Source organism: Schistocerca nitens, chromosome 9 (assembly GCF_023898315.1).
Source record: "Schistocerca nitens isolate TAMUIC-IGC-003100 chromosome 9, iqSchNite1.1, whole genome shotgun sequence".
NCBI classification, from domain to species: Eukaryota; Metazoa; Arthropoda; class Insecta; order Orthoptera; family Acrididae; genus Schistocerca; species Schistocerca nitens.
The window spans coordinates 324,173,970-324,318,148 of record NC_064622.1 but is presented as its reverse complement, the minus strand read 5'-3'; the positions used below and the strand labels follow the sequence as shown (position 1 = coordinate 324,318,148).

General features: G+C 40.1%; 1 protein-coding gene across 3 annotated transcripts; it reads left to right on the top strand.

Moving 5' to 3' along the window:
* The first annotated feature begins 73,301 nt into the window (after nucleotides 1–73,301).
* LOC126203344 (DNA-binding protein Ets97D-like) lies at nucleotides 73,302–130,016 on the top strand. Of its 3 annotated transcripts, none has more exons than XM_049937632.1 (11): nucleotides 73,302–73,411; nucleotides 73,593–73,717; nucleotides 73,957–74,099; nucleotides 79,989–80,082; nucleotides 106,365–106,494; nucleotides 108,970–109,123; nucleotides 110,592–110,702; nucleotides 113,699–113,911; nucleotides 122,156–122,335; nucleotides 122,493–122,716; nucleotides 129,801–130,016. In XM_049937632.1, exons 2-11 carry the CDS (start codon nucleotides 73,629–73,631, stop codon nucleotides 129,942–129,944), a joined length of 1,482 nt encoding a protein of 493 aa, XP_049793589.1. In that variant the 5' UTR covers nucleotides 73,302–73,411; nucleotides 73,593–73,628; the 3' UTR covers nucleotides 129,945–130,016. The 3 variants fall into 3 exon arrangements, with proteins under 3 accessions (XP_049793589.1, XP_049793588.1, XP_049793590.1); XM_049937631.1 differs by having other exon boundaries at nucleotides 79,980–80,082; XM_049937633.1 differs by lacking the exon at nucleotides 73,593–73,717 and having other exon boundaries at nucleotides 73,331–73,411; nucleotides 79,980–80,082.
* The last annotated feature ends 14,163 nt before the right edge of the window (nucleotides 130,017–144,179 follow it).

The following is a 144,179-nucleotide window of genomic DNA, read 5'->3' as shown; positions in this document are numbered from 1 at the left end:
AGCCTTGGGAGAGCCAGTCCTGACAAAATTCTACCATCTGGTGAGCAAGATGTATGAGACAGGCGGAATACCCTCAGACTTCAAGAAGAATATAATAATTCCAATCCCAAAGAAAGCTGGTGTTGACAGGTGTGAAAATTACCGAACTATCAGTTTAATAAGTCATAGCTGCAAAATACTAACTCGAATTCTTTACAGACGAATGGAAAAACTAGTAGAAACCAACCTCAGGGAAGATCAGTTTGGATTCCGTAGAAATATCGGAACACGTGAGGCAATACCGACCCTACGACTTATCTTAGAAGCTAGATTAAGGAAAAGGAAACCTACGTTTCTAGCATTTGTAGACTTAGAGAAAGCTTTTGACCATGTCAACTGGAATACTCACTTTCAAATTCTGAAGGTGGCAGGGGTAAAATACAGGGAGCGAAAAGCTATTTACAATTTGTACAGAAACCAGATGGCAGTTATAAGAGTCGAGGGATATGAAAGGGAAGCAGTGGTTGGGAAGGGAGTGAGACAGGGTTGTACCCTCTCCCCGATGTTATTCAATCTGTATGTTGAGCAAGCAGTGGAGAAATCAAAAGAAAAATTCGGAGTAGGTATTAAAATACATGGAGAAGAAATAAAAACTTTGAGGTTCGCCGATGACATTGTAATTCTGTCAGAGACAGCAAAGGACTTGGAAGAGCAGTTGAACGGAATGGACAGTGTCTTGAAAGGAGGAAAAGATGAACATCAACAAAAGCAAAATGAGGATAATGGAATGTAGTCGAATTAAGTCGGGTGATGCTGAGGGAATTAGATTATGAAATGAGGCACTTAAAGTAGTAAAGGAGTTTTGCTATTTGGGGAGCAAAATAACTGTTGATGGTCGAAGTAGAGAGGATATAAAATGTAGACTGGCAATGGCAAGGAAAGCGTTTCTGAAGAAGAGAAATTTGTTCAAATCGAGTATAGATTTAAGTGTCAGGAAGTCGTTTCTGAAAGTATTTCTATGGAGTGTTGCCATGTATAGAAGTGAAACATGGACGATAAATAGTTTGGACAAGAAGAGAATAGAAGCTTTCGAAATGTGGTGGTACAGAACAATGCTGAAGATTAGATGGGTAGATCACATAACTAATGAGGAAGTATTGAATAGGATTGGGGAGAAGAGAAGGTTGTGGCACAACTTGACTAGAAGAAGGGATCGTTTGGTAGGACATATTCTGAGGCATCAAGGGATCACCAGTTTAGTATTGGAGGGCAGCGTGGAGGGTAAAAATTGTAGAGGGAGACCAAGAGATGAATACATTAAGCAGATTCAGAAGGATGTAGGTTGCAGTAGGTACTGGGAGATGAAGAAGCTTGCACAGGATAGAGTAGCTTGGAGAGCTGCATCAAACCAGTCTCTGGACTGAAGATCACAACAAAAGTTGTAGGCAATGTAAATGTTGCAGTTGTGTGTTTTAGAAGTATGTAGAAGTAATGTGATGACAGCTCCTGTTTGGGAAAAATGTAAGAAGTACTATTGTAAGTCAATGTCCAGAAGCCTCTGTATCCAGTAGATCCCTTCAGGATACTGAGGAGATAGTAATTTTTGAGAGAAGCACAAAAGATCAGTATGCCTCAGAATTATTTAGAAGTAGATGCTAAGATAAGCTGTATAGTGCAGCAGTGTAATCTGTGTTTCCTTCCAGAAAACATTTTGTGACAAAAATGTACATATCTATAAAAGAAAAAATGTGAATGTAGAAAACATGTTCAATACCTATAAAAAGATTATTTTATGCAAAGAACCACACAAACTCTAATGAAATAGTTTCACTCATGAATAAAATGTCAAATGTTGACATTACTCTAGAGTAATACCAATTTACTTGGTGGAAGAAGTGTTGTGTCAACAGGAAAAAGCCAAGTTTCATGTTAGAATTAATACTCTGAGAATGAAGTCAAATCTTAGGGTGTGGCAAGTGAAGCCACAGGGCAGCGAGCTGACCAGCCAGGTGCCAATCTGCTAGGTAGGTTTGCATGATAAAGTTAGTGGCCTATTGATAGGCATTAAGTCAAGCACATTCAGCACATATAATAATATAGATGTCAGCATTTCTGGTTAGACAGAGAAGAGTGGGGTGAGAGGCAGAAAGAGAGAAGGCCTTCGATGGGGACATTACTGTTTCATGAGAAGCCAATGAAGGGCTTAGGATAAGTGTATGCCCTTATTAAGAGAGGCATCTCCACCATTCCACCCAGCCTCTGAAGAACTGCTGAAGAACAGTGCATAAAAGAGGCCAACAAGGTTGCAAGAGCCCTTCAATATTACATCATGGCAATGCTGGCAGGGTCAAAGGGGAAAGCCGAACAAAACTCAAGTGCAGGATGATCCGAGCAGAGTTGGACAGAGAAGTTGGAGGCAGGTTAGCTGTCTTAGTGTGAAGTGGCAGCAAGGCAGTGCGAAGAGTTAGTCAGAGGTTGCTGCAGGAACAATCTGACAGGATCTTAGATTGCTAGCCGTGGGACTCTGTGCGTTTGTCATATGGATATTGTTACTGACAGGTTCCCTTAGAGCAGACAGAATGGTGATAGTCACTGTTTGTGTATTAAGACTTGGTCATTTCATGGACACATCAACTGGGACAGTTAGCTTGAGATTGTAACATTTCGAAAATAAACTTAAAATAATTAAATATTTCTAACAAGTTTAATTTTGAGCCATCTCCCAGGCCTTTACCTACACACTAGGGGTTTTTAACATGTTAGCCATATCAGGTCTCCCTTTCACAACAGTCAACCCACTAAATCCCTGTTACAAATCATGTACCGATGTTGCATAGGGTACCCAGGTTTGAGCCGCAACAATATTGCTTGGTGCAATTTATATGCTATATGTAATGCATCAGGCATTTAAAAGTATCTTTCACTAAGCAAATTTATTCTTGCGTTACTGCTTGTTCTTCACAGTAATGCTGGCAGTGAGAAAATTTCTAGTATTGTTAGATAAAATGATAGTGAATATCGATCTAGTGTGATTACAGCAATTTTGAGTGCTTTGATGATCAATAGAATGAACCATTTGTCCTCAGGAAGAGCATGCTACCAAAGTAATGTCACAAAGGACCAGATTTGGAGTGCAAAGAGTGGAACAAGATTGTTACTGAAGATAAAATGATATTCAATCACCAGATTCTGTATTATATAAGTGTAGGTAGGTCCAAAAAGAAGAGCAGGCAGTGAATGAGGAAGGGCTGGGAATATTTTTGTACAAAATGCTGAAGATAGGCCTCTCATTTAACAATGTAAGTGGATTTTGTTTCCATGTTTTCATTAATAATTTACGAGATGTATGTATATTGATTTTGGAGTATTTGAAATTTATAGGAATGTTTCTAAAGCATTTGTGGTGCTTACCAAACTAATTTTTAGGCTTTTCCACTCAACATGATTTTTTCTTCATTTACAACTGTTTTTAGTTCTGGAAGATCTTTATTTAGGGTTGGAAACTGTCTGAAATACAGCATTTAAAGGCCTATATCAGGCCTTTAATTTATAAAATTTTACTGGGTAGAGCCCCCTCCATATTTGTGATGTGGTTACTGAGAACTTCTCCTCAAGGTTGACAGCTATGCTGTTATACAGAACATCAAGCCAGTTCTTGAAGAATATGATTAGTTCATGAATACTGTTTAGAAGAGTTCTTGTAAATCTATTCCTTGTTGATATCACATCATTTACAATGAAGATCTGATACCATGAGTAATATAACATCTAGAATACTAAGGTTCAAACAGAACCCAATGGGTTACGAAATCGTCACGAGTAGCACGCACCTTAACTACTTTGACAACCTCTTCGTAAACAGAAAGTTGGGGAAAACTAATGGGAGAATTGTGTAGTCAGCTGAACAAAGATCAAATATAACTAACACTCACTCAAATGTAACAGCTAATCAGATTGCCCACCAGATTCTTGTGAATGGTAAAACGAAACATAAAAATAAACCTAAGCTACATACATGAAGGCTGTCTCCATAAAGGAATGAAGAAACATCAGAATGCATGCAAGATTTTAGCATCAGTGAACTGGAAAATTCTAATAAACCATTGTATATCAGAGAAAGCTGAAATTTGGATGATATCAGAGCGTAACAACTAAAGAACTTTGGTATGGTCACTAAGGAGTGGCCGACAACTATTTAATAGCTGCTTACAGATGTTCAGCATACCAAAATTATGGTGGAAAGCATACCTAACAACCATTCCAAAGCCTGGAAAACACAACAGAGATCCTTAGAATTGTAGACTGGTATCTCTCCTGTTAGTTATACAAGATATTTTGCAGAATGCAACTCAACCAACTCATTGAAGGTTTAACCTTCAGTGCCCTTAATGCTGCATACAATACTGTTAACCAAGTATCACACTATGTACAAAAAGTATCTGCTATCATCAAGGCTACGAAAACTAACCAAGCTGATATCAATACTATTGCAGAATTGAAAATTTTGTATTGATTTTCAAGGACAACAATTTAGAGTATCCAGATTAATGATCTGGCTCAAGGAAGCTTGCTGGCTCCATTGCTGTTTAATATTTATACAAATCACCAGCCACTTCCTTACAACAGAAGAAGTTTTATCTACTCTGATTATCCTCTCCTGGCTTCCCAATGTGAAAATTTAAAGAGAGAAAACTCATCCTTGATGGTGCTCTGAAAGAATATGACAAGGCTAGCTATCTGAGGCCCAGTTTCTGAAAAATTCTGTGCTCTCCATCTCAGGAACAGGGAGGTCTCAAGAAAATTCAAAGTGTCTTGGGGCACCATCCTCTTGGAACACTAGAGTGAAGCAAAGAACCTATGAATAACACTGGACCACTCCCTCACCTTCAGACAGTACTGTTCTAATGTTAAATAAAAAACTGCTGCTCGGAATAACATCTTGAGAAAGTTAAGCAGCACAAACTGGGGACTTAAGACACAAGTTCTTAGAACCACTGCTTTTAGCCCTGTGATATTCTGCAGCAGAGTATGCTTCCTATATTTGGTATAAATCATCTCATGCCAAAACTGTGGATTCTGCACTGAGTGAGGCTCGGAGGCTGAGTACAGGATGTCTAAACCCTATCCCTGTTGAAAAGGTTTAATGTCTTTCTGGTATCACATCTTCAAATATTCATCTTGATGATGCTGCCAATCAAGAATGACTGAAGGCTGAGAATGTTGAAGCTGATCTATTGTTTGGCTATGAACTACATCAGTTTAGACAAAAACTAAGATAAAAGTTTCCTTTGAAAAGCAGAGCCTTTGATGAAATTCCCTCCAGATAAGGAAGCTCTCTTTTGATGGAAATCCACACAAGATAGAATGGAACTGTGAGAACATCTTCCAGCTCGCCACAATGAGAGGTGACACATTTGGAGGTTCCGTAACTGCTTAAGAACTGGTGTTGGTAATGCAAAGTCCTCCCTTAACCATCAAGTTACACATCAAAGAATAAGTGTGAATGTGGAGAAAAGCAAACTACGGAACACCTGTGCCCGTGCCCTCTTTGTCCATTTATCTGTTCACCACAGGACCTTATGTTTGCATATTACAGTGCCCTAGGTGTGGTTCAATTTTGGACAAATGCCATCTTATTTGCAAATTTGTTGCAAATTTCTATGTATTACTTGTCACAGTGTATTGGTAATCTCCTCAGGGTGATAGTGCCATTATGTTTACACCCAATAAACAGGGAGGGGGAAGTAATACTGGCACACAATGCTGTATTCTTACAAGTGGAACACTGTAACACACACTGCCCCCCCCCCCCCCCCCCTTAATCACTGTGCTTGCATGTAAAACAATTTGTGGAAGATGTAAATCTGATTTCGAAATTTTTATGCAATTTTCACTGTCTTTACATGTTAAGTCTGCATTTATTTTGCTTACCTGATCAAATATTAGTTTCTGATTGTCACTTGTTTAACACAAAAGGATTATATAAATCTGCTGTTCTGATTTAGTCAACTTTGTGAAATGACTTTATCAGAGCCTTCAAAATTATTATTATTATCATCTTTTTAAATAGAGAGAGGAGTTTGTTGAAGAGATGTTTAAAAATCTTATCCATGCAAGACTGTTTTATTACTCCATCACACATTATGGGAATTAATTGCAAAATGATCACTGGTTGAACATTATTGTAATTAGACATTCTAGACACTCAAAATGGCTAGGAATATTCCAGATGTGTAAAGACATTGCAAGTAATCAACAAAAAGTATTTTGCGTGATGCTCTAGAGCACTAAAATTAGTATTGTTGTCCAGAACAAAGGTATACTATAGTTGTGAAAATACATTCATCACAAGCAGAAGGTTGTAGGTTCAAGTCCCATCAGGTGCTACGAAATTTTAATTTTTAAATCTTTATCAAACTAACATTGTTAATAATTTTTATTCAGTTAATTGTATTTATTTTATTTGTATACTTTGCCATGTAATTTTAATCATCATACTAGCTGTTTTATTTGTCCACCACCTTAGAGATGGTTCAAAAAGTCAATCCCACCCCTCACCTCTCCTTGCGAATTACCGAATGTTTTGTCACCATCTAATGATTGTAGACGAGAGCATTTGCCAGCAAGAGAAAACGGGTGTACTAATTTACAAATGAGCCTTCTACAAAAGGTAATATGATAATATGGTTGTTATCAGTTACCAGGTGTACCAGTATGAAAGGAGCGTTAGGATACAAATGTGTCAATAGGTAACATTTGTTGTGAACGAACCTTAATTTTTTTTGTTTGGTTGACATGACATCTGCCAAAGATACTATTTAGTGTACTACAAGTCATGGAACAAACAACATCATATTTTCATCATGTTAACAATGTCGAATTTTTCCCTCAGGGGGCTCAGCATTCATTTGCTGGCTACGGGCTTGGCAAACCCGGGGTCCTCGAGCTGTGGACTGGTGTGCGCCGCCAGTCTGCTGATACCATAAGCTCTGGGCATGCTTCAGCGACCACCGTGTGGTGCAACGGTGGAACGTTGTGTGTCGTAGGGACCGGGGATCTTGGCTTGATTGCCTGGATCACAAGGACGGTACATACCTCTATAAAAAAACCTTCAATCTTAAGGTGTGCTGTGCGCCGACAAGATGCATGGCTGTTGAGGTGGAACAGTCGCTAACGGGCAACCTCTGGGGAACCTGCCGCACCTCAGTTGTACAAGGCTTATCCAGGCATGCGGGGCTCTGTCTGGATGGACATAAGTTTCCGTAGCTGCTCGTGGGACGACCATGGATACCACGAATTCTTCCTCTTTTCCTCCTCCTAATTTTTCGCTGGCCAGTGGGGATGGGTGGACCGCTGGTAGGCACTACCGCCCAATCCAACAAGAGGGCTAGGTTAGCCAGTCCTCCTGACTCAGGCGTCAGCAAACGTACAGCAGTTCAGAGTAACAGAGCACATACTGACAACCAGAATGTGTTTTTGATAATAAAAAGGAAAGAGGGTTCCTTTGAAAAGGTTTCGCCATTCTATATCCAAAAGGGTCTAGAAGGAAAAGCTGGAACTTTAAAGTCAGTGAAGCGTTTATGGAATGGGACACTGCTTGTTGAAACATCAACTGCTCAGCAAGCAGTTAACCTTCAAACAGCTAAAAGCTTGGTGGAATACACAATCGACACAGAGCTTCACAGCACCCTGAACTCCTGTAAGGGTGTTGTTACCTGTAGGGATCTCGTTGACATTCCTGTAGAAGAATTAAAGAGTGAGTGGGATCAGGAGGGAATTGTTGACGTTCAGAGCATCATGAAAACGGTGGATGGGAACCTGGTGAAATCTGACTCCTTCATTCTTACTTTCAATACCCCCAAACTCCCAGAGCACATCTAGGCAGGATTTCTTCGACTAAACGTCCAGTCGTATGTCCCAAACCCAATGCGCTGTTTTAAGTGCCAGCGTTTTGGGCATACAACTCTAGGGTGTAAAGGAGAAGCGATGTGTGGCAACTGCAGTAAGGCTGCCCATGACGGAATTGACTGTTCGTCGCCTGTCAGATGTATAAACTGTTCTGAAAGCCACCCTGTTTGGAGTAGGGACAGAATTTTCCTAGAGGAACGTAAAATACAAGAAATAAAAACAACTAAGCGTATCCCCTACGTGAAGCCAAAAAGATCTTTAAGGCCATGCAGCAACCCACATTCGTTACGTCTTTTGCTTCCATTGTTCAGAAGCCACCTCCCAAAGTCGATGCATCTACACAGACGGAGGTTGTTAGTGTTGGCACGAACACCTGCACGTGTCAGTGCACTTGCAAGGCAGCAAGTGTATCAGAGCCTGTAGCCCCTCCTCGAACAGCAGAGAAAGGTACAGTAGCTAACATTGAAGAGCCCCAGGCATCTCCGATTGCTGAGGCTGTTCCAAAGCCCAGCATGGTCATAAACACCCCTGCTCCAGTTCTAGGAAAGCCCCCTAAACAAAGGAAAGCACACGTCAAGCAGCACCAACAGATGAAATCGGCTGGTAAACCCTTGGATCATGTTAATGTGGTCCCACTAGACGCTTCATCAGACTCTTCCCCAGAGCTGATGGAGTCTGAGAATATGGGGCAATGATCTCTCCCCAAGACTGAGCCTCCACCCGCTGCAGTCTCCCCACCTCGGCGGAAAGAGAGTCAGAAAATACAACCACTGTGATGGCTCCCATATTGCAATGGAACCTGCAAGGGTTCAGGACACATGTGGAGGAACTGCGTCTATTGATTCAGGATAGACCTATGTGTGTATGTCTGCAAGAGACAAAATTTCAGTGAAACATACACCCCTGAGCTACGTGGTTATGTCCTCCACAAAAAGGACGACCTGAGTGGACAGAGAGCTCGAGGAGGAGCAGGTATCTTCGTCAACACCGACTACCACTCCTCGCCTCTCTCCCTCACGACGAATTTACAGGCAGTTGCAATATTAGTACATGTGCGTCATACGCTAACAGTATGTTCACTTTACCTGCCCCCACATGACGTGCTCGATGAAGAGGCTCTCGGTGATCTTCTTACACAGCTCCCCCACCCCTTCATCCTCTGTGGTGATTTTAATGCACACAATATGCTTTGGGGCTCTGCGAGTACTTGCCCCAGGGGTAGAGCAATCGAGAGGCTTCTTCTGTCTTCCAGTGCCTATTTGCTAAATACAGGTCAAAGCACGCATTTTTGCATTGCAACTGGGTCGTTCTCTGCCATTGATCTATCGCTTTGCTCTCCAGCCGTCGCCCACACTGCTGCACGGGAAGTGGTCGATGACTTACACGGCAGTGATCACTTCCCCATCTGGATTCTCCTGCCACACTGCAGTGGAACCGGAAAGGAATCCGCCTCGATGGGTGCTCGATAGAGCCAACTGGGCAATGTATAGTCAACTAGCCCAGTTTGAATATCGGGTCAGTGTCCAGGAATGGGTGGATCATGTTACTGAAGTGATCCACAGCGCCAGTGAAGCGTCCATCCCACAGTCCACGGGACAACCGAAGCGGCAGCCTGTCCCTTGGTGGAGCGACAAATGCCGCTCTGCAATCAGGGCTAGGCGGGCAGCTCTGCGTAGGTTCAAATGCCGGCCAACTGTAGAGAACCTTGCAGCCTTTCGGGTGGCGAGGGCAAAGTGTCGTCGGATTATACGAGAGAGCAAGAAGAGGTCGTAGCAGCAGTTCCTTAACACCATTACTCGTTCTACATGAAGTTCCATTGTATGGGAGACCATCAGGAGGATTTCTGGGAGAGGTGGGAGGTGCCCTATGGCTGCTATAATGTGGAATGGTACTCTCCAAATGACCCCAAAAGATATTGCCCAGTCTATGGCGGCTCATTTTGCAGCTATTACTGCAACTGCCAGTCAGAATCCAGCTTTCCAGCCCCACAGAGTGGCTGCTGAGAGGAGCAGTTTTGACTTCCGCTCACCCAATACAGAAGAGTACAACTGCCCATTTTCCATGTGGGAACTGGATTCTGCATTGTGTGGGGCTCGTGATACATCCCCTGGTCAGGATAGAATCCACTATAGCGTGCTGCGGCACCTCATAGGGAGAAATAAAGAAATCCTCCTCCGACTTTTTAATCTTGTTTGGATGTCCGGTCACTTCCCCGACTCGTGGCGTGAAGCAATTTTAATTCCTCTTTTAAAACCTTGGAAAGACCGCACGTGCCCGGGTAGTTACCGTAGTGTTGCCCTCACTAGCTGCGTGGGAAAGACCTTGGAGCGGATGGTCAACCGCCGCCTTGTCTGGATGTTAAAATCCAGACAACTCATTAGTCGCTTTCAGTGTGGCTTCAGGAGGTATCGCTCCACCTTTGATAACCTGGCCCTCCTGGAGGCGGCTATACAACAGGCTTTCCTGTGCCAGTATCACCTCTTGGAAATATTTTTTGACATTGAAAAGGCATACGACACTACTTGGAGGCATCTTATCATCAGGCAGCTCCACGAATGGGGTTTTCGTGGATGTCTTCCCAATTTTATTCGGTCCTTCCTGTCGCCACGTTATTTTCGGTACCGAGTCGGAGACGTACTGTCTAGTCGCTTTGAACAAGAGAACGGTGTCCCTCAAGGTAGTGTTTTAAGTGTGATGGTCTTTGCTATTGCTATTAATAGTATTACGTCTGTTGTGAAAAGTCCTGTGCAGTGTTCCTTGTTTGTGGACAATTTCTCTGTATTTTGCTCTTCTTCAAGCCTTGCAATGACGACTCGTCAATTGCAACTCACTCTGCAACGTTTGGATGAATGGGCACAGAAGAGTGGTTTTAAGTTTTCAACTGATAAGTCGGTGTGTGTTCTTTTTAACCATTCTCGTACCATTTTTGACTTGCCTGAGTTGAGGATGAGGGACACCGTTCTGAATTTTCAAGACACGGTGAAGTTTCTGGGCCTGACTTTTGATTCTAAGCTTACGTGGCTGCCACACATTAAGGAACTGAAAAAACAGTCTCTTAAGGCGCTGTCTATTTTAAAATGTCTTAGTCACCACACATGGGGAGCAGACAGGACTTGTCTACTCCGGTTTTACAGAGCCTTCGTGTGGTCCCGGCTTGATTATGGATGCACAGTGTATGGGTCAGCAAGACCCACTTATTTGAAGCTGTTGGATGTGGTGCACCATGAGGGTATTCGGTTGGCCACTGGGGCATTCAGAACGAGCCCCATACCGAGCCTCTGTGCAGAGGCAGGTGAACCGCCACTTCACCTCCGGCGGCGTCTACTAATGGTGCGCCAGGCCTATCAAACATTATCCATACCATACTCACCTGCATACCACACTGTTGCTCGGCCTCCACTGGAAAGGCTTTTTCGCAGCCGGCAACGAGCAACAAGGCCCTATGGGATTCGTGCAAAGGATTGCATTTTAGAGATGGGTGTGGCCGGTTTTAATGTTTCACGTCAAGGTTGGAGCAGATATCCACCTTGGCTCCTCCAGAGGCCCACACTGATTTTAGATTTGGCAAATTTTAAGAAAGACAATACATCAGATTTTACTTTCAAATCTTTGTTTTTTAACATTTTAGACAGGCATCATGATTTTACAGTAGTCTACACTGATGGATCCCAACAGGGGGATTTTCTTGGCTGCTCAGTCGTGTTCCCCGAACGTGTCATCAGGATTCGCCTTCCCCAGGAATACACTGTTTTTTCCGCAGAACTTCATGCGATCCTGAAGGCATTGGAGCAGATACGGTTTACTCAGGGCAAACACTTCCTAATTTGCTCTGATTCACTGAGCGCATTACAGTCACTGCAGAACCTGTACCCAGCGGAGAAGTTGGAACGGCTGATTCACGACCAACTGTACATCCTCCAACGACAGGGCAAGCAAGTGTCCTTTTGCTGGGTGCCAGGGCATGTGGGCATACGGGGAAATGAACAAGCTGATAGAGCTACCAAGGACGCCTGCAGATTACCGGAGGTGACACAATGTTCTATTCCTTTGCAAGGTGTCGTTTCTGTGCTGCGGCGGAAGTATATGCAATTGTGGGAGGAGGAATGGCTGGCGATGAGGGTAAATAAGCTGCGGTTGGTGAAACCCACCATCCAGCCGTGGTGTTCCTCCTGGCGGTCACCTAGGCGTGACGAAGTGACCCTTACATGTCTTCGCATAGGGCGCTGTCCTCTTACGCATGCCTTCTTACTACAGCGAGAGGAACCCCCGCTGTGTGATGCCTGTGGCGTACGAATCACTTTACGTCACATTTTAGTTGAATGTGATTTATATCGTTCTGTTAGGGCGGAAGTTAATATTAGTGGGGATCTGCCCTCGATTTTAGCCGATGACGAGGCGAGTGTCAAGAAAGTTTTAAGGTACTGTGATGTTTCTGGGCTTCAGCCTAAAATTTTAGGTTGGAATTTTTAGTGTTGCCGAGTGGCTTACCACTCCTTTTTATTCTTGTAATAGGCCAGCTCCAAACATGTACTATGTGTTTCATTTTAACCCCTTCCCCTACGTTCTCTTGCAGTTCTCCTCTTTATGTGCTGCTTTCCACTTTGCTCCTGTTGACGTGCAAACTGCCTATGTAGCCTTTCATCTTTAATTTTTGTCCTATTTTTGCGCTTGCTGCATTTTAGTGACACTCGTCCGTTGTTGTTTCCGTTCAGGCGCTAAAGACTACACTGTTGAGCACCCATAACACCATATCCATCAAATGTCGAATTTTGTACCAGAAAGTGATGATTTGCGGAAAGCATTAATTTTTTGTTTTCATTTGAAAAAAAGTGCTGCAGAGTCACATCGAATGCTTGTCGAGGCATATGGTGATCATGCTCTATCAGAAGCAACATACAAAGCATGGTTTCAACGGTTCAGAAATAATGATTTTGATGTCAGAAATGAAGAACATGGAAGACCACCAAAAAAGTTCAAAGATGCTGAATTGCAAGCAATATTGGATGAAGATGTTACTTTGAGTCAGAAGCAAATGGCAGCAATGCGAAATGTTGCACAACAAACAATTTCTGACCGTTTGAAAGCTATGGGAAGGATCCAAAAGTGTGGAAAATGGGGGCCTCATGAATTGAATGAAAGACAGATGGAAAATGGAAAACCATTCGTCAAATTTTGCTTCAAAGACATGAAAGAAAATCAATTTTGCATCAAATTGTTACTGGCGATGAAAAATGGATTTATTTTAAGAATCCTAAATGGGAAAAGTCATGGGTTAATCTGGGACAACCATCAACATCAACTGTAAAACCAGATCGTTTCGGCAAGAAGACAATGCTCTGTGTTTGGTGTGATCAGAAAGGTGTGGTGTATCATGAGCTTCTAAAACCCGGTGAAACAGTGAATACTAATCGCTACAGACAACAAATGATCAATTTGAACTACGTATTGATCGAAAAAAGACCAGAATGGGCCAGAAGACATGGCAAAGAAATTTTTTTACACGGCAATGCACCTGCACACAAAGCAAAACTGGTTCAGGATACAATCAAAACACTTGGCTGGGAGCTGCTACCCCACCCGCCCTATTCACCAGACTTGGCCCCTTCCGACTACCATTTGTTTTCATCAATGGGACACAAATTGGCTGAGGAACACTTCAATTCCTGTGAAGAAGTCGAAAATTGAGTGTCCGATTGGTTTGCCTCAAAAGACGAACATTTCTATTAGCGTGGTGTCCCCAAATTGCCAGAAAGGTGGTCAAAATGTATAGAAAGCAATGGTCAGTACTTTGAATAAAATGTTTTTACTTTTCAATTCAAAATTAGTGTTTCATTTTCACAAAAAAAAACCACTCTCAAAACCATGTCATCCAAATAATCAACAATTTAAAGGAGAAGTAGAAGCTTCTTAAGTGCTATACATTTGTGAACAGTCGGCAGCCACCTACACCACATGAATTTCCATCATCAGGAGATGGCAACCGCTTGCATTGAAGGTGGCTGTATGTTCACTTGTGTATATCCCGTCCCTACTACAAGTTTATGCAGTGGATTTGACACTATAGCCAACTTTTTTTTAAATTTAAAAAAAAAGTAATACTGTGTATTCCTGCAGTCTGAACCGAGGCAGAAATACACCATATCGCACAGCCAACACTGAAACAGGCATGGTTAGAACAGAAACTGGATGAAAAGTATCTTTATATAACTGTGGCTGCTCACGGAGCTTTCCTGGCAATATCAGTAGAACTACCTTCCATGTTGATCTAATTCTCTTCCACATCTGCCTCTGTTGATTCATTGTCTTGCTAATTTGTTCATTGACAATAATTATTCTTTGCTTTAATCCATGCCAACAATTTTTTTTTTTTTTTTTTTTTTTGCCACTCAAAGCATCTCTTTCCTGGAATTTATCAGTCACTTTTTTTTTTACATGATGTACTGCCTTTCTCCAGCCCCACGTATCACAGCAGAAAAAGCATCAGCCATTATTTCTTTCAGCTCCTAGAGTGAGACACTTGACATATTCTGTTCCTGCATTTTATTTTTTGCAATATTCCCAATCAGTTCAATGTGATATAGGTCTGGATGGTATGTAAGGAGTCAAAGCGGAACAAATCCATTTCTGAATGATAGTCCAATGTTTTGGTTTTTTGAGTCACACATGAAAAGTGCACGCAGAATGAAACCCACGTCACGTCCTATGTACACTAACATTAAATGTTGATGACACTCCTTGCACACTGTCACTTTGCCAACATTTATTTGTGCTGTAATATGTGTGAATGTATGTTTCATCTAAGTAAACCCATGGCTCTTTGATTCTGATGCTTTGCTGTCCTGTAAAAATCTAATTATTATGCCTTTCTTGCAACTATGTCCTTTCATTTGCGCATAAAACCTTTATTTTGGCCCTTTTAAAGGTAAATTCCACAGATAGAACAATTTTTCTAAGAGCTTACTTGCTAGCCATGAAGTTCAGTTCGGTGTGAGAAAAGCTGTGTGATGCCAGTGCTTGATTTGTGACTGTACTCACTGGTACTTCTGATGGAAAAAAATCAGAACACAGATTTTGAGATGCGGTACAAAAGGACTTCTTTTACCAATATAAATGTATTCACCCTTTTTAAATGCTCAGAAAAGTGTTAAAATAACAAAGAGCACTTGCCCGCGAAAGACAAAGGTCCCGAGTTCGAGTCTTGGTCCGGCACACAGTTTTAATCTGCCAGGAAGTTTCAACATTTAAAGAAGTATGAATTTCTAAAAATACCCCCTCTGTAAGGTCACAGTACCCAGACTTGCATTTTACAAATCAAACCCTCTGCTTCAATTGAATTTCTATTTTGGCTACAATTGCCATTGTCATACTACCTGTAAACAATAAATAGGGTTTTAGAATTATTTGCCTTTTTTAGATGATTTGCTGTATGGTGTGTTTATTTTGATACTTATGCCTAGTTATTCTCGCCTAGTTATTTTCAACTTACATGTCATATCGGTGGGTAGCGTCACTTACTAAGTGCTTGTTATGATTTTGAGTTTTATAGGAAATTTGTGACAGCTAGTTGCACCACCTCCACGTCAGTGGATGCTATCTGAGGTGTTTTAATTAAAAATTTATGTAGGTAACTAGTTACAACTGTGAGAGATTTGCAGGTATTTTAGTTTATTTTTATATTTTAATGAATTTATAACAGCATATTTAATAGTTGCACCAATGATGATATTTGGTTACAAAGTTGCTTTACATAGTCAATGAGGTTAGTTGATAAATCGTGTAGTCTTTGCTGCTAATTTGATCTTTGACTATGAAATGTTTCCATTATGTATATGTTTGTTGGTTGATTTGGGGGAGGGGACCAAACAGCGAGGTCATCGATCCCCTCAGAATAGGGAAGGATGGAGAAGGAAATAGTCTGTGGCCTTTCAAAGGAATGATCGTGGCATTTGCCTGAAGTGATTTAGGGAAATCCGGAAAACTAAAATCAGGATGGTCGGTAGCCATTTGGACCATCACCCTCCTGAATGCGACTCCAGTGTGCTAACCATTGCACACCATCTCTCTCGGTATATATGTTTGTCTGTAATGCTAATTTAATATCTCAATAAAATTTTCTATATAGTTTTTATGTTTAAAGTCTGTTTGTTCATTTAGCATGTTCTGTGGTTGCTTAAATGTGTGCTTATGTATTTTCATTTCTTCAAGAACATTCATTACGAAACTTCCTGGCAGATTAAAACTGTGTGCCCGACCGAGACTCGAACTCGGGACCTTTGCCTTTCGCGGGCAAGTGGTAGAGCACTTGCCCGCGAAAGGCAAAGGTCCCGAGTTCGAGTCTCGGTCGGGCACACAGTTTTAATCTGCCAGGAAGTTTCATATCAGCGCACACTCCGCTGCAGAGTGAAAATCTCATTCTGGAAACATTCATTACGACTCACTTTGGTATTATGTATGTCAGGGCTTCACAACATACGTGCTCGCGGAGCAAGCTGTGAGCAGCAAGGAGCGAGCACGGAGCAGTGCGAGCACGCTACCCCCACTACCGGACCAGAGCGGAGAGTGGGGAGAGTCATGTGAGGCACACAACAGCTGCCGCCAGTCAATGTAAATCCGCGGCCGCCTGCAGGGATATCACTCACGAATTATACTGCGACAAATGAAACAAATAAAGGAGAATGTACACGTGCCAGATAATTTTATTAGCTTAGTGTATGCCTCTACATTCGTATTAATTTGTGAACTGTTACACAATAAAAGGTGTCACTGAAGTGTGGGATTCTCGGTTATCTTGTACTTTTTGCCCTTTACAATTGCGTTTATGTTCGGAGTAATTGTTCTTGTGCATTGTAGGCGCAGCGTGCAGTTTAAATTTCGATCAGAAAATGCATTTCTCAGGCGCTTCTTGTTACATTTCATTGCAGGGAACAGTTGTTCACAAACATACGTGGAACCGAACATTGATATTATTGTAGCCGCCAGTTTGTGCAAACGAGGAAATCTATGCTGAGGGAAGTGTCTGTAGAATTCCAAAATATTTTTCTTGTTCTGAAATTTGTCTCTGTATTCTCTGTCACACTGCAGGTCAATATTTTCTAGTTGCAGCTCAGGACGAATCTCTTCAATATTCGCTGAATATGGAGGGGAGAACAGATCAAAATCACTGTCTAGTGCTGTCAGATCTTGAAAGCGTTGATCAAATTCTTCCTTAAGGGCAACTAAACTATGTGAATAACGTTCACAGTTTTTGTGAACATCTTGCATGGATGGTAATTTAGGAAAATGAGCTAGATTTCCTATTTCCAGCTGACTCACCCAAAGTGTCAATTTCATTTTAAAAGCTCGTATTCGATCTATGAAATGAGTAATTAGCAGATCTTTACCTTGTAGTGAAATGTTCAAAGCATTCAGATGGCTAGTTAAATCTGCTAAGAACGCGAGATCACATTTCCATGAAGGGTCTTTCAGTTCAGGAACACACATGTTATTTATTTCCATGAACATATTTATCTCATCTAATAGGCAAAAAAATCAATTTAATAATTCGCCACGACTAATCCAGCGGACCTCGCTGTAATAAGGCAGGCTACCATACTGGTTTTCTACATCCTCAAGAAAGCTTTTAAATTGTCTGTGTTGTAGCCCATGCTTCCTTATATAATTGGTTGTACGAACAACAACACTCATCACATTTTTTAGAGTGATACTCTTTGCACATAAGTTTTCCTGGTGGATCACACAGTGAACACCCCTTATTTCATTCGGCACGGTCAATTTTTGCATTTTCTCCTTCAACAGCGCAACGAAACCTGATTTTTTCCCTGTCATCGCTGGTGCACCGTCTGTAGACACTGAAACTAAAGAATTCCACGACATTCCTATATTTTCAACACTTTCTTCAACATTACTTAAAATATCACCTCCAGTTGAAGTGTTCTTCATGGCTACTACATCGAGGAGCTCCTCCCTCACCTGAAGATCTCTACTAACACCTCTAATAAATATGGCAAGCTGTCTGTTCCAGTGATATCAACACTTTCGTCCAGAGCTAGAGAATACGCCATAAAATCTTTACAGATATTTGCAAGCTGGCTCTGGACGTCGTCTGCCATGTCCTGTATGCGATGCATAATGGTCATGTTAGATAATGGCACAATCAGAAACTGTTCAACTTGAGATGGACACAAATATTCCGCTGCAGCTACCAAACATTCTTTTATTAAATCGCCATCAGTGAAGGGGCACAGGGATTTTGCTAAAAGCAAAGCAATTTTGTAACTCACTCTGAGAGCTGCCTGTTGATTTTTCTTCATCGTCCAGATCTTCTTCGGATAGCTTCCTTTTAAGTTTAATAACTTCCTGTGCACGATCTGGTCCATCACATTTTCCACTTCCGTAGTCTTTCGCGTGGTACGACATATAATGTCGCTGCAAATTAAATTTCCTAAAAGAATTCAGCGTTTTGTGACATACTAAACGTTTAGCAACTCCATCTTTTTCTGTAAACAGATACAATTCCTGCCAATGGCGGTTGAACTGCGAAAGCATGGTTGGGGTTACACAATGGCGACTTGACATGATTCTTAACCAGCGAAGTTACTGTCAGAGCTGATCGTAGTACTTTAAACGTTACACGGTAGGTGCGAATTCAATAGGCATGCTGCGGCCCTATTCAAACGTGCGCGCGCATTTCCCCTCCCTCCCCTCCTTCCCTACTCCGCGACCTTGCACCTGCTCGCGAGCACATGCCTGAGCAGACGCGAGTACTCGCGCTCAAAACCGGCCAGTTGTTAAGCCCTGATGTACGTGATTCTCACTGCTTCTTCAGGGCCCACAGTGTAATATTTCTTTATATTGTTCATATGTTGTTGTTGTGGTCTTCAGTCCTGAGACTGGTTTGATGCAGCTCTCCATGCTACTCCATCCTGTGCAAGCTTCTTCATCTCCCAGTACCTACTGCAACCTACATCCTTCTAAACCTGTTTAGTGTATTCATCTCTTGGTGTCCCTCTACGATTTTTACCTTCCACGCTGCCCTATATTGTTCATAATACCATAGAAATTACTTCCTGATAAATGTATTTATCCTTATCGTCAACGGCATACTTATCGTGAGCACCTTGCTTCTCCTCCTTTTGCACAGGAACTTGAATTCCGTCTCTGCTCGCCTTCATCTTCCTCCTAATTTGCAAACCATCTTGTTGTTCTACTTTAACACTTTCTCTGCACATTCCATCACTTTCTCTGCCGGAGCGATAAACTGCTTTTCTTTCCCATCATCAACAAATTTACTCGTTTTAAATGCAAACAGTCTGACCTTCCCTTGAAGGCATTTTCTGTGCTCATCTTCCATGCTTGTACTGTGGAATAAAAATGCACACTAATCTGAGAGTAACCACCTAGTTACGTGACTGAGTTAGTTCCTGCTACTGCTGCATCACCAGTTTGTCTTGCCAGGTAATAAATATGTACGACATTGAGTACTGTAAAGGTAGGCTTCTAACACCAGTAAATGTAAAACATCCAAAATATGTTTAAATACAGCTCAGTTAAAGCACAATGATCAGCAAATAACAACAAAATAACTGTTGAAAATATAATGTAATTGGATAAATCTACTCACCATGCAGTGACAGGAGAAAACACATATAAAAGGTATTAAAGTTTGCAAGCTTTCAAAGCCGCTGACTCCTTCCTGCAGAAGGGCTGAATGGGAAGGAAGGGGGTGAAGGGTAAGGACTGGTGAGGTTTAGAGAAAGGTGTAGAGTTTGGAAATGTTGCCGAGGACCCCGGATTGGAGGAGACTTACCGGATGGGATGAGAAGGAAAGACATTGTTGGGGACTGCACTGGATGACATTTGAAAAGCTGAGAACCCATGGAAGATGGGTATTTCCCACAATATAGATTACTGCTAAAACATCGTGCACGAGTTAATAAGAGCAAAAAGCTAATCAAGGACATGTTGTAACACCAGTCCCCACCTGTTGAGTTTTGAGAAACTGGTGTCAGCAGGAAGAATCCAGTTGGGGGGGGGGGGGGGGCAGTGTGGTCAAACAGGTACCAAAGTTACAACTGTTATGTTATAGAGCATACTCTGCAACAGGATATTGTCTGTTGCCAGTTCTGTGCCTATGCCCATTCATCCTAACTGATAACTTGGTGGTAGTCATACCAATGTAAAAGGCCAAACAGTGATTACTTAATAGCTGATTTACAACTGTTGTTTCACAGGTGGCTCCTCCTATGATGGTATATGTTTTGCCAGTTACTGGGTTGGTATAGGGAGGAGTGTGCATAGGGCAAGTCTTACAGTGGGGATGATTACAGGAGTAGAAACTGTAGGATAGGAAGATGGGTGCAAAAGGAATGTAGGATCTTACAAGGATATTGCAGAGATTCTAAGGTTTGATGGAATCTGTCAGATTCTTTACAGAACCTGCAACAGTGTTACAACCATTTGACAATGATACACAATAGACACCTGAAACAAAAAAACATTTGTGGTTGGAAGAAAGTACAGGTCACCCAGCTACTGAAAGGTTAGTAGAAATAATCTGTAGAAGTACCATGTAATGCCATTGTCACCAATCTGTTGTGGACTCTTAGAACATATTCTGGGCTCAAAAATAATGAAGTAGCTTGAGCTGAATGACGTCATATTTGAAGTAGCCTAGATTACTAAAACTTGTTAGATACTCACTTTCCTCGCATCACATTCTGAAAATTATGAATTCAATCTGGAAATCACAAAATCTATTGGTTTCAGATTTACTCCTATGATGTGTGAATAAATTAGTTGAGATTCACACTCGATGTCAATCAGGATGGAAGAACAGAGGTTCATGGAAAGTGAGGATATACGATGCCATCAAGGGTACAAAAAGTCACAATACAGTATTATAATTAACGAAATGAGGATGATTAATCTTTATTAATGGCTGCAACAAAATTCATAACAGCTGTCCCTGAAAAGTCTGCTTGTGTCTGTATATGTGTGGATGGATATGTGTGTGTGTGCGAGTGTATACCTGTCCTTTTTTCCCCCTAAGGTAAGTCTTTCCGCTCCCGGGATTGGAATGACTCCTTACCCTCTCCCTTAAAACCCACATCCTTTCGTCTTTCGTCTTTCCCTCTCCTTCCCTCTTTCCTGATGAGGCAACAGTTTGTTGCGAAAGCTTGAATTTTGTGTGTATGTTTGTGTTCGTTTGTGTGTCTGTCGACCTGCCAGCACTTTCATTTGGTAAGTCACATCATCTTTGTTTTTAGATATATTTTTCCCACGTGGAATGTTTCCATCTATTATAACCAATTACATTATATGTTCAACAGTTATGTCATTGATATTTGCTGACCATTGTGCTTTAACTGAGCTGTATTTAAACATATTTTGGATGTTTTATATTTACTTGTGTTCGAAGTCTACTTTTACAGTACTCAATGTCATACATATTTATTACCTGGCAAGACAAAGTGGTGATGCAGCAGTAGCAGGAACTAACTAGGTCACGTGACTAGGTGGTTACTCTCAGATTAGCGTGCATTGTTATGTCACAGTACAAGCATGGAAGATGAGCACAGAAAATGCGTTCATGGGTAGGTCAGACTGCTTGCATTTAACACGATTAAATTTGCTGATGATGGGAAAGAAAAGCAGTTTATCGCTCCAGCAGAGAAAGTGATGGAATGTGCAGAGAAAGTGTTAAAGTAGAACAACAAGATGGTTTGCAAATTAGGAGGAAGATGAAGGTGAGCAGAGATGGAATTCAAGTTCCTGTGCAAAAGGAGGAGAAGCAAGGTGCTCACGATAAGTATGCCATAAGGTGCTCATGATAAGTATGCCATTGACGATAAGCATAAATACATTTATCAGGCACCAATTTCTATGGTATTATGAACAATATAAAGAAATACACTCCTGGAAATGGAAAAAAGAACACATTGACACCGGTGTGTCAGACCCACCATACTTGCTCCGGACACTGCGAGAGGGCTGTACAAGCAATGATCACACGCACGGCACAGCGGACACACCAGGAACCGCGGTGTTGGCCGTCGAATGGCAATAGCTGCGCAGCATTTGTGCACCGCCGCCGTCAGTGTCAGCCAGTTTGCCGTGGCATACGGAGCTCCATCGCAGTCTTTAACACTGGTAGCATGCCGCGACAGCGTGGACGTGACCCGTATGTGTAGTTGATGGACTTTGAGCGAGGGCGTATAGTGGGCATGCGGGAGGCCGGGTGGACGTACCGCCAAATTGCTGAACATGTGGGGCGTGAGGTCTCCACAGTACATCGATGTTGTCACCAGTGGTCGGCGGAAGGTGCACGTGCCCGTCGACCTGGGACCGGACCGCAGCGACGCACGGATGCACGCCAAGACCGTAGGATCCTACGCAGTGCCGTAGGGGACCGCACCGCCACTTCCCAGCAAATTAGGGACACTGTTGCTCCTGGGGTATCGGCGAGGACCATTCGCAACCGTCTCCATGAAGCTGGGCTACGGTCCCGCACACCGTTAGGCCGTCTTCCGCTCATGCCCCAACATCGTGCAGCCCGCCTCCAGTGGTGTCGCAACAGGCGTGAATGGAGGGACGAATGGAGACGTGTCGTCTTCAGCGATGAGAGTCGCTTCTGCCTTGGTGCCAATGATGGTCGTATGCGTGTTTGGCGCCGTGCAGGTGAGCGCCACAATCAGGACTGCATACGACCGAGGCACACACGGCCAACACCCGGCATCATGGTGTGGGGAGCGATCTCCTACACTGGCCGTACACCACTGGTGATCGTCGAGGGGACACTGAATAGTGCACGGTACATCCAAACCGTCATCGAACCCATCGTTCTACCATTCCTAGACCGGCAAGGGAACTTGCTGTTCCAACAGGACAATGCACGTCCGCATGTATCCCGTGCCACCCAACGTGCTCTAGAAGGTGTAAGTCAACTACCCTGGCCAGCAAGATCTCCGGATCTGTCCCCCATTGAGCATGTTTGGGACTGGATGAAGCGTCGTCTCACGCGGTCTGCACGTCCAGCACGAACGCTGGTCCAACTGAGGCGCCAGGTGGAAATGGCATGGCAAGCCGTTCCACAGGACTACATCCAGCATCTCTACGATCGTCTCCATGGGAGAATAGCAGCCTGCATTGCTGCGAAAGGTGGATATACACTGTACTAGTGCCGACATTGTGCATGCTCTGTTGCCTGTGTCTATGTGCCTGTGGTTCTGTCAGTGTGATCATGTGATGTATCTGACCCCAGGAATGTGTCAATAAAGTTTCCCCTTCCTGGGACTATGAATTCACGGTGTTCTTATTTCAATTTCCAGGAGTGTATAACACTGAGGGCCCTGAAGAAACAGTGAGAATCACGTACATAATACCAAAGTGAGTCGCAATGAATGTTCTTGATGAAATGGAAATACATAAGCACACATTTAAGCAACCACAGAACATGCTAAATGAACAAACAGACTTTAAACATAAAAACTATATAGAAAATTTTATTGAGATATTAAATTAGCATTACAGACAAACATATATACCGAGAGAGATGGTGTGCAATGGTTAGCACACTGGAGTCGCATTCAGGAGGGTGATGGTCCAAATGGCTACCGACCATCCTGATTTTAGTTTTCCGGATTTCCCTAAATCACTTCAGGCAAATGCCACGATCATTCCTTTGAAAGGCCACAGACTATTTCCTTCTCCATCCTTCCCTATTCTGAGGGGATCGATGACCTCGCTGTTTGGTCCCCTCCCCCAAATCAACCAACAAACATATACATAATGGAAACATTTCATAGTCAAAGATCAAATTAGCAGCAAAGACTACACGATTTATCAACTAACCTCATTGACTATGTAAAGCAACTTTGTAACCAAATATCATCATTGGTGCAACTATTAAACATGCTGTTAGAAATTCATTAAAATATAAAAATAAACTAAAATACCTGCAAATCTCTCACAGTTGTAACTAGTTACCTACATAAATTTTTAATTAAAACACCTCGGATAGCATCCACTGACGTGAAGGTGGTGCAACTAGCTGTCACAAATTTCCTATTAATCACAAAATCATAACAAGCATTTAATAAGTGACGCTACCCACCGATGTGATCTGTAAGTTGAGAATAACTAGGCCTAAGTATCAAAATAAACACACCATACAGTCAATCATCTAAAAAAGGCAAATAATACTAAAATCATATTTATTGTTTACAGATAGTTTGACAATGGCTATTGCAGTCAAAACAGAAATTCAATTGAAGCAGCGGGCTTGATTTGTAAAATGCAAGTCAGGGTACTGTGACCTTACAGAGGGGCGATTTTTAGAAATTCAGACTTCTTTATATGATATTCTAACACTTTTCTGAGCATTTAAAAAGGGTGAATACATTTATATTGGTAAAAGAAGTCCTTTTGTACCACATCTCAAAATCTGTGTTCTGATTTTTTTCCATCAGAAGTACCAGTGAGTACAGTCACAAATCAAGCACTGGCATCACACAGCTTTTCTCACACCGAACTGAACTTCACGGCTAGCAAGGAAGCTCTTAGAAAAATTGTTCTATCTGTGGAATTTACTTTTAAAAGGGCCAAAATAAAGGTTTTATGTGCAAATGAAAGGACATAGTTGCAAGAAAGGCATTATAATTAGATTTGTACAGAACAGCAAATCATCAGAATCAAAGAGCCATGGGTTTACGTAGATGAAACATGGATTAACACATATTACAGCACAAATAAATGTTGGCAAAGTGACAGTGTGCAGGGAGTATCATCAACATTTAATGTTAGTGTACGCAGGAGGTGACGTGGGTTTCATTCGCAGTGCACTTTTCATATGTGACTCAAAAAACCAAAACATCAGACCGTCGTTCAGAAATGGTCAGTAAAAATGGGTTTGTTCCTCTTTGACTCCTTCCATACCATCTAGATCTATATCTCATTGATTCGGTGCAAAGATATTTAAAGGTAACAAGATGGGCGGAGGACAGGTGCCCCTTAAGATGTTGCAAGGCACGATGATGGATGGCGGTTGCAATGGCCGCATTCCACCACGGAATTGCCCGGCAGTGATTGGGACCTGTCGAGTGGGGAACAGCAATGCTGGCCAAGTGAATTATCTTATCAGACAGATCAAGAATGACTTCATCATAAAACTTGAAAAGTAAGTGTGAACATGACCTGGGAGGTGTATATAGGCCAATCAGTATGATGGAAAGCCCAGTGGGGTAACCTGGCCATCGGGAGGTGGGAAGGGAAAGAGAGAATCAACAGGAAGTGGCCACTACTATCGCAGAGGTCATGTGGCGACAATGTAAGGAAGGAAGAAGGGGAGGGGATCTGTGCAAAAGGTCAGTGGTAGAGAAAGTCGAAGAAGCACTATCCCACAAAGGACGATGGGCATTAAAATCTCAAAGGAGGGGAAAGGGAGGGGAGAGTTGCTGGAGGAGGGCAGTTAGGGCAGCGAGTATAGGAGGCCTGTCAGGATGGAGATAGGGATTACAAACTGTGACCACACAGTCCAAATGGACCCGGACAGCAATGGCTTATAATGTGGAACAAAGGGGTATCCATGTACTAACAGTGTCTGTAGGGATCAATGAGCAAACACTACTGAATCAGTCACAGGGCCGACCTGGTTCCGACAGAAAGCATGTAACCCACTAAGGATCGGTGAGTGACCATCAATAAAATGAGATTTCTGGAGAATGACACAAGCTGCCGAATAAAAGGAAATAAGGGATGGCTGTCTACTCTTACGCTATGTAAGGCGGGTGACCTTGAAACGGACTTAGTCGCTGGCGAGGCAGCAGCAGAGGATCGCGCTCTAGTTCTAACAGAGTGCGATCCGCTGCTAAAGGGTACTTCCGGTGCGGCAACGCCCATCCGTTCGGGCTCTGATTGGCTGGCTGTGCGCTTATCAGTAGTGACGTAGTGCACAGCTCTTATTAGGAACAACTACCGTGTGCTGGCTGCTACTGATACCACTGCATCTCTGACTGTTCACGAAGCAACCGCATTGTACAGACAGCCATGCTTCACTCTAATTCAATACACAGAAGCATGTTTATACTGTTTTACATATCTTTTACTTTAGGTTAGGCTGCGGGAGTTACGACTCCCGGGGAGGTGGGTGGGTAACTATTTTTATCGATGATTTATTACATTTTAATAACTATAACTACACATTGATCTTGCCAAAAGTCACTCATTTCCATTAATCTTCCTCCTGTTCTTGGTATATAATAAAAATGGCTTGTCCGTTGTAACAACTGCAGTACCGTAATTCTTGTTTGGAATAACACCAATTGAAAAAGTACGAAAAGCTATAATATCTCTCTCATTATAGCTCTCAAGTCCTCCAAGTGCTGAATCACCTCCTCGTATTATAGCAACAGTAAACCAAGAGTTACCAGCAACTAATTCTGTAGTAGTACAAGAAAAATTAATCTTGCAACCTACAAAAACAATAGGCCCTCCTAATAGTTGTTGTTGTGCAGTATTCTTCGGTGTAAGATTGAATGTATCAACATTCTTATATACTGGTAGTCTCGTTCTTCTTCCATATCTTCTCCTCCGGTAAGGCATGGCTGTCTGTACTGTGCGGCTGCCTCGACTCGAATGACGTGCATCTGCCTCAGTAGCTGTGATGTAGTTACTGATAAGATGGGCGCGGCAGGAAATACGCATCCTGAAAACAGCAATGGCGTCACCGGAAGTACACTTTAGCAGCGGATTGCGCTCTGTTACAACTAGAGCGTGATCCTCGAGCCCTGGCGGCAGCCAGTCTAAGCTCGTTCAAGGTCACCCGCCTTGCGTAGCTGACGCTTGTAAATGATGACAGCCATGCATGAAGTGCACCGATCCCACTAGAGCGCGATCCTCCACTGCTGCCTCGCCAGTGACTTAAGTCCGTTTCAAGGTCACCCGCCTTACACAGCGTAAGAGTAGACAGCCATGCATGAACACCCACCCACCTCCCCAGGGGTCGTAACCCCTGCAACCCATAGAAGATAAAGATGCTTCAGTAGCTGAATTAGTGTTTTTTGTCTTTAAAAAAAAAAATCTCACGAGATAGAACGAACAGATCATAGTTAATAAATTGATCAGAAATACATAAAGAGCACAGAATATAGTAACAAATTGAAAGAGTACACAGAGAATAGTTGGTACCCAGAGAATCCCAGAGATCGCAAGAGTAAATCCCAGAATAACCCAGAGATGCCCAGAGAATCCCAGAGTTACCCAGAAGACATCCCAGAGTCACCCAGAGAGCATCCCAGAGTGTCCCAGAGACTAAAACACTAAGAAGAATTGCTTCTCGGCTTTTGGCAAGATCAATGTATAGTTATAGTTATTAAAATGTAATAAATCATCGCCGCCGTTGGATAAGCAGCTGCAGCAGCAAGTCGTATACTCCTAGCTCACTCATTTGTTACATAGTTTAATTCTTAATTTCTTTGCGTGTTTTTGGTACTTGCATTGTTTAATTCATAAATTTCAGGCGTATTATAGTATTTGAGAGTTGTAGCATCGCGTTTTAGTACCTGAATAGTGTAAAATCGCGTAGTCTCCTTCCGCTGCCGAGCAGTGTGTCAGCAGTGCGCAAGTAGCAGCATTACTGCATTTACTAGGCAATCTTGTATTTTAATAACCGTTTAAATTTTGTGTCGATTTGTTTGCGCTCTCTGTAGATTAGTTCAGACATTCTTTGCACAACAGTTTTTAGCATGGATAGGGACTGCAACTGCTGTGTTCGTGGCATCCCTTCGCTCCCAGCTTCAGGCAGTGTTGGCTTCGGTCACACAGCTTGAGGCTGTTGTCAATGGGCATCACTGTGGGGGTCCGGATGGGGGTTTGTCGGGGACGGCCAGCTCGTCCCACGCATCCCCCAATCGGACTACGACTGTGGTTGCCCGGGATACTGCCCGCATTGAGGCTGATCCCTCACCTGTGGTAGAGTGGGAGGTCATCTCAAGGTGTGGCAGGGGGCGAAAGACATTCCGGAGGGCTGAACGGAAGGCCTCTCCAGTTTGTCTGACGAACCGGTTTCAGGTTCTGTCTCAGGCTGATACTGATCTTCGACCTGACATAGCTGCTTGTCCTGTTCCAGAGGTTGCCCCTCAGTCTGCAAGATCCGGGCGGTCGCAGAGGGTGGGCTTACTGGTAGTTGGGAGCTCCAACGTCAGGCGCGTAATGGGGCCCCTTAGGGAAATGGCAGCAAGAGAGGGGAAGGAAACCAATGTGCACTCCATTTGCATACCAGGGGGAGTCATTCCAGATATGGAAAGGGTCCTTCCGGATGCCATGAAGGGTACAGGGTGCACCCATCTGCAGGTGGTCGCTCATGTCGGCACCAATGATGTGTGTCACTATGGATCGGAGGAAATCCTCTCTGGCTTCCGGCAGCTATCTGATTTGGTGAAGACTGCCAGTCTCGTTAGCGGGATGAAAGCAGAGCTCACCATCTGCAGCATCGTCGACAGGACTGACTGCGGACCTTTGGTACAGAGCTGAGTGGAGGGTCTGAATCAGAGGCTGAGACGGTTCTGCAACCGTGTGGGCTGCAGATTCCTCGACTTGCGCCATAGGGTGGTGGGGTTTCGGGTTCCGCTGGATAGGTCAGGAGACCACTACACGCAACAAGCAGCTACATGGGTAGCAGGGGTTGTGTAGCGTGGGCTGGGCGGTTTTTTAGGTTAGATGGCCTTGGGCAAGTACAGAAAGGGCAACAGCCTCAACAGGTGCGGGGCAAAGTCAGGACATGCGGGGACCAAGCAGCAATCGGTATTGTAATTGTCAACTGTCGAAGTTGCGTTGGTAAAGTACCGGAACTTCAAGCGCTGATAGAAAGCACCGAAGCTGAAATCATTATAGGTACAGAAAGCTGGCTGAAGCCAGAGATAAATTCTGCCGAAATTTTTACAAAGGTACAAACGGTGTTTAGAAAGGATAGATTGCATGCAACCGGTGGTGGAGTGTTCGTCGCTGTTAGTAGTAGTTTATCCTGTAGTGAAGTAGAAGTGGATAGTTCCTGTGAATTATTATGGGTGGAGGTTACACTCAACAACCGAGCTAGGTTAATAATTGGCTCCTTTTACCGACCTCCCAACTCAGCAGCATTAGTGGCAGAACAACTGAGAGAAAATTTGGAATACATTTCACATAAATTTTCTCAGCATGTTATAGTCCTAGGTGGAGATTTCAATTTACCAGATATAGACTGGGACACTCAGATGTTTAGGACGGGTGGTAGGGACAGAGCATCGAGTGACATACTGAGTGCACTATCCGAAAATTACCTCGAGCAATTAAACAGAGAACCGACCCGTGGAGATAACATCTTGGACCTACTGATAACAAACAGACCCGAACTTTTCAACTCTGTAAGTGCAGAACAGGGAATCAGTGATCATAAGGCCGTTGCAGCATCCCTGAATATGGAAGTTAATAGGAATATAAAAAAAAGGGAGGAAGGTTTATCTGTTTAGCAAGAGTAATAGAAGGCAGATTTCAGACTACCTAACAGATCAAAACGAAAATTTCCGTTCAGACACTGACAATGTTGAGTGTTTATGGAAAAAGTTCAAGGCAATCGTAAAATGCATTTTAGACAGGTACGTGCCGAGTAAAACTGTGAGGGATGGGAAAAACCCACCGTGGTACAACAACAAAGTTAGGAAACTACTGCGAAAGCAAAGAGAGCTTCACTCCAAGTTTAAACGCAGCCAAAACCTCTCAGACAAACAGAAGCTAAACAATGTCAAAGTTAGCGTAAGGAGGGCTATGCGTGAAGCGTTCAGTGAACTAGAAAGTAAAATTCTATGTACCGACTTGACAGAAAATCCTAGGAAGTTCTGGTCTTACGTTAAATCAGTAAGTGGCTCGAAACAGCATATCCAGATACTCCGGGATGATGATGGCATTGAAACAGAGGATGACACGCGTAAAGCTGAAATACTAAACACCTTTTTCCAAAGCTGTTTCACAGAGGAAGACCGCACTGCAGTTCCTTCTCTAAATCCTCGCACAAACGAAAAAATGGCTGACATCGAAATAAGTGTCCGCGGAATAGAAAAGCAACTGGAATCACTCAACAGAGGAAAGTCCACTGGACCTGACGGAATACCAATTCGATTCTACACAGAGTACGCGAAAGAACTTGCCCCCCTTCTAACAGCCGTATACCGCAAGTCTCTAGAGGAACGGAGGGTTCCAAATGATTGGAAAAGAGCACAGGTAGTCCCAGTCTTCAAGAAGGGTCATCGAGCAGATGCGCAAAACTATAGACCTATATCTCTGACGTTGATCTGTTGTAGAATTTTAGAACATGTTTTTTGCTAGAGTATCATGTCGTTTTTGGAAACCCAGAATCTACTATGTAGGAATCAACATGGATTCCGGAAACAGCGATCGTGTGAGACCCAACTCGCTTTATTTGTTCATGAGACCCAGAAAATATTAGGTACAGGCTCCAAGGTAGATGCTATTTTTCTTGACTTCCGGAAGGCGTTCGATACAGTTCCGCACTGTCGCCTGATAAACAAAGTAAGAGCCTACGGAATATCAGACCAGCTGTGTGGCTGGATTGAAGAGTTTTTAGCAAACAGAACACAGCATGTTGTTATCAATGGAGAGACGTCTACAGACGTTAAAGTAACCTCTGGCTTGCCACAGGGGAGTGTTATGGGACCATTGCTTTTCACAATATATATAAATGACCTAGTAGATAGTGTCGGAAGTTCCATGCGGCTTTTCGCGGATGATGCTGTAGTATACAGAGAATTTGCAGCATTAGAAAATTGTAGCGAAATGCAGGAAGATCTGCAGCGGATAGGCACTTGGTGCAGGGAGTGGCAACTGTCCCTTAACATAGACAAATGTAATGTATTGCGAATACATAGAAAGAAGGATCCTTTATTGTATGATTATATGATAGCGGAACAAACACTGGTAGCAGTTACTTCTGTAAAATATCTGGGAGTATGCGTGCGGAACGATTTGAAGTGGAATGATCATATAAAATTAATTGTTGGTAAGGTGGGTACCAGGTTTAGATTCATTGGGAGAGTGCTTAGAAAATGTAGTCCATCAACAAAGGAGGTGGCTTACAAAACACTCGTTCGACCTATACTTGAGTATTGCTCATCAGTGTGGGATCCGTACCAGATCGGGTTGACGGAGGAGATAGAGAAGATCCAAAGAAGAGCGGCACGTTTCACCACAGGGTTATTGGGTAACCGTGATAGCGTTACGGAGATGTTTAGCAAACTAAAGTGGCAGACTCTGCAAGAGAGGTGCTCTGCATCGCGGTGTAGCTTGCTCGCCAGGTTTCGAGAGGGTGCGTTTCTGGACGAGGTATCGAATATATTGCTTCCCCCTACTTATACCTCCCGAGGAGATCACGAATGTAAAATTAGAGCACGCACGGAGGCTTTCAGACAGTCGTTCTTCCCGCGAACCCTACGCGACTGGAACAAGAAAGAGAGGTAATGACAGTGGCACGTAAAGTGCCCTCCGCCACACACCGTTGGGTGGCTTGCGGAGTATAATTGTAGATGTAGATGTACTCCAGGAGGTGGCGGCAGTATCCATTAGTTCCATTGAATAAACACGAAATGAGGATTCCAATGGGAGAACAGCCTGGAGCCAATCATGCCACTGGGTCACCATCCTTCACCAATGAGGATGGGGTGACATCCATAAATAAGAGGTCAGACTCAGGTTGCAATAGTGGTTTTTTGTGTGCGTGTGTGTGTGTGTGCATGTGCGTGTGCGCGTGCGCGTGTGTGCGTGTGCGTGTGCGTGTGCGTGTGCGTGTGCGTGTGCGTGTGCGTGTGTGTGTGTGTGCGCGCGCGGGTGTGCGAAGTGCTTGCTTGTGTGAATGAATGGTCTGTTTTTCTCTCCCTTTTCCTGCTGAAGGCTGTGGCTGAAAGCTTATATGTAAGTGTCTTAATTGTGCCTATCTGCAACTTGATCTGTCATCTTTAGGGTAAGTCCTCAAATGATGAAATACCATCAACTGAGGCTACATTGGCTATTATGAGGCTACTTTGGCCCATAGGGCAAAAAGAAGAAGAAGAAGAAGAAGAAGAAGAAGAAGAAGGTTATTGACATTCTGTGCATCGACGCTGCACATAGTGCATGCACGCGGTTTCGTGTGTGTGTGTAAAAATGATTTCTGTGTATAAAAGAAAGAATGGGGTGAGAAATTGTGTCAGTTATACAGAAGAAGATCTCAGAAAGTGTTTAGAAGAAATTAGGGCAGGTCAAAGAATTGCTTAAGATCTCTATGGGATTCCTAGAAACAACTTATGGAATAAACTGAAAGTGAAATTTCTGAAACAGCATGGTCTTCCAACAATATCTAGTGCTGAATAAGACAAAATCTTTGCAAAATCATTTCAGTAAAATGGACGAATTTGCCTTCCACTTTTTCAAAGAACTCTTTAATTTGTCATTAGAGGTATTTAGACAAAAAATGTGTTATCATGTGTTTCAATGATAACTGCCCGACTACTTATTTATTAAATAATTGATTAGAAGGTAAAATAAAAGACACAATTCTGTATCAATACCCTATAACACCTAATCCAGGGAAGAACTGAGTAAGATGCCAGATGTGGAGAGGAGACACAGGAAATTAAATGTCCTGCCAGGGAAGAGGATATGTACAATAGAATTGAAAGATTCACCTGCATTTTCAAGAGGTGATAGGTCTGTTTCCAAATAAGAGTAGGAGACCCAGGAAAAGACAGATGAGGTTCTCTGAAGATGAACTTGTGGCGGCAGCACCGTCCAACGCACGAGGGGCTGAACTACGGCACTGCCGACACAAGCAGGGGCAGCTGTACCGTTACGCGGAATTTCGGCAACGGTGCGTCGCACACCAGACCGCACGGGAACAAAGCTGCCCCCAGTGCGAGCTAGTCGACGGGACGCGACACACGTCTCCCCAGTTCTTCCGCCGCGGACCACGTGCGTCGAGTCAACGTGACTCCGCCGTAAACGCGTACGCGCGGTCGCAAACGCAGTCGCCGTTCAATTGCCCTTCGTTTCTTCGCGGACGTTACGGCGCCTCCGGTCGCGCCAGGAGCAGAACGTTCGGTGACGCGGCCTTTTGCCTCGCTCGGTCCACGCGGTCGCGCCACGGCTCGTCACTGGAGTGTACACCCTCCGGGATCGGTGACCGAGCCGTGCCGCCGGTGCAACGCACCCGTGTAGACGAACATCGGCGAAGACTGTTATGTGACATTTATTGTGAAGGTAGGAAAAATGAATGTGTCCTGTCTCGAAACCGCTCTAGTCGTTCTTTGCCACAAAGCCTCTCCCATGAGCATAGTGCGTGGGCGCGGCGATAAATGCCGGTTCACTGCACATGAGTAACTGTAAGCGGAGATACAATACGTTCCCGCTTCACTGGTGACCCCGACGTGATCTGAGGCTAAAAAAACACGTGGTGACGAACGTTCGTCGGTACGAGAGACGTGGAACCGCGAGTAGGCTTGCGCGTATACGCCCGCGACGAACAGTGCTCCGTAGTAATTTTTTTTTAACTAACTTTTTTTTGTATTGTTTTTTGTGCGCGTATGTTTTGATCGCAGACTGCTTAGTGTTATTTTTTTTTTTCGTGTGTTTCCCTTGTGTTATTTTTTTTTCGTGTGTTTCCCTTGTGTTATTTTCACTGTGTACTTTCCTATTGTACGAGGATTCGACTCTGAACTAAGATGGCGACACTAGAGGAGTTGCAAAAGACCGTCGAAGAACTGCTCGCACGCAACACGAGGCTAGAGAGTGAGCTACAGGCACGGAATACACGCGCGGACGCCGCGCAGCCACAGACAGCTCAGGACAATGTTGGCGCGCAAATCCCCGCCACACCGACGCCTCCTACGACCGCCGGAACGCCGTCAAGCGCTGGACGGGCATTGATCAGGCTGCCTCCCTTTTGGCCGCGCGACCCTGTAATGTGGTTCAGCCAGGTTGAGGCGGTATTTATGAGCAACCACGTGACCTGCGACCTGGCGAAATTTGGGCACGTAGTGAGCCAGCTTGACCAGAACTATGCGGCCGAAGTGCGGGATATAATCACCGCCCCGCCGACGCAGTCGAGCTACAAACGGCTCAAGGAAGAGCTGATCCGGCGGATTTCGTCGTCAGAGGAACAGCGAGTGCACCAACTGCTGCGGCAAGAGGAATGCGGCGATCGGAGGCCCTCGCAGTTCCTGCGCCACTTGCGGAGCCTCGCGCAGTCCGATATGGTGCCAGATTCGCTGTTACGCACTATCTGGGTGCGCAGCCTCCCAGCTCAGGTGCAGGCAGTGATAGCCGCACAGACGGAGATGCAGCTGGACGCCGTCGCTAACTTGGCCGACAGGGTGCACGACGCGCTGACAACGGCGCCTAGCACCGCGGCTGCGGCAGCTTACGACTCCGTCCCCCCACCTCCGTGGCGGCAAGCGCCTCCCGCACCCGCATCGGATGCCGACCTGCACCAGCTAGTGCAAAACTTGACCGCACAGGTGGCAGCTCTCTCGACGCAAGTCGACCGGTTGGCGCGCTCGCAGCAAGAGGGCAGCACGCGCCGCAGCGGCAGCAGACCGGGCGACAGGCGGCGCGGCTCGCGCAGCCGGCAACGCAGCAACAGCCGCTCCAAAGGTACCCCGCAGACGTCACAGCACGCACAAAGCGGCTACTGCTGGTACCACGCCCGCTTCGGCAACGAAGCAAACAGGTGCCGCGCTCCTTGCTCGCACCCAAACGCCAGCTGCGACCGGACCTAGGCGCACCCGGCTGCAGTATGATATCGAAGCGTCTGTTTATTGCGGAACGGGGGGCAGGCGTGAGGTACCTCGTCGACACGGGCTCGGACCTCTCGATATTCCCCCGTTCTATGTTACGAGACCGCAGGCGGGCCGAGGCACTCTGCCTTACAGCGGCGAACAATTCCGCTATTAAAACCTACGGCACACACAGCCGCAATATAGATTTAGGCCTACGGCGCACGTTCTCGTGGACTTTTACCGTGGCTGACGTCAATGAGCCGATCCTGGGCGCAGACTTTCTCGGCCACTACGGGCTACTAGCCGACATCGCAAACGGCCAGCTCATCGACGCCACAACGAGTTTAAAGATAGCGGGACAGCGCCGGCAGGCTACATACTACAGCGTTAAACCTGTTAAGTGCCCCGGACCGTACGCTGACATTCTGGAACAATTCCCCGACCTCACCCGCCCAGCCGGTGCACCGAGAGACATCAAACATTCGACGGTGCACCACATAATAACCACACCCGGACCCCCCACATCGTGTCGCCCACGTCGACTCGCGCCGGACAGACTCGCAGCAGCAAAGGCAGAGTTCGAGGCCATGCTGCAGCAAGGCATCGTGCGACCATCGAGCAGCCCATGGTCATCGGCGTTGCATTTAGTGCCCAAAAAGGACAATTCGTGGCGCCCCTGTGGGGACTATCGCGCCCTTAATTCGCGAACGGTGCCGGACCGATACCCAGTCCCACACCTTCAAGACTTTAGCTACGCCTTGGCGGGCTGCGCGGTGTTCAGCAAGATCGACTGCGCAAAGGCGTACACCCAAATTCCGGTGGCGCCCGAAGACATCGAAAAAACAGCCATCGTAACGCCCTTTGGGCTTTTCGAAAGCCTGTTTATGACTTTCGGTCTTCGGAATGCTGCCCAGACTTGGCAGCGGTTCCTGGATGGCGTCTTGCGAGGCTTGCCATTTTGCTTCGCGTACCTCGACGACATCTTGGTGTATTCCAAGTCGCCCGAACTCCACCGCCGCCACTTAACGACCATCTTTCAGCGCCTGAGCGAAGCCGACATCGTCATTAACCCCGCTAAATGCGAGTTCGGCGTGACGGAAATTGAGTTCCTCGGCCATTTAATTACGCCCACCGGATCGACACCGCTACCGGAGAAAGTGAAGGCAATACAGAACATGCCGCGTCCGCAGACGCACAAAGAATTACGACGTTACCTCGGAATGTTGAACTTTTATCGTCGACACCTGCCCAACGCCGCAGCCGTGCAAGAGCCGCTGACTAAGGCGTTACAAGGTCCTACCTCAAAAGGAAAGACCCTCGTGAATTGGACAGACGCAATGGAGCAGAGCTTCACGGACTCAAAAAGGAATCTCGTGGAAGCGACGCTGCTCGCGCACCCTGTACATGACGCGGACTTAGCTGTAGTCGTGGACGCCAGCCAGGCCGCCATCGGCGCGGCGTTACAACAGCGCGTCGGCGGGAGTTGGCAGCCTCTCGGTTTTTTCTCCAAAAAGCTTTCCGATTCGCAACGCGCTTGGAGCGCTTACGACCGAGAGTTGCTTGCGGTGTACGCGGCGGTGAAATACTTCCGACCGTCCATCGAAGCCCGACGGTTCATCATTTTCACCGATCACAAACCCATTACACACGCGTTCGCGAACAACCACACTAAGTGTTCACCGCGCCAGCTCCAGCAGCTAGAGTACGTGTCGCAATTCACGACTGACATTCGACACATTTCGGGGATAGACAATATCGTCGCCGATTGTTTGTCCCGAGCGTGTGCCGTTATTTCACCCCCTGTGAACTTTGAGGACGTGGCCCAAGTACAGGAGAGTGACGAAGAACTGCACCGCTTCCGTCACGACACTTCCAGCGGCCTGCAACTGGAGCTGGTGCCTGTCCCCGGCTCCGCACGGAAGATTTGGTGTGACACCTCAACCGGCACGCACCGACCGTTCCTCCCGGAGAAATTCCGGCGCAGTGCTTTCGACCGTGTCCACGGACTGTCACACCCCGGCACCAACACCACTGCGACGCTCGTGGCTGCGCGTTTCGTCTGGCCCGGGCTTCGGAAGGACTGTCGTGAATGGGCGCGCACTTGCACCGCATGTCAACGCGCCAAAGTCGGGAGGCACACCCACGCACCCGTGGGCACCTTCCCGGACGCGACACGCCGTTTTGCGCACGTTCACGTGGACCTCGTCGGCCCGCTTCCTCCCTCACAAGGCAAGCGGTACCTCCTAACGATGGTGGACCGCTTCACTCGCTGGCCGGAAGCAACGCCCGTCGCGGACGTCACAGCCGAGACCGTCGCCACAGCATTCGTCGACACCTGGGTGGCACGCTTCGGATGTCCCAGTCACGTGACAACTGATCGCGGCCGACAGTTTGACTGCGCGTTGTTCACGCACGTCGCCAGACTGTGTGGCACCCGGTTACACAGGACAACCAGCTACCATCCGGCGTCGAATGGCATGGTCGAACGGTTACACAGGACTCTCAAAGCCGCTCTAACCTGCCACGACACCTCATGGCCAGAGGCGCTTCCACTGGTGCTGCTCGGCCTGCGAGTCACGCCGAAGGAGGAGATCGGCGCGTCACCTGCCGACCTCGTTTACGGGCAATCTCTGACAATCCCGGGCGATTTTGTCGAAGATATAAGACTCCCACGCGACGCCGTGGCACCCACTCTGGCGGATCGTCTGCGCAGTCACATGGCCGGCCTCCGAGCGCACGCACCGACGCGGCACGGCACCGGGAAGATATTCGTCCACGCCGACCTGCAGCGCTGCACGCACGTCATGTTGCGTACCGACGCAGTACGGCCACCTCTTCGACCGCCCTACAGTGGCCCGCACCGCGTGATCGCCCGAGGAGACAAAACGCTGGTCATCGAGTGCAACGGAAAGCCGTCGACAGTGTCAATCGACCGCGTCAAACCTGCCTACGTCTTGCCCGCTCCATCAGCCACGCATTTCTTCGACCCGGCAGAAGATCTGATCACGGACGACACTCCCTCTGCCAGCGGTCAGACGGAACCCGCACCCGGAGCCGCCGGTGACGCACAGCTGCAGCCTGCTGTCATCGCGCCGCCACGTGCGCCTCCCACTACCACGCCCAGGCAGCTGGTACGGCCGCCCGGACCGCGCCCACCACAGGCGCACCGGTCGCCCCCACCACAGCCGCCAGCGGACTACGTCACGCGCGCCGGCCGCCGCGTCCGATTCAAACGGCCGTGCTGCGTCGCCAGCGCGCCACGACACCCAAACCGGCAATCACGCGCCCGAGCCGCCGAACGCCGTCAGAATTCGGCGCCCACGAGCCGCCGTCCGCTGTAGAGACCCGACCTCCAGCTGCAAGTGCCTTCGGCCGGTAACTCCAGTCGAGCTCCGGACACCGTCTCCTGCGTTCGTCACAGCTCCTGGACCCGCGTTCGCGTCGTTTGCCTCCGCCGCGTCGGGCGTTGAGGCCGGATCGGCATCCGCGCCAGCTTACCGCATTCGTTTCTCCGTCGAGCTCCGGACATCGCGCTCCACACCGCCCGGCTTGTCCGTAGTAGCTCCCGGACCCGCGTTCTATTCCGACGGCAACGCACTCGCGCAAGCGCCTTCGAGACGTCACCACCAATGACCTGCAACGCGCGCCTTCACGCGCATCGCTACGGACAGTCGCAGCCAGTGCCCGCTGCCGCTGTCACTAGCCGCCAGCGCGAGGACACGCCCACCGCACGCTCGCCGGTCCGGCGCGCTGACGTCACGGGCTGCCGCCCTTCCGACGCCGACCGACCCCCACCAAAGCTGCCGCACTGCCATCACGCAGCGCGCGAACTTTAAACACACGCGCGCCACAGAACGATCGCCGCGTTTTCGCAGCTACGGAGCTCCGCTCTCCAAGGGGGGATCTGTGTGGCGGCAGCACCGTCCAACGCACGAGGGGCTGAACTACGGCACTGCCGACACAAGCAGGGGCAGCTGTACCGTTACGCGGAATTTCGGCAACGGTGCGTCGCACACCAGACCGCACGGGAACAAAGCTGCCCCCAGTGCGAGCTAGTCGACGGGACGCGACACACGTCTCCCCAGTTCTTCCGCCGCGGACCACGTGCGTCGAGTCAACGTGACTCCGCCGTAAACGCGTACGCGCGGTCGCAAACGCAGTCGCCGTTCAATTGCCCTTCGTTTCTTCGCGGACGTTACGGCGCCTCCGGTCGCGCCAGGAGCAGAACGTTCGGTGACGCGGCCTTTTGCCTCGCTCGGTCCACGCGGTCGCGCCACGGCTCGTCACTGGAGTGTACACCCTCCGGGATCGGTGACCGAGCCGTGCCGCCGGTGCAACGCACCCGTGTAGACGAACATCGGCGAAGACTGTTATGTGACATTTATTGTGAAGGTAGGAAAAATGAATGTGTCCTGTCTCGAAACCGCTCTAGTCGTTCTTTGCCACAAAGCCTCTCCCATGAGCATAGTGCGTGGGCGCGGCGATAAATGCCGGTTCACTGCACATGAGTAACTGTAAGCGGAGATACAATACGTTCCCGCTTCAAACTCAGTAAGCAGCAAGAGCCTGCAGCTGTGTGACTACTTCAGAATCAGGATCTATCTGTGAATCTGAATGTAGGCATTTTGTATCTGTTATATACAATGAACAAGACTACCCTTGAGTAAACGTAGAGATGGATCCAGTGGAATGCTTTACAGTAGACCTTATGGAGAAATGAAGAAAGATGCTGAAAGTGGCCTCAGAAAGAAGATGTAATGACATACCCCTGGCTACATGTTCTAAGCAAAATATTTCCTGTGAAACTACTTGCCAGAAGGGGATATTTTCAAGTGCCAGAGTTAGACACTTTTGTGTAATGCAGAGACCAGAGTATTGCTGTTCTTTTGTTTGAGTATTTTAATTAATCTGTGTGAATCATATCTGTCTTATATGTAACAAACTTTGTCTGAATTTATAAGAATTTGTTCAGTTTACCTGAAAGTATTGTGACTTTGTATGCTTTCCTGATGTAACAATTCTTGTAAGCCTCCTTGGGTTTGCTGCCAGATCCTAAAATGAACAAGACTCAATATTTAGGTTCTCTGTCTGTCCGCCATCTTCAAAATGGCCTGGCCTAAAAGTGTTGTTATGTCACCATAATTCCTTATCACATGTTTTTTTGGGCCAAGACAATTAAAATAGTCATTAGTTGAAAAACAAATTTCCTGGGACAATATAGCCCCACTCCGGTACATTTGCCCACATTTTGAAAAGGTAAGAATCATGTAACCAAAAGCACAACAGCAGCCCTGAGTGTGATGTAAACATTGAGTAAAGGTCTGTTCATTAGGAAACAGTATTTGTTAATTTATTAGAGCAGACTCAATCAAAAAAATTAAAAGTATATCTGCAAAACATTGGGTTAAAGTTGATGGGAAGTTAAAATTTATACCCTAAAGCCCACTTTTTTATATAAAAGAAAGATGTAGAAACAAGACTAATTTTCACCTCTGATGATAACTGCTATTGGAAGAGCATAAGATGTTACTGTGAAATACTGTAGGGCACATTCTCATTTCAGATCCTATTGCGAAATACACTGGGTCAGTACAGTGGAAAAGATAATGGAGAAAAAGTGTATGAGTCAATGGAATATTCCATACAAAGTTGCTATTACCACTGTAAAGATGAACACTGTCCTGAGATCAAAGAAAAACCTGTATATTTCAATAAGTAACGCTGTATTTATATTGATGCCGATATTTTATTCAAATTGCCAAAATCAAATACTTGCCAAAAATGTGATTCAAATTAAATGGAAAAGATAGCAGCAAAAAATGACTTTAAAACATTAAGAGAAATAACTACACAGAAATACTAAATTATCCTGGAATACCCAAACAGAAGAGCTCTGCAGTAAGTTGACAAGAGTTTTATATCTCCTTAAGAAGCTTAAGGATTGTGTTACTAAGGAGTGCATGCTTATGGCATACTATGCCTTTAGCCAGTTTGGAACCGCGCGACCACTACGGTTGCAGGTTTGAATCCTACATTGGGCATGGATGTGTGTGATGTCCTTAGGTTAGTTAGGTTTAAGTAGTTCTAAATTCTAGGTGACTGATGACCTCAGATGTTAAGTCCCATAGTGCTCAGAGCCACTATGCCTTTTTCCATACACATTTGCATTAAGGAATACTTTTTTGGGGAAACTGTGCTGGAGCAAAAGATGTCTTCCTCTGGCAGAAGAAAGCCATTAGATGCATTTGTGGTTTGAGCAAATTAACTTCTTGCAGACAGTGCTTTATTGAGAATATTTACAGTCTTACATACTCAAAGCACTTATGCAAGCCAAACAGATTGCCCACATGTATGAAAGTAGGTCAGATGTGCACTCATATGCAACCAGAAACAGGAACTTATTAGACATTCCTTGGACACGTTTGAGTAAAGTCTAAAATAATTTTGTACATGCTGGCAAAACATTTTTAACACAATTTCACAAGGCACAAAGGAGCTGCATGAAAATAAATTTAAAATGGTGGTAGAGACATGGCTGAAAGAGAAAGCATTTTATAGTACAAGTGAAGTCAAACATAACAACAAAATTTGATGCTGTTTTATACAATGAAAAATATGATACTATTTTATATAATGAATAACTTGATGCTCTTTTATATAACAAAAAACGAATGTGATTGTGAACTAACAAAATTGTAACTTATGACATACAACAAAATTTGTCTGTGCAACCAGTGTAACTAATTATGGATGAGTAGAAGATTTGCAATATTTATGTAGTAGTATCTATATATGTTAACCTTTTGTATAATCATTTGTATAACCATCTGTAGAATTATGTGTCTACCCTTTGTATAATTTGTGTAACCAACTGCATAATTATGTTACAAATGACGATGCCTTATACAGCACAACAGCTGTCTACAGGTAAATAAATCCAATTCAATTAAATTCAATTCAGTTACATCTCAGAAAAGTCTAGATATAGGCAAGATAATATAAAAGTACAAAAAGAGCTGGATTTTTTTGTTCAAGAACGCCATGTGATAACATTCAAACAATGGAAAATACAACATGGAATGTAACAATATTATGAGAAGGAAAGTTGCCACTCACCATATAGTGGAGATGCTGAGTTGCGACTTTCAATCTACAACAGGCATTGCCCACTCCTAAACTCTCTACAGGGACAATGTTCTATAAGAGGAAATTATGGACACATAACTTCACTATTAATCTCTGTAACTTGTCAGCAGGTCATTTTCTGTTCTGGTGTTGTACGAAGGAGTAGCATCATAGTCAAAATATCCACGGGTGTACTGCCGGTCTACAGTGTCCAACGGGCACAATATTTCGGCGATCATACATGTCGCCATCATCAGGTGAACTGACGGACTGAGCTCCTGTGAACGTGCCGGCACGGAGATCCGTACACTATGGCTGCTCAGGGGGAACTGGGTTCGGTCGCGGCGGCGGCCGATTTAAATACCCTCCGCCCGCGGCGCGCTCACTCCGCCGTCCGCGCCCCACGCCACGGTCGCGCGGTGGAACAGATTGCGACGGCGTCTGAGATGACGTCGGTGTGATGGCTCTGTCCGCCGTGGTCGTCACAACTATACATTTGCTCGATTTACTCTTGATTAACCCAATCGCTGGTTCCCAAGCCTTGCTAAGATTATAGCCACAGTCACGATTTATGAGGTCGTCATTGGTGCGAATTTCGATGGCCTCTCTAACAACGCTGTCCCAGTATCTCGACGTCTGTACCAGAATCCTCGTGTGTTCATACTCCATAGCGTGATTTTCCAACAAACAATGTTCAGCGACTGCCGACTTGCTCGGATACATCAGTCAAGTGTGCCTCTGGTGTTCACGGCATCGATCCTCGACGGTACGCATCGTCTGACCAATATACGACTTGCCACATTGACACGGAATCTGGTACATGCCGGCCTTCCTCAAACCGAGGTCATCTTTGGCGCTCCCCACCAGTGCACGAGTTTTATTCGGAGGACAAAACACCGTTCCGACCCGGTGTTTCTTCAAAATGCGGGCGATCTTCCCCGAGAGTGCGCCTGTATATGGGATAAACGCAGTGCCTACCTCCTCCCTCGTGATTTCATCCATATCCACAGGTTGTGCTGTAGTGGTTGGGCGGAGAGCACGTTGAATCTGCCACTCTGAGTACCCGTTTTTTCGAAATACAGTTCTCAGATGTTCCAATTCCTGGGGTAGACTCTCTGCGTCAGAGATAGTGCGCGCCCTATGTACTAGAGTTTTAAGTACCCCATTCCTCTGTGAAGGGTGGTGGCAGCTGTCTGCGTGCAAATACAGATCAGTGTGCGTTGTCTTCCGATACACCCCATGACCTAGGGTGCCGTCAGGCCTTCTCTTGACCAAGACGTCAAGGAAAGGTAGTTTACCCTCCGTTTCAGTCTCCATAGTGAATTTGATGTTGGGGTGTATGGAGTTTAGATGTGTAAGGAAGTCAAGGAGTTTATCCGTACCATGTGGCCAGATGACGAAAGTGTCGTCCACGTAACGGAAAAAGCCAGTAGGTTTCCATTCGGATGACGACAGGGCTTCCTCCTCGAAGTTCTCCATGTACAAATTCGCTACCACTGGTGAGAGTGGGCTACCCATGGTGACTCCCTCCGTCTGTTCGTAGTATTCTCCATTAAAAAGAAAATACGTGGAAGTCAAGACATGCCTAAAAAGTTCAGTGGTCTTCTCGTCGTGGATATTTTGATTATCAAATACGCCGGTAGAAACTCAAGAATCACATCATACACCTTTACGGGGAGGAGATGTATCGCAGCATGAAGAAATTTGAAAAGTTGCGCCACCGTAGATGTCGTTTGCTAAGTACTCTTGCCTTTCTAAAGAGATGTCGTTCCGAGAATGTTGTTCCAAATTTTGCGAAGGTTATGCATCACATCGATTCTGCAGCAGCTAAGAGAATCAAGAAACGAGCCAGCCTCGCATTGGTACGTGAGAGAGTGCAATTCACCCGCCGGAGCCTTGAGTTTATCTCACAGGAATTACTCAAACTACGTTTGCAACTGGCTAGTAATTTCACTTCTTTTTCCTGGGATTGGATTGATGGTGTCACCTGGGTTGCAGCTGATTCCGCCCATAAGAAGGCAACGGGACGTCAAACAGCTAAGTTCTCACGTCTCCTTGACAAACCATCTCTGCAGGTTCCGGGCAAGACTGTCATCAATTTGAGTGGCATGGTGTTGAGTGATGATGCGGTCTTGGTTTTGCAGAAAGGCCTCAACTTCGCTCCCACCCCCAAGTTCACTCCGGTCGCAGAAATTGTTAGTGCTGTTGAACAGGTTGCAGCTCGACTTCCACCTGACTCAGCTGAGGAAATACGTCGTGAAACTTGTCGTGCGTTGATGAAATCCAAGCCGATGAAGTCAAATATCACTAGTAAAGAGAGGACGGCCATTCGTGATCTGAGGGAGCGCTCTGAAATTGTTGTCGTATCGGCTGACAAAGGCAATGCTACAGTTGTTGTCTCCCATAAGGACTACACTGATAAGATGCAGAGCCTGCTAAATGACGATTCCTACCGGAAGATCAGCGTTGACCCTACAAAGAAGGTGGACAACAAGACAAGGTCGCTTCTCAAGGACGCAAATTTACCGGAGGGTGACGCTAAGAAATTGTTACCCCAAGGTCCGGTACCGCCTAGACTATATGGACTCCCGAAGGTTCACAAAGAGGGGGTACCATTACACCCCATTGTCAGCAACATCAGGGCACCTACATATTTGTTGGCCAAATACCTGACGGGAATATTAAGTCCTTACGTGGGTAAATGCCCTCATCACATCCGTAATTCCGTGGATTTTGTTAAACGCCTTGATAGCTTCATGTTGGGTGAGTCAGATATCATGGTGAGTTTTGACGTCGTTTCCTTGTTCACGAGGGTACCCCTGCGAGAGTCACTAGAATTGATTAGTCAGAAGTTTGACGAGAAGACCACTGAACTTTTTAGGCATGTCTTGACTTCCACGTATTTTCTTTTTAATGGAGAATACTACGAACAGACGGAGGGAGTCGCCATGGGTAGCCCCCTCTCACCGGTGGTAGCGAATTTGTACATGGAGAACTTCGAGGAGGAAGCCCTGTCGTCATCCGAATGGAAACCTACTGGCTTTTTCCGTTACGTGGACGACACTTTCGTCATCTGGCCACATGGTACGGATAAACTCCTTGACTTCCTTACACATCTAAACTCCATACACCCCAACATCAAATTCACTATGGAGACTGAAACGGAGGGTAAACTACCTTTCCTTGACGTCTTGGTCAAGAGAAGGCCTGACGGCACCCTAGGTCATGGGGTGTATCGGAAGACAACGCACACTGATCTGTATTTGCACGCAGACAGCTGCCACCACCCTTCACAGAGGAATGGGGTACTTAAAACTCTAGTACATAGGGCACGCACTATCTCTGACGCAGAGAGTCTACCCCAGGAATTGGAACATCTGAGAACTGTATTTCGAAAAAACGGGTACTCAGAGTGGCAGATTCAACGTGCTCTCTGCCCAACCACTACAGCACAACCTGTGGATATGGATGAAATCACGAGGGAGGAGGTAGGCACTGCGTTTATCCCATATACAGGCGCACTCTCGGGGAAGATCGCCCGCATTTTGAAGAAACACCGGGTCGGAATGGTGTTTTGTCCTCCGAATAAAACTCGTGCACTGGTGGGGAGCGCCAAAGATGACCTCGGTTTGAGGAAGGCTGGCGTGTACTAGATTCCATGTCAATGTGGCAAGTCGTATATTGGTCAGACGATGCGTACCGTCGAGGATCAATGCCGTGAACACCAGAGGCACACTCGACTGATGTATTCGAGCAAGTCGGCGGTCGCTGAACATTGTTTGTCGGAAAATCACGCTATGGAGTATGAACGCACGAGGATTCTGGTACAGATGTCGAGATACTGGGACAGCGTTGTTAGAGAGGCCATCGAAATTCGCACCAATGACGACCTCATAAATCGTGACTGTGGCTATAATCTTAGCAAGGCTTGGGAACCAGCGATTGGGTTAATCAAGAGTAAATCGAGCAAATGTATAGTTGTGACGACCACGGCGGACAGAGCCATCACACCGACGTCATCTCAGACGCCGTCGCAATCTGTTCCACCGCGCGACCGTGGCGTGGGGCACGGACGGCGGAGTGAGCGCGCCGCGGGCGGAGGGTATTTAAATCGGCCGCCGCCGCGACCGAACCCAGTTCCCCCTGAGCAGCCATAGTGTACGGATCTCCGTGCCGGCACGTTCACAGGAGCTCAGTCCGTCAGTTCACCTGATGATGGCGACATGTATGATCGCCGAAATATTGTGCCCGTTGGACACTGTAGACCGGCAGTACACCCGTGGATATTTTGATTATCAAATACGCCGGGAGAAACTCAAGAATCACAGCATCATAGTGTTCGTAGGAAACAGGCAGCTGCTTGCTGAAGTATTTTGAAGATGCAATATATGAGAGAATAAGTTGATTGCAATTTCAGAAAACAAAAACTGGAACACTGTGTATATTTGGCTGCTGCTGCTTACTGCAAAAGGAAGATTTTCACCATTGAGCACCGTTTCCCACTTTCTGGGCGTTACACGTTGCCAATTGATCAAGACTTCGGTGTCAGGGAGCAGTGAGTTTACTAACGTACTGTTTGTACATACCCTTAAAGACTAGCTCAACACCTTTAAGAAGTGTGGCCAAAACAGACCATTTTGTGTCCATGTTATGTCACCAGAAGGTTTTATATGCTCCAATGACAGATCTGTGGTCGGTCGGAAAAATACCTCAAGAAAGACACCATATATTACTGTGAGGATGCTGTACGGCTCATGCTCACTGCAAACGAGCCAGGTATCTTGTTAGAATTAAATACATTTTACGGAGGAGATTGGCAGAAAATCGACTTAAACAAATACAGTTGTCCTCCAGTCTCACAAGATATTAGTCTGAAGTATACCAGTCTCTTTCAATTGACCCTAGAAGAATCAATACCTAATTCCGCACTGAAGTGAATGCCTCCTATTTATCACAAATTCTACAAAGTCATAAAAACTAAGAGGACGTCTACAACTGAGGAGGAGTATGTAGGTACATTTGCAGATCAGATGTGAGAACTTTCAGCAGTGCTGTGTTAGTTGCAGCAAACCAATGGTACATCACAAAATATGTTCACCACTGATGGGAAAATATAATCAATTGCACATTATTAATTCCAAGTTCATAATTTTTCTATTGATTTGTGGGCTTCGCTCTTTCAATAGTGAAGACCATTTACATTGATAATAAAATTTCAATAACTTCTATGTGAAATACTTTTGCAGCCATATATCTCCATTCATAGCTAATGTGGGTTACCATTATATATCCCCAATACCCGTCAATTATGCTTGCTTATATTTCTATGTATTTTAAACAGTACAGTAACATTCATGCATAGTTATTTTGCTGTGGTAAACTTCCTTGTGGGCTGAAAAAAAACGATTTGAAAACTTGTTTGTTTCATGTAGAAGCTTCAGACAGTATTGTGGAAACAAAATACCAACCAGTGAAGTGCATTGTTTATTCCGTGGTGGAGTAAGTGATCTTGATGGTTTGATGTTTCTTCTTTGCTTTTAGTTTAGAGCTGTACTTCTGACTGTAATCCAATTAAATAAATGTCTAAGTATATGTGGGTTTGATTTCTGACCTACAATATGTTATGCGGCAACATAAAAATTGACACAGAGCAATCTTTTCTCCATGTGTCTGGGGGTAATCTCTCCTGTTGGTAAATCCTATGACTAAGTTTCCTTGTGTAGTATCTTGTTCCAGCATTTTCGTGTAGTAAATTATGGAGACACTCAACTGAAAAGTGACAATTTGTGCCTTCTCAGACTGTAACAACATAGATTTTCAGAAGAGACAGAAACTGAGGGCAAAATATCAAATCTGTCTTCTAACAATTCTAGCCTAGACAATTAGTACTTACAAATTCTTTGCTAGGACCTTCAACATTCCTTCTTGGGTATGGTTTCATAATGTTCGCCTATAATGGAAAAGTGTTGCCTGCCATGAAAGCAGATGGTAGGCCTTTTCCCTTCAGGTAAGCATTCAGCATGTGACAAGTTCAGTTCCGTCTTGTGAATTTCATTTTTAGTAAACCGCCATCTGAAATTCTTCCTTGGCAACCAATACATGTCTACAAAAAGTTGAAGCAGATGTCAATGACAGCAGGCAGCACAAAGCTAAATGCCCTTCTACAATTTTAAAATCAACACTCACTTGCAACAGGGCACTACAAGAATATGCTTCTCATCAATTGTTCCCACACAATGGAGGGAATGAAGTGCCTGTGAGAAAGCACATGCAATTTCACCCTAGTCATTTTCAGTTGTTGGCATATGACTGAAATTTTCTTTCAGGTTCTGAAAGATTTGCCACAGTTAATCAATTTGTACCGCAAAAGCCAAGCATACAGCACATACCCTATGGAACAAAAAGAGACGAGTTTCAAAAGCACAAGGAAAGATTTGCTGACAGCTATTGCTGTCTTTGGACAAATGATTCTCATGAAAATTATCAGTTATTCTACACATCCAATTTTTATTTGCTTATTGAAATTAGAATGGGATTATTATATGCCAATTTCAGCAACAGTAAATTCTCAGATGCATATTCTGTGGCTGGAGGATTGTTGTATATGTATGGACAATGCAGATCTCACAGCCAATGAGCAGAAGCTTTTGCTTGAGAATCCAAAGGGAATGTCACAGACAGTGAGGACATTTACTGAGTAGGGCCAATTGTAGACGTGAACTCGAGTAAGCTGCTGGGAGCGGGCAGCCACGCATAGGTGGTTTCGGCGACATGGCTACAACATGGTTTATAAGATGGAGACATTGGCATCATTGGCAGTTTGTCAGCATGGAACACTCATCCTAGTGGGACACTATGTAGGTCAGGCCTGGGGGCCTGGACTTAATAGAATTTGCTCTGGTTCTGCTGAGGGTTTAACACATAACTTTGTCTACCTTCCTCGAGGGGAACTTTTGTAGATTATACTGATCAGACTAGCATAATTTCAAGCGTTTGCTCAGATGAACAGCGAAGTTATTGAGTGACTTACATAATACCACAAAATAATCACTTCAATATCACATGGTTAGATAACTAAATGAATGTCCCTCTGATATATAGCCATTCAGCATCTAAACCATTCAGCAAGGTACAAATGTTACTTTATGTTTTTTATAATTTTGATTTGATATTGTGTTTACTATGAGTATTAGTTGGTGAAGGGAGGGAGGGGGAGGGGGAGGTGGAGTTGGGTTCGAGAAATGTTGGCATTTATGAATTTTGTGGTGGGAGAGGGTGGGTTGATTAGCCTAAATCTGTGTTTCTGTTATTTTGGTTTGTAAATTTGTTTCATAGAGTTATTTTATATATTTTTTAATATGTATGGTATGTGTGTTTATATGTATTTTTTTGTGTATCAAAATTTATGGCGAAAATTTCTGGTCTGGATTAGTGATTCGTAATTGCATTGTGTTATGATTTGTAGGTATCACAGATATTGGTTTACCAATGTTGGTGAGGTTATGTTTTCAGTATTAGTTATGAGAACAAGTTTTTGTTTTGTGGTACTGCAGAATTCGCTTTAGCTACATACCGCAAGTGAAGGGTTAGATATCGGATTTGACAATTTCAGTGTGTGGGTTTGTGGTATGTAGGTCAAGTGACATTTCATTAGCTTGATTTGGAGTCGGAGTCGTGTGTGGTTCATGGCATTGCAGGACCTCGTTTGAGCTATATAGGTAAAGTGAAATTTCAGATGATAATTTATGTATTTTGTTTTTGTTGACTGCTGAGAATTGTTTTCGTGATTATTGAGTTAGTATTTGTTTTGGTATGTTTTCATTATTTGGACTGTTGCTGATTTAGTATGTCCTCTTCCAAAAACCCCAAATTCCCAAAGCTGTCCTATTGGTTTCATGTATCGGGAATCAAGTATTTCTAATATTATTTATGTCTGTTCATGTGTGTAATGAGTGACATCATTATTGCCTCTTGTATAAGTTCAAAGTAGGGCTATCTACCATCCTGATGGTGTCATGGGCCGCAGCTGACAAGTGGACTGTGTAATGTAATTAACTGTTGGAGATAAAGTTTATCTCATGCGAAAAGTACGATGCCCACAGTAAAGAGCTAAGGTAACTTCATTATGTTGCCAGAAAGTGTGTTTAATTTATTTAATTATGAATATTTTCTTTTATGATAAATAATGGATTTGTTTGAGATGTTAAATGTTGTATATTTATATGTATTTATTTATATGTATCTTTGGAGTTTATTAAGGTCAGTAGACCAAAGAATCTGGAATGCAGGAATGTCTGCAACTTCCGGGCACATTTTGGCTTGCCCGCCACTTCTTTGTCGGTATTGGAGGGAGATGGACGTGTTTACGTGACCAGTACAGTATAATGCATTTAGAGTATCAATGTTCATAGTGAAAATGTTGTAGTTACTAAACAAAAAGTACGAATAAATATAATTTTTAGCTGAAAGTATTTTGGATCCAGTAGTGTTTATTTCAAACAAGAAGAAAACCCAGGCCATGCTTGTTGGAGTAATTATTTTTGCAGACAAAACTTCGAAAACCCCTAGACAAACGAGATCTGCAGTGTGTAATCTTTCAGCAGCTACTAATAAATAAGTCTTGCTGAAATTGTGCTGGAACTACTCATATTATTCTCAATTACAAACACGTGGTTCGAATGTGGTCCTACCACAATATACCGCGTAAGATTCCACAATAATTCAGTTATCAAGAAACAAGATAGGTAACAACCAGTACAATATGGTGGCATCGTCTGGGATTATTGAAAATGTTACCGAAATAAATTATCACCGAGATTGCGAAGAAAACGACAGAATTCATACATCCTGGATGAGAATGTTCAAGGAAGTCGTATGCTGATACCTTCAAGACAAAGGAAGTCGTATGTTGATACCTTCAAGACAAAGGAAGTCAAATGCTGATACTTCAAGACAACAGAATGCAGTTACTGGAGCAAGAATAACAGCGCAATAAGTCAAGAAAGAAGAAAAAAGTGTAAAGTGTTGTGAATTCCATCACGCACCAATCAACAAAGAAGACGTTATAAAATAATAAAATCAGTAAACTGTGAGTAAGATAGTTTAGTATCCTTTAGAAAAGATAAATTTGTTGTGTTTTGTTTATTCCTGTGTAAAAAGATGACTATTGTGAAAGAGGAAAGTATTGACGACTGTGTCGCCAACACTAGTACAGATGTAAATTTATCATACGAAAGTGAATGCAACAGTAATAGTCTGAATCCTGTAGACAAAGTTGAAACTCGTACGGAAAGACAGAATGAAGTTAAAGACATGTTATCAAAAATAATGAATTATATGGAGGGAAAATTTAAGGCAATTGATGACACTAACAGACAAAACGGACAATGGTTAGGAAATATTAAAGACAGACTCGATGCTAATGAGATTCGTTTGGATCAAATGGAGCAAAACAATGCTGCTCAGTTAGACCAGACTCTTAAGCTCATGAGTGATAAATTTGAAAAACAGTTCAAAGAATATGAGAAGAAAAATGACGTTCACTTTCAAAAAGTAGAAGCAAAAATTTTCAGTTTGAGTCGTAATATGGTTAAGATCACGGGAAGGTCAATTATGTTGGGAGAAAAGTTAAAAATGTAGATGCAAAAGTAAAAAATCTGAAAACTGAAGTTAATAAAGGTAGAGAGAAAATCCATAATGCGTTTAAAGTTGTGCATTCAGATATCAAACATGTAGAAGAAACAGTATCTGATCGTATTTCTCTTGTAGACGATAAAATTGTTAAAGTAGAAAGCAAATTTGAACAAAAGATAGGAATTATTACTGAAAAAATAGATGTAAATAATCAGATAAACAAAAATGAAGTCAAGAGTTTAGAAAGTAGTATTAATGACATCACTAAGAAACTTGAAAATGTTAGTAACAATATGGTCACCAATAGTTTGCCGAACAATATTGGCACTTTGTGGTGCAACATTACAGTAAAAAACTTTTCAGATGAAAGCAGTATGCATCCAGTAGATTTCCTGCAGCATTGCAAAGATAACTTTTTTCCAAATATGAATGATAATTTGAAAATTAAATTTGTGAAAAGATTTCTAGAAGGTGAAGCATTGTCATGGACTAATCATTATTGTACGGAGGGAATGGCTTTTGCAGAGTTTGAGGAGAGGTTCTTAAGTAAATTCTGGTCAGAGGAAGAAAAAGCAAGAATAAAAAGCGAATTCTTGAATGGACCTGTTTATAAACATGAATATGGTAGCATGAAGCAATTTTGCAGAAATCAGTTACGGAAACTCACTCACCTAAGCAAACCTTTTGATGAACTCACTCAAATTGATGCACTTAAAAGGAGGGTACCGTGTGAACTACAGTGGGAATTAGCTTATGGTCCAGATGACACAATTGATCAGTTTTTGAAATATGTTGACAAACTAGACAGAATTATTGAGAAAACGGGTAAATCACCACACCATAGTCAAAACCATTTTCAAAAGACAGGGCATACAAATTGGGGAAACACACAACATGATAAAAAGGAACCACACAGTTTTGAAAGTAGTGATTCTCATCAGAGAAATCACCAGTACAACTTCAAGGGATCACAAGGACACAATTTCCATTACAAGGGTCAATATGGAAATAGTCATAATCAATTTGGTAACAGGCGCTTTGGAAATAAACCAAAGGGGTGGAATAGTCATAATGGTATGGGGAGAACTGAACAGGAGTTAAAAAAAACTGAATAGGGCTCCATTGGCGGTCCGCAAGGTAGGAGCTACTTATACACAAATGGAAAGGGCCAACCCAAACTGTCAAACTAAACAGAAAGATACCAGTGACATAATGAGTAATTATTTAAAAGAGAAGTGTTATCACATTAATGAAGTATCTGTTACAAATAATATATGTAATACAAATAAACCAGAAACAAAAGGTAAGTTATTTAAAGACACTGATTGCTTAGAAGACTGTGAAGAATTAATCTTAGATTCATTCTATGAGTGGGCTGAGAGGGGCACCTTGCTGGAAAATAGTTGTTCAAATTATCCAAGTGTATTAGGAATTAGACAACTTATGGAAGAGTCTGGTGGGGTAGGAATGAAAAGAGCACCTAGTAAGGATGATTTAAATGCGTATCTGCATACTGAAGGTAAGGGTGCAGAGGATAATTTTTGTGATGTTGATTGGGAAGGAAAGGAGATTGAGGATAGTAGTGAAGAAAGATGTTTTATTGGTGTAAGTGAGGAGTTGGAAGCTTTAGGGATTACTAATATAAAAGAGGATAATAATGAAGTTAGTGAGGTACACATGAAAACAGTTGACAATTTGAATGACAAGGATGCCAGAATTTTAGTCAATGAGTTATTTGATCTTGATACATGTAAGAAAAATGAGAAGGAATTGACAGCAGGTAATCTTAACAGCATTAGGGGAGTAGATGATGAAATGTCAAATAGTGAGCAATTTTTGTTTAACTTATGGGTTAACAGTAGTGTCATTAAGGATGATGAAAATTTCAGAAAGGTAACACTTGATATATGTGAAACTTTGTATCCAGAATGGTGGCATAGAATTAAGTATCACATTGCACAAGTGTTAAGAGATAAATATAAAGGAGAGACACACAATAGCACAAATGAATGTAGTTGGATTAATGAAATATTCAGGAATAGTAATCAGGCCAAAGAAAATGCAATTAGGGTAATAACAGCATATAACTCTGGTGGTAATGATACAGGTAAGGACACTGGAAAGGGATATGGATTTAGTGAAATTGAAGATGACTTATTACATGAGAATATTAACAAGAAATTTGACTTTGATGTAAGCAGTACGTTTATTGATGTGCAGATAGGATCATGGAAAGGAAAGTGTTTAGTGGACACAGGAAGTCAAGTATCTGGGATATCAGAAACATTGAGTAAAAAACTGAAAACTAATAAGGATTATGTTGAGTTACCTGTAGTAGAAATTAAAATAAGAGGTGCTACCGGGAAGCACAATAAATCAATAAGGAGTCAGGCTTTTATTACTTTTGAAATTGAAGGAGTATCATGGTCACATGGGTGTCTCATCATTCCTGATCTCACAGAGGATTTTATCCTAGGCATGTCTTGGATAACAAAAGTAAGTGGAGCATTTGATTGGGCAGGGCAGAAATTAATGATGACTTCTACCAAGTGGTGAAGTCATCACTACGAAACTTCTTCAATCAAATGTGTTTTGTATGAATAAGACTGTGAACAGTATTGAAGTTACAAAAGAAGGTAAGTACATTGAAAGCCATGTCACAGATTTTGATAAAGACGAGATAGAGTTTGAAAAGTTGGTAAATGAAAAAGTAGCCGAAGCTAGAGAACTAACTGAGAACCAAAAACAAGATTTGAAATTATTTTTGTGGGAATATAGTGATGTATTTAGCAATATACCAGGTAAAGTAATTGGATACCAATGTACTTTCCAGTTGAAGCCACATGAACCTTTCTTTACAAAACCATACAGTATTCCAATCTCGAAAAGGGTAGCAGTGGAGAAAGAATTGTAAAAGATGGAAGTGTGTGAAATCATTGAGAGGAGTATAAACCCTTATAATAATCCCTTAGTCACTGTAAATAAACCTAATGGACAAGTCAGATTAGTACTAGATTCCAGACAGTTAAACAAATGTTTATACAGAGAAACTGACCACCCAGAGAACATCAATGAGTTGTTATATAAATTTAAAAATATCCAAATTATGTCAAGCCTTGACCTAACTTCAGGTTTTCATCAAGTACCTCTTGCAATTAGTTCTAGAAAGTACTCCGCTTTCTTATACAATGGGAGATGTTACCAGTATTGTGTAGTGCCTTTCGGATTAAACTCATCAGTCGCCGAATTTATAAGGGCACTAGACTATGTACTTGGCCAAGAAGGTGTGTCAGAATTAACAATTTATGTAGACGATATATTAGTTTCAAATCAAAGTTGGGAGGATCATTTGAAGTTATTGAAAAAGGTGTGTGAGAAACTCAGAAGAGGTGATATGACATTAAAACTGGAAAAATGTAAATTTGGTGTGTCAGAACTCAAATTTTTAGGTCATGTCATTACTAAGGAAGGGATAAGTGCAGATCCTGAGAAAATAAAATCTATTGTAAACTTTCCATCATCTAGAAACCGAAAACAATTAATCTTTCCACAGACTCTGTGGGTTCTATCGAAAATATGTAAATGGACAATGCCTTAATGCAACATGTTTAAGCAACTTACTTAGAAAAAATGCTACATGGAGTTGGTCTGAAGAGTGCCAGAAAGCATTCGATAAAATTAAGAATGAACTTTGTAAGAACAGTCTTTTACACAGACCAGATTTTAGTTTGCCATTTTGTCTCCACACTGACAGTAGTGATTATGGACTAGGAGCAGAACTATTTCAGGAGAAAGTTGTGAATGGAAAAAATCTCCATTGTACCATTGCATTTGCCAGCAGAATGTTGCTTAAACATGAGAGAATGTACACTGTCACAGAAAAAGAATTACTCGCAGTACAGTGGGCGTTTACAAAATTTAAAACATACCTGTTAGGACACAAGATAAAAGTATATTCAGACCATAAAGCTTTAAGTTACTTGCAAGAGTGTAGACTATATCACAGTAGATTAACCAGGTGGGCAATGTTCATGCAACAGTTTGATTATGAAATTATCTATATTAAGGTATCAGAAAATGTAGTAGCTGATGCTTTATCCAGGTTACCAGTAGGAGGAGATCAGGAAATGTTTGGTCAAGAGGAAGAAAAGGAATTTAAAATAAGATACATGAAGGGAATCCAAGATGAAAAGCTCATAAGGACACTTTGCAATAACATCAGGAGGGGACAGAATAACGATCCTAATTGGAAATTGGTTAAGGGCTGTTTAGGCAAATGAGGGTATGATAAACTTGACAAGTGCTATAAGGTCTTTAAGGGAACACTCTTTAGAAGAACAGATGTGGACTCTGACAATTGGAAGCTATGTTGGCCAGAGTGTGAGGCAGAAAAGTTAATAAAGTACACCCATTAGAGTTATGGTCACTGTGGAATACAGAAATGTGTAAAAAAGTTAAAAGAAAATATCTACTTTTATAACATGGTAAAGAAGGTGAGGAACGAAATATCAACATGTGACAAATGTCAAAGAGTAAAAGTAAGCAACAGAACATGTCAGGGAGAAATGCAGAACACCATTCCAGATAAGCCATTAGATTTAGTAGCTGTAGACTTTTATGGTCCTTTACCTAAAAGCAAAGGTGGCCATTGTTTTATATTCGTCATGGTTGATGTATTTTCCAAACTAATTAAACTTTATTCTGTTCGAAAAGCTACAAGTAAAGAGATTATTACAAAGATTGAGAGAGATTACTTCAAGAATGTAGAGAAACCTAAAGCTATACTATCTGATAATGGTTCACAATTTGTTTCAAAAAACTGGAAAGCATTCATGGAAAAACTAACACAAAACATATCTTGATATCCGTGTACAGCCCATCTTCAAACCCACCAGAAAGGTACATGAGAGAAATAGGGAGACTTTGTAGGACGTATTGTAGGCACAAACACCCTAGTTGCTCCGACCATGTAAACAACTTTGAGGATATCATGAACAGCTTGCAGCATAGCTCTACTGGGTTTTCACCATATGAAATTATGTTTCATCTCAGACCAGCAAATCTTATTTCTGAATTACTAGACTTTCCACAATGTAGCTTAATACCAATGAAAGAACGTGAAGAGATTGTAAAGAAAACCATGAAGAAACTAGGTGAAGATAGGAAAAACAGACATGATAGGAAAATAAAGGCTACCACATTCAGAGTAGGTGACAATGTCTTAGTGAAATCCCACGAACGATCAAAGTTACTAACAGCAGAACTCAAGAAGTTCTTTGACATTTACATTGGGCCATTTGAGATTATTGAGAACCCCCACCCAAATGCGTACCGATTGGTATATCCCAAGTCGAGAAAGCTGTTTGGTCTTAGGAATGTTGTTTCTTTGAAGCCGTATATTGAGAAAAGAGCAAACTGAGCCTACAAACATGCCTTTATCTGGAAAGAATTTTACTGGAAGAAAAAAAAGAAAAGAAAAAATGCAGTCACCATACTATGCCATGTAACATATCTCATGCAAAGCGATGTTGTATCTAGACTGATTGTCACATAATTCTATTATAAGATTAGATTTCATGATTCCTATGTGATTGTTTAAGTAATTGTACAGTATTTAATTAATTGCAAAATATGTAAACTTGATAAATAAGGGATTTTATTTTACTGATGATGCTAGGAGACAAGACATGTCACCCACCCCCACAGTTTGAGAATAGCAAATCTCATAAATTTTGAAATCTTGCTCATTCGCTTAAATAGACCATAATGCTTAAAAAATTGTATAGTTAATAGACTATATTTTCTTGTAAATGCAAGTGTGCTTTTGTTTTACATCATGCTCACAATAACTGTTTTTATTCAGCTCTGTTTATAACACAACACAGATACTTTCTTGGCTTATTTTGCATCTTAATTTTGATATCACATAATTTACAAGGCTCATGAGAGAATAATGTTGTTGAATTGAAATACTTTTGCAACTTCACTGATGATATAGGAGTTAGTACTATGTTTGTTCTAATATGAGAAAATGTTTTAACTTTAGTATTATTTTATAGTAAATTTCTGGGCAACAAATCAACATATGTATTTATGTAATTTTTGTTGTGAGACAAAGGAGGAAGTCAATGGTTGATGAAAGAATAAACAGTTTACTACAGTTGTGATAAAAAGTTGTATACAAGCCAAGACAATGATGCAATTTCTGTATCGGACTGACAAGTGGACCAGGGTACACTTGTAAGTCCTGGTGGGCTATTGTAATGTAATTAACTGTCGGAGATAAAGTTTATCTCATGCGAAAAGTACGATGCCCACAGTAAAGAGCTAAGGTAACTTCATTATGTTGCCAGAAAGTGTGTTTAATTTATTTAATTATGAATATTTTCTTTTATGATAAATAATGGATTTGTTTGAGATGTTAAATGTTGTATATTTATATGTATTTATTTATATGTATCTTTGGAGTTTATTAAGGTCAGTAGAACAAAGAATCTGGAATGCAGGAATGTCTGCAACTTCCGGGCACATTTTGGCTTGCCCGCCACTTCTTTGTCGGTATTGGAGGGAGATGGACGTGTTTACGTGACCAGTACAGTATAATGCATTTAGAGTATCAATGTTCATAGTGAAAATGTTGTAGTTACTAAACAAAAAGTACGAATAAATATAATTTTTAGCTGAAAGTATTTTGGATCCAGTAGTGTTTATTTCAAACAAGAAGAAAACCCAGGCCATGCTTGTTGGAGTAATTATTTTTTGCAGACAAAACTTCGAAAACCCCTAGACAAACGACATCTGCAGTGTGTAATCTTTCAGCAGCTACTAATAAATAAGTCTTGCTGAAATTGTGCTGGAACTACTCGTATTATTCTCAATTACAAACACGTGGTGCAAATGTGGTTCTACCACAATATACCGCGTAAGATTCCACAATCATTCAGTTATCAAGAAACGAGATAGGTAACAACTAGTACAACTGCAATCTTCAGTATTGCCCAGAAAACTATTTGCAGATAACAGGAGGATTTTGATTATATAGTTAGACTGAAAAGACTATCAATCATCAGCAAGCACATCATTGTTGGTTTGGGGAGGGGGGGCTTGTAATTAACATTTAAAAAACTGCAGCCATCAAAAGCTACAAAATGTCCACCCATTGAAAATAAATAACAAAAGTTTAAAATTTGTTGATATAACATTACTAGGCACATATCTACAGAGCAATCTATACATACTCAAGTTGTTACAGCTAAACTATCGTCAACCTGTCATTTGCTACAGATACTAAAAACAACCTGTGACAGAGAAACAGTAGTATGGCCATATCATACACTTTTCCAGTCGGTAATCATATATGTAGTAATATTCTGGGGGTATGCACATTGTATTCAAATCCCAAAAACAAGCTATCACAACCATATGCAACATAAAAGTACACAATTCATGTCACCCCTTTTTCCTACACTAAAGATACTGAACCTTCCATACCTGTATACATATTTATTTATTCATCTGTGGAACAATATATATTGTACGGATGTCGTCAGTTTATAATACATGAGCACACATTTACATTTACAACGAAACAGATTTCTCATATTTTGTGTAGTTTTATAACTAGTCATACACACATTTATAATTACATCATATTTTGGTGATAATGTCATATGTTGCTAATAATCTACATCTACACTCCTGGAAATTGAAATAAGAACACCGTGAATTCATTGTCCCAGGAAGGGGAAACTTTATTGACACATTCCTGGGGTCAGATACATCACATGATCACACTGACAGAACCACAGGCACATAGACACAGGCCACAGAGCATGCACAATGTCGGCACTAGTACAGTGTATATCCACCTTTCGCAGCAATGCAGGCTGCTATTCTCCCATGGAGATGATCGTAGAGATGCTGGATGTAGTCCTGTGGAACGGCTTGCCATGCCATTTCCACCTGGCGCCTCAGTTGGACCAGCGTTCGTGCTGGACGTGCAGATCGCGTGAGACGACGCTTCATCCAGTCCCAAACATGCTCAATGGGGGACAGATCCGGAGACCTTGCTGGCCAGGGTAGTTGACTTACACCTTCTAGAGCACGTTGGGTGGCACGGGATACATGCGGACGTGCATTGTCCTGTTGGAACAGCAAGTTCCCTTGCCGGTCTAGGAATGGTAGAACAATGGGTTCGATGACGGTTTGGATGTACCGTGCACTATTCAGTGCCCCCTCGACGATCACCAGTGGTGTACGGCCAGTGTAGGAGATCGCTCCCCACACCATGATGCCGGGTGTTGGCCCTGTGTGCCTCGGTCGTATGCAGTCCTGATTGTGGCGCTCACCTGCACGGCGCCAAACACGCATACGACCATCATTGGCACCAAGGCAGAAGCGACTCTCATCGCTGAAGACGACACGTCTCCATTCGTCCCTCCATTCACGCCTGTCGCGACACCACTGGAGGCGGGCTGCACGATGTTGGGGCGTGAGCGGAAGACGGCCTAACGGTGTGCAGGACCGTAGCCCAGCTTCATGGGGACGGTTGCGAATGGTCCTCGCTGATACCCCAGGAGCAACAGTGTCCCTAATTTGCTGGGAAGTGGCGGTGCGGTCCCCTATGGCACTGCGTAGAATCCTACGGTCTTGGCGTGCATCCGTGCGTCGCTGCGGTCCAGTCCCAGGTCGACGGGCACGTGCACCTTCCGCCGACCACTGGCGACAACATCGATGTACTGTGGAGACCTCACGCCCCACGTGTTGAGCAATTCGGCGGTACGTCCACCCGGCCTTCCGCATGCCCACTATACGCCCTCGCTCAAAGTCCGTCAACTGCACATATGGTTCACGTCCACTCTGTCGCGGCATGCTACCAGTGTTAAAGACTGCGATGGAGCTCCGTATGCCACGGCAAACTGGCTGACACTGACGGCGGCGGTGCACAAATGCTGCGCAGCTAGCGCCATTCGACGGCCAACACCGCGGTTCCTGGTGTGTCCGCTGTGCCGTGCGTGTGATCATTGCTTGTACAGCCCTCTCGCAGTGTCCGGAGCAAGTATGGTGGGTCTGACACACCGGTGTCAATGTGTTCTTTTTTCCATTTCCAGGAGTGTATGTTAAATATTCTTTTGCAGTACAACTACTTTTACTTACTAAGAAGGTTTTAAACTTTTGTCTGAAAGTGAGGGGCTCATTTATTTCTTTAATTTCCTGTGGTAATTTGTTATCCCATTATAAAATATATTTTTTGCATCTTTACCCTGTTGTATCTACCTAGATGGATGTGGTGACAAGATCTTGTTTCATGGTCATGTATTAGGCTGTTTGTGTTATACATGTTGAGATTTTTCTTAATGAACATTGTGTTCTGAAAGATATACTCACAAGAAACAGTTAGAATGCCTAGCTTTCTAAATAATTCTAGACAGCTGTTTGTTATCATCCTTATGGCTCTTTTTTGCACTTTGAACAAAGTTTGTATGTTACTGGCACTTGTTCCCCAAAACATGATCCCATAGCTGAGGACTGAGTGTAGATATCTGTAACATGTTATTTTAAGACAGGTATTATTGCATAACAGTACAAGGATTCTAAGAGCATAGCATGCTGTGGATAATTTCTTTGCTAAAATGTTGACATGGTTTGTCTATTTCAGTTGGCTGTCTACATTCAGCCCTAAGAATTTGGTACTTCTAGTGGCATTGTGTTTTTTATTCAATTGGAACTTAATATAGTTAGTTTTCTTTACATTTAGGATTACTTTATTTTTTAAGGACCAGTTGTGGACATCATTGAGAGCCTCGTTTGCTCTTTCTGACAGTTGTGTTGGTTTTTCACCTGTTATTACTGTGTTGCTGTCATCAGCAAAAAGTATTTTTTTCTCCATGTCTGATACTTTGTGGGAAGTCGGTAATGTATATAAGAAACAATATTGGGCCTAATACACTTGTATTTGTATTTGTATTTTTATTGATACAGCCAATCGTAGTATTGTACAGCTGTACATATGATATTGGACAGGTCAAGAGAGCTATTTACAAGTAATTTTTACAAACTGATTTTTACATTATTTTGTAGCAAGGAAATTATCTATCTTAAACAAAACAGTTAATACAAATCATAGAATTGTAAGGTTGTACATACGATATTGGGACAGGTCAGGTGAACATATTTGCAAGTAATTTTTAATAAATTGATTTTACATTATTTTGTAATGAGGAAGTTAGCTATCTCTAACAAAACAGTAAATACAAATGTTGTATGGTAAAATACAAACAGCCAATACAAATGTAATAGTAAAGTAGTCCAGTGTATTTCATAGACATGCACAGTGTATAATAATCCAGTATATTTCATAGACATGCACAGTATATAATTTTCAGACCTAATTGAACATTTATCATAAAATTGTTTACAGCTTTAATCCCTTTCAAAAAAATGATCAACTGCATAAAAGCAATGGTCCAAGAGATATTTTTTTAACGTATGTATGAAGGCTCTTGGGTTCTTTGTTGCTTTGATTTCATTTGGTAAATTATTATACATTTGTATCCCAACATTTAAAACACTTTTTTGGTAGCAGGTAGTTCTGGACTGAATCATATGTGGGTCAGATTGCTGCAATGTTGCATAGTTATGAATATCTCCATTGAATTTTAGTGTGCAGTCATTGTTTAACAGGCATGACTTGACAAATGAGACGATATTATAAATGCAAGCAGAGGGCAGTGTCATAATGCCATTTGTTTTGAAATGTTGTCTGCATGATTCATTATGTCTTAGGTTACATATTATGCATATTGCCTTTTTTTACTTTTTGAAAATATATCTACCTCCAGGTGAGTTGCCCCAAAATATGATTCCATACTGTAATGTAGAATGGAAGTAAGCATAATATACATGTATGAGAACAGATTTTGTGACTGATTTTTTGAGTATCCTTAAAATGTAACACACAGTTGATAGCTTTTTTGAGACATAATTTGTGTGAGTCTCCCACTTAAGATTTTCTTCAAGCCATACGCCAAGAAACTTGACAGTGTCCACACACATAAGCTCTTGGTTATTTAGAATCACATCAGGCATTTCTTGTTTTTGGGATAGAGTCTGAAGTTGATGTATGTTGTTTTCTGTATATTTATAATCAGTCTGTTCTCGTTGAACCATTTGCTGAGTGACGATATAAGCGGTTTAATTTTTTGGTTGTGGTCCTCTGTATCAGTACCTGTTATTAGTATACTCGTGTCATCGGCAAATAGTGTGGTATGTCCTGTAGCAAGCTTCATGCTTATATCGTCAATGTATAGCAGAAACAGTATGGGTCCCAGGATTGAGCCTTGTGGCGCACCATATCTAATAGGCATTGTGTCAGAGGAGTGGACAGTAGCTTGATGGGTGGTTGTATTCTTTTTTTCAAAATTAATTTCAACTTTTTGAAATCTGTTTGATAGATAAGATTCTAACCATTTGTTTGCAATTCCTCTTATACCTTTATTTGCTAACTTCTTAAGGAGTATGGTATGGTCAATTACATCAAAGGCTTTGGATAAATCTAAAAAGATACCAGTAGTGATTTCCTTATTATCCAGTGCTTTTAAGGTTTTGTTGAGATACTCATAAATAGCTATGGTAGTTGTCTTTTGCTTTCTAAAACCATGCTGGTGTTTTGTTAATAAGGATAGTTTATTAGTAAAGTCTTCCAATCTGGTGTAAAACAATTTTTCAAATATTTTTGAGAATGAGCTGAGTTGTGCTATGGGCCTGTAATTGGCTACATCATTTTTAGGGCCCTTTTTGTGAAGTGGGGTAATTTTAGAAGTCTTTTGTAGGTCAGGGAAAACTCCATTTGTAAAGGATGCATTTATTATGTGGGTTAGGGGTTCTACAATGGATTCTCCACATTTCTTTACAATTAAATCAGGAATGTTGTCACTACCACTGGAGTACTTATTCTTTAGTCCTTTTATAGCTGTAAGTACCTCAGTATTGGAGACTTTGTGAAGAAACATTGGTGCCTGTACTGGTGTGGTTTCTATTAGTGTTTGGTGTTGAGTATTTGGTCTGTGGCTGTTGTTATTTATCAGGTTTTCTGCTATTTTGTTAAAATAGTCATTAAAACCATTTACTATTTTTTGGGGATCTGATGTGACTTCATCATTAAGGTTTAGTTTTAATGTTTTGTTTATAACAAGCTGCTTACTGTTTGTTTCATTTTTTACAGCTGTCCACAAGCCTTTCATTTTATTGTTAGATTCCTTTATAAATTTAGCATTGTATAGTTTTTTTTTTTTTTTTTTTTTTTTTTTTTTGCTTGTTGGATTACTTTTCTGTAGATTGCAAAATAGGTCTTACAATATGACCTAAACTGATCATCGACTTCATGGTGTTTCATGTGATTTTTTAAGTCACACTTTTTTTGGCTGGAAATCCTTATCCCTTTTGTTACCCATGAGTTTGTGTGTTTGTTTCCGATTTTCCTGGATTTCAGTGGAAATGCAGTATTGAAATGGTGGAGAAATGTTTCATGGAAGGAATTAAATATGTAGTTTACATCATTTTCTTTATAGACCTCTGTCCAGTTTTCAGCCCTTAACAGATAGTTAAAAAGCCTTATATTATCATCATTAAATTGCCTTTGCATTTTAGTTATTGTGGGATATTGTCCTATGTAATTTAAATTCCCCGTTAGTATTTGGTCTTCATGGTCACTGTAACCTGTGCTGATGACTTCGATTGAGTGGTGTAGTTTGTCTGCATATATGAAAATCTAATCTAGAGCTGTTTTGGAATGTTTTGTGATCCTGGTTGGTGTGTTTACAGTAGGGGATAGGTTGAATGAATTTGTAATATTCAACAATTCATCTTTGTTTTTTCCAGGTGTGAGGAAGTCAATATTAAAATCTCCATTTATTAATAGATTTTTGTTTAGTGAGTGAATTTTTGTGAGTAGTGCTTCAAGGGAGTGTTTGAAGGTTTGGATGTCCCCATCAGGGGCTCTATATACATTCAGTATCAATAGGTTTATCTGTTAAGATAATTAAGGAGAATTCAAAGTCTGTTTCTATTAGCATATTATTGTACTTTGTGAGGCCTTTGTATCTTAAACTTTTTGACATAGATTGCTGTACCACCTCCCTTACTTTTGTTCCAACAAGAATAACCAGCTAGAGTAAATTCGCCAAGTTGCGTTTTTTTTAAATTTTGTCTTCTGTTACCCAGTGTTCAGTCATACAGAGAACATCTAAGTGTGACTTTGTTTTTTGGAAGAGATCTTTTTCTAGTAACTTATTAAACATTGGTTCATGAAGATTTTGCTCTGCATCTGTTTTCCTTTGGTTTGCTGCTAGCAGGGAGCTACTGGTGTTCGTGCCCTGAGAAAATCCTGGCTGTAGGCTGGAGGTCTGTGTTTTCGTGCTGAAAATCTTGTCACAGTTTCCAGTGGTACTGATTTGGAGTGTGGCTGCACATTTTTTGATGTTTCCACTTGGATGTCGTGGGCTGACTGATTTGTGGTACTTGACGAGATTTTTGCATATGATGTTGGTGGTGACTTGGTGCTGACTGTGGATACCTTCTTCTTTTCTAAAACTGTTTCTGATATTTTCCTTGATGACCCTGACTGCATATTCACTTTTGTTGTTGTTATTGATGGCTCTTCAGCTCCTGGTGTTGTTGTTGGTTCAGCTGCAGTATTGCTCGTTCTTCCCTGTGGGACACCTATATTCACATGTTCTGGGTCAGACAGGTGTTTTACAAGGGAATTGTTTGAAACTTGTGATATCTCAACTCGCTGAACTCTGTTTGCCAAGTATGATTTGAACCACTCCTTTGTCACACCTCTTATTCCTATTTGCTCTAATTTATGAAATAAGGTTTTGTGGTCAACTGTATCAAAAGCCTTTGACAAGTCTATAAAGATACCACTTACATTTTCACCTTTGTCCAGTGCTTCTAAAATTACTTTAGTGAACTGGGCTATTGGGCCTAAAACCAAATTGGTCATTGGAAAAAGTGTTATATTTATTCAGGTAATTTAGCAGTCTCTTTCTGACTAGTATTTCTATTATTTTCGAAATGATGGACAGTATAGAAATCGGCCTGTAGTTCTCTACATTTTCCACATCTCCGTTTTTAAGGATAGATATAACTTTTGCTTGTGTTAGGTACTCTGGAAAGTATCCAGATTCGAAAGATTCATTAATTATCTCTGTTAATGGGCCCTTTATGGAGTCTACACAATACTCTTTGTAATAGAATGTCTGGGAACCTGCATATCACCAAAACAGCTCAGAATACAATTGTAGAATAGGAAACTGCTATAACATGCATATCTTCTATGCCATAACATACCAGTACAGTGTCCTTCACAGTTGAACACAATTATGTAATCAACTTTCTAACATCATCAAGTTGATACAGGAAGAATGTTTTATACAGGGTGATTCAAAAAGAATACCACAACTTTAAAAATGTGTATTTATTGAAAGAAACATAATATAACCTTCTGTTATACATCATTACAAAGAGTATTTAAAAAGGTTTTTTTTCACTCAAAAACAAGTTCAGAGATGTTCAATATGGCCCCCTCCAGACACTCGAGCAATATCAACCCGATACTCCAACTCGTTCCACACTCTCTGTAGCATATCAGGCGTAACAGTTTGGATAGCTGCTGTTATTTCTCGTTTCAAATCATAAATGGTGGCTGGGAGAGGTGGCCGAAACACCATATCCTTAACATACCCCCATAAGAAAAAATCGCAGGGGGTAAGATCAGGGCTTCTTGGAGGCCAGTGATGAAGTGCTCTGTCACGGGCTGCCTGGCGGCCGATCCATCGCCTCGGGTAGTTGACGTTCAGGTAGTTACGGACAGATAAGTGCCAATGTGGTGGCGCTCCATCCTGCGAGTCGATTTTCCTGGGCTGCGAACAAATGCTTGCTGGATGCGTGCTACATTTTCATCACTCGTTCTCGGCCGTCCAGAACTTTTCCCTTTGCACAAACACCCATTCTCTGTAAACTGTTTATACCAACATTTAATACACCACCTATCAGGAGGTTTAACACCATACTTCGTTCGAAATGCTCGCTGAACAACTGTAGTCGATTCACTTCTGCCGTACTCAATAACACAAAAAGCTTTCTGTTGAGCGGTCGCCATCTTAGCATCAACTGACGCTGACACCTAGTCAACAGCGCCTCAAGCAAACAAATGTACAACTAAATGAAACTTTATAGCCCCCTTAATTCGCCGACAGATAGTGCTTAGCTCTGCCTTTTGTCGTTGCAGAGTTTTAAATTCCTAAAGTTGTGGTATTCTTTTTGAATCACCCTGTATTTAAAAAAATAAAACAGCTGAAATTTCTGATGGACCACTGTTTGTACTCTGAAAATGAGTTCCATGAATGTAGTGGAATTTTATAATGCAAAATTACTTAGCATATTATAGCAATCATATGCATGATCATATGCAATCATATGCATGTAATTTTCATCTCCTCCATATTTTCTACTAATTTACATTGGTACAAGATGTGTCAGAACTGAAGCATAAATAAATAAACACAGTTCTTCCTCCCTCTTCTGGGTGTTAGACATATTCAATATACTATAAAAATAAGACTCTAAACTTATCATACACAAACCTGAACAACCAAAGCTGGCCTTCAGAGTTGTCAATAAAAATCGCATCCCCACACACAAATACATGAAAAACCCAACCCAAAAAAACACAAACATATAAACCCAGAAGTTTATATCAACAAAATGAACTAAAATAAAAATAAAGATAACAACAAAAATACTTTACCTAACATAAGCAAATGAAGAATGATGTGCAACACCAAAAACTCCAAATCAGTATCTTAACGATCCTGGCCAAACCCACTCTTTTTCTTAATCATCATTTACCCCCCTCCCCCATACATACATCTTTGTTCCATATATCATGAATACAAGATTTCGTATTGATGTGGAATGTGTCACTTGAACATAAGTTTTCTTTGCACAATATAATAATTTTTTTTACAGTTACTACTATATCTAAGAATTCATCTATTGAGTAGAAGGAGATGTCATTCATAAATTCTTTTAATTTGCTTTTAAATGTTGGTTGACTATCTGTCAGACTTTTAATACTATTTGGCAAACGACCAAAGATTTTTATGGCAGCATAATTCACCCCTTTCTGTGCCAAAGTGAGATTTAAACCAGAATAGTGAATATCATCCTTTCTTCTAGTGCTGTAGCCATGCACTTCACTACTATTTTTGAATTGGGATGTGTTATTTATGGAAAATTTCATAAGTGAATATATGTATTGTGAACGTGCTGTGAATACCCCAAGTTCCTTAACTAAATGTCTGCAAGGTTGTCTTGGGTGGGCTCCAGCTATTATTCTGATTACACGCTTTTCTTCAATGAATACTTTCTCTCTTAATGACGAATTGCACTAAAATATGATGCCATATGAAAGCAGTGAATGAAAATAGGTATAGTAGGCTAATTTGCTGATATGTGTATCATGAGAATTTGCAATAACCCTAATAGCATAAGAAGCTGAACCTAATCGTTTCAGCAGATCATCGGTGTGTTTCTTCCAGTTCAATTTCTCAACTATGCACACACTCAGCCTTAGCAACAGACTTCCGTTCATAGTCTGTATTTATCAATGGTTTTATGCCATTTACTGCACATAATTTTATGAACTATGTTTTCAGAAAATTTAGTGAGAGTCCATTTGCAGAGAACCACTTAATAATTTTCTGAATTTTCAATTTCCTAAGCTGATTCTTGCTTGTCGGATGTGATTACTATAATTGTATCATCAACAAGAAGACTACCTTTGCATCTTCATGAATATAAAGTGGCAAGTCTTTAATATATATTAAGAACAATAAGGGACCCAAGACTGAACCCTGTGGGACACCATTCTTGATACCTCCCCAGTTAGAGGACTCTTCTGTTTTTTTGTATACTACCTCCCAATCCAAACATTAAATAAGATAAATTTTGAAAGATACATTTACCCAGCACGCTTAAGGAAACATTTAAACAGGCTATATGTTTTGGGTAATCTACACCTCCAAGAACATTCATCTAAATAGTTCTGTAATGTCGAAATGTATCATTTCCCCGTCCCTACAACAGATTTTATGGCTAACCAATAGCCCCCTAGACTACTGGTACTAGCCCCAGTAGTTGAAATTTTGAATTCAATATTATGATCCACGGCAGGATGCTGGAAACCCCTATTCCCCAAACTCATGTCATGATCCACGACAGGATGCTGGAAACCCCACTCCCCAAATCCTTATACAAAGAAAACCCATCTGAAATAACTCAGGCATACGATCCTCAATATCACCAACACTTTCTTCGTTCGATTAGGAACCTCTTTAAAAACTACATCACACTGTGAGCATGAAATTACAGCCCCCTCCCTCCACCCTTTAAGCCCGCCACAGGTTGCCCCCTTTTATACTTGGTTTTGCCAAAAGGAGTCTCATCAATTTCGACAATGACTTCACTCCCCCAAGGGCCCCTGTACCTTATCTCTTCTCCTCAGACTTCACTCCAAAAAGAACACCAGCCTAGAACGATATGCTCCCACGACATCCGTGTATACATAACCACGCAGTATACCTGAAACCAACGGTACACAATTTTCATTATGTCTCTAGTTTCGATTTCTCAAACCATGTTCTTCATCAAATTTAACGCCATACTTGATCTGTGGTACACCTCCATATGAATAAATCACGAGTACGAGGCGCTGACACACGTATCAGGCGCGTATGTTCGCCGCACTCACGACATCGAACATAATCAGGAATAAGACCACATAATTGCAAAAAGCGAATGGTTGAATATCTACGCCCAAAGCCTGCTTCATGTCTTCCATATTCATAGGAATAGATAAATCTATATCTACAAACGAAAATCAAAAACAAAAATTGTCCAAAATGAGACAATTCTTCCAAAATATCTCAAACTCATTAAGGATGAAAATAGGTATAAATATCATAGCACTGTCTTTTAAAAACACATTCGTTTATTTCATATTACAATGACGTCGCCTCGCCGCACAAGATAACTGATTTATTATCTATGGCTGGAAAATAAAGACAATATCTACGAGTTAACTATGATATCATTGGTCAAAGTCGACGTACTGTACCCCATTCTTCTGTTGGCCCTAATACTGCACCCGAATCACAGCGATCGTGGTGTCCGTCTGTTGACAGTTTATCAAACCATATATTTTTACAACATCCAACTTTGAACTTACGTTCCACTTGTAGTCGTAGCCTCTGCCACCTTCGCAGTGCATAATATTTACGCGTTTCTTTCTTTAGAGAATCATACGCCTGGTGTAGTTGTACTGTCTCGCTTTGCTAAGTTGTTTGTAAATTGAAACTATGGCCTTTTTCTCAATGCTTAATTCTGAAATTGAGGAAGATCTCGTAATTGTTAAACAACAAAATCCGAACTTTTAAATAATTTCAAGCTGGCTCTTAGTGTTACAATTAAAAGATTCTTAAAAGCTTACTGTTTCGTGCACTAACCTTATATTTGCATGAATCCACACCAGTTTTCTTTTCTTTTTCGTTCTTGAAGTCTTTAACACCCTCAAAAGTATCCTTAAACGATAATTTCGGGGCCTGTACGCGTATCAGGAGTAACGACTCTTGTAGATGACCTTTTTGGTATGTTATAGATTACGGCGTGTTCACCACAGAACAAGCACCAAATCACATGTCGCCTGCACTGATACTAGGAAAGCTATTCCAGTTAAATATATTCATCTCGATGCACAGAGAGTTTCACTATTGGTATGCACGGGCGGTCGAGCCCCCATACATGGAAACATATCCCGATTGTCACTTTACTGTTGCTGTTCCGAATTCGCCTTATGTTTCCAGGAAACATGTAGAATACACGAATATGTCAGTGACACAGTTATCTGGTGTATACCTATGTCTTCTTCTATACTAGTCGGAAAACTGGGTCTGCTATATAGAACAAAATTGTTTTAATTTTCGATTGGTTTGAAAAGGCACCCCCCGTTTCTTTCATGATTCTTAGTAACTGATTCGCCAGCCAAATATTATTTTCACTGTTGAAGCTGTGTACCTTCCTACAGTCTTCCTCCCGTTGTCTTTCAAGCACCAAAAGTTCTCACACTTTAAGTAAATACAACCACCACAACTGATGCAAACGAGAAAGAGAAAATTCTCATGTGAGGTATGTACTCTGTCTCGTTCTCCAAAATTCCGAGTAATCTCCCTGACGATAAAGAAGAAGGTACAGAAGAACAACTCCTAATTAGGCAGGCATTTCAGGGAGAATATGTGAACGGCACTGTGTTGTGTCCATTCTCCAAGGAAGAAGTGGCGGCACATATAAAATCATTAAAGAGAAAGCTAGGCACCAGGACCAAACGGAATTGTAGCGGAAGTAGTGCAATACCTCGTTCCTCAACTGATAACACCTCTGACAAGATTATACAATGTGGCATTGCGCCTCAGGATGTTTCCCTCCATCTGGAAACAGGCCAATATAGTGATCATCAAGAAAGGCCAATACAAAGACCCAAAAGAAGTAAAGTCCTACAGACCAGTCTGTCTGCTGGACCTGCTGGGAAAGTTGCTAGAGCAGTTGCTACCTGACAGACTGACGGCACACCGAGTGCTGTGTGGGGTGAGCGACAGGCAATTCAGCTTTCAGCTGGGGAGATCTGTGTCTGACACAATTGCCCTGACAGCCGAGGTCTGTGGGTCGTCCCTACACAAGTACATAGTTGGCATCATGGTTGACATCAGTGGCGTTTTTGACAGCCTGTGGTGGCCTTCACTCTTCTCCTGCTTGCAGGAGAAAGAGTGTCCATGGCCGCTATTTGGCTGTCTCAGGAGCTATTGTATGGAAAGGGAGGTCTGGCTATCGTCCCCTAGATTATGAAGGGGTGTCCACAGGGCTCTGTCATGGGGCTGCTCTTTTGGGACATAAATATGGAGCCTCTACTGGACAGCCTGGAGAGCAGTGCATATATGCGAGATGCGATAGCCTATGCACACGATCTCCTCCTACTGGTGGGCAGCCGTAGCTGCGAAGATCTAGAACCTAAGATTGAAAAGGCAATAACAATACTGACACAATGGCGCCAAACAACAAAAATGAAAATAGCCCCCAACAAATCAACATAATTATTATTAAAGTGCCAATTGGCCAGAAATCCAACGGTGCAGATCGGGGGCTCACCAGTTATTCGACATCACAAGGCACGATACTTGGGTGTCATTATAGACGAAAGATGGAGCTTCGCCGAACACATTGAAGCAGTGACCCAAAGGTCCGTAGAAACACTGAATAACCTCATTATGATTGGGAACAGGAGATACCACCTACTCCCAGAACTGCGAAAATTATATCATAACACCAGTCTCACCTCCATTGTGGGTTACAGGTCTGAAGTCTTGGCACACAGGCTCACAAGGGTCGTGCCTGTCATGGCCATGAGGAGGGTGCAACACAACATGCTTCTGCGTTCGATTGGAGCTTACCGAACATCTCCTTGAGGAACACTACTGATTCTCATGGGGCTGTGTCCCTTTGACACAAACATCAGGGAACAGGCAGCTTGGTATTGGGTCAAAAGAGCAGAAATTGAAAAGACTGAACATATTCTAGGGGTGCGGATAGGGGATAAATTTGCAATCAGAAGGAGGGGTGAAGAATTGTGGCAAGAACTTTGGGAAGAAGAACTTACCAGTTGGTGCCTAATATCAAGGAACAGCTCAAACTTACACACTTCAGACCAAGTAAAGGATTGCTGCACTTCCTTATGGGGCATGGACCATACCTGGCATATGTTTGCTGGTTCGGGAACAGGGCTACCCCTTCGTGTGACTGTGGTGCTGAAATAAGCACTCTGGACCACATGATCTACGAGTGTTCGCTTTTCGATGACATAGCCACTGAATTAAGACGTCAATTACCAAATAGACACACATATCACCGCTTTTATTTAGTAAGTCTATGCTATCACCTAATCAGAAATCCATCCACATTCAAAATCATTGACAGTCTCGCCAGAGGAGTACCGGTAAAAGTCTTGCAAGAATATCGTAGGGAGAATCAGTGACTCATAGAATATAAAATGACGTTCCCCGCATCTATCCCATTCCGCCAGGGCGTGGACTGGCCGATCGCCGTGACGGACGGACTCAACCACGTGCGAAACAAACCCGGACTTGACTCATAGCACAATAATGATGACTAATAGCAGTTAGATAGCTTTATGTAAAATGTAGTTTTTTGAACAGTCACTAATAGTATCTGCAGCGACTTCCAGTTAAGGCCAGCCTAGTGCCAGGGGCACGTCAACTGTGATTAGCTCGGTGGGCATGGCCAAAAAATAGTAGGTTTACAGATCTACTGGCACGCTTGTAACGCTGCAGGAGTTAGCTTGCTAGAATAGTAAGAATAGCATTTCAATAGACAATAACATTTGCCCATAGCGTAACTTAAATCCTCATATACTGTAGTAAGTAGGAAATCTGGAATATAGTAACAAATGCTGCTAAGAAAACAATTGTTTTGTAGATAACTAAGATCCACTAACATGTAAGGTGGTGGGTTATCATGTATCAATATTATTTGTTGAATAAAGAATTTAAAAAAATTCCGAGTAATAAAGCATATAATAATTATACAGTTTATATTGAGTTGTGAATCATAATTCCCACTCCGTCAATATTTAATTGGATGATAGGTGTTTGTATTTCCGAAGATTGTATACTCTCTTTACACTATATGACGATTGGTAGTGCTTAATCATGCCATAGCCATCCTCTGCCGTGGTAATGTTGCTGCTCCTGGAGTTCGTTAGTATTTTGTTTCACTTTCGTGTTGTGTGTTTGTTGTGTTTATAGTTTTGTGTTGCTTCATTAGGAAAGCGACGACTTGTCAATGTAAGTGTAAATTAAAAAAAAAAAGAAAACATATGACTCCAAGTTGAAATCCGATTTCCGTGCTTATCCGTACTTACCCTAGAATTTTACTTATAGTATTTTCGTTTTTGTATGATATCGATACTGTATATAGATCTCACTTCACGGACTGTGACTGTATATAGTTAATTCACGCTTTCAGATACTTTTTGAGTTTAGTTACCTTTAATTAAGAAAGATGCAAGAGCAAGATCAAGCTGTGTACATTCTCAAATTGAATAAAGCTTCTACGAACACGTATTCATTTGATTCACAAAACAGGAAGCGGTAAGAACTGAACATTGCATGTCCTGAATGGAATGTTAGTCTATAAAGTTTATGTATATATATTTTTTTATTGTAGCATCCTTGTATATTGACATAATTTAACGTGTTTTTCAGTAGTAGTGCCTAATCTGCGGCATGGCTTACATCATAAAACTTAGACCTCAAGGCCCCATGTTAGTTTATTAAACACTGATCATTACTGTAATTTCTGTTAAGTAATATTATTTGTTAATGATTAGGTTGCAAGAAAACTGTGAGCCACAGGTAACACACATGCTGTGCAAACGTATCAAGTTGGAACAGGGAGAGGGAGAATCCTCAAATTATGAAGATAATGAACCAATGGAGTGTTTGGTTGCGGAACTACCTGATGTTTGTACAGGTAAGACTTAATCCTGTAATATATTTATCTTGTAATAGTTTTTGAGTAACATCATCTCCACTTTCTCTGTGCCTCTTTTGCTTTCCTTTTATTGAAGATATGTATCATAATAGGCTTCACTCTGTTAGCTAAATTCTTTTGAGGGAATAAGAATTAATGAGAAACGGCCTCATTGGTAAGAATATTAACTTTTGTTAGGTTGAAGGCCTTGACCACCTAAGAGAATTTATGATTACTATTCACAGATCCAGAATTATCCAAGAGAGAAGAATTGAGAATTAGGAATACCGAACTTACTGGTACAACCTATACACTCTACCCATGATGATGTCATCCAAAGTTGGATATAAATGACTTGTTGAAATCCAATTTGAGTAAATTACACGCACATTCACACACCATATAAAGAACTGTGGTTATTCTCATTATATTACATCCATTAACTACATAAACTCACTAACAAATTGTCACCTGCCTACCTTGTATAGATCTAAGACTACACTCCAGATCAGAGATCAAGAGATATAATCTACACTAGCCACTGACCTTGACCAGTGACATAATTTTAATGGTTGCTGTGACGTCACTTTTTAGTTCATATTTTCACAATTTTGTTGTTAGTTGGCATAGTAAATAAATATGAAAGCAAGAAGCTTGGTTATGGTAACATACTGATCTGTAGTTTTGCCCGAAGTCTAGGTTAGGTTGAAAGGTGACAGTTTAGTTATGTGTTGGTGAACTAAGAAATGTCAAAGCAAAGGAAAAAACCTGTCTGTGTTAACTCAATGATCTGTTTGAAAAAAAATCTCTATTGGTAACATGTTACAGTTGCCATGTTGTTGACAATGTTTGTCACATATTTGCTATGTTACTTGTCAAAGCCAGTGACTAGTATTGAATATTCCTCTTTATCCCAGATCAGCATGTTACAAGTAACATTTCATATTAACATTTGGTGTTTTGCCAACTCTCAACCAAACTGTCACCTGCCATTCTAACCTAGACCGTAGGCTTTGCTACAGATCAGTCTCTCCATTACAACCTATGTTCTCCAAACTAATAGAGAAGTAAACTTGATATCAGTGTTCTGTATTATCTTTTTTTGTATTTGTATGACATTGCATGGCTCAAATTGTTGTTGCAGGTCAAAGCCAACATCCAATTTCGGTATCTTACCTGACCTGAAGATTTTGAACTCATTAGGCACATAGCCCATTGAAGTTCTTCACAGAACTTGAATAGTGTTAATGGCCGTTTCTTCTACACACCTTCACTCATTCACAGAATGTCTTATCATAAGCTGAAAGTTCTAAATCTATTTATTTGGCTTATGGTATTGGAACTTTTCTGTAAGTTTTCAGCCACAGACTTGTTTTTTCTGTGATAAATGCTCTTCCTGTACACACACACACACACACACACACACACACACACACACACACACACACTGATCAGTAACATTGCTGACTGAAATTGAAAACATATTCAGCTTATACTATACCATATGGAATCTATATAACACACAGGAGATCTTAGTTTTTTGCAGCGACATTCTTAGATGAATGTTTATTCAGATAACATATATGGAAGCAGATTCTCTGGAGACTATGCTGTAGTGATAGTTATATAGTTTTATTGCTCTGAGGATCACTTTTAGAAGGATGAGGGGCATGTCATGATATTACAGATTTAGAACAAGAAACATAATTGATATATGCATACTTACAGGTCTAGTTCTGACAAGGATGGGACAGATGGGCTGTTGTCTTGTTGTAGGAACTATCCCAAGTATTTGCCTGGAGTGAACCACAGAGCAACCTAAGTAATGATGAGCAGATGAGGATTAGATTCTCATGAGTACAAAGCCAGTCTGTTAACAATAGCACTATCCCATGTGGTTTCTCCACAATGTTGTTTTGTTTATAAATTCTTGCAAAGAATTTGTTTCATAATGTAAAATGGTAGCACTACAGTATTCATTCATTTTTCAAAATTAACTAAGGCTACACACTGTTATCTGACATTCGCAAAGTTGGACGCCATGTTTCAGAGTCACAGCCAGGCTGTCATTTGTCAACTGAATATAGACTGCAGATTACACTACTGTCACCACATCTGAGTTTTCCCATTTACATTTGTTGGTTTCTCCAACTCACAACCAAACAGTTACCTTTCAGCCTAGCCTAGAACTTTCACTATGCTAATTCCTGTACCCAGAAATTACATTTCCAAAACTAATACTGATGTAAAAGAAGTATTGTTGATGTTCTGCTCCCTTACTATTAGTTCATGTCATAAATACGGAAGCGTCCGATCCCGCCCGTCTGCTTTGACCCATGACTTCACAGATATGGCGGAAATGACCATAAACCACGATTCCAATATGGCGCATATAAAGTCATTACGTACACATTATGAGGATGAAAATACATTGAGGGGGGGGGGGGGGAAAAACCACACTTTCCACAAAAAGCCTAATGACACTAACGGGACAAGCGCGGGAAATAGGGGTTTTTTGGGTGGGGACAAAATAAATATAAACAAATTTAGACACCCACCCCCATACAAAACCATGCAAGATGACGAAAAAAACAGACATCACAAAACTCCCCAGATACCACTAAACACAATATCATCTGGAATCGGACACTTTCTGTGACCTATATAGCTCAACAGCAGCTACCGATCCCATAAATTAGGACCTAACACTTCCCTTGACCTATATAGCTCAAAAACATCTCCCGATACCAATACCAACATTCACAGCCACACATTGGGACTGAACGCTTCCTTTGACCTGTTATGCTTATGGCATCTCCATGTACAACCCGTCCCTGGTCCGAGACTCCGGAACTTTAAGTAAGCCTCATTTCTTCACATCATACTGAACACTTCACGACTTCATCCAAAAATCCGAATAGTTGAAGAAATTTTATTAGAGACAACGCACTGTCCCGCATCATAGGCGACAACCGAAAACTGTTGACCCTGTCAGTCATATCCGTACCTACCAAAGACATAAAAAAAGCAATTTACCAAAATTCACACATGACGCCACACTCGCAAACTAAACCAAAAACATCACCTACACACCACCAGAGAGCACCACTGATTGCATCAAAACGACACCTACAAACACGCCACTCTCACAAACTAAATTCCGCGCCGTCATGACGTCACACCCCACAACAGCCTTACGTCACGGGTCAAAGCCAACGGGTGGGATCGGACGCTTCGGTCGACCCTTCATGTCTGATCTCACACACTACATCGTCATTATGTTACGGGAAAAAGCCGACATCTGGTATCGCAATAATATTGTAGTGACTTCTCTTAAATGGTGACCTTGGTCATAAAAATCAAGCCCTTTGTGCACTGACGTGTACTTATCAACTTTAAATGCAGTTTTCATTTCTTTAAACAACCTAATACTGTAGTCTCCTTATGGCAAAAAATTTATATTATCACAAATGTTAAGTTTGCCAAATAAGCTTGGTGTCTGACTTAAAATGATGGCAGGAAGACGAAAGTAGTTGCCGTATGTTAGGTGGCTTGCTAAGGATGCAGTAACTAATTAACCTCATCATGGGGCAAACTAGGTATGAACAGAAATTTAAGGCAACATTGATTAAGATGCACTTAACAATAATTTATTAAAATATTAACTTTTTATATGATGATGAAATGCGGCAGGTTTCTTAAACAGTTCTACCACAGATGTGAATTTGAACGCTGGTCTGGTTTCTGATTCGAGTGAATGATGACGAAACTAGAAGTATGCACCATACGGTTCTGCTGACTGCGACAATAGATAAGTCCTGGCACTGTCTGCTTATATACACGCACAGTGCAGCACTAGGTGGATACTGTGGCACTGTAAGGCTGGAGACAGTGATACAAGATTAAAGCTGTATGTCTGCCGAAATCCACAGATAGCAGATAGATGTTCATTTACAAACTGTTTGCTTGACATTAGGCAGCAGCAGGATATAGTCCCATGTTTTGAATGTTCTCTATTCCTTCAGACCACAACTATAGCAGATGCTTAGCGGTGAGTGATGTATGGCATAAGCATAACGTATTTTGTTATGTGCACAGTTTGAGGCACTAGATCATAACTGTGGTGCCATTCTGGTGACTGGCCTCGCTGTGTCGCATTCTGTGTGTACCGTATCTGCCGGTGGACACAGCAATAACAGTAATACTTTTTTGGTCATATATTTATTTATCAACATTAATATATAATTTCAATATAATAGAGGGAAACATTCCACGTGGGAAAAATATATCTAAAAACAAAGATGATGTGACTTACCGAACGAAAGCGCTGGCAGGTCGATAGACACACAAACAAATTTGAAATTTGAATTTTTTGTGTGTGTGTTTGTGTTTGTTTGTGTGTCTATCGACCTGCCAGCGCTTTCGTTCGGTAAGTCACATCATCTTTGTTTTTAGATATATTAATATATAATTTATAATTTTAATACTCAAAAAAATCAGCCATTTATGCCTTCACTTAAAATATTACTGGCACTTTTGTGTTTTGTATATCTAAAAAATGTAATACACACACAAAAAAATGACCAACCTTCAAGGGTTATTTTTCATATCTGTTTTAGTTCTTTGGTATATTACAGATTTTACAATGATGATGGCAACAAGTATAATAAGCCTTGCCAAAAAAGAGGTACGAGATGAGTTTCACCCTTAATTGCCTTTTGTATGAAAAAGTCTGAAGTATTCTGGTATGCAGAGAGGTGTGCTGCATTTGGAGCAGTATCATTGTGTTTCTTTCCTGCTTGTTTTGCCATTGAATTATCTTGTATTCTTCAAACAAATCTTGAAAATCTGTTGTGATGCTGCTTCATAATGAGGTTCGTATGGGAATAAAAGAGAGAGAGAGACAGAAGAAGACGGCAAATAAAACAGAACCAAATTGTAATCACAGCAGTAGTATTTGTAGCAACAATATTAATGACAAAAAACTGTAGCCAGCTGCAGCTTACAAGAGACCCTCGTGCCAATCCAGGATCATTGAGCTTTCAAAATTTCTTACTCAACAAACGTTACATGCTTGTAGCAGAATTACAGCATACTGCAAAGCCTAAGAAGTATACATACGAAACTCCTGACAACGGGAATATACACTGTGTCAATTGGTTGGGTCAACAGCTCTTATGTTCGTTGTTGTTTATCTGAAAGTAATTCTAGAAATTGACAGCAAAAGGCAGCACCTGTCAAGGGGCAGGTAGAGAAATGTCCATACGTTGTTCTCATATGAAGTGAGTTCAATTTTCAAGTGATAGGTAGCTCATACATTGAGAAAATGTGTGTTAGGGCCCTGGTTATACTCGAGCTTGGTCGCCAGAATGTAAAGTGATGCACATAATTAAAATGTGTAATGAAATGCACTGATGTAGTCTTTCATTGCCTGAGGAAAGCATGTTCATAATGGGTAGTTGCAAGTATTTAACACTTCCAAGCACTAAACCAAACCGAGCGAGGTGGCGCAGTGGCTAGCACACTTGACTCGCATTCGGGAGGCCGACGGTTCAATCCCGCGCCCGGCCATCCTGATTTAGGTTTTCTGTGATTTCCCTCAGTCACTTCAGGCAAATGCCGGGATGGTTCCTTTGAGAGGGCACGGCCGACTTCCTTCCTCGTCCTTCGCTAATCCGATGACCTCGCTGTCTGGTCTCCTTCCCCAAACAACCCAACCCCACTAAACCAGATGACAGAATGAGTGTAATGTTAAAAATTTTCTGCTTCTGCAGAAATGCAAATAATAAGCCACATTAAGATTTGGAGAAATGTAGTAATTGAGTAATGTTACACACAGTTTGACAATGTTCTCCAGTGTTACACAGCCCTTTGTTTCAGAAACTGCAGCTGAGGAATTAGTTGGAGTGGAGGAAGAAGTAGTTCTAGAACAAGAAGAAGAGATTGTTCCTGAAGTTGGAATCTCTGAAGGGCAGATTGATATGTGAGTTTCAGTTTCACTAGTGTAAATTTGATTAAAGCATGTATCTATCTATATCTGAATCCCGCTCCAGCTACTGCCGGGTCTGGGTGCTGATGAGTCCTCTCCATTTGGCTCGGTCCTCCCACCACTTTTCTTCCTCCTCTTGCTGCCAGGTCACACCTCTCCTTTCTATAGATATTCTCACTCCCATTTTCCACCATGTTCTTGGGCGCCCTCTAGGTCTTTTCACATCCATCTTTAGTTCTTCCATAATTTTGGGGAGTCTCAGCCCATGCATCCTCTTAACATGCCCATACCATCTTAATCTCTTTCTTTCAATTTCTTCTCTCATACTTTCTTGTTTGAGGTCCTTTCTAATCTCTACATTCCTTACTCTGTCCATTCTTGTTTTTCCCTTAACTGCTCTGAGAAATTTCATTTCCCCTGCTTGCAGTCTGCTCCAGTCCCTTTCTGTCATTGTCTATGTTTCTCCACCATAGGTGACAATAGGGATGTAATAATTCTTATACATAAGGAGTTTTGCTCTTTCTGAAACTTCATTATTCCAAATCAGGTGTTTTATTGTTTGATAGAAATTGTCTCCCTTCTGTAACCTCCTATTAATTTCGTTCGTTATTCTTCCATCCCTAGATATTTCACTCCCTAAATAAGTAAAACTTTCTACCACTTTGAGGGGTTCTCCATTAAAAGTAATATTTCTGTTGATTCCTTTCTCTCTTCCAAATACCATTACTTCACTCTTATCTTTATTTATTTTTAATCCATACCTTTTCATTATTTCTTTCCATGCATCAAGCTGTACCTGTACATCTACCTCTTTATCACCCCATATTACCATATCATCTGCAAAAATCATCTTTTTGTCTTTTTCTTTTACTATATCTTTAACTGCCCTATTCATTCCCTCCATCACAACATTAAAAAGTGCAGGAGATAGAATACTTCCTTGCTCAAGCCCTTGTCTTATTTCGAAGTATTCAGAGTTCCCCAGTGGTGTTCTAATTCTACAATTGTGTCCTCTGTACATTGTCTTTATAACATTAATGTAGCCATCTTCTATATTCATCTTCTTTATTTCTTCCCAGAGTCTTTTCCTGTCAACTGAGTCATATGCCTTTTCTATGTCTATAAAAACCATTATCACCCTTTTGTTATACTCCCAACTTTTTTCCATCAGTTGACGGATAGAAAATATCAGGTCGATTGTGCTTCTTCCTTTCCTAAACCCATGCTGTTCTTCACTCAGCTCCTTTTCTATCTTTTCATTTATTCGATTTAGTAAAATTCTTTCAAAAATCTTGGCTGTATGACTCATAAGGGTTATTCTTCTGTAGTTTTTACAAAGTCTTTTATTGCCTTTTTTGAAGATGGGAACAATGTCTCCTGTTCTCCAGTCGTCAGGTATTGTACTATTTCTCCACACGCTTGATAGTACTCTATACAGCCACTGCATTCCCACTGGACCTGCTGCTCTTATCATGTCCACTGATACTTCATCTGGTCCTGGGGCTTTCCCCCCATTCATCTTCTTCACAGCTTTTTCCATTTCTTCCTGTGTAATTTCTCCTAATTCTGCTTCCCAACTTCTCTCAATTTCTCCATTATTTGTTGTTTCCTCATGTACCTGCTCCTCAGCGTTTAGCAGCTTCTTAAAATGTTCTTTCCAGAGATCTTTTATATTCCCTGGATCTTCAATAATGGTACCGTCCTCTCTTTCCATCTTTACTGGTACGTCGGAAGCCTTCCTTTTATTTTTCATCATTTTATAGAACATTTTCTTATTGCTCTTCACATCTTCTTCAAGATTTTTGGAAACTCTTCCCATGCCTTTTTCTTTGCCGTTTCCACTATTTCTTTGCACCTCTTCTTTTCCTCTATATATATTTTATGGTCTACGTCATTTTTAGTTTTCCACCATTTTCTCCATGCTCCATTTTTTTTCTTCTAACTGCTTGGATTGTGGTATCATCCCACCAACTTGTCTGTCTTATTTTTTCCTTTCCAGATGTTCTGCCACATACTTTTTGCGCTGCTGCGACTAAAGTGTCTTTGAATAAACTCCATTCTTTTTCTACATCGCAGAAAACTTCTTTTGGAAATTTTTGTGTGATTAATTCTCTGTACTTGTCAGCACATTCACTCTCCTTCAGTTTCCAATCCCGTATCCTCACCACTTTCTTCTGTTTTCTATTTTTCACACACTGATTCATTTTCCATTGTCGCACCAGTAATCTATGGTCTCCATCTGCACTCACACTTGGAATTACCTTTGCATTTGTTACTTTCTCTCCCCATTTCATATCTACTAGAATATAATCAATTACACTCCTGGTTCTTCCATCCCAACTGTATCTGGTGATAACATGACTTTCTCTCTTCATAAACCAACTGTTTGCTATTTTCATTCCATTTCTCTGGCACAAATCCAGGAGTCTTTCCCCTTCTTCATTTCTGCCTCCATATCCAAAACATCCCAATACTTGCTCAAATCCCTTTCTGTCTTTGCCTATCTGTGCATTAAAATCTCCCATCACTATATTAGCACTCTCTATGTGGTTTTCTAACACATTTTCAAAGTCCATCTTCTCTTCTTTGCTACATCCCACTTGAGGTGCATAAATCTGGATTACTTTTAGTGTTTCTTTTTGGAATCTCAGGTTTAAAATTATGATCCTGTCTGATATATATCTCACATTTTCAATACAGCTTTGTACATTCTTATTCACCATCACTGCCACACAATTTCTTCCAGACCTGTTATTCCCACTCCAGTACAGTTTTCCCCCTCCTCTCAAATTCTTCTCACCTTTTCCCTTCCACTTTGTTTCGCTTAATCCCAATATATCTAACTTCCTCTCTGTTAGTACACCTGTCATTTCTTCCATTTTTCCATTGAGGGTTAGTATATTAAGGGTGCCAATATTTAGGTTATTTTTTAGTCCAGTTGGTTTCATCTTCTTGTACTGATGAATATCATCAGGTCTCCCATCATTTGCACCAGTACTTGAAGTAGTGGGGTCAAATCCTGAGTGGTTCGTTCCGAGGCTCGTCTGTGTTTTGAAAGCAATATATGAAGACTTTCCTACTGGCTTGCTAGGCCTAACGCAAGAAAGGATTTTCTGTTGGGGTTGTCTCCCTTAACCTTTGGAGTTTCTCCTCCACCACAAGGCAGTGATTCCCTTCTCATTTAGTCCCCAGAAAGGAGGGTTGCCTCATCTGCCAGCTACGCCGTTCTGAAGTCTTCCTTCTCCGCCGTCGCTGCCATTAAGGTCTTCACCCGTAACCCTGGGCTTGGGTTCCGTGTTATACCCCACGGGATTTGGGTCCCTGCCTGAACTCAGCCATCCTAGCACTCCGGCCTACTAAAATGCAGGATGCCCACCCCCGCGACGTGGACGCGCCAGACGGGAATTACCCCAGTGGAGGAATAGGGAAGGGCACCCTACCTCCCTGGAGCCGGGTTAATGATTGTGTATGGTGCCACAATCAGAGGGCTAAAACATGTATAGATGTGTTTTTTTAACTGTGATTAAAGAAACAAACAAACACACACACACACACACACAGCTGCTGTTGCCTCCAGACACAAAAGTTACAAGCCTTTCTATGTGTTTGTCTGTCTGCTCAGCACCTCTTCTATTTAATAAGTAACTTCTGTTTTCATTGTTCATATTGGTACTTTCAGGATACAATTTATTTCAAATGTTATAGTTGCAAACAAAAATGTTAAGAAAGTAAAAGCGTTTAATGCTCTCTGCACTGTTACATTAGTTTGGTGAATCTCTTAGTAATTACTGTTTATTAGGATGTCATAAACTAAATAAAGTATAAAGAGACAAAAAATGATAGAGCAAAATTAAATGGTTTTGTGCAGGCGGTGAGGTTTAAACTGGAAACTACTTACTTCTGCGATGATTATGTGACAATTGCAATATACATTATCATCTTGCGACGTGAAAGTATTTAGATAGCCAAATAGAGTCTCTCTAACTTGTTATGAGTCATTGTACCTATCTCTTGTGTCAAAAGGGGGTCAAGGTGGGGGGGTGACCCTCCTATAATTATTTTTTAAACAAAATTTACATATGATAACTAAAAATTACCTTTGAGAAGTATAATACAAATTTTGCCTTGTGATATATCTAGGGTTTATTCCACCATGTGAATGAAATCTTGACACTTTGTAACACTTCATTCTTAACTAGGCATTGTTGCAACCTCCTTTTCTTCCTCCCCCCCCCCCCCTCCTCCTCCTCCTCCTCCTCCTCCTCCTCCTTTTCCTTTTCCTTTTCCTTTTCGCTTCCTTCTTTTTCTTCATTCTCTTGTTCTTACTTATAGTGTTGTGATTATGGTGTTTAGCCAGTAGCCAAATAATTGCACGTAGTATTTATAGAATCTTATTGTTTAATGTTCAAATGCATGTATGTGCAACAATAGTTGAAACAGCTGATAGATTGTGAATTATGTAAGTAGCTGTGTGTCCAGTCATCCAAATTGGTACATTCTTTTTGGCTTGTAGGTTATCACAGATTTTGTGGCTTCGTTATTTCCGTTCTGTCAGTGTAGGTTGGGTTTGTACGATCTGTGATTGCCAGTTTCTTTCTGATATAAGACCAGATCTCAGATGGGATACCACAGATGAACTTGTGAGTTAATGTATCAACAAGACCAAATGTTTCACATATGAAAGTAGTTCCGATGTGAATGTTGTATAATTTTTCGTTAGTTGCTGTTTTCTTGTTGATGATCATAAATCACATGACTTTAATATTGGATGATAGAACACTGCTGTGCAAATTCCTCCTGATAATATTCCCGTTTATCTGAAGGTAGTTTTTCTGTAGCAGATTTTTCTTGCTGTTCTTCATAAAAAATCCTAGAGTTGTTTCTTTGTTAAGAAATGCTGCAGATTACAGTTCTAGAGCATGTCGTTGAACATGAAAAAATATGACTTAACATGTGTTAACAATATTATGAAAAGGAAAGTTGCTACTTGCCATATAGCAGAAATGCTATTATAGATCTCACTGTATGGTGAGTAGCAAGTTTCCTTTTCATAATATTGTTACATTCCATTTTGGATTTTCCATTGTTTATCATTTGTTAATGTTCTTGGTACCATTGTTATGTCGACCAGTGACTCCATGTTTACTGGCTCACATCTGTTAATTAAGATCTTTGTAATACCATGGTTCCCATTGCCTGTACTTTTGTGCATGTGGCTGCCTGTACTTTTGTGCATGTGGCTGAGCAGGAAAGACATACGTTTTTGTCTTGCATTTGTCAAGTTTAGAGCACCCCTCATGATTTGCAGTGCTAAAGTGTCACTACACACTTCAAAAACATTTCCCATCACAGTAAACCACCGCAGCACTCGTTGGATGTTACCTGCTATGGTGCTGGTGGAAGTATCTGTGGCAAGTAATGTTACTTATTGTTGTGATTTTTACTGTTTGAATTTTTTTAACTGTTCAGCTGCCTGCCACAGTACAGTTTGATATGAAATTTAATTTTGCTTCTGCCCAATTCCTTGCTGACATCTTGTCAGGTTTGCTTCCAACTGTCTATTGAGGGTTTTGCGGCAACTGCTTGGTTGACACCAGTAATAAAGACCTGTGTCACTGATGCCACTACAGATTAGTAGTAGGGAAGTCTCGAGCCATGGAGTCTGACAGACCTGCCCTTCCATTTTAACCTCTTCCAACATTTCTCTCTTTCTTCCTGGAGAAAGGCTTTAATAGTTCAAAAAGCTAGGATAGTTTCTTGTCTTTTACATGTGTCAGTTGGTAATACTAAAAATTTTACCTCACAAAGGCTTGTACTGACCAGCCATTCTGTCTCATAATTTTGTAAAACAGTTAATATATTTATTACATATAAAGCTCTTGAATATTTTTCTCCGTAGTCAGTAGTTTTCAGATTTGAAATTATAGACAAATAGGAGAAGATTTGTTGAATCAGGAAACATTTTGTACTTAAATTACTCTAGTTTTATTATTAGAATATGTCGTTTATATTTTGAAAAAAGAGATCCTTTTTTTTTTAATGAATAATTGTATTTTATCATCACTCACATGGTGGTTTTCGTATCCAAAGTGATGTGCTATTGTTATATTATTGCTGCTTAATTATTAAATAAAAATTACACTATGAGAAGTGCCAAGAATTGTGGCACAACATGTTGAACTGAAATATCTGCTTCTGTGCCCATTGGGATGACCCCATGTTCCACTGTTTTTTGTTTCTGAAGAATGACAAATACCCATAAGGAAATATTGGGAAAACATTATTATGTAAAAAAATACTCGGAACACAACTGTGAAATTACAGCCACTCTTGGTCAATGTTGTAAATTGAGCATTCTGTGCAAGTATCTTATGTGAGAACAGTCTTATTTTTAGTTTGTCCCTTTAGGGGAGATGGTAGTGGATCATGACGCCCACCCATCATCATCCTTCCTCTTTCTGTTGACTGATAGACAACTATTACAGTTGAGAGGGTGATATGGAGCACCCTCTCCGTTTATGTGTTCTTCAAAATGTAGAATATTTGCCATATGCTTATTTTCACATACCTGACTCAGCTACCCAATTTTTTACATTATAGAGGACAGAGTACCATTATTACAGGCTGAATCTGGATTCTGTTTGTGACTATATAGGATGTGTTACATCTAGAAGTGAAAAACAATCATAATGCCATTTCTGTGGTAGGAATCTTTTGTGCCAAAATTTTGTTGTTAATGCTGCATAAACTGAGTGACAATTTATCTGGAAAACCTGGAATTCTCAGGGAAATTGATTTTTATGAAGAAAAGCTACTAAAATCTCAGGAGATTATGGATAGCTGTGCAGACATGTCTGTTGATTGATTGGTGTAGAATGTAAAATCATTTTTAACAAATCACTCTGCGAATATTTGTTGAGGGAAAGAATTGCTTGTGGAATCATGCATAAAGGAAGATGTAAGCAGTGCATTGAGTTTTCGTTATATTTGTTTCCCAGTCGTGGTCTTGTGATTCTCCGTTATTGTCCATTGGTTCCCTGGCCGTCAGGTTAGATTTTGAATGGTTGATTTCAGATTCAAAGGCTGTGTCAAAATTTGATACACAAATGTGATCCTCCTTCACACAAAACCAAAGGTGGTTTTTTTAAATTAATTTCTTTGTGAATATGGACAGATTTAAACATACATGTATTTTTGCTTATTATTGAATTATTCTCTCTGTTTGTTGTTTTTACTTATTTATTTTACTAATTTCAATACAAAATGATACTGCTTTTAAGAATGTTTATCAAGATTGTTGGTTGTGTTACAATGTTTTAAATATTTCATTAACTCTCATTTCTGGAAGGGAGAGCTATTGTGACAGTATACAACAGCTGACAGATACTGATTGTTTTGTTTAGGTAATCTATGTAATATACTCTTAAGACAAAAAAAGATGTACCATATAGGAATTATCTGAGTGAGTCGGAAATCGGTAGATGTGATGTGATGTGCATGTGCAGACAAACAAATGATTACAGTTTCAGAAAAATAGGATGATTTATTCAAGAAAAAGAACTTCGCAGATTGACCAAGTCAATAATGCGTTGGTCCACCTCTAGACCTTATGCAAGCCGTTATTCGGCTTGGCATTGATTGACAGAGCTGAGGGATATTGCACCAAATTATGTCCAATTGACTCATTAGGTTCTGAAAAACGTGAGGTTGTTGGAGGGCCCTGCCCATAACGCTCCGAACATTCTCAATTGGGGAGAGAGCCAGTAACCTTGCTGTCTTTGTGCCTGCCAATCTTATCTTGACCAGCAATGTAACCGAATCTCTTCCTAATAGAGAACATTTGGAGGACAATGGGCAGGCCCCTCCAACCAGATCAGGATTTTAGTGATCTAACATGCCAATTGGACAGAATTTGGTATGATATCCCACAAGAGGACATCCAACAATTCTATCAATCAATGCCAAGCAGAATAAGGACCAGAGGTTGACCAACATGTTATTGACTTGCTCAATTAGTGAAGCTCTTTCTCTTAATAAATCATCAAATTTTTTTGAAATTGTAATCCATTGTTGGTCTGTGCATGTACACCATATCTACTGATTTCTGTCCCATTCAGGTAATTCCAGCATAGTGCACAGTTTTTTGTGTGTCTTAGGATGTACAAATGATTTATCAGGTTTCGGATGAATGTATTTCACAAAGTATTACATAAAAATATTGATAACTTGTATGAAAAAGCACATTTTCAAGTTTCTTACACATCATTACAAATGTTCTATGTGCTCTCCTTGTGTTATACAACACACATCTATGCAGTAGTTAAGCTCAGCCCATACATGTTTGAGCATGTCCCTGTCAGTGTTCGCCAGCGCATCAGTGATGTGATTCTGGAGTTTAGCCAGTGTTGTTGGAAAAGATGGTATGTACACATTGTTTTTCGCATATGCCCAAAGAAAAAAATCACGAACAGGATGTGGCATCGCAACTAGTGCGCGATCGCCCATTTGTCTATTAAAAGCTTTACTTCAGAATGTATGTGGGCTGCAATGTAAGCCAGTAGAGTATTATACGGTCAGTAACGGACGAGTTGTGTCCTGCAGACTGACGTCACGACCATCTGTTGCAGCTGCGCGTGTGAAAGCAGTGGAGTAGCGCTGGCAGGCCACTTATATTATACGAAACTAAAAATATTAATAACTAATAAAGGAATAACCTGAGGAATGTCATATTTGATGTACATCCTTCTGTTGTTAAAACAAACAATATGTCAAAGTCTGAGATCAAAAATAGTTGTATTTTGGAAGGAAAAAAAAAAAACTTAATTTTCCGACAGTCAAGAATTTAAATAAATACAGTGATGTAATAGTTCACCTTCAGTGACTATGTACACTTTCAGTGTTCATATATAAATTTGGAAAGTTTTTAGTTTCAGAAAATCTCTGTGACTTTTCTGTAATAATAATTTCAATAATTCTAAGTAAATATGTGTATTGTGTGTTAGGGTGTGTGTGAATGAGACTGCGTGCGTGGAGAGTATGTGGGACATTCGGCATTATTAAAAATCGTTCATGTAATTCTCTACAGGAACTGGCAAGTGTTCCAACTCTGTAACGTGGGAACGAATCCACTAGTGGTTCCCCTACTAGTGAATGTTGGATGTCGAATTATGTATGCTTATGTATAAGACAGCCAAAACATTCGCGACTACATAATAAATTTCCAGATATAGAGTAAAGCTTATAGTTCATTTTGTTTTGTTTATTTAATTAGAGAGTTTTGTGTTACTTAATTTGATGACGTCAATGACCCTAGAGAAGTGGTTGGTGCTTGCTAGATTTTGGCACGAGCCGCACCGTAGAAGTGAGTTCTCATTGGTTGTAAGTGCTGACAGCCAATGAGAAGCGAGACGGTTGGCTGCCTAACGAGGAGATATAGTTTTGAGAGAAAATGGCTCTGAGCACTATGGGACTCAACTGCTGAGGTCATTAGTCCCCTAGAACTTAGAACTAGTTAAACCTAACTAACCTAAGGACATCACAAACATCCATGCCCGAGGCAGGATTCGAACCTGCGACCGTAGCGGTCTTGCGGTTCCAGACTGCAGCGCCTTTAACCGCACGGCCACTTCGGCCGGCTATAGTTTTGAGAGTGAGAAGGGGGAGTCGCAAGCTAGCTTTGATTGGAGGTGGTTAAGCTGGATGTGACTTTTCGCATGATGTGTAAGATGAAGTCTTGGGATGACTTCCGTGTTATGGTCCAGCGTTAATGGTATCTGGTAGCGACCAGAAACTGTTTATGCAAACTGTAGAGTGTTGTGATAATTCGTTCTGACGAAAATCGCGAGTGAACTTTGGGATTATATAGCGTGGCGGTACTGAGTATATTCTTACTGAGTATTTTATGGTGAGCATAAACTTTTACTAAAGACAACCACTGAATATCGTGTGCAGAAGTAATTGGCCGATCATTGACTGTGGTCAAGTAATTGGTTTCGGAATTTGGGAAAGTAAAAGTTCTGGCTGTTTTAGGTATGGTGATAACTGTGAGCAGAAACTTTAGTAATTTTCGTAAATCTGGGCTGATGATCTTGCTTAACGGCAATAAAGATCTATTGAAGGTTTAAATTTGAACTTCATATTTAAAGTACAAGTGACATCCCCTTTCCAAATCATTTCTTTGAAGTACATAGACAATTTTCAGCAAATTTTAGTTGTAGCGGCCTCTGGCGTGTAGCTATGAAGTTACAGTTTCCTCAACACTGCTTTTCTGTGATCTTGTAAGTAGCTGCAGTCAGGAGTTTACAGCGGTAGATCTTCGCACGTAAAGAGGTAGGTGGACAAAAAATTATAAAAGAAATGCATAGCAGCAGCAACATATAATCCGTCGCAGTTGGTGCATCGCACACACGCACTTAAAAACTCCATCACAAGGAGACCTTGGTGGTCATATGAAGAGTACCAAATCACCCTGAGCACATTGCACAACCCATATGTTTGATGTGCCTTTGTTCAGGTGGCGATGCATTTCTCTACACCAATGAGGTGGAACTCCATATTGTTGGAATATGAAGTGTGGGTTATCGGCTACTAGTCTTGGTAACAACCAGTCCTGTAACATGTTTACATACATCATACCTATCACAGTTTCCCAGGAAAAAAGTGGGACCCATAAACATTGCTATGTGACACAGCACAGAAGACATTGACCTTTGGAGACTCTTTCGGTTTGCACTGTAACACTGGGATTTTCTGTGCCCCATATGCAAACACTGTGATGGAGTTCAGCCGATGTTGTTAGAAAAGATGGTATGTACACATTGTCTTTTGTGTATCCCCAAAGAAAAAAATCACCAACGGGAGATCTTGGGGCCCACCTGAAGTGTGCCAAATCACCCTGAGCACATCGACCAACCCAGTTCACCGTTTAGGTGCAATGTCGCCTCATCACTGAACACAAGTCGGTCATAAATTCGTCATCTTCCATTGCTGTTGCAAACATTCACAAAATTTGTGTCTGATGGTGTGGCAGTTCGGCTACAAATGTTACAATAGCTGTATGGGATACAGTTTCTGACATAATCGCGTCCACGGAATCTTCCACACAGTTGGCTGAGGAATGCCCAGTTCGTGACTTACACAACTTGTGGATTTCTTTGAACTATGAAAAACACATCTCGAATGCTCCCCACTGTATCATCAGCGACAGTTGGTCGCTCAAATCTTTTTCCTTCACAGAGGCAGCCTATGTACTTGAACTGTCGATACCATCGCAGAATGCTTTGATAGGTTAGTGGCTGTATGTTGTACTGTCTTTGCAGTGCATTGTGGATGGTAATGATGGATTCTGTCTTCTAATACTGCAACACACAAAATGCTTTCTGTTGATTAGTCACCATTTTGCAAACTATCATCACCCTGCCTGTTGATGAGTCAAAATGAAACCTGCAATGACATAAACAAAACTTTAAAGTATGCTCTTTTGATTGGTTATTAGTGCACATGGATGAGCAATATATATTTGAAGCTATAAGACATCAAAACATGATGAACTCTTTTGTAATCACCCTGTATATCACATCTCCCCCAGCTGTGGCATAACTCTTTCTGTTTAGCCTTATTGTTTTAGTTACCATTCTTATAGTATATTTTCACATAAACTATTCCTTATTATTGATTAAGCACTCACTTGACAAAATAGAGAGCACATTGCACTGGCAATATAAACAGTATACATTGAAGTGAAATGTTGTCAAGCAAGTGTGATTTGTGGAAATTATAATCCGTCACCCTCTTGGGTCGATGGTAATGTATAATAATAAAATGTTTTGCCATCACCTATTTTCTCCCCTTGCAATGGTTGGGTGCTAAGAGTGAGTGTGGATTTTCTTCTGAACTACTGAAATAACGTAGAAGAATTCCATGTTGAACTCCTGTATTAACTCTTCTTAATGCAATAAGTCATTACTTCCATTCTCAATAATGTTTAGTCTTCAAAATACGTTACTATGACAGACAGATCCTTATATCATCTTAATTCAGACAAGAATCAACCGACTATTTATTAGATTTTTGCTTGTCACATTATTTATGCCATTGTCATGATAACCCTTTTCTCTGTTGCTGCAAAACACCTCAAAGCCTGGGCATGAAGAAACAAGTGGTCCCACAGCAAGTGGAGACACTAACTTGCTGTCCTGCCATGTAAATGTGATGTACCCACATCTTTCATCACACCTGCGCATATTGCAAACCATTCCTCTCTCAGTGTGATGTTCAAAACTTAGCTACTGACAAAATAACCTTTCTTCAGATCTCATGAGCATCTTTTATCGTTATGAAGGTTCAGGAGATGTGATATATCCTTTTATCAAAATTGACATGTCACATATCCCTCCACTGAGATAAAAGGTGTTGCAAAAGTTTTCCTGCTTAACTTAGTAAAACCACTTGCAATTCATTAAATAAAAATTAACATAACACCATGTAATTCTCTCTTATGTCATACATATAACTTTCATTCATGTCCACAAACTTATACAAGAGCATGGCTCTCCTGATTATTAACAAGCACTCAAGAACATTCTTTCGCCACTTTTTATTTCTAGATGCCTTCTCTACAGAGCACTTATTCAAGTTTTTTTTTATTATTTTAATGTGTTTTACAATGCATCTCACAAACGCTTCCTTTCAATTAAATCTGTGAATTCTTCATTTTCTCATGAAGATACAGACTTCCTTTAGCTTGGATATGCTGTAATGCACACCCGCTACTCTTTTTTTTTTTTTTTTTTTTTTTTTTAAAAAAAAGGCATAATTCTTTTAACAATTTGTATATTTTATTATCTTGTTCCTGTTCTATATATGTTTAATTAGATTGATATCTTATAAAGATAGTCTATGTTACTTTTAAACTCTCATTTTCTTGACTTTGTTTTATTTTATACAATACTTAATGTGTAATGTTACTGCGAAATCTGTGAAGAGCCTCCACTTAGCTTACTTTATATTTGTTCTATTCATAAACAGTTATGAGTATAGTTTCCTCTTTTATCAAGCTATAGATTACTTTACTATGATTGTGATACCCTTGACAGAGATTTGAAGAGCAGTTAACAAGTCCATTTTACTTTTCTACTTAATAGTTACCATGTATGTGTTGTCTCTTTTTTTCTCTAAATGCTATAACCATAGTTATGTTTTGTAGGTTTACTAAACACCCACACATAGGTTACTTCTATTCCTTTTACAAATACTTGGGTCTGTCAACTCAAGAGCTACATGGTGCAAGTAATGATAACCTGTTATTGCTAACTGCAAATCACAGGTATCAGTTATGTCAAGCATACATGGAAATGCCTCTGTCATAAATCAGCACTATCCAGGCAAGTCTCTTTATACTCTGCCAATGTGGAGAATTAATTGCAAATGAGAACTACCATTACATTACAGTTTCTTATCTCTGTAAGAACTGCTTATACCTTCCTCTGTGGGAAGATAATTCTCAGTTACCTATCATCCTTATGATGCTAGTGTCCTTATTCGAATCCTACTCTCCTAAAGCAGTTTAGGTCATCCCTTGCATTGGTTCACCTAACCAAGGTGTAGGCCAACGTTTTATGGTTTCACCAACCTTTTCCTCTCCAACACATCAGCTGTATGAGGTACGATGCATTCCAGAAACCATCCCTTTGAAACCAAAAAATCCCTCCCACATAGCCTGGCCACCTGGGGACAGCATATCAGCAGTGACAAAAACTTCCTTGCCCAGTATGCTGAGGGCCTCACTGAGGCCTTCACAGACAGGCACTATCCCCCAGACCTCCTCTACAAACAGATTTCTCGTGCTATTTCCCCTCACACTTCCAATCCTTCCATCATCCTCAATAACCAGCTGCAAAGGAGTGTCCCCTCCATCACCCAGTATCACCCTGGACCGGAACAGCTGAACCACATCCTTTGCTAGGGCTTTGATTACCTATCATCATGCCCTGAAATGAGGAACATTCTACCCAAGGTACTTCCCACCTCCTAAAATGGTGTTCCGTCAGCTACCCAACATCCACAACATCCTAGTCCATCCCTATGCCACACCCAACCCCAATCTTTTGCCTCTGTGGAAGACTAAGGTGCAAAACCTGCCCAATCAATCCACCCAGCACTTCCTATTCCAGTCCTGTCAGAGATTTATCCTACCCCATCAGGGGCCAGTCTACCTGTGAAAGTGGGAAAGTCATTTACTAGCTCTGCTGCAATTACTGCACAGCTTTTTATATATGTATGACTACCAGCCAGCTGTCCACTAAGATGAATGGCCACTGCCAGAATGTGGCCAAGAGCAAAGTAGACCACCTTGTGACACAACATGCAACTGAACATAACACATTTTATTTCAATGGCTGCTTCATTACCCGAGCCATCTGGATCCTTCCTTCCACCAACAGCTTTTCTGAACAGATGGGAGTTATCCTTACCACACATTCTCTGCTCCCATAATCACCCCGACCTCAGCCAATGGTAACACACTGTCCCTACACCACCCACCCAACAGTTTTCACCCCATTTGTCCCATCATGCCCTTCTCATTCTGATCTCCCACCTTTTTTATTTGCAGCTCTCTGCCAACACATCCACCCATCTTTTCCCACTCATCTCCTTTTCTACTCCTTCCCCCCCCCCCCCCTCCCCACCTCCCTGCCCCACTACTTCCTGATAGTGCACCTGTTGGCAGTCTAATCCCTGCACAACCCCACCTAAACACTACTATTACTTCCTCCTCCCTGTCTCCTCTGGATTGCTGCTTGCATCTCACGTGATACTGCATTCTGACCTGAGACGGTGGAGTTGGTGGTCGTGTGTGCATGTGGTATGCTTGCTTGCGTGTGTGTGGCCGCACGCGCCTCTTTGAGTAATGAAGTTTTTGGCCGAAAGCTGTATGAGAGTGTCTTTCAGTTGTGCCTGTCTGCAACTTGATGTGTCTTCTTTACGGTAAATAGCAGTCTGTTTTTTCCTACATTGCCAATAATAATGGAATTATCTTACCCTTTCCCATATGCATTTACTTGAAGAAATTTCTTCTTGGAGTTTTAACTTCCCTAAAGCCAATAAACTGACATTTCCAAGCCCTATACTTCCTTTTGTGTTTTTATAAACTTATAACCATCCCACTAACATACCTGTTGTCTCCTTCTCACAGTACAGTGCAATAAATCTCTAAGCCCTTTCATTTCTATTCTCTCTCTACAGTTTACTCATTACTTTTCTAGCTTCAGATTAATAGTTATTATACTGATCTTGATTGCTTCCAAGCTAAATACTGTTGTGTTCATGTTTTATATTTTGTATCTTCCTAACACATAGATATTGATCTTCTTCAATCCATTAAGGAGTCTACGAATATGAAGTAATTGCTGTGTTTAATCTCTAGCCCCTATGGATTAACCATCTGCAATATGTAATTTATCATGTTCAGAAAAACCTTAGAGAATAAATTTATATGATGTATCTTCTCCTCATTCTTCTTCTTCATGTGCCGTCTCCTCTAAGAAGGTTGGCTGTCATCATGGCAATTTCTGATCTTGATTTGGCCGATCTAAGGAGTTCTGACGTTGAACAGTTGTACCAATTTTTTAGATTGTCAATCCAGGATGTCCGTCTTCTACCCCTCGTTCTCTTCCCACAAATTTTCCCTTCTAGTATTATTCGCAATATTTTGTAATTTACTCCCCTAATAACATGGCCTAAATATTGTAGCTTCCTTACTTTAATAGTTTTAATTAATTCTTTTTCCTTTCCCATTCTTCTTAGGACATCTTGATTAGTAATCCTCGACACCCAACTAATTCTAAGTATTCTTCTATATGCCCACAGTTCAAAAGCTTCTAAACTGTTCATGTCCTTCTTTTTCAATGTCCACGCTTCCATTCCGTATAATAATTTTGAGAATACATAGCATCTTAGCAACCTCATTTTTGTGTTTAAACAAATGTCTCTCGAACAGAATGCATTTTTCATCTTATTAAAGATACTTCTGGCCTGTCCTATTCTCGATTTAATTTCTTCTGAGCTTTCAATCTCCTCATTTACAATTGTTCCGAGATATTTAAATTTACGTACTTGATCGACTCTTTCCCTATTGCTTGTAAGATTTTCTTGTTGGTGTGTTTTAGATATCACCATGAACTTAGTCTTGCTTACGTTAAGAGTCAAGCCAAATTCTTCACTTTTTTCTGCGACTTTGTCAAGAAGTAATTGTAGATCTTTGAGGTTTCCAGCTAGTAGTACAGTGTCATCAGCAAACCTAACATTGTTAATGTTTAGCTCATTCACTTTAATGCCAGCTATTTCATCTGATAGAGCTGCCTGGATTATGTCTTCTGAATACATACTAAACAATAAGGGTGAGAGAACGCAACCTTGTCTCACACCCCTCTTTATTTCTATATCATTCGATAATTCATTTTCTACCTTCACGGTTGCGGTTTGATTGTAGTAGAGGTTGTATATAATGCGGATGTCTTTCTTATCAAGTGTTTTCTTTTCTAACAATTCTATGAGATGATCATGACGAACTTTGTCAAATGCTTTATTATAATCCAGAAAGCACACATATAGTGGCTGGTTAACCTCCATACATCGTTGCGCTAATATGTTAAAAGCAAACAATGCTTCTCTTGTACCGAGGGAACTTCTAAAACCGAATTGTGTTTCACTTATACCTTCTTCTACTTTTTTGTATATTCGTTGGTGTATAACTTTTAGAAATATCTTTAAGGTGTGACTCATTAAGCTTATTGTACGGTGATCATTACAAGTTTTGGCATTAGCCTTTTTGGGTAATGTAACAAAGGTAGATGTCAACCAATCCCTAGGAATAATTCCCGAATTATAAATATCATTAAACAATTGTACAAATATATCTATATGGTCTATTCCTATGAGTTTCAGAATGTCATTTGGTATCTTATCCGGTCCAGGGGCTTTTCCTGTCTTCGATTTGTTGATAACGTGTAATATTTCTTCTTTCGATATGCTTGGTCCTCGTTCTCCAATCATGTTATCATAATATTTTTGATCTTTTCTTGTGTCTTCAAATAGTTCTTTGACATATTCTGTCCACCTGTCCAGTTTACCTTTAACATCAGGAATTATTTTGTCATTTTTATCTAACAATAAACTTGTACTTTTCTTTTTATTAAGTCCAGCTAAATCTTTAACTTTTTTGTGTAAGTTGAAACTATCATGTCTTGTTTCATAACTCTCAATTTCAGAGCATTGTTCCTTGTACCATTCTTCTTTTGCTCGCCGTGTTTCTTTTCGTATTTCTGCATGTAATCTTTTATACTCACTTTCATCTCTATTTTTAAGTATTCTTCTTTGTTCCATCAATTGTAATATCTTCTCTGTCATCCACTTCTTTTTCATGTTGTCGTGTTTGGTCACCATTATGTTTTTACATGCATTATTTAATGTGTCTTTTATAAGTTCCCATTTGCCATCAATATCTTCTGTTTGATTATTCTTTATCCTAACTAATTCCTTATTAATCTCTTCAGAAGTCTTTTGTTTAGTCAAGGGGTCTCTTAGAATAGTTGTATTTATATAGTCCTTCTTTTGTTTCTTTTGTATGGCTTTCAGTTTCACATGGAACTTTGCTACTAAAAGGTTATGATCAGAAAATATATCAGCTCCCGGATATGTTTTCACACACACATTGCTGTCACAATTTTGCCAGGAAAACAATCTGTCTATTACAAACACATTTTTTAAACTCCCTAAACGAAGACTTTATACTTGGAAATCACCAAGAGACTGTAATGAAGAAGTTTGCAGAAATCAAATTGATTTCATACTTATAAACAAGAGGTACAAAAATTCTCCTCATTAAGCATTCCCATAATGTCTATGTACAACCACCATAAATGTGATACCTCAGCTTCCCTTTCTTGGTTAAAGACTCACATATTCACACTATTTGCATTTTAAAATAGGTGACTATTCCACTCATTCATGGGTGCGCTTTCACTAAGGGCAACTATAGTCTTAGCATTATTTTATCGCTACGGCAGCAAAACAATTGACTCACCAAATGACTGCTTTTTTGCTTATATGTTAGCACGTCATACTACACTTAGAGAATGGTTTACTTTCCCTTCCTCTTCCCTCTGGTCATAGACCTTAAGATTTGTAATTGTGGTGAATACACTTCATTTTATTTAAAAAAAATGCTGTCAGTATGTAATAAATACACAGGGTGTGCATAAAGTTGGGGAACACTTTCAATTATTTACTGTACAAGTATAGATACTGTACAAGTATAGATATCATACATATGTCATTTTGAAGGGAAAGCCTGAAAGTTTCGTTTTCATGCGTACCACCATAGCGTAGTTTGGTAATTTGCTGATACTCAGCACTAGTCGCAAACATAGCGTCCTGTGTGTTGGAATTTGACAAAAACTAGTTTGCTACAGCTGTTCAACGGATGTTTAGAACCAAGTATGGTTCGAAGCCACCAGCAAGGAATGCCATTTACCACTGGCACAATAAATCCGTTCCATGTAAGTAGAACAACTATTTCAGTATCCAATAACATTTTTAAATTTATATTTGACACTACCGTTGAAGGTGTTCTCATTGAGGGTGTTCTCATTTCTTCTTTTATTGATTTTCCTTTATTGCCGGTTAGTCCTACAATATATGGGTTCTTATTTCTAATTGTTTCGCCACTTTGCTCCTGGAGTTTATATAGATACTGTGTTATTAACCCATGTTTGTCCTAGTGTTATATCTTTAGTTTGGTTTTCCCTTAATATTTTTTCTTCTTCTACTAGCCACACGTATTTGCAAGCATGCATAAAAGCAATTAATTTTTCTGCCTGTGGACCTACTACGGCATTGTAATATCCTGGATTCTGGCTCCTGCTGCACAATATTTCATTTTTCCTGCTACAATTTTTAGATAAGCTCCCTTTGAGGGTCCTTGATTTTGGAAAGTTATTGTGAATAGAAGTAATGAGTTATTGTACAAAGAGTTAAAACAGGACTTCAATATGGAATTCTTCTTAGTTATTTTTGTGGTTTGGAAGAAAATTCACACTCAACTGGGTTTTCTTTATTCGTTGTTTGTTTAGACAAAGTCCACTAGTTCTGTGTAGTGCTGTCAAAATGCATTGACGTTATTTAAGTGGTATTGTGTGTGTGTGTGTGTGTGTGTGTGTGTGTGTGTGTGTGTTTTTGTTTGTTTGTATTGTTGCCTGTACTGATTACCAGTAACTACACACAGTATGGAAGGCCGTTTACTAGAAACATTTAAAAAAATTAGATAAGTTATCTAGCAGTATTAAAGCCACCAAAGAAGAGCTGACAGATACCTAGTATTAAAGACAGAGTTATCTAATTGTTTTAAAATCCAAGGGGAAGATGTATCTAATAGCATTAAAACCCAAGGGGAAGATTTGTCTAATGGCATTGAAATTCAATTTCAAGGGAAATGTTTACAAAGAGCTGTATCATCTCTACCCAAGTAGTTACAATCTGGGATAATTAAAGAATGTGACCTGGCTGGGAATGAAGTTCAGGAGCAGTTTAAAGATGTAACCAACGAAACGAGACAAATAAAAAATTTTGATAAACATGAATTTGAAAGAGTCAATGAGCAAATCTTAGATGTGAAAGAACAAATAGAGGCATTAGAGCATAGTAATGAGTCTAAGGTAGTATAAAGTACATTGAATGTATTGACTAGATCAGAGGAGTGGTTACAAGAATTAGTGTAAAGGTTGATGATGTTAATACTATACTTAATTCTGTAAGGAACACTATAGAAAATCAAAGGAGCTTCAGAAGCTATGGGATGAATTAGAAAGGCACTAAAACAGAACTTTGCAAAGCGCAGTCTGCTGGTAATACTAGTATTTTGGGAGATTTGTTAAAGGAACTCTAATTAGGAAACGGACTGGATTTCCCTAAACAGTTTCCAAAATTTAAACCGGATGGGGAATTGCATCCAACTTACAATAATGGTTTTTATATGCGTTTAGAACCACATTTAGTGCTAGAATAGGATTGTCACTTAGATTCTGGTTAGGTCCAAGTTATACAGCATTACAGGATAAAATACTACTTACTTTCCTTTTGAAAATGTCTCCATTCAACATCTTAAGATCATTTGATAGCAACTTACGAAAAATAGCTTCTTTGACATCAGAGCTTTTTGCTGTTAACATTAACTTTTAGCAACATGATAATCTGTTTTATACCTTGTAACCTGATTGTGAATTTATAAATTCCTTTCCATTTTTGGACTCATAATGTGAGTGTTCTAGCAATTTATCTATTTTGGATACATTTAAATACAGATAATTTCACATTTTCACACTGACTGACCACAAGCATATAACAGTGCCATATGAAGAAAGAAACTCACTCACTGTCCCAATAGCAAGAACAGTTCTGCTGACTTTTTGTTTATTAGTGACAAAGACTCACCATCAAACATGTCAAGCACCAACTAAAAGTCTTTGAGAGAGTTTTCACTGATAGTGGTACCAATACTGAAATTTTATCATGTACGAAAACTCTTATGACACATGCAACTACGTGCTAAAAGAAAAGTTGTGCAAGTTTTTGTAAGAATGTTCTCAGATTAGTAGTATTGTCAATGATATTAAATATAAAAGGGACAAACTCAAATTCATGATTTTGTGTGGAATTGCATTGCATTGTTTTTAACATGTTCCAGAAGAGTTAAAGAACTCATTTCACTGTGAGATTGGTAATCCTGTAAATAAAGTAATTACCAAAAGATGGAAAGCGTCATAGAAATACTTCAGTGGCAAATGTGCAAGAGAGGTTTCGTGCATCACAGTATGGTTTACTGCTAGAATTCTGTAAACATAAATTGATAGAAGAATCAACCAATGTATTGCTTCCATGAATATAAAATTAGATATCGGGCTTATCAACAATATTTTTCCTGCAAACCATTTGCGACTGGAACAAGGAAGGGGGAACTGGTAGTGGTACACAAAGTACCCGTGCCACACACTATAAGGTGATTAGTGGAGTACAGATGTGGATGTAGAAATGAGTGAATTTGTACCGGTGAACACATTTTATTAAGCATCTCGTTTCTGAATTTGTGAGCATTTTATCACTTTAATTGTTTTAACAGTGTAACATCTGGTCTAAAGTGTAAGAAGATATTTATGGATGGTCCCAGTTTGAATTCAGCTTTCTTGAAAGTTTCAAATTTGGTTGTCAATGAAGCGATTTTGGATCCATGTGGAATGTGTGCTCGAGTCCCTTGGTGTGGGCCATGTACGGGATCACTTCCACAATTTTAACCGACTGCCACCCTGGTTACTGCAGAGGCCTAGAATAATTTTAGATGTAGTGCAGTACAGGACAGAGTGCGCTCCTGCTTTTGTTTTTAATGCAATATTTTTCAACAGCACACAACTATGTAGCTGTCGTCACAGACAGGTCTAAACAGGGGTACTCTGTTGGTTGCTGTGTTGATTTCCCAGATTGTGTCCTAAAGATTCGGTTGCCTCCAGAGTTCACTGTTTTTGATGCCAAAATATCCACTACCTCGAGGACACTGGAGCAGATGAGATATGCCATTTCTGCTAAATTCTCATCAATTCTGATTGCCTGAGTGCCCATAAGTCTCTGCAACACCTGCATCCAGCTGATAAAGTTGTTCAGAATATCCAGGATGCCCACCACTGGCAACAATGGCTGGGGAAGGAGGTGTCTTTCTGCTGGGCGCTAGGGCACATGGGTATTGCGGGGAACGAAAGAGAGGATGTAGCAGCCAAGAAGGCGTGTCTTGATCCTAGGTTAGTTTAGTGTGCCATCCACCTGCATACTATCTCCTTGCTGTTGAGGTACAGAATCTTGTGTCGATGAGAAGAAGAGTGGCTGGAATTGACTGATAATAAGCTGTGTGTAGTGAAGCTCAGCCTCAGTACTCTGGCACATAGGTTCTTGCTCTGGCAATAGGCTCCTCCAATGTGTGGTGCTTGTGGCATACAGATAACAGTGTGCCACATTTTACTAGACTGTTTTATTTTCAGACCATAGGGCTGCAGCAGATTTGCTGGCAGATATATCCTCTATCCTGTGTTTTAAGTGACAATGAAATCATTAAAAGGAATGTTTTAAGATTCTGTGATCTCTCTCTCTCTCTCTCTCTCTCTCTCTCTCTCTCTCTCTCACTCACTCACACACACACACACACACACACACACACACACACACACACACTTACTTAAATTTGATTCTCCTGATGTCATAAGTTGTGACTTAGACTATCTCAGTGGTGTATTGAAGGACACTGCAACTTAGTGGTATACTTTCTCATACTTGAGAGCCTTGGAAACTCCATTACAAATTACGTCAGCTTCATATTATAAATGCACAGACTCGGATATTCTTCATCTTATTTTTATTTTATCTGGTGGTGGCAGACTTCAATGGTAGAGCAAAATTATTACAATAACTCTACACCTCAAGGAAGTCGTTGAATTCATGAAGAAAATAAAGCATTTCTTCTTCTATTTTTGAGTGCAGGGTTAGTAACTGCTTTAAAAAGAGATCTAAGTCACAAAACACTAAATTTGAATGTTTTGTGTTATTGTGATGTAAAACCACAAATACCATTATTCTTTTTTAGAAATTTCATATCTTGATGATAATACTACTAATCACTCAATCAATAACATAATACATTCCTCAACACAACTGATTAAAATCCAAAAATTATATTTCTTCAAACATTTAATCTTGCTACACATAAAAGAATTATTTTGAGGTATCAAAAAACAGTAGCTGCACAATGTTTTGAAGTTCATCCTTGTAGGATCTCCATCCAGTGTGGTATGTACTATGCCAACAATATGTGGACCATTGCTGCATGGTAACACTTGAAGATGTTCATAATCACCTTAGTTTACTCGCTGCAAAAATGGTTTATTTGGTGTTTGATACTTGTAAGGAACTCAAGATGGCTAAAAATGTTATTGAGTTCTTCAGTCCAAAAATGGTTTTATGCAGCTCCGTGTGCTAGTCCAGCCTGTGCAAGCCTCTTTATCTCTGCATAACTGCTGTAATGTGCATCCATTTGAACTTGGTTACTGTAGTTGAGCCTTGGTCTCCCTCTACAATTTTTACCCCCCACAGTTCCCTCCCTTACAAAATTGATGATGCTTGATCCCCCAGGATGTGTCCTATCAACTAGCCCTTATTTTAGTCAGTTTGTGCCATAAATTTTGTTTCTCCCCAATGCGTTGCAGTCCATCTTCATTGGTTGTCAATTTGCTCGCATAATCCTTGGCATCCTTCAGTAGCACCACATTTCAAAATATTCTATTCTCGTCTCATCTAAACTTTTTATCATTCACATTTTACTTCTGTGCAAGCCTACACTCCAGACAAATACTTTTTGATTTCCTAATACGAAAATGTATATTCTACAACCTGTGTCACTCTCTTCTCAACTATTACTTCGGTTTCATATCCTTTGACGCTTATAACTGCAGTCTGCTTTTTATACAAGTTGTGGTCAATCTTTCTCTCCAAATGTTTTATCCCTGTAACCTCCAGAGTTTCAACACGTGTTTTACAGTCAGCATTGTCAAAATCCTGTAAATCTACAAATGCCATAAACTTAGGTTCACCTTTCTTCAGTCTGTCTTTTAATATCTTTGCCACATTTCCCCCCCCCCCCCCCTCCTCTGGACTTTGTACTTCACTCTGTTACCAAACTCATGACTCCCTGAGGTGTCAGAATGTGTCCCATCAACAAAGTAATTTGCTCCCAGCAGTATTTGTTTATTTTGGGTTTGATACTTGTAAACAACTAAAGATGGTTAAAAAAATTTATTGTGTTCTTCAGTTTGAAGACGGTTTAGTGCCGCTCCATATGCTAGTCTATCCTATACACATCTCTTTCTCTCTGCATAACTTCTTTTAGTCACTTTGTGCCTCACGCATTCCTACATTTCTCCAGAATCCAGACTGATTTTCATGGAAGTCAGCTTTTACCAGTCTTACCATTCTTCTGTAAATAATTGTTGTCATTATGTAATATGCAGCCTTGTCTTCTTATAATTATATCTATTAAATTCTTTTTGCAGTCTGAGGGTATTTTGCTTTTCTCATATATATTGCATTCCTGATAGAATAGTTCTTTCACATAATGTTCTGCCAAACATCTTAATTTTTCTGAGGGAGTGTTCTACTTCAAATTAGTTTACTTTTTGTAGCCTTTCTATGTATTCCTTCTGTTTTTCAGCCTCTCCTCATTTGCGTAATACTTTTTTTGCCATTAGAGCTCTTGACTTTTCTGCAGCTGTTCCTCTTTCCTCCAAAGGTTTCTTTAATGTTGGTATAGGCATTATCCCTATCTTTCTCATAGTAATACATGATTTACAGCTTTGCTTTCCTTTTCTAGTCATTCCTGTTGTGTCATTTTGCATTGCTCATCACTCTAATTTTTTAATTGTTTGTATTCCCTTTTGGCTTCTTTATTTGCTGCATTTTTATATTTTTCCCCTTTGTCAATTTACTTCAATATCATGGGTGTTATCTACTTGGCCTAGTATTTTTTTCTATTTGATCCTCTGTTGCCTTCACTATTTCATCTTTCAAACCTTCCCATTTGTCTTTAACATACCTGTTCTCTGTTTGTCAATCATTGCCTGAAGCTGCCTTTGAAACTCTCATCAACTCCTCTCACTAATTGTTGGTTCTTTCAATTTATAGTGGTCCTGTCTCTTTAATTTTGCTACTTCAATTTTAATCTGCAGTTTATAACTAGTAAATTATGGTCAACATTAAGACAGTGTCAGTGCTTCAGTTGTAGGAAGAGTGTCACGCATTCCTTCAAAAATTCATCTCCAAAAGATTCCTCTGATATTTGTAGACCTGTCTGTTCATAAAAGTTACAGCAAGTCTTGAGCCCAATCTTATTTGAATTGTTCATTACATAACTTGAATATGTTTAGATACATGTTCCATACATGCTGAAATGAATCAGTATTAGGTTTCTGTAGAACTGATACCTTAAAGCATGAGTTCCATGCACTTTTAACAAGCCCAAAAATAATAGATCCATTGTGAACTTACAGCTTCCTCAGAAAAAAATGGTCAGTTCATTTGGAAGAAGGAATTGATTTTTGTTTTCCTCATAGTAGTATCAATGTAGAATGGGGTTTTCTCTGTAAACAAAGAGTCTCCGAGGATATGAAAGAGGAATCAAGTTTCACATGCCAGCAGGTCTATGGTGTAATCATGTAGCATGCTGGGATAGAAATTCACCCTAGCTAAAGCACATTCTTTATTCATTCAAAATGCAGAGCATCACCATGAAAAACAGGCTACTGCAAGCTGGAGGTCATCCAAGATGAAAAATGATACTACACAAAGTTAAATAGTTGGACACAGAATGGATGGAAGTTTTGATAAATACCCAAAACGAGGCAGAAGCAAGTCAAGAAAATAAACGGTTGGGAACAGCAGGAAATTATTTTTCTTTAGAATAAATCTACAAGTAATACGCCAGAAAGAGTGTGTATAATAAACTTCAGAATTTGTTGTAGATTTCTACATAATCATTCTGAAAAAGTAACACTTGTGGCTGCAAGCAATGTAACTTAGAAGAGCAGTAAATCAGAAAGCAGTTGCATAAGAAAGCATTGGTATTTCAAAGATGATGACTTAATAGTAGCAATTTGCAGTGCTATTATAGTTACAGTACTGGTATGTTATGTTTTTATTACATCCATAAATTTTGTTCTTATAATGCTTGTAGCTTAAAATGACCCAGTTACGCAGTTACATTGTCATTATTTGTGACTGTAGAGTTATCTGATGACTCTTCTTCTGTATAACCTTTACCCAAAACTTTGGATTTGATGGGATTTGAGCAACAAGATAAAGCAGAGTGCTTATCTAGTTTGCGTTTAGGCCTATCCAGTGTAAGAAATATTTATAATGAAACAATTCAAATTCCCCATAATAATTCTACTACAACTATAATATTATAATAATTGTGTTATTATTGTATATATTTCTAGAAATTGTAAAAAAAAGTCTTCAGTCTTTTAAATAACTGTTATCAGTCCCAATCACACTACTAAGTGACATGGCAACTAACACATTTCATTTTCAGCCATGTGCACTGTATTCATAAAGCTCACTTTCTTAATTTTAGTTTGCATTTAGATTCAGGTGTTTTGTAATTCTCCTAATTGGTTGTTTTCTGACTGCAGAGATGATGATGACATCCTCGTGCAACATATGGATATACGAGAACCCTTGTCCAAGCTTCGTTCCCTACTGGAACAAAGGCTAAATACTTCACTCACAGAATATAGCTTCTGGCTGCAAGATGCCCAAACGGTATTGTAATTTTGCATTTAGTGAATTTTTGCTTTTGTAATTTATTTTCAACTCAGATTAAATTTATTTTTTATTTGGTGTTTCTCATGCTTAACTCGCGTCTACTTCATGAACAAACAAAAATTACTGTGCATTATTTGGCTTCTCTTGTCTTGTCACCTGTTCCATTGGCAGGAAAACCTTTAAATCTGCCCATCCGAATCCCACATTAAGCCATGGTAACAGTCGTTGGACTCACGAGAGGTAATTTTACAAAGTGGTTCTCTTTGATTTTCCTCATACTTATAAAATATGACTGTCAGTGCTCATGCATGAATTTCCTAGACCAGTATGACATAATTCTCAAAGGAACTTTTTGAATAGTCAATGATTTCCAAGTACTGTTAATTAAGGAAAGTATGTATGATATTAAAATAATTCCTTGTAGTTGAGTGCATAGCATGTAAGTAGCATGTAAGTCTTATGTTGGTGAGGTTTTTAATTTGTTTCTTGCTAGTAACAACATTTTTCTTATTTTTATTTACAAATTCCATTGTCTCATTAACATTTTGTTGAGGTATATTGACTTCCAAAGTTAATCAGTGCCTTCACCTCTTGGTTACATGCTCAGACACTTTAAATGTGCAACTGTTAATGGTTTCTTAATCATTTTTACATTTGCAGTTATTAATGCTCTGCGTGTCATTGTTTACATTCACTGTCCTTTTGTTTTTCCTTCTTTTCCTTTTTTGCATCCAGGTGCGATGTGGCCAAACACATTGGCACTTTTCATTATAACTGTCCATCTTGATTGTGATCAGCATGGACAATTATATGACTATTGACAATGATTGCAAACTCATTTAATGATTTTATGTCATTTCTAGGCAAACTCATTACAGTGAAGCATCTCTTTTTGTTTCTTCTTCTGGCTGCAGTCACGTGGCCTGTGGATGCTGGCACCAGTACTGAAACACTATTTTTTTTGGCTCCCAAGCTGCACTTCTGGTGTCTGTGTTGATTGAATCTTTAGTATCTTTGTTATTGGAGTTACTGAAATTGCTATTGCTGTTATTTTTCCTTCCACACTTTCATATTTCCCCCTTAATAAAGTAGAAACTTTTTGTCTGAATTGTCTTCTATATCTACCACACACAGGAATAGAGAACTGTTGTCAGTGTTGGTATGGCTGGCAATCTTTAATTAGGAAAAAATGTTCTTGAAGAGACTTATAATTTTTTCTTTCATAGAGAGAGCCGTGTGTGGATTCAAATTCTTCTTACAAAGTTTTTTTCAGTGCAGCCACACTTTTCCCTCTGGATAAAAAGCTTAGCCACTCCTTCAAGCAATGTTCTTCTCCCAAAAACAGCATTTTTAATTGGTTTCAGCTCATTCAGATTCTTGAATTCCAAGTTTCAGTGTTTAACAGGATATTCATTACTGCTGCTAAATGAGTTAAAAGTAGCCTCAGCATTATGAAATGATAGAGAAAATTCACTTTACTCATTTGGATGTGGTGAGAATTGTGCTTCGCTTTTATCATGTGTTTCTACATTGAAATATTTTTTTCTTCTTTTCATCAGTAATCACAATCATTTACCATTACCCTTTTTGATTGCATCGTCACACAATGCTTGGCAAAGTATAGTGGTCCTTGGGGTGTCACACGAGGGAAATAAAACTTTACAATTGTTCAAGTTGACAGCTCTTCCTAGCATGTCATTGTAAAATGCTATTAGTTACTCCTAGGCACCCCAATTACATAGTAATTTTCTGTTGTTTCCTGTAGTGAACTCTTATGTTTATTTCATCAGTATCAAGTTATGGTGCCTAACTCAATTTAATAATATCTCTAAAGAGATTAAAGTTATCCAAACCATTAAACAGTGAGAGAGTGATTCTCACTCAGAAAATTTCTGACTTTGATAGAAATAAAATATACATTTGCAAGGCAAAGCCCAGAACTGAACATTACCGTTAGAGACAGTGCATGGCTGAACTGATCTGTACCATTTTATGAAGCAAGTGTTTATAACCTCCACAGTCTGCTGGGAGAAAGCTGTGATAACTGAAATCATTACCCATAGCACCAGGTGAAGAGAGCTAGAGTAATCATTGAAATATTGAGCATAAAAGAAACCATATAAATTGATTGTGTGCTATGTCATTGGTCTGTTCTGATATGACTGCTGTTCAGGACGTCTTTATGTGATACTAAGTGGATGAAAGTAAGAGCAGAAATTATTCTATTGCTGCCAGCTGTGCAAAATTGTGGCAGTAAATTATATTTTTATGGATTAAGAGGTTCTATCATTGAAAGCGAAGGCTCAGAGAGAGGACTCACAGAAGGCTGGAGGAATCCTTGTAAAGATGTTACTTATGTAATTAATAATTTATGTAATATTATTTGTAAGTGAAGTTTGTTACTTCATCATAGGAAATGTAATTTTAAGATATCATTATTGTAAGAGTAATATAAATATTTGTTTTTTGCAGCTCGAGAGTCACAAGAACTTGGTTGATCAATGTGTACAGGGTGAAGGACTAGTCCAAATTAATGTGCAAATAAAAATTGATGGAGACATTAGGAAAATAAACATTGTTGATGTGCTGAAACCAGCTGAGGATATCGAGCTGGGTGACGAAATTCGTGAGTTATCTTCAATACATTTTTGCTTTATTGGTGTAAGCATAACATTATCTGGCAGTATTAATCTAAACTCCTCTGTTGTATTATACCTTTCAAAAATAAAAATACCTTTTGCTGGACCAAATTGTCTCCTGTTGCTTGTAGACAAGGTCAGTGGTACATCACTAGTATAACATGATTGACCAAAGTCCTTTTTAGCCAAGTCAGACACGTTAAATGTTTTATGAACAATAATGTCTCTTTCATTAAAACTGTGAATCCAGTCAAAGAAGCAGAAATATACCTCACAATAGTCGGGAAGAAACACTTTCAGCTGTACCCCAACATCATGGTACCTTTTCTAAAATACTTCCCTGACAATAACCAAAGGTAACAAAACAATTAGTAAACATATGATGCAAAATACAAGTATGCTGCACCCAAATCAATCATTAACTGAGATGATCTTCTTGGTGCCTCACACGGAGACTACCCCAGATCTATCCAGATAGCTTCAACACTGGTAAGAAGAATCATAATCAACATTGTATGTGTGTAAATCGCCATTGTCCATGTGTCAATCATTGTCTCTCATAATTGTCGTTGTCCATGTGAGAATCATTGTTATTTGTATTGAGTATGTTTAATGTGTTTGCCTCATATATCAGAATAAACGAGTACAGCACAGGCGAGTGATTTGAACCACACACCACAGGGCCATAACGTGAGCCCCGCCACTTGGCTGTAGCTCTGGGTTGCTACGCAATTGAGCCTGCGCATAGCAGCAGAGTATACTGATCAGACTTTATTAATAATAATGATACAAAGTGATTTGGATGGTGTTTCAGTGACAGGATAAGTTGTTGGAAGTTAGAAATAACAAGCTGCACTCACTAAAACACACTACTTGTCCGTGATATAGCTGCATCCAGTAGTGTGCCATGCCATTTACATGATAGATGTCATGGAAACATCAGTGTGACATATGTGGGAAGAATGCACCCGATTTGATAATTAAAGAGGCAGTCTATCATTTAAGTGGAGACTTGCCATCTATATCGAATGATAATACTCAACATGGAAACAGCAGCTGTGCTTCACTATCTTTCCACTCTTCCTTTCAGAGATGTCCCTCTAGATAATTATAAAAACCAGGTCATACAGTTAATGCTTTAATTGTTTCTATTTTATTTTTTCCATTGTGTTTTCATAAGTTTCATTTGTATGTAATTTATTTCCAATCTTTCCAAATCATTAGTGTGTGGGTACCAGTAACCATGTTGTTGTGCAGCCTTAAGACGAACAACTGCCACTTCAGTTTAAGAGAATAGATTTTGTCAGAGCTTTTTTGTCTTGATAACAAAGATTCCTGAAAAAGGTGCACACGCAATTCAAGACTAAGCAAGCATTAGAAGGTGTTATTTAGTGTATAAGATTTAAACATATCTGAATAGCATATTAACATAAATTTTAATTTTACTTAAAACAGAGGAAGATGAAGAGGAAGAAGAACAGCAACAGCAGAAACCTCAAAACGTTATTCGATGGGTAGTTGATAGCAATTATAAACGGGAACAAGAAAAACTGAAAATACCCACAGGTAAGTTCAAAAGAGAGAGAGCTTCTTTTTTTTTTTTCAAATGGCTTTGCGTAACACAACATATAATGTAATTTAGTGTTGATTTCTGGATATGTAGTACGTGGTTCATCTGATAAACAAGACTTTTCTGTTGGAAACATATGTCTTGCACTTTGCAGGTTTCATAATCCTTTCCCAAGGGGAAGGAGTTTACAGCACTTCTATAAATTATTAACTCTAAATGTCTCTTGGCATGTTGACTGATGGAATTAACTGCATCAGTAGAAGTTGAATGAACTACATTGATATCAGCACCTTCCTCTGTGCTGCCAACATAGTCATTGTTATAGTGTGTTTAAAATTAGTTGCGACTTTTGACATTTGGCTCAGCGAAGGGCACATGATGCTGTTGCCCAGGTAACACCAATGGCGAGCCGGCTTTCCCTACCATGCCACCAGCAGTTCGGTTGGTAAAGTGCCCCTGTTGCCATGCCATGGATAAATACTACCGTGTTGTGCCACATATTAGATTCACCCCTGTTTATTAGCTGTCATTGTACAGTGATATTTTCTGGTGCTGAAATGTTCTGCAGTAATCACGTATTGAGATAGTGTTTTTTGTTGGCGTCGCACTAATAAAAATAGTGCAGCCCGTTTGAACACGAGATTCACAGTAAAAGTGGTCGTCCAAAACCAAATTCACCGGGTGTGAGGATAATGTTGTTCTGCATAATATTCCTCTGAATTCAACAATAATAATGGAGAATGCACCATACCACTCTCGTGATGGATAAAATGTCAACACTGCATGGAGGAAAGCAAATAATTTGCTCTGGGTACAAAAAAAATGTTCCGTTGGATAAATATGAAAATAACTTGTGTAAGGTGGAGTTAATGGAACTTTTGTACAAGCCAAAAACACCACGCTGCCAGGTCGATGAACTGGCTGACGCTAAATTGTATAGTTTAATCAGAAATGTGTTTTGTAAAGCACTGTGGTGTTTACACCAACTGTGCGGTTGATGACAACTGTACTTTCACTTCCATCTTAGATGACTCAAGACAGATACTCCTATAATGTTTGTGTTTGTGACTGACTTCAGTCACAGGTAACTGATAATATAATCAGATAATATCAGATTTTTTTTGTCTCTTTATCTGCGTTTGTTGTTATGGTCTTCAGTCCAAAAACTGCTTTGATGCAGCTCTCCATTCTGTCCTATCCTGTGCAGGGCTCTTGATCTCTGAATAACTCCGCAACCTACATCCTCCTGAATCAAATTGGTGATCTGTTGATGTCTCAGAATCTGTCTTATCAACCAATCCCTTCTTTTAGTCAAGTAGTGCCACAAATTTATTTTGTCTCCAGTTCTATTTAGTACCTCCTCATTAGTTATCCGATGCACCCATCCAGTCTTCAGCATTCTTCTGTAGCACCAAATTTCAGAAGCTTCTAGCCTCTCCATGTCTAAGTGGTTTATTGCCCATGTTTCACTTCCATACATGGCTACACTGTATACAAACATCCTCAGAAAAGACATCCTAACACTTAAATCTATATTCATGTTAGCAAATTTCTCTTCTGTAGAAATGCTTTGTTGCCATTGCCAGTCTACATTTATGTCAACTCTGCTTCAGCCATCATCCCTTATTTTGCTGCACAAATAACAAAACTTGCCTATTATTTTAAGCACGTCATTTCGTATTCCAATCCTCCCAGCATCACCTGATTCCATTATCCTTGTTTTACTTTTGTTGATATTTATCTTATATCCTCCTCTCAAGATGCTGTCTATTCCGTTCATGTGCTATTCCTAGTCCTTTGGTGACTCTGACAGATCACAAAGTCATCGCCAAACCTCACAGCTTCTTATTTCATCTTAATTACATTATATTTACGTTGAAACTCGGCTGTTAGTCATTACCAAGTCCTGATCATTTATAAGTCTCCGTAGAGTCCATTGTGGTACGCTATAATATCCTTGTGGTACAATACTTTTGCTTCTTATGATATCTCCTCATTAGAAATGACACAGTGAGTTCCATGTGTTTGGGAATTCTCAGTTTAATTGCACACTTGTGTGGTATTCTGTAAACAAATATTTTGTGTAGTATGCAATGGTGCAGAATTATATTGCTGGATTTCTCGGAGACAAGTAAAACTGCATTGATACAGGTGCTGATGTCTACAGCCATTTAGAGCTCTTGAATGGACAGTGTAAGCTGATTTTCAACAACAGTTGCTTTTGGAATCCATGTTAATTTCTACGCATCTGTTCTGTCTCCAAGAAAGTCGTCACACATGAAAACAAAATACATTCTGTAATCCTACAACAAATTTAAGTTACTGAGATAGGTCTTCAGTATCTTAAAGACTAGATCAAACTGTGCCTTTTTCCTGCCTTGTGGCATGCTCTGTTGTTCCAGTAATCTACGCTACACTGTTGTTAGGACCTAATGGGTATCCCTTCAGTTTTAGTGACCTTTCCTCTATTGTTCAGTCCTATGCTGACTTATTTGTACACATGTTATTTTTGCTGCTGCGAGATGATTGAAAATAAGTACTATGTTTTATCTTTTGCGTAACAATTTCTGAAGAAGGTGGAAGGAGACGACATAAATGAAGACAAAAGTAAAGTAGAAATGTTGTATGAGAAGGAAGCCTGACATACAAAACAGTATCCAAGTGTAAGTCATTATATGCTGAAACATGATAATTCATGTTACCTCTTTGCTAGGCCTTCTGTAGCTGATGTTTGTGTTGATGAAAATGGTAGTGGTAATTTATTTTAGTTATGCAGACATGTGGAATATCATCTTCCTCTGCTTCAAAAATTGCCTGGTACTTCTTGGTTTCCCAAGAGAGTAATAAAAAAAAAAGCAACTCCATACAATTTAGGCCATTCAAAATTACGCGAACAGCTTAAATTTCCTACTGACAAAATAACTTTTTTCCTGTTTATTATGTATGTAAAGTGAAATTCTTTCCTGGACGATAAGTAGAATGTCTCTCTCAGATCCAGCAGAATGGTCAGTGACACATGTGCGACACTGGCTTACTTGGGCAGTGCGTACATTCAACCTGGCAGGTCTGCGGCTTATGGACTGGGCCATTACAGGAAAGCAGCTCCTGGCCCTCACACCCACTGAGTTCCACCGTAAAGTGCCCTCCGACCCAGGAGGTATATTTTGGACCCATCTTGAGCTTCTGCGAAAGACAAAAATGGTTGGTAAGTGGCTCTCGCATTTCTCTCATTTACAGTTATGGTTGATTGTGCAGGATTTATTAGGGAGCAACTCTTGTTTCTTGTGATTTATTATTTTTGTCTGGGGTATTCTGCATGAGCGAGCTCCGTGCCAACACAAGAACATTAAAATTGTTCTCTCTCTCTCTCTCTCTCTCTGTGTGTGTGTGTGTGTGTGTGTGTGTGTGTGTGTGTGTGTGTGTGTGTGTTTGACGTTCGCTTGCTTTATTTCTTCGTTGATGGTCCTCGGTGTCGATGTACTGCGTTGTTATACTTGTTATACTGGCTGAAAAAAAGGGGGGGGGGGTGGAAGTTCAACACTGACTACTTTAAATGATGTAGCCAACAGTTGCATTTGATATTTCTTTACTTTCACTGGTCACAACCCCCCAATATTACACAGTTAATATGGCCAGTTAACTATTGGCAAATTTTGATAAGCCTCATTAACAGTTTGCAGGCATACGTCAGCATACTGCTACAATAGTTTACTGTTGAACATCTATGAGCAGTAAACACCCAACAACACAGTTCTTGCAGAATAATACACTACATATTGAACAGACACCGTCATTGTTTCAACACACGGCCTATTTGTTACACGTCTTTCACAGTTAACAGAATGAGATTTTCACTCTGCAGCGGAGTGTGCGCTGATATGAAACTTCCTGGCAGATTAAAACTGTGAGCCCGACCGAGACTCGAACTCGGCACCTTTGCCTTTCGCGGGCAAGTGCTCTACCAACTGAGCTACCGAAGCACGACTCACGCCCGGTACCCACAGCTTTACTTCTGCCAGTACCTCGTCTCCTACCTTCCAAACTTTACAGAAGCTCTCCTGCGAACCATGCAGAACTAGCACTCCTGAAAGAAAGGATATTGCGGAGACATGGCTTAGCCACAGCCTGGGGGATGTTTCCAGAATGCTGGAAACATCCCCCAGGCTGTGGCTAAGCCATGTCTCCGCAATATCCTTTCTTTCAGGAGTGCTAGTTCTGCATGGTTCGCAGGAGAGCTTCTGTAAAGTTTGGAAGGTAGGAGACGAGGTACTGGCAGAAGTAAAGCTGTGGGTACCGGGCGTGAGTCGTGCTTCGGTAGCTCAGTTGGTAGAGCACTTGCCCGCGAAAGGCAAAGGTCCCGAGTTCGAGTCTCGGTCGGGCTCACAGTTTTAATCTGCCAGGAAGTTTGCACAGTTAAGTTGATGCATTGTTGTTCTAACCAATACAGGTTTCTCTTCAGAAACTCTGCCATGGACTGACTGTCTTGGAACCAAAAATCGGGCCTTTATATATCATCACAATAATGGTCACTGAAACTATACATTGTTTGATGTTACAGAAATTACAGTTGTAAACATTCTTCATTCAGTTAACTGAATATATAGAAAAATTCAGTCTTTTTAACAGTTTTTTTTCTACTACGAGGGTTAAACCAAATTATTTCTTTAAATGATGGACTTAACAGATATAGTTACTTAGACAATACTTTTGACAAAACTAGCAATTACTTTGGATTTAATTAAGGGTTGGCTTTGCTAACTTGTTTTCAAGTAGAGCCAAATAAATACTTTAAGAATGCCAGTGTTTCGTCTTCCAAATGTTTATAATTAGTACAGAATTTATATTTGTTTATAAGTCAACAATAGAATTTAAGTAAGAAACAATTACCGATTACACCCTATAACAAAAGATATTAACTAGGAATAGTCGAAATAAATTAGAAAATCAATTACATACATAAAACTAAGCACAAAATTAGATCTGGTGCTATATTCTTTAAGACTAAGGGCGAACCTGTCTCTTTTATGAAAATGCAGATTATACTCATGTATGTTAATGGTAATTAGTTAAAAATAAAAAATAAAAAAAACGAACTAAGAAGGCAGGTGGCCAAACAGGAGGGGAAGTAAAAAGATCCAGCTTGCTTCGTCACCTCTCTCTCTCTCTCTCTCTCTCTCTCTCTCTCTCTCTCTCTCTCTCTCTCTCTCTCTCTCTCCCCTCCCCCCCTCTCCCTCTCACTCTGTGCGTGCATATGTGTGTGTGTGTGTGTGTGTGTGTGTGTGTGTGTAACCTCTGTTCGTGTTTTGTAATCAAAAGTACAATAAAAGACTTCCTAGAAATCAGAGTCGATGAGTCCTAGTTTTGGTGGAAGTAGAGTTCTTCTACAGACATAAGAAGAAATATCAATGAGCTGAGTATTGGCAGACTTCTCGGTCCTGAAGACCAAAGATGAGGAAATTTGTAAGTTAACTGAACCCTCACATGTGGCGACCCTTGTGTGAGATGAACTGGAACAGGATTAAGCAATAATGCTACATCCATCTGAAAACTGAATAACCAGATTCAGTGTCAACAAGGAAGTTTTTGGCAGTACTGACATAACTATTCAGTGTCCAAGAGAAATGATTGATTGACGCTGAAACATCAAGAAGTGGTAGTATAGCTAAAGACACAAAAAGAAAAATACAATAAATTTGAATAATATATGCTTTTAAGCTGAGGAATTACAAGAATACGTCATACAACCAGGATTCATTTATCAAAAGTGAAGACGGAATTCGAACTACTATGAGTAATGAATGGTTATATTGACAATTTCCCCTGAGATATCCAGCGACAATCAGGAATTTCACCTATATCTACTGACATACAGAAAACCAAAGTACCCATGACGAACGGCGCTATATGTCATTCAGAGCATAGAAGGTTGGCATCTGTCCATGAGGCTGTAGTCCAACAAACACCTGCCAAGCAGCACACAGTACTGAGAGTAGCAGATGATGCCAAATGGCAAGCAGCTGTCCATGGACAAAATGCCGTAACTCAGTAGGTTCAGATATTTTTTCTTCTTTTCAAAGTGCAATGTTGTGACCCCATGAATACAAAGATTAAATTGAAGTATTTTGTTATGACAACTTCTGTGAATATAGTTGTTTACAATTAGGTCTCTGTGACATTAATATGTTCCATTGTTACGACAAGTGCTGTTACATACAGTAAGTTACAACTAATTCATGACAGCAAATACAAATACATCCATTCCACTATTATGACAACTTATGTTGGAAATAGTTCACTACAGCTGTGCTATTGCTGTATATGGTTATAAATTTTCTTTAGTTTGGGAGTAATATGATGGCATACACAGACCACAGCTTAACCATACAAGAGTTAATTCAGACAGTTTTCCAACAGTTGGCTCACTTAAATAAAATAGTTATGCATATAGATGACAATGTCACCCAAGGTGAAAACAGATTGCTGCAAATTGACACCAGACATACAAATTTAAAAACACAGTTTAATGAATTTGCTACCTAACAGAACAGTAAATTAAATACATTGGAAACAAGACTGAACATGGGTTTCCATCGTGTTTCTGAAATAGATAGGCAGTTAGAGATAATGGAAACCAAATAAGATGATACTTAATGAGTACATGTTATTAAGGCACAAGATGACAAATTAGTGCAAAGAATTGAGATGTTAGAGAAAAAAAACTGATGGGTACTAAAACAGTGTCACATACTTATAATAACAAAATATTGATGTTTTGTCAGTAATAATTAACAAATTGGAACCTAGATTACAAAAACTTGAATTAAGTTAGGACATAAGTTGTAAAGGAGTACGTACTAGAACTACAGAATTTGTAGACAACAAATCTGCATGTACTGCAACTACATGTGTATTATCAGGAACACCAACAGGTCACAGCAGCAATAGTTTAGTGCAGACACAAATGCAATGATATCAAATAACACTTTGAGCTTAGAGGAGACGAAGAAAGAATGAAGAAGAGAGGTAGAAGACCTGTTGTTAATAAAGAATGGATAGTAACTAGTAACTGTGATGACTTTACCACAACACTGAGCAAATGATTAAATCAGATATTTCCCATGTTTTCACCCAGATTTATTTCTAAAGCCATTTAAGAACATCTTACCCGATTCTTAATCCAATTTCAATAAGATATGATTTGTGATAAACCATTTGATGGGTGACACTGCACAGTGGTGTATGTCACAGCTAGAAGAGTTCACAACTTACATTAATTTTAACTGTCCACCATGATTGCCAGACGTTACACCATTACATTTTTGTTTATGGTGTTGGATGAAGTCTGAGGTGTTCAAACGAAAGGTAAATATGTGAGATGACCTGCTTGATCTCATAATCAGCTCTGCTGCCCTCATTAGGTGAACATGCACGGACATTCGGACAAGCAACACAAAAATGTTTCTTGAGGGTGCACAAATGCATTGAGGTTGATGGTGGGATATTCAAACATTTGTTTGAACTGTACAACAGATGTAATGTGATGTGTATGATAATGCTTAGAGGTGAATGTGTTAATATTTTTCAGTTGGTATATTGTAAAATACATATTATAATGTTAACTAACTGATGTACATATTGAGATATTATTGATGTCCTGTCAAATGAGACACCACTGAGATATTATGTCAGTGTGGGCCACTTTGCAGTCTCTTTATAGGGATATTAAGGATCAGTGGCTTAATGGGATATTCTGGTTGACCGTATCTTACGTAGCTCATTTGCAATACTAAATTCCGCTGCCTTCTTTCCAGAGATCGCACCTAACAACTCACATATACCTGAAGATTAGTAATATTATTATTTAGACAGGTTCATTCCAATCTAGCAGTTGAATTGTTGCAATGAATGGTATTCGTGCTTCAGATATTATGTTGCAAATGTAATTATGTGAGCTCAATCAAAGATTCTCTCTATCAGTGCATTTTGTTTACTGTGCTAACCAAGGATTACTGTTAACACCAAGACCAGCAAGTGCAACTATGTCTGGCTGCCATATTGAAAAATTCTCAAGCCTAGCAAATGATTATTCATGCAATTTATAATCACTTTAGTTACTTCCTGAATAATAAAACTGATCACTTTTCATTGATAATGTCTATCAGGTCCTTAAGCTTTGAAAATATTCAAGATTTGACAGTGTATTACAAATTTTCATGATTTCACAGAGTCAAGAGATTCTGCACCACTTTCCCATGACAGTGTAATAGTTTAAATTTCCATTCAGAAAAAAAGATCATTCTTATCCAGATCTTCAAACACTTATCAGTGCACATAAATTGGATTCTGTATTTTCTAAAATAATGAATTCCAGAAACACTTTTATCTTCTTTCCTGAGTAACATATGCCATTGCATCTAAGGGAAGCTTCCAGCATCTTCTTCAGGCTCTGTGAAGGCTACATGTGGTGACGTCACCATTTTGTGCAAGCCTGGAAATCCCTTTGGATACTGCCTAGCAGCAGTACACCTCACAAAACATAAGAAACAAACAAATGCACACATCTGTAGGTTTCAAAAAATTAAAATAATTCGCATAAACATTCTCTCTGTTATATGATACTTAAAATTAACAAACACGGATGGATACTTACCACATGTCATTGCTATTATAACTGATACAGTAAAAAGCCCTGTATCATCACACTATGTAAACCTGAAAATGTGTTGAATAATGCAGAAAATAAATAACAATGTACATGAAGTGTGTTCTACCCTCTGAAACATGTGGACTGTGGCATATGTCCATATGAAGTTTCTTGCATCAGATGATTGTGCCTGTCATATACTTAATAGTGACCATTTTTCCTGGGACACCCTGTATAATGAACATATTTTCCTCAAGTAAATTAAACATATAGACCTTGCTAACAGTATAAAAGGTTTTCTAAAACACAAATATGCTATAGAAAAAAATGTAGAAATTTGTACACGAAATTCTTGTTACCTTCTGATGATAGGCCTAGACCTGTTATTAGAAATGTATTTTTTTTTTCTTTTTCTTCAACCCCCCCTCCCCCCCCCCCCCAGAATTATGTGACTGTTTGAAGTTTTCCCCCTTACTGCAGTTTAAGAGAATATTTCAACTCAACCCCACACACAATATTAGTCACCTTAGAATACAATCACATTTAAAACTGACTAGTTTTGACAGAGCTATGTAATGAGGGCAGACTCAAAATAGATTTCAGATAGCAGATGTCCATGACATTGTTTCACCAATTCTTTCAAAGAGTATATTCCTTCCTGCAGAATTGAAGTGTTAACAGATTACCAACCTACCATCTGGACATACAGTTTTTTTTATATTGGCGAGTTCTGATACATTCCCGATAGTATGTAAATGGGAGACTTTTTTTTGTCTCAGACATTTAGTAATTTTCGTCATCAGTTTGTATAAAATTATGTGGATTTTATCCCAAAGGATTTTTTTCTGATCACCTTATGGATTCATCAGTAGAGATCTCATCTTTCAGTTTATTATTTTGTAAGTAAATTATCTTGTTCAATAAATAATATATCCTGAAAATGTATCAAAATGGAAATTCAACAGTAAGAGAGTTAAAATTACAATTTTAACATATCTCTGGAATTTTCTTATATATATTTAAGTTGTACAAAGACCTGCAAATTGTATAGTATCTTTTCTTATGGATAGACAAATAATCTCCCACACAAATATAATGATCTCATGAATATGTAGACACAGTTGAAAGGCTGGCCTGTGCCAGACTGGTATAAAACCAAAAATTCCTACATATTGCGAGCAGTAAACATGAATTATCAGTACTTATGTTTTTGGATAGGGTCTGCCTTTAGCAAAACACAATTTTTTTTAACCCAAACATCTTTCACTGCAGTTGCAGCATCTTCAGTGTGATTTTATTTTATGGCTGTTAAAGATAAAGAATTTTCTTTACTGTTTGTATACATGTAAATATTAGTTTTTAAATCGTAATTACAGATATTTGAAAAAACACACAAATTATGAATTCACACATTTTTACCAGATCGTGTGGTTTTCCTGGTGTATTATGTTCCTACCATGACTGTTTTGTTTCACAGTTTGTCATCTGCAACCACTTACACCTTAAATCGTAATTTTTCTTCAGTAATTTATCTACACTTATTGAAGCCAAAATTACGATTTGAAGATTTGAAAATTGTTATGGCTATGCCTGGAATTAATTGTGTGTGTGTGTGTGTGTGTGTGTGTGTGTGTGTGTGTGTGTGTGTGTGTATTTACATTGTGTTTCTCTTATATTTTTTCATCATCTTCATCACTGGCAAACACTATATATTGAACTGTCACTGATTCACTGTTTACAAGCTGTAAAAACAAACATGGCTGTCTGAACATGCCTCTAGGACTGACTCAAACTTTCATTGCCACTGATGCTTCCATCTGTGATTTCTGAAAGCTACTGGCAGAGGTTCTCTCATGGCGTAAGTGGGAATAGCAGCAGTCATGGAACAGGATCTGCTGCAAGGTATTAATATGAAATGAATTAGGTGTTTGGCAATAATAGGAGGGGACATCAGTAAGAATGAAAGTTTCAATCAGGCATGAAGATGTGCTCATATAGCCTAACTGTTGAGGCAACTGCTCATCATAGATAAGCAAGGAATCTTGTTTTGAGTTGCTACATATTCATTACATTGAGGTTAAAGATATCTGAACAGTTTACACTGATATCTTTTCGTTTCAGTGCATTTGATTAATTCTGTATGATATATTCAGTGTAAGTGGTATGTCTCATGTGAATTAGATAGGTTGAATTTTGGATTACAGTGTTATTGCTTCCTGTATATAATGGTATTCCACTTCATATCCTCAGACCAGGCAGTGGCCAGGCATGTGTGTTTTGATGATGACTTCACTTTGGCTGAACTTGAAATCCCACTCTCCGATCACTGCCATGCTTGTTCTCAGGAAGAGCTTCAAACAGAACATCCACAATGAATTAGCTTATATAAATACAAAATAACTGACCAGCTATTACTTACTGATTTATGCTAGTTGTCGCCTATCTTACCACTCGAAATGAAACTGTTTTGGGCAAACTCCTGAATTAAACATTTCAAACACAGTCTAGTGTTCCAGTCTATCGAACTTCTTGCAGTGACTGGGATGGCACAGTTAGTGACTGCTTAGTTATCCCCTTAGTCTCAAGAGAAGCCTGGCCCACATAGAAAACTATAAAGGTTATTCTGTCCTGCAAATGCAAATTTGTAGCAATTGCAAAAGAAAGATGTTGGCGAATGCAAAAGAAAGATGTTGGTGACTGAATTCTAGAAATTTTTGTTGTGTTATTAAAGACTTGAGAAGTGTTGCATTGGAATTTAGTATAAATATGTGTTGTTAATGCCTAGAAACATTTTTTTTCCCCCAGTGGTCATGCAGAAATCTCAGTCAGATCCCTCATCGCCCTCTGTCACACCACCTCCAGTTATTGCCCGAGGCAGACCAACTCGCATTCAGCAGAGACTTGGAAAATTGCCACGTGTTGTCGGTCTCCCACTTAGTGTTGTTGAAGCCAGTGGAACACTCATAGGATGTGGGAATCGTACAGGTAGGTTTCCATCAATTTCCTCACAAGTTTCAAGATACTTTACGAAAATGGGATATATGTTGCCTGAAAATTTTATTGTATTTTTAATCTCATTGGCAATTAAGCATAATGTAACAAGTGTTTGCATTCCTAAAAATGTTGTTTGATATTTTTGTAGGCAATAATGGCCAGATACAACTCTGGCAATTCCTTCTGGAACTTCTGACTGACAAGGAGCATGTTGAAGTGATCCAGTGGGAAGGGACAGAGGGTGAATTTAAACTTACTAATCCAGAAATGGTTGCCCAGCTGTGGGGAGAGCGAAAGAACAAGCCAACAATGAACTACGAGAAACTTTCTCGTGCCCTCCGTTATTATTATGATGGTGATATGATTGCCAAAGTGAGTAGTTTGGATTATACTAATGCTCTCTGTAGCACACTTTTATTATAGCACTGGGAGACTTTAGTGTGGGTTATTGTTTATGGTCTACCTGAAGGTATCACAGTGACATACTCCTCGTAGAACAACTGACAAGGGAACTTTCATGTTGAAACACACTTCGGTTATTTTTTCTTCACTGTTAACCATTTCTGCAAAACATTGCTGAGATGAACTGGAAATTACTCACAACAAATTATGAAATGAGATTTTTTGCCTGGCCTCTTCTCTTAAAATTGCTTAGCGTGCAGTCCTAAAATCTCACAATAGGCATTGTAGTACTCACTTGTCACGGTTTCTGTTGGTTTGCACAGTGAGTGCTGAATTACTGATTGAAAGTAACTAAACATTTGCAGAGGATACGATTTATATTTTATTCATAAAGTGTTTTTCAAATTGGTTAAGAGTATACACAAATAAAACAAGATTTCCAAAAAGTTGGTGACAATTTTTTTTCTTTGAAACTGTTGCCTTAGTAGAAAATACTGATGCAGTGCCTCAAACTTAGTTTTGTTCGTGATAAATGTTTCACTTAGGAAACTGTATTATTTTGCTATCTATGTAGCAAAACTTATCTGCTACATTCAGTTTCTCATTTCCTATTCTAATCCCTTCAGTATTGCCTGATTTAATTCAGTCTAATATTGCTGTATTATGAGCAGCGTCACATACACATATAGTTTTTGGAAAAAAGGGGGGGATGAGAAATCTAGTAGCGTTTCAGTGAGTGGAATACTAAAAAGGATGTTACCTGGCTGGAAGGTATGGTAACCTGTCCATAATAATAATAATAATAATAATCTCTGCTAATGTTCTGTAAACTTGATTCACTATTGGAATAATTCTCAGCAGAAGTACAGTCATTGTACCAGTATCTGTACTACTTTATCAATGTACGTTTGAAATGCAACTGATAATGAACGATTATTCTATCCGAGAACTTTCATTGTTGTTATACATGGTGGTTATAATTAAGCTTTCAGTACTTGAGCCATTGGAGCCAGAAAACTGTTTACCATGTGGATATCTAACTTAATAGAAATGATGCCAGACTGCACTGCAGGATTATTTGTGTTTTTTGTAATGTAACTGTTATGACTTGTTAGGCCCTGGTAGTGGTACAGTGACATAAGATTGAAACGCAAACAGCAGTGTGTATTACAGTCGCAGTCCACATGGGCATTGACAAGGTGCTTTATTCATAAACCTGTTTCATCAAAACAATAGTGATAGTGTTGCTGCTCTTCATGAGTATCATTGTGTTAAAGGAATATGGAGAGGTCCTCTCTCCACAACTTGATTGAAGAACATGATTCAGAAGTTCAAATTAACTGGCGATTTGCTGAATTTCTCGTGGGAGAGGCCTGTGAACCTCTCTCGTGCACACGTAAGCTCTGTGTGGTGCATGTGCAGTTGAGCTGTGCAGAGCTACTGAGACTGTTCAAGGTCACACTATGACTGTCCCAGGGCAGCCCAGAGAGCTACGGCATCAAGAAGAATCACTTTTCTTCTATTGCCAAGATCAACGTATGTATGTGTGTGTGTGTGTGTGTGTTTTTTTTTTTTTTCTTTAAAACTAATCTTTATTAATATTGATAATATAGTGTTATGTCTCCAATTAATCTAAATTCTTCTGTAGTGCCTTATCCCTTCATCCAGCAAGAAACACTCTCCTCCTATTACAAGAAAACAGCACCAATTCAGCATCACTCATATATGAAGACTCCCCAAAGTCCTTATTAGCGAACTCTGACATGTGAAAGGTGTTGTATGCAATCACATCTCTGTGGCGCAGCTGAGTGTGTTTCTTGCTGGATTAAGGGTCCTGGTACTACAGAAGAATTTGGATTAATTGGAGATGTAACAGTTTATTATCATTTTTAATAATGATTAGTTTCAAGTGAAAAAATACACATTGATCTTGCCAGAAATTGAGATGTGGTTCTTCTTGGTGTTGTAGCTCTGTGGGCTGGCCTGGGACAGTCACAGTGTTACCTTGAACAGCCTCAGTAACTCTGCACAGCTTGGTTGCACACGCGCAACACAGAGTTAAAGTCATGTGACTATGACATCACAGAAGTTCGTGAGAGGGAGATTCGCCAGCCCTAGTTTTACTGGCCAGCAAAGGCGATTCTCCAGTGATGACAGAAGTGATTGCACAACACTGCAATCCAATGTGTGTATAAGGGGCCCCTTTTCTGGTGAGAGTTTGAGGCTGCTGCACAGGCAACTGCATTCAATGGAACTACTGAGATGCCATGTAATGGGAGGTGTTGACATCAGCGTCATCACATGTGCTGTTGTAAAGGCCCTTACTCCGTGCAGGAACTTCCATTGTTAATAATGATTTACAATTTTTAACACCTGGTCAGGAATCCATATGAAGGAATTTTTTCCCACAGAATGGAAGAAAAGTGTGGCATATGAAAAATGTAATATTTTTCTTTCCCAGACTTTGATGAGTTTACCACCAGGTTTCACACACAATCCAAAGTTTTCATTCCATTTGTGGAGATAAACATTTTATAAAGGTAACAATGAGCCAGTTGCGCTGATCACAGATTGTTGTGTATGGATGCACATTTTTCCTCATTTAATTAAAGTGTCCATTTTATTGTCCGTTTCTATTTTTAAAATTTAACTGTTTTGATTAGCTTGTAAATTTATGATTAATTAAAACCAGTGCAAGCTTCAGAAAAAATTCAAAAAGACGTGTGTAATGTCATCATTATTTCCTATTGATTGTTACAGATCTTTGCAACTCCATTTTTCCACCTGAACAATCACATACAGAATAGACAAAAAAAATCCTTTGGACATTACTGGCATTGTTTCATACGACTGTCATTCAATAGATACACCCCTGCTTTTCCTTCATCTTACATGATAATTTTAATTTCCAACATTTCTTTCATTGATAGTGCATAATTAAATGTGGCATTATGCACCATAGGTTCTCCACAAGTATAATTACTTTTCATTTATTTTATTGTTGGTGGGTTAGCTGTCTTCAGTACTGAGTGTCCCTGTTGTTACTAGCCATGTGATTGCGCTATTTAAATGTTCACTCAAAAGTTGACCCACCATTTTTCACATCACTCAATTTTCATACACTTTCTGTAGATGACTTTGGTTGATGTCTGTTTCAAAACACACTCACAGAGTTTCGCATCACTTATACGGAAAGTTTGAACACAACATTTTTTTAACCTTGAACTGTGGTTGATATGTTTCCAACATTTCTCAGAAGTTGAAAGGAAAAGTGTTAAAAATGAAGGATAGTATTCATTTTTTGTGAAAGCCCTGAAGTGAGAACTGTGCTGATAATCAGATGTCCTCACTTTTCCCAGTTATGCTCGCTACTCTCAGTGAACTACAGCTGGTGCCATCAAAGAGTGTCCATCTCTTAGTTTCAAGTGCCAAACCAGGAAAAACATCTTTTCATGATTTTATTTAGGTAATTTTTTGAGTTTTTGCCAGCTGAAATTTGGCAAGTGGTTTTTCAGCGACAGTTAAGTAGGAGTGGCAAAAATATTATGGTCAGTTACAGCATAACAATTTGAATCTTTTATTCTAAGAAGAAGAATATGTTCCAAGTGTTACATCTCACCACTTACCATTCCATTTAATGGAATGATGCCCCATCTGTGACCAAACATGGATGGGTGAAGACAAAAATGTAATTGTGTTAGATTTACTTTCATTCCAATTGATCTGTAGTGAGGAGGTCCTCCAGGATATAAAACATGTCAGAAAAACAGGTCCCAAGTGGAATGATCATCTTTTTTTTAAATGAACTCTGTATGACAGAATCATTTTACAAACAGTCATTTACTAAGATCGCATTAATGCACTGAATTAAAAAAAATGTTTTTTATTTGTAAAGTAATAAACATATGATAGAACTACTTATAAGAAAGAAACATTCCACATGGGAAAAATATATTAAAAAACAAAGATGCTGTGACTTACCATACGAGAAAGCGCTGGTGGATTGACACAATAAAAAACACACAAACACACACACACACAAATTTCAAGCTTTCGCAACCCACAGTTGCTTCAACAGGAAAGAGGGAAGGAGAGGGAATGACTCCTTACCCTCTGCCTTAAAACCCACATCCTTTCGTCTTTCCCTCATCTTCCCTCTTTCCTGATGAAGCAACCATGGGTTGCGAAAGCTTGAAATTTGTGTGTGTGTTTATGTGTTTTTTATTGTGTCTATCTACCAGCGCTTTCTCGTTTGGTAAGTCACAGCATCTTTGTTTTTTACTACAAAAAACGAAACTTGCCTAGCTTGAAGAGGGAAACCAGATAATGCTATGGTTGGCCCACTAGATGGCGCTGCCATAGGTCAAACGGATATTAACTGTTTTTTTAAATAGAAAACCCGATTTTTTATTACATTTTCGTGTAGTACATAAAGAAACCTAAACAGGTTTCTGCAGGATGTTCTTGTTCACACCACTTGTTCCTGCAAAACTTTAGCTTGGCTTGATGAATTACCCCAAAAAACAATCCCACATGACATTATGGAATGAAAGTAAGCACAGTATGCCAGATTTTTCATTTTTATATCCCCTATGGCTGACACAATTCACATTGCAAATAGATTTGTTAAGAAGCTTCAGCAGTTCTGTGGTGTGCTCCTCCCAGTTGAATTTGTTATCAAGCTGTAATCCCAAGAACTTAACACTGTCCACTTCTTCTATCTGCTTGTCATCGTATGTTAGGCATGTACTGGTGGGACACCCCTTACAAGTCCTGAACTGCATGTAGTGTGTTTTTTCAAAGTTTAGTGACAAAGAATTGGCTAGGAACCAGTGATTAATGTCCACAAATATTTTATTAGCCGGTCTTTCTAAGACTGCACTTGATTTGCTATTTATTGCAATGTTTGTATCATTGGCAAACAAAACGAACTTGGCATCTGGTAATGTTACTGATGAAAGGTCATTGATATACACAAGTAAAAGTGAGGGCCCTAAAATGGAACCTTGTGGGACCCCACATGTAATTAGTTCCCAGTTGGATGACGCCTGATAGCGTAATACATGTCTCTTTCCTAACAACACCCTTTGTTTCCTGCCAGAGATGTAAGATTTGAACCATTTTGTAGCATTTCCTGTTGCACCATAATATTCTAATTTACTTAAAAGGATATTGTGATTTACACACTCAAATGCCTTTGACAGATCACCAGATATATGAGTTGCCTGCAATTTTTTGTCTAATGAATTAAGTACATTTTCACTGTAAATGTAGATAGCCTTCTCAATATCAGAACTCTTTAGAAATCCGAACTGCGACTTTGACAGTATGTTATTTGTGGTAAGATGGTTATAAAGCCGATTGTACATTACCTTTTCTAAAATTTTTGAGAATGCTGGCAAAAGTGAAATTGGACAGAAACTTGATGCTATTTCTTTATCTCCCTTCTTAACTGGCCCACCCACTACAACCACGGTGTCTTCCTTAGTGAAATCTTTGCAAAGTGATCCTCAATCCTCTGTCACCTGCTCCAGACCAGCACTAGGTTTAAAAAAATTGGTGACCTGTTATTCTGATCCTAGTTCATCCTGCAAAAGTTGGCCAACACCTCTTCCATGGGAACTACCTAACGACACCACTTTCTTTCTGTTTACTTTTTTCCCTACATTCTTACTTTTCAATTTGCTGCTGAAAGTTTGTTGCGCCCTGTCTACACCTGCAATTGCTTGAGGCTCACTAGCTTCTAACTGAAGCAACAGGACAAATCTATTTTCTACGTTCACTATGAAGCTGTCAGACAAAGTTATAGGCCTGTTCCTCCTGTCGCCTGTTGCCACTTCCCACCTCTCTTTACCCTTCTTTCTCCTTAACCTGTCAAGATCTCCCCAGCCTGAAGGACAGCAATTTTCCCCTCCTTTTCTAGTATCTTCCTATCTCTACTACATATTCCACAAAGCCACTGATGAGTCTCATTTACTTCCCCTATTCCCACGCCACTACAGACACCCACTTGGAAAAAACTACAGCACCTGTCACACCAAAGCCCCGACCTAACAGTTCTAAGGCAAGTCAAGCACTTTTCACACATGATAAACATAATAGTTTATTAAGAATAAGTCAGTTAAATTACAGATAAACACGAAAATATGATTCCACCAATTTGGCCTATACCGAACTGTATGTAAACAAAAACAACAGTGAAAGTTTATGAAACAACAACTCAAACTTTACGCTACTTTCCAGAAATGTGAGTTAAATAATGAAGAGGTATGTTATAGTTAAATTTCTGGAGAGAGCAAAGAACAATTAAACGAAATTCTATAGATTTGCTGAAGCAAAATGTAAACAGAAAATACGACTGTAACCCGACTGTATGATGTTTTTGCGTTTTCTGCTATACTACGTAAAGAAAAATGAAACCTTTAATGGTAAGCTAAAACAGCACACTAATACACCTATTTACCACATAATCAGTACTAAACTAAATGTTTTTATAATTTGAAATGGCTTATCTTTACAAAAACACCAAAACTCGTGCTAGGTGCCTGGCTGCAGTGTTTTGCTGAGAGAACTCTGGTAATCATATGTTACGCAGATGTGGGCACAGATAGAAATGGATATTATGCAAGTGGTGAAAATGTCCATGGGGCACATTGCTCAATTCAGGAATGTAAATTTATGCTTCAGTATAATAAATTAATTTTTCATTATGGCCAATTAGTTTGAAATACTGCATTAATTCTATTACAGAATCATGCAATCTGACTTTTTTGTTCAGGGGTAGTGGTTAGGGGAGATTTTGAACATTCTGTGTTCATGTCAGATGGGTTATTCATTCTCTCAACCTGCCCTCTAAAGATAACACATTTGCTGTTACAATAGTACTCTTCAGTAAGAAAACAAGTAATATGTCACATTAGCATATGATTTATTTATATAAATATGTTATGTTAGTATTTTGAAGGAAGCTGGTAGACATATAGAGGTTGATATTTGAGACACACAAAGCAGTACTACTCATAACTAAGTTGTATATTTCTTTTTATTCTTTCAGGTGCATGGGAAACGTTTTGTGTACAAGTTTGTATGTGACCTGAAGAAATTACTTGGTTATAGTGCCCGTGAACTGCATAAATTGGTCACAGAGTGTGCAAATGCTCATGCTCAGGCTCGTTTAGAGTCTAATTTTTCAAGCTGAGCTGTAAATAAAAATGCCATACTGTAAAAAGTATAAATATGCATAAAAATGTTAAATTTTTATGTTCCATGATATTGCTATCTGCCTGATTTGTGTCTGTGATTTCGATCTATTTGTGACCTAGATTGGTTGCTGGAGGAAGTGAATGCTTACACCAGGAATAAGGAGAAGCTCACAGCAAGTTACAGCAAATATAATTAAATTGTAATGAAGCAAACCTGACTACATAGCTTTCCCCCCATAACTGTTCATTTTTTGGAAATTGATTAAGGTGCCAAGTCAGGACACTCGTGTTCTATGAATGTACTTTAGGGTATGCAGAAAATTTGTTGTCACACTGATAATATACTATTAACTCCTGTTCTGAAATGAGTGTGGTTTGTTTGGACTTGAGGGGGAAAAAATTAAGAATTTGCAGTGAGGAGGAAATGCTTGTTCAAGAAGCTACACATACATTCATTGTATTGGTGACTGGCCAAAAAACATTGCGTACTGTACTTAAATGGGGAAGAAAATTTCTATTTACCAGAGGGCAGGAGCTGTAAAGATCAACAAAACAACCTTCTGATAAGTAAAAGTTTTTCTTATCTGTATTTTAAAACACTTTCCATTTGGAGTGGTTTTATCCACTCTCCTGGTGAGCATATTAAATATGAGTGATGTGTATGGATGTCGGTGTTCTACATCTGTGTCAATAGACATGCATTTACCCACTGAATGTCATGAAAATTTTCCCTTTATTCCGATATTCAAGTTGTTATCAACTGCAAAAAAAAAAAAAAAAAAAAAAAAAAAAACTGATAATTTCAAACAAGGAACAGTTTTTTGTCTTCCCTGAGGTCATTCTCTGCAGGTTAGTAACATTGTTTTTCCATGTCCCATTAACAATAAGTACATCCCTAATCTACAGTAAGGTGACAATAGCTTTTATTTCTGCATATTCTAGTTCCTCAGTTTCAGTAGCTTCAGTATTTCTTTAAAAATTGGAGTTTGAGCATTCACTTCCTCCTCTTTGCCCTTAACCATCTTTGCCCTTAACCATCTGTTAACAAATTGCTAAAAGAAATATATTTTCTATGAAAAATAAAACAATATATCTTATGTAAATAATTGTCAGTTTTTCTTTTGATAGTTTCACAGCCAATATTTGAACTTGCAGTGAGGAGTGAATATGATTTATGCTACATTGTAGATTATACAGACAAGGCAAACCCGAGAGAAAATCATAAGAAAGACTTTCCATTATGTTTAATAACTTATCCATAATTCTACAAAGATTTCCTTTTTTCCATTCAGTTGTGACAAGCCAGGGCACATGCGACAAGATGACGTGAGTGTATAGTTCCTGACAGTTTAAAATTGTGCACCAGATGAGACTTGAACCTGGAACAATGCCTTCTGTAACCAACGCTCTAAATATCTCAGTAGATAAGAGCATTGCTTGCAAAAGGTAAGGCTCTTGGTCTGAGTCATTATCTGGTACACAGTTTTAATCTGCCAGGAAGTTTCAAAATGTGAAAGATTCTTTCTGATAGAGTTGTATGAACCAATCAATAATCTATGCTGTGCAATTTGACTCAAATTTTTAGTGCAGAGATTAGTAAGTGAGTAGTCAACAGTCTGGTTGATAAAAACTGTCAGAAACAGACCAGAGTTCAAAGCCAAATGTGCTTTTTATGGATAATACTGCTCAAGGTGGTGGTTTTATTCCGTGATTGTGAGAGCAAGTTTTGCTTACTGAGGGAGAGAACCTCTCCCCCCTCCCATTTATCAGTGACTATTCAGAGTTCAACTAGAAAGTTCAAAAATTGATAATTTTTTAAATTTGTTCAAAAAATAATACTCAGTCTTTGTAACACAATTATTGCAGAAAATTCAAAACGTTTCATTGTAAACCACTGAAACTAGATATTTAGGCTATGTTAAACTTCACTCAAAGTTAGTTCAGAAGAATACCCACAATATCCCAGTCAACACACTATAATTAATCATTTGTCTGAAAGCATATCACTAAATTCCATCAAAATACTATAATAATTATTTAATTCTCATAGTAATCAGAATACACACACACACACACACACACACACACACACCCCACAGAACCATTCCAAAGTAAATAAAATTTCTAGTAGAAAAGCTAAGAGCAGACTGAAAAAATCTTGAAATAATTCATACTTAGAGATTGCACTTTTAGTGTTGTTGTTGTTGTTGTTGTTATTGTTGTTATTGTTGTTATTGTTGTCTTCAGTCCTGAGACTGATTGATGCAGCTCTCCATGCTACTCTATCCTGTGCAAGCTTCTTCATCTCCCAGTACCTACTGCAACCTACATCCTTCTGAATCTGCTTAGTGTATTCATCTCTTGGTCTCCCTCTACAATTTTTACCCTCCACGCTGCCCTCCAATACTAAATTGGCGATGTCTTGATGCCTCGGAACATGTCCTACCAACCGATCCGTTCTTCTAGTCAAATTGTGCCACAAACTCCTCTTTTCCCCGATTCTATTCAATACCTCCTCATTAGTTATATGATCTACCCATCTAATCTTGAGCATTCTTCTGTAGCACCACATTTCGAAAGCTTCTATTCTCTTCTTGTCTAAACTATTTTACGTCCATGTTTCACTTCCATACATGGCTACACTCCATACAAATACTTTCAGAAACGACTTCCTGACACTTAAATCTATATTTGATGTTAACAAATTTCTCTTCTTCAGAAACGCTCTCCTTACCATTGCCAGTCTACATTTTATATCCTCTCTACTTTGACCATCATCAGTTATTTTGCTCCCCAAATAGCAAAACTCCTTTACTACTTTAAGTGTGTCATTTCCTAATCTAATTCCCTCAGCATCACCCGACTTAATTCGACTACATTCCATTATCCTCCTTTCAAGACACTGTCCATTCCGTTCAGCTGCTCTTGCAGGTCCTTTGCTGTCTCTGGCAGAATTACAATGTCATCTGCGAACCTCAAAGTTTTTATTTCTTCTCCATGGATTTTAATTCCTACTCCGAATTTTTCTTTTGTTTCCTTTACTGCTTGGTCAATATACAGATTGAATAACATCAGGGACAGGCTACAACCCTGTCTCACTCCCTTCCCCACCACTGCTTCCCTTTCATGCCCCTCGACTCTTATAACTGCTATCTGTTTTCTGTACAAATTGCAAATAGCCTTTCGCTCCCTGTATTTTACCCCTGCCACCTTCAGAATTTGAAAGAGAGTATTCCAGTCAACATTGTCAAACGCTTTCTCTAAGTCTACAAGTGCTAGAAACGTAGGTTTGCCTTTCCTTAATCTTTCTTCTGAGATAAGTCGTAGGGTTAGTATTGCCTCACGTGTTCCAGTATTTCTACGGAATCCAAACTGATCTTCCCCGAGGTCGGCTTCTACCAGTTTTTCCATTCGTCTGTAAAGAATTTGTGTTAGTATTTTGCAGCTGTGGCTTATTAAACTGATAGTTTGGTAATTTTCACATCTGTCAACACCTGCTTTCTTTGAGATTGGAATTATTATATTCTTCTTAAAGTCTGAGGCTATTTCACCTGTCTCAAACATCTTGCTCATCAGATGGTAGAGTTTTGTCAGGACTGGCTCTCCCAAGGCTGTCAGTAGTTCTAATGGAATGTTGTCTAATCTCGGGGCCTTGTTTCGACTCGGGTGTTTCAGTGCTGTGTCAAACTCTTCACGCAGTACCATATCTCCCATTTCATCTTCATCTACATCCTCTTCCGTTTCCATAATATTGTCCTCAAGTACATCGCCTTTGTATACACCCTCTATATACCCCTTCCGCCTTTCTGCTTTTCCTTCTGTGCTTAGAACTGGGTTTCCATCTGAGCTCTTGATATTCATGCAAGTGATTCTCTTTTCTCAAAAGGTCTCTTTAATTTTCCTGTAAGCAGTATCTGTCTTACCCCTAGTGAGATAAGCCTCTACATCCTTACATTTGTCCTCTAGCCATCCCTGCTTAGCCATTTTGCACTTCCTGTCGATCTCATTTTTGAGACATTTGTATGCCTTTTTGCCTGCTTCATTTACTGCACTTTTATATTTTCTCCTTTCATCAATTAAATTCAATATTTCTTCTGTTACCCAAGGATTTGTACTAGCTGTCGTCTTTTTACCTACTTGATCCTCTGCTACTTCATCCCTCAAAGCTACCCATTCTTCTTCTGCTGCATTTCTTTCCCCCATTCCTGTCAATTGTTCCCTTATGCTCTCCCTGAAACTCTGTACAACCTCTGGTTTAGTCAGTTTATCCAGGTCCCATCTCCTTAAATTCTCACCTTTTTGCAGTTTCTTCAGTTTTAATCTACAGTCCATAGCCAGTAGATTGTGGTCAGAGTCCACATCTGCCCCTGGAAATGTCTTACAATTTAAAACCTGGTTCATAAATCTCTGTCTTACCATTACATAATCTATCTGAAACCTTCTAGTATCTCCAGGATTCTTCACTTTTAGTGAAAAGTATGAAAGGAAACAATGTAATTGCATAAAAAAGAAAAAGTGCTAAAGCCACAAAGACAGACAGGTCGACCAGTATTATGTGTGTTTCTATTAGATGAGTCGATTTATCAGTTTTCCGAATTGAATTTTTTATGCAATTTTACTGTTTAATATAGTACTGTCACTAGAATTTCTGTTATTGTTTATGTATCTGATATCAGTCTTGACACTAAAAGTTTTTTTTATTGTGGGAAGGAGAGGCTGTTTCATTGTATGTGAGTGACTATAACTTTTCCAGATAAAATCAGTTTCCTTGAGTATTTTCACGTTTTCTGGTCATATTGCTACCCTGCTGTTCCAGTTTGAGCATAAACTAAGGTACATGGATTGGCTCAAAGCTTGCATCTGCTTCTATCTGTTGTTTCTCAGAAAGATGAATCATAGGTTGAGTTCTGTAAACAGTGTAACAGCTATTTCCTTCTCCATCCTGTGATAATGAAGATCTCTATAGTGTGTTAAACTCCAATCTTCCTTTCAAACCCACTCCTGTGTTGAATAACAGAGCATTCACTTGTATAGAGACAGAACATTTTTACGCACTCATCTACTGATGTTAGATTAGCCCAATGCCAAATGTTTATTTTGAAAAGTATCATAGTTAGCACAGGTGAATCTTATTAATTTTAGCAAAATTCTTTTCAGCCTTTGTCATTCTGTTCCTCATTTTGTGCTTTGGTTATATCATTGTTGTTTATGCAGAACACATCTTATGCAACTTTTCATAACTACTATCTGGATATTATTTATCAGTAGTTACCTCCTTGGAAAGCGTCTTCATATCTGTAGAAATGTTCAGGATTTTGTGCTGAGACTCGTGACATCAATCAGTGACTTGAAAAGTAATCATTTATTCTGATCTGGATAAAATCTGATTAATCTGTGCATCAAACTCCTAGTACTGAATTACAACTGGAAGTACTCAAACCAAACAAGGTTCCAGACCTTAAGCGAATACCTGTTACATGTTACACCGAATACATTCTGTAAATAGCCCCTTTTCTAGTCCATGTGTATTGAGACATACAGATTAGTATCCTTAATGGCATTCTGTTGAAGGACCCTAGGGCATATTTTGAGCTCAAACATCACGACATTGTTAGAGGGATAGAAGCTTAAGAACCAGAGTGGGTCCAGGAAAGACTACTCATGTGAACCCCTGTATGATTATGAAATGCACACGCGAACAAGTGGTTTCTATCTTTCTAATAAATGATTGACACTGTAACCTGTTAAAGAATATAACAAAAATGTTATCAGTTACATGGAATTTTTGACTGATGGCATACTGGATGGTGAATGTTCAACAGAAGCTAAGGTAACATTAGATGTGTTACAAGGAAGTATAATAGCATTTTAATATTCTTAGTATATGCAAACAATTTATCAGATAGGGTTGGCAGCATCCTCTCATTGCTTACTGATAAAACTGTTATCTGCAAGAAACTGATATTTTCCATGATTAGAGGCAGGTCCATAACACTGTGGACAATATTTCTGCATGGTGTATTCAACAGCAGCTCTTTTTAAATTTTTATTAAATGTGTACATTACTGCTGGTGGCATTGGATGTTATGTTGGGTTTCAGTTAGGGGAATGTTGAGGTCAAGATGCAATGGACCACCACCCCAGGATGCGGGTTAATAGCGGCTCAGTGACTAGTGTAACTGTCTCTTCTATTGAAAATGTTAGTTTATAGTTCGTGCTCCGACCAGCTAGTGGTAGAATGTCTGATGAGGAACGTTACAAAAGAAGTCTGCCCTGCTGCACTATATTCACGCCAAGTGTATATTAATTTTACTGGCCAGCTCAAATAACCATATGCTCCCCAATGTGCACGAGCACAGCTACATGTAGATGCGTACAAACTGCTATTATTGCACTAATCGTACGTAAGCTAAATAGTCTGCATAAGTATGATAACTTTTTAAAGCGACAAAGTGTGCGCGCGCGCGCGGGTGTGTGTGTGTGTGTGTGTGTGTGTGTGTGTGTGTGTGTGTGTGTGTGCGCGCGCGCGCGCAGCACTCTGTTATTAATTCTGTATTGTTGCACTGATAAAATATTTCGTAAGCACTAAATATTATTTGGTTTGAAATAAATGTCAAACATCGTAAATTCACGTTATGCTGGTTTATTATAGTCTAAGCACACCCTATCATTGTCTTAAAGCAGTAACCTTTCCCTAAGCTAGGTGGAATTAGTTACGTAAATTTCAGTCAAAGAGTATGCAATAAGATCCAGATTTCACCAGTTGTTTTAATGAAATCTAAGTATTTTCGCAGAATTCGATACTAATATTCAGTTCCTTTTTCGTTAAATTACTAACAGTCTATCACTTTGGGACAAAGTTCAGTCTTCCATTGATAATAATTTAGGACAAAGTTTGGTTCTTTTCCTATCTTGACTTTACATAATGATATACTCAAAGCTGCTGATCTACCTATTTCAAGCTAAATGATTTTTAGCAGATCGCAAATCTCCAAAACGTTAAAACAATCTCGTATCACCTATGTACAAGAGCACACATTAAGTTACGACACGATCAAGCAAGTGTTAGAAGCACATTAACAATGTATAACTTTATCTTCTGTATTTCATGGTGTCCTCAATGAGTACTCACAAGGAGTATTCTTTGAGGTCACTTGTTCTACTGTGTGATCTATAAGTACACTACTTTGCGATCTACTTTTACTTTAATTTGATACAAAAGGAATTCTATTTTACTTTCTTTTGCAAAAATACTAAGTTACTTTATACTAGATTTCTTTTCTATTTCTTTTTACATTGTTTCTCTTTAGTATACTTGCTGCTATTCCAGTGATGCTATCACAGTGGGACTTTTTCTTTTTTTTATGTTCACGAGGGTACCCCTGCGAGAGTCACTAGAATTGATTAGTCAGAAGTTTGACGAGAAGACCACTGAACTTTTTAGGCATGTCTTGACTTCCACATATTTTCTTTTTAATGGAGAATACTACGAACAAACGGAGGGAGTCACCATGGGTAGCCCACTCTCACCGGTGGTAGCGAATTTGTACATGGAGAACTTAGAGGAGGAAGCCCTGTCGTCATCCGAATGGAAACCTACTTGCTTTTTCCATTACGTGGACGACACGTTCGTCATCTGGCCACATGGTATGGATAAACTCGTTGACTTCCTTACACATCTAAACTACATACACCCCACATCAAATTCACTATGGAGACTGAAACGGAGGGTAAACTACCTTTCCTTGACGTCTTGGTCAAGAGAAGGCCTGACGGCACCCTAGGTCATGGGGTGTATCGGAAGACAACGCACACTGATCTGTATTTGCACGCAGACAGCTGCCACCACCCTTCACAGAGGAATGGGGTACTTAAAACTCTAGTACATAGGGCGCACACTATCTCTGATGCAGAGAGTCTACCCCAGGAATTGGAACATCTGAGACTGTATTTCGAAAAAATGGGTACTCAGAGTGGCAGATTCAACGTGCTCTCCGCCCAACCACTACAGCACAACCTGTGGAGATGGATGAAATCACGAGGGAGGAGGTAGGCACTGCATTTATCCCATATACAGGCGCATTCTCAGGGAAAATCGCCCGCATTTTGAAGAAACACCGGGTCGGAACTGTGTTTTGTCCTCCGAATAAAACTCGTGCACTGGTGGGGAACGCCAAAGATGACCTCGGTTTGAGGAAGGCTGGCATGTACCAGATTCCGTGTCAGTGTGGCAAGTCGTATATTGGTCAGACGATGCCTACCGTCGAGGATCGATGCCGTGAACACCAGAGGCACACTCGACTGATGTATTCGAGCAAGTCGGCGGTCACTGAACATTGTTTGTCAGAAAATCACGCTATGGAGTATGAACACACGAGGATTCTGGTACAGACGTCGAGATACTGGGACAGCGTTGTTAGAGAGGCCATCGAAATTCGCACCAATGACGACCTCATAAACCGTGACTGTGGCTATAATCGTAGCAAGGCTTGGGAACTAGCGATTGGGTTAATCAAGAGTAAATTGAGCAAATGTATAGTTGTGACGACCACGGCGGACAGAGCCATCACACCGTCATCATCTCAGACGCTGTCGCAATCTGTTCCACCGCGCGACCGTGGCGCGGACGGCGGAGTGAGCGCGCCGTGGGCGGAGGGTATTTAAATCGGCCGCCGCCGCGACCGAACCCAGTTCCCCCTGAGCAGCCATAGTGTACGGATCTCCGTGCCGGCACGTTCACAGGAGCTCAGTCCGTCAGTTCACCTGATGATGGCGACATGTATGATCGCCGAAATATTGTGCCCGTTGGACACTGTAGACCGGCAGTACACCCGTGGATATTTTGGTTATCAAATACGCCGGGAGAAACTCAAGAATCACAATTGCAACTATGATTAAGCAATTTTTTGAATGTCCTATGTTATTTGCCATGTCTAAAAATTTCATTATTAAATTAATTAGACTAAACATAATAATGCTGTTACAAAGTGTGTACGATAATCAGTTTCGTTGTCTTCTCTCGTGCGACACTCGAAGAGTAGGCAGACAGTACATCCTGTATTACTGTCTGCAATTAGCGCTCAGCTCCCCATCGGTTCATTTTACTCGCATGAGAGATGGACCAGACTGTGCAGGCTGGGATCACAGTCTGCTGCCTCTCGGATGACTAGGCAACAGGAACCCCATGCGACGCGCAATCTTCTCCTCTTCTTGAACAGGCTAGTAGTAGTATCAGGCTGATCTTGGTTCATCTGCCGCCTACTTGTTGGCGAGTGGCAGAAGTTGAAGTATCTTGTTTGTTGCTGCTTGTTAACTGGTAGAGCAGCAGACATTGGTAAGTTTTCAACTTGCACATCTTGAATAGTTGCCGACCAGACGTAGAAGGTTTGAGCATTGTTGTTAACTGCTGCCCTAAGTTCTTCTATCTGGGGCTGCTTCAGAAGTCTCGCCTATGGTGATTTTCTTATGTCATCTGCTTGTTTTCTTAGTGGACCATCTGTGTCTACTTCATCTTCTGTTGGTGGTTACATCAATGGTTTCTTCGATGTGGAGGAGTCGCGTCCTGGTTGCATCGTTCTTGATCTTGACAAAGGTCATGAAATTAGTGTTTGGATTTGTCAGATTATTGCATTATTTTGCTAATTATTCATCTGTTTCTGCAAGATGGATCATCTTCTTGAGGAACTGTCATCATATTTATTGGTATTCTGTTCAGCTTCTTCTCCAATGATGACATCTTTTTGGGGAATGTTAGTTGAGTATGAAGTTAAGTTACTCAACATCTTCCTTGATGACGATGGCATCTTCTTGAAGAATAGTATCTGTGGGTAATGACAGACAGCTCAAGGTCTTCCATAGCAATATCATCTTCTTGACGAACAGCGACTGCAGTTGTAGGTAGACAGGCTGCTTGAAGTCTCTGATCTGCTCATCCGCTGGTACTGCCACCGTCCGGTAACAGCGATCTTCTTCTGGGGACGGCCACTAATGTGTGTGCCCCCCCATCGGTTTTGCCTTCTTCGTAGAATGTGGTTGGCGAGACGTGACTACATTTGTGGTCCACCAGAAAGCTGCTAACTTCATTCTCGTGCAGTGATGTGAATTAAAAATATTATTAACATACCCGATTACAAAACAATACAAACACTCATTATTCCATTGTTGGCAGCATTTATGTGGTTTGCTCATGTAAGTGCATCGATGGATACTTTGTTTCAGCTTTTCAGGTTTGTAAGTTCGTACTAGAACCCTTGTAACAGTACATCATCTTGACTTGTCTTTTACCAAGTTCAAGAGAAAGTAATTATCCTAGTGACTTGTATTTAGAAGTTTGCCTAACTCTCTTTTGTCACACAAAATCACACGAAACGTTTTTCACTCAAGTTTAACACTGTTAAAGTTCAGTTACCTTTACATGAAACAACTCAGCTTAGTCAGCTGAGGTGTTCAAAATTTATCTATCCCTACAGTTTCCTTCATGATAAACACGGTAATCATTGTACCGTTTCCTATCTCTACAAACATGGCTACAAAGAATTTCCTGTTGCAAATAATCAATTACACGTATTTATGATTCACATAAGTTTGTTTCTTATGAAGTTCTTTCATCTTTAGTCTCTTGAGTCTATTATTGCTTAAATAGTTTCATAGTATTCTGTGAGATACTTAAACTTGTATAATAGCCTTAAAGTTCTAAGCCAGCACATTGTGCTCATACGAAATTATTTTTTAACACTTAATTGAAAATGCAAAGCTAATGTCAGTCTGGCTCTGAAAAAGGAAAGTACTTCACTTTAGTTATTCTAAGTACAAAATATAACCTTTAAATACTTATCCTAATAGCAAATATTCAAATTGAAATCAAAGTACAGAAAATGAAAACAGTTTAAGTATGTCTTATTCCACAAATTGTGAAGTCTCTTTACAATCGAGCTCAAGTTTCTTGCTTCTCTTCTTTTCACAATGTTGTTAAGCACACGAATTCTCTGTTATAGGTGCACAACAACAATGTATAATATTCTCAGGTTGTAGGTTCATAGTCTATCATTAGATTCTCAATAGTATATTCAAAGGTTTTCAGAATAGGCTATATTATCCATCAGTATTTCTCAAGTTTGCGTGATGCTGAAGCGCAGCACGCACTTGATTAAATAGGACAGATTTATCTGCAGGTAATGGGTTAAAGAAATTTTGGTAGGTTTTCATCCCATTTGTTCATTTGACTAATACGAAACAAGATATACACTCATGCTCATAAATTAAAGATAATGCTGATACATGGTGAAACAATGCTCTGGTGGGTGGTTTGCGGGTTTAAATCACCTCGGGGTATAACCATGTGGTGCATTTGACCTGCGGTCATCGTACGGTGGCGCTGGCAGATGTCCACATACGCAGAGGTGTGTTGGTGCATGTCAGAGTACGGTGCAGCAAGTAAGTGTGCTGACGTTTTCAGATGTGCTAATGGTGACTATGTGTTGAAAATGGCTCAAAGAACACATATTGATGACGTTATGAGGGGTAGAATACTAGGGCGACTGGAGGCTGTTCAAACACAGCAGGTTGTAGCTTGGGCCCTCTGTGTGCCACAACGTGTGATCTCAAAGATTCCAACAGACAGGCAACGTGTCCGGGCACTACAGTATGGGACGTCCACAGTGTACAACACCACAAGAAGACCGATATCTCACCGTCAGTGCCCGCAGACAGCCATGGAGTACTGCAGGTAGCCTTGCTTGGGACCGTACTGCAGCCACTGGAACAGTGTCTCCAGACACACAGATTAGATTAGATTAGTTTTCATTCCATAGATCCGTGCTGAGGAGATCCTCGTGGATGTGGAACATGTCAATTTTTTTTTTTTAGCTGAAATAACAATACTAATAGTATGTATAAAAACAAGGATGCAAGGATGAGGTGACTTACCGAACGAAAGCGCTGGCAGGTCGATAGACACACAAACAAACACAAACATACACACAAAATTCTAGCTTTCGCAACCAACGGTTGCCTCGTCAGGAAAGAGGGAAGGAGAGGGAAAGATGAAAGGGTGTGGGTTTTAAGGGAGAGGGTAAGGAGTCATTCCAATCCCGGGAGCGGAAAGACTTACCTTAGGGGGAAAAAAGGACAGGTATACACTCGCACACACACACATATCCATCCACACATACAGACACAAGCAGACATGTTACTAATAGTATGAATATATACAATACATCATTTGTTTCTATTAAAAAATTCGTCAATGGAGTAGAAGGAGTTGGCCACTAGTAAGTCTTTCAGGCTCCTTTTAAACTGATCTTTATTTGTAACTAAATTTTTTTATGTTTACTGGCAAATTATTGAAGATGAGTGTTCCTGAGTAGTGGACCCCTTTTTGAACTAAAGTAAGTGCTTTTAAGTCCTTGTGCAGATCATTTTTGTTCCTGGTATTGTATGTATGAACTGAGCTGTTTGTTGGAAAAAGAGATATATTATTTAGGACAAATTTCATTAATGAGTAAATATACTGAGAGCCAGTAGTCAGTATACCCAGTTCTTTGAAGAGGTTTCTACAGGACGTCCGTGAATTTACTCCACAAATAATACGTATTACACACTTTTGGACTCGGAAAACTTTTGTTTGACTTGAAGAGTTACCCCAAAATATTATACCATATGACATTATGGAATGAAAGTAGGCAAAGTATGCGAGCTTTTTCATTTTTATGTCGCCTATGTCTGCTAACACTCGAATTGCAAATACAGATTTGTTAAGGCGTTTCTGCAGTTCTGTGGTGTGCTCTTCCCAACTGAATTTATATCAAGTTGTAATCCCGGGAATTTAAGACTGTCAACGTCTTCTATCTGCTCTTCTTCATACTTTATGCATATGCTGGGTGGAAACCTCTTACAGGTTCTGAATTGCATATAGTGAGTCTTTTCGAAGTTTAATGTCAGTGAGTTGGCTTTAAACCATTTATTAATATCCATGAAAATATCATTAGCAGATCTTTCTAGAACTACACTCGACCTACTATTTATTGCAATACTTGTGTCATCTGCAAACAAAACGATCTCTGCTTTTGGCAGTGTAACTGATGAGAGATCATTAATGTACACAAGAAAAAGCAATGGCCCTAAGATGGATCCTTGTGGGACACCACATGTAATTTCTTTCCATCCTGATGATGACTGATGACTTAATTCACTAGTCCCTTGCACTGACACCCTTTGTTTCCTGTTAGTGAGCTATGACTTGAACCATTTTGCAGCACTGCCCGTGACACCATAGAATTCTAATTTACTTAAAAGGATGTTGTGGTTCACACAATCAAATGCCTTTGACAAATCACTGAAAATACCTGCTGCTTGTAATTTGTTATTTAATGAATTAAGTACATTTTCACTGTAGGTGTAAATAGCCTTCTCGATATCAGAACCCTTCAGAAATCCAAACTGTGTTCTTGATAATATGTTATTTGTGGTCAGATGGTTGAGCAGCTGCCTGCACATTACTTTTTCTAAAATTTTTGAGAATCCTGACAAAAGTGAAATTGGTCTGTAGTTTGATGGTATCTCTTTATCCCCTTTCTTGAATAGAGGCTTAACATCTGCATATTTTAGCCAGTCAGGAAATGTCCCAGTTATAATTGACTGGTTACACAAGTAACTTAGAATTGTACTAAACTCACAAGAACATGCCTTAATTAACTTTGTTGATATTTCATCATACCCACTAGAATGCTTTGTTCTTAAAGATTTTATTATGGACGTTATTTCTTTTGGTGAAGTGAGTGATATATTCATGTACTTGAAGCTATTTGTGAAGGCTAGTTTCAGATATTCAAGAGCATTATTTACTGATCCTGGAAGTCCCATTCTATCAGTAACGGATATAAAGTACTTGTTAAATAGATTTGCCACACTCTAAGCCCATCAGTTACTAATGTGTCATCTACCCTTAGTGCTATTTGCTCCTGTTCCTTTCTGGTTCTACTAGTCTGCTCTTTCACTATATCCCATATTGTTTTTATTTTGTTCCCTGACATTGCTATCTTCTTCTCGTAGTGCATTTGTTTAGACGTCTGAATTACTTTTTTTAATGTTTTACAGTATTCCTTGTATTTAGCTAAATCATCAGCATTGGAGCTATTCTTGGTCGACAGATACATTTTCCTTTTTGTCTTACAGGAAATCTTTATTCCTTGTGTAATCCATGGTTTTATTATAGACTTCTGTTTAATTTGAGT

Excerpts from the sequence above, each read along its gene's own strand:
- LOC126203344 (XM_049937631.1), top strand. The coding sequence starts at position 73,629 with ATGCAAGAGCAAGATCAAGCTGTGTACATTCTCAAATTGAATAAAGCT. Across the intron at positions 74,100-79,979 it reads ACTACCTGATGTTTGTACAG|AAACTGCAGCTGAGGAATTA; the intron begins GTAAGACTTAAT and ends CCTTTGTTTCAG. Across the intron at positions 106,495-108,969 it reads GGCTGCAAGATGCCCAAACG|CTCGAGAGTCACAAGAACTT; the intron begins GTATTGTAATTT and ends TGTTTTTTGCAG.